The sequence below is a fragment of the Neovison vison genome, chromosome 5, assembly GCF_020171115.1.
Source record: "Neovison vison isolate M4711 chromosome 5, ASM_NN_V1, whole genome shotgun sequence".
In the NCBI taxonomy this organism is placed as follows: domain Eukaryota; kingdom Metazoa; phylum Chordata; class Mammalia; order Carnivora; family Mustelidae; genus Neogale; species Neogale vison.
The window spans coordinates 23,456,410-23,600,588 of NC_058095.1; the positions used below are offsets into that span (position 1 = coordinate 23,456,410).

At 40.5% G+C, this 144,179-nt stretch overlaps 3 protein-coding genes across 3 annotated transcripts in view; 2 read left to right on the plus strand and 1 right to left on the minus strand.

Annotated features, from left to right (window-relative positions):
• Positions 1-4,093, minus strand: part of MRPL45 (mitochondrial ribosomal protein L45) — a 9,726-nt gene extending 5,633 nt beyond the window's left edge. Inside the window, exons 1-3 of the mRNA XM_044248133.1 lie at positions 3,933-4,093; positions 2,866-3,043; positions 2,051-2,168 (exon numbers count right to left, since the gene is read on the minus strand). Of these exons, the coding sequence (XP_044104068.1) occupies positions 2,051-2,168; positions 2,866-3,043; positions 3,933-3,998 (362 nt within the window). The 5' untranslated portion in view covers positions 3,999-4,093. The remainder of the gene's footprint in view (positions 1-2,050; positions 2,169-2,865; positions 3,044-3,932) is intronic.
• Positions 4,094-21,884: 17,791 nt separating this feature from the next.
• Positions 21,885-33,540, plus strand: LOC122907333 (WAS/WASL-interacting protein family member 3-like). The gene is made up of 3 exons (XM_044250235.1): positions 21,885-21,981; positions 27,151-27,261; positions 33,185-33,540. Exons 1-3 carry the CDS (start codon positions 21,885-21,887, stop codon positions 33,538-33,540), a joined length of 564 nt encoding a protein of 187 aa, XP_044106170.1.
• Positions 33,541-33,559: 19 nt separating this feature from the next.
• Positions 33,560-120,039, plus strand: NPEPPS (aminopeptidase puromycin sensitive). The gene is made up of 23 exons (XM_044248134.1): positions 33,560-33,931; positions 43,819-43,903; positions 73,967-74,044; positions 83,633-83,754; positions 88,851-88,958; positions 90,178-90,378; positions 90,831-90,927; positions 91,040-91,073; positions 91,918-92,032; positions 94,430-94,594; positions 95,428-95,532; positions 95,966-96,026; positions 98,485-98,594; positions 99,487-99,550; positions 101,508-101,647; positions 103,278-103,412; positions 104,817-105,036; positions 109,511-109,653; positions 110,104-110,160; positions 113,834-113,941; positions 114,441-114,596; positions 115,998-116,045; positions 118,388-120,039. Exons 1-23 carry the CDS (start codon positions 33,671-33,673, stop codon positions 118,538-118,540), a joined length of 2,766 nt encoding a protein of 921 aa, XP_044104069.1. The 5' UTR covers positions 33,560-33,670; the 3' UTR covers positions 118,541-120,039.
• The last annotated feature ends 24,140 nt before the right edge of the window (positions 120,040-144,179 follow it).

Below are 144,179 nucleotides of genomic sequence, written 5' to 3' on the forward strand. Positions count from 1 at the left end.
CTAATCAAAGTGTTAGATATACTGGAGGATGAGAAATACCGTGACCATCTGTAATTTATCCCAGGAATGCAAGGTTGGCTTAACATTCAAAAATCCATTAATGTGGGGCACCTGGGTGGCTCAGTGGGTTAAGGCCTCTGCTTTTGGCTCAGGTCATGGTCTCAGGGTCCTGGGATCGAGCCCCGTATTGGGCTCTCTACTCAGCAGGGAGCCTGCTTCCTCCTCTCTCTCTCTGCCTGCCTCTCTGCTTACTTGTGATCTCGGTCTGTCAAATAAATAAATAAAATCTTAAAAAAAAATCCATTAATGAAATACAATTTATCAATAGAATAAAGGAAAAATATCACATGATCATCTCAGTAGACAAAGAAAAAGCATTTGAGGGATGCCTGGGTGGCTCAGTTGGTTGGACGACTGCCTTCGGCTCAGGTCATGATCCTGGAGTCCCGGGATCGAGTCCCGCATCGGGCTCCCAGCTCCAAGGGGAGTCTGCTTCTCTCCCTGACCTTCTCCTCGTTCATGCTCTCTCTCACTGTCTCTCTCTCTCAAATAAATAAATAAACTCTTAAAAAAAAAAAGAAAAAGCATTTGACAAAATCTGATACCCCCTTCATACTTTTTCCGCCTCCGAGCCTTGCCTGTGCTGTTGTCTTCCTAGAATGCTATTCCTCACCACACCTAGCTAACTGCAACAAATCCTTTAGGTCCTAGCTTTTTTCTTTTTTTTTGCTTTTAGGTGATTTTGCTTTTAATTTTTTTTTAATTTTTAATATTTTATTAACATATAATGTATTATTAGCCCCAGGGGTACAGGTAGGTCGCAGCTTTAAATGTCATTTCCTCAGGGAAGCTTTCCCTGAACTCCCAGACCAAGTTATCTTTCCTTGTCATGTGATCCCATAGCACTCATATTTACTATACCTGTAATTATTTAATTGTGTGCAATCAGTATTTAATGGCTGTTTTCCTCCCCTAAATGAAAACTCCATGATAGAACCATATGTGCTCTGTTCATCATCATCATGGACCCGACCACCTAAGAGCTCACAGTCCTGAAGAGAAATACGTAAGAGGAAATCATCACAGTGCAGTTATCAGAAATAGCATGTAATGTGTAAGTGCACAGTTACAATTACAGTAAAGGCTGCTCCAGAAAGAGTCAGGGAAGGCTTAAAAGCATACACGATGTTCAACTGGTTCTTGAGAAATGAGAGTTATCAAGTAAAGGAGGAGGAAGAAGACATTTTCAAGGCAAAGGAAAAATGCACAAAGACACAGAGTCATAGCACAATACCGTCAAGGAACTGGAAATTAGTTTGGAAATGCGCAAGTTTAGGATGAGAAAAGTGTAATAAGAAGATGACAGTGGAACAGAAGATAAGAGCCAGATTTACAAAAAGCTGTGAATACCACTGAAGTCTGGATTTATTCTCCAGATAAGAGGGAGCCACAGAAGAGGTTTAATGGAAAGACGATATGATAAGATCTGTATTTAGAGAAATAAATTATGGCTACATGAAGAATTAATAAAGACTCAATATGCTTTTGCACAAAATCTATAAATGATCCCAAAGAACCTTTGAGTGACAAATACTAAATGTTTCCATCCTTGCAACTAAAAGAGAGACTAAGAAGGTTTTGGCTTCTGCTCCTTAGTTAAGACCTAGTTAGCTCCATAAAACAGGTCTGTCTTTTTGACCGTTTTTAGCTTTTTACTCTCTGTAGTTCAAACTCTAAGGTACTCCCCATAAAAATATGCTTTTCTTATTATTTTAAATTTTAAAATATGTGATCGAAAAAGTGTTCTACAAATTTCTAAGTCACCCCCCTCAACTGATGTGACAAAAAGACCAATGAGGGCTGAGAGGCTAAGAATCAAAAAGCCCATATTCTTCTACATTAACTAAATTCTATTACAGAGAAAAATGTACAGTCAAGTTATCAAAGGAATTATGTCCAACCCAATTCACCTAAGATGGCCTCACTGGATTAAAGTAGCAACAAGAAATTTGTGTCCTAATACCGATTCCCGGTTGTTCCAGACACCTACGACAATTGTGATGCCACCTTCTTCTTCAATCGCTCACTTCTCTGTGCCAGTCCTTCCTTTGCAAGAGATGACAAGCGAGCATCACCTTCTGGAGGAACATAGGTGTCAAAGATACCAGCTGTAATGAAAGAAGAATACAAGAAGGCATTGATAGATTGAGAAAAAAGTCATTTTGAGGTCATATAAAATTAAGAGGTACCATGGCTATAAAGTAGACTTATAAAGTAAACTTCTTTGCAAAGGGAGCTCTGTTACATTACAGAAAGCAGAATAAGGTAACTTAAGTCTTCTCTCAGAGCCTCAAGTTCTTCTTGTACAAAATGGGGAAATTTTACCCTTGCCTTCTAAGAACAGGTGTGTAAACAAGATCAAAGATGACCTCATGAGGGGTGCCGGGGTGGCTCAGTCGGTTAAGCATCTGAGTTTTAAATCTGGCTCAGGTCATGATCTCAGGGTTGTAGGATCCAGCCACAAGAAGGGCTCCGAGCTCAGTGGGAAGTCTGCCTGAGACTTTTTCCTTAAGCCCCTCCTCCCACTCATGCATGTGCATGCTCTTTTTCTCTCCCAAAGATAAATAAATATATTTAAAATATGGTACACTGGGGCGCCTGGGTGGCTCAGGGTTAAGGCCTCTGCCTTCGGCTCAGGTCATGATCCCAGGGTCCTGGGATCGAGCCCCGCATCAGGCTCTCTGCTCAGCAACGAGCCTGCTTCCTCCTCTCTCTCTGCCTACTTGTGATCTGTCAAATAAATAAATAAAATCTTAAAAAAAAAAAAAAAAGAAAGAAAGAAAGAAAAGAAATACCACACTTCACCTGTACAGGCCAGATGTAGGGGACGCTCCAAACGTTCTGGAGGAATGACCACACCTGCTTTCCGGGCAAATTCCATAAACTCTTTTTCTGATTTGAATTTAGGTTTATAAGGAGGAGGTGTGAAACGTTTCTTAGTTCTCACTGGAACTACAACTGTGGACTGCATCACCAGGACTGGCTGTAAGACAGGAAAAGGTTATGATAAAGGTGACCTGGAAAGAAATCTATCTTGAACAAACTCTAAGCGGATAGGAAGGGCACATCCCAAGAATGACTTAGGAACAATTATAAAGCCACATATGATGGGGAAAACACTTATGGGTGTCTTAACTAGAAGCCAGTAAGCAACCTTTACTAACACCACTCAACATCCTAAAGGCTTTCCTCTGGACCGTTCCATTGTACCCAACTATGCAAAGTCCCAGGGATGCAGAGCTGATTAAAACAAGGCTTCTGCTTTCAAAGAACCTTCAGTCCCTTGGGGAACTTAAACATAAATACAACACTGAAAAGAGAGGAATGCTATTATTAAAGGGTAAGAAAAGTCCTCTGGTTGGCATCTCCCTTATATTTACTTGGATTACATCCTGCTCATTCTATTGGGAGCCCAACTGTAAACTTCATTCTGCCATTCTAGCTCCCAAAAGACCAACAATATCTTTAAAGCCCAGACCTCTCTTCTCTCTGACCTAGAGTCTTGCTCAGTCAGGTACAGCGACAATATGAGACTCCCTCCTTTCAACTGTTCAATTTGTGCATAAGAACCAGGGGGAAGCGAGCCCAGCTTCTAAACCATGACTTCTTTCCCGTTTAATACCTCCCCGCTAGACAGACCCAGAGAAAACTAGAGAAACTTCATCCCGAGAATATGCTCGTCCTCGGGGTCTTTATGGGGGTCTCCCCACGCCGCCACTTAGCTTAGTAGCTGGGTCCCGTCTACTTCAAACTCTTCCGTAACTGCGTGTGATTTGTATCGCCCAAGCCCACCAAGGACAACTGCAAAACGAGTATTCCCCTCTACGCTCTAGTCCCAGCCCCTAGAATCCTATCACCTGGTCCCGACCCACCTGACGAGACCGCCATCCTAAAGCTTTGGATAAACAAAACAACCCCCGCGACATGGGGGCTGCCATTTTGTTCCCGCAAAGACCGCTGGGATGGGGGACTAAGCGTTAAGAGCCGAGGGCACAGGAGAGGGCGCATAGGGGTGGAGCTTCTCCGGGTGTGGAATTTTCCAGGGCGCGCGCCCTCCGCTGAAGTATGAGCGGCGCGAACGCGCACGTGCGCGTCGTGGGGGAGCGCGTGTGGTCAGAGAGCGGACTGTGCGCGTGCGCACTTAGAGGCGTTGTGGGTGTGGCGGAGAGCACGGCTGTCACGCGCCAGAGCGCGCTAGAGCGCGAGCTGCGCGTGCGCTTGAGGCCTTATGGCCGCAAGGGGTTGCAGCATTCCTTTTAAGATAGGGGTGTTGCTGCACCTTGCTTGCATTCCCCAAAGAATGAACAGATATTGCCCTTTGGAGACAAGTGTTTTTCTTCAGTGCCTACTTTGATCACAGGACGAAAATGACTAGTTTCTGGATCTGGATCTGACTTCAGCATGCTATGTAACCTTAAACAGCGCTCCTTTCCCCCATCTGAACTGTGTGAAGAAAATTCTGTCGAATTAAAGAGATCAATGCCTACTGTGTTTATTGAACAAACATAGTATCTACTATGTTTCTGAAGCAAAAGGCACATGGACTGACAAAACCATTTCTTGTTTGTCCTTTTGGGAAAGAGGCACAGTTTTAATCATCCCAAATAACAGTTTATACTTAGAAATGTTCACCAGGTGCCAGGCAATTTTCTAAGCATTTTGCATATATAAACTCAATCTCTCCTCACCACAAACAAGAGTAAACTCTTAGTTATGAGGTTGGGTCACAGAGAAATTAAGTGTGTAATTTATTTAAGGTCACACGGCTAATAACTGTCAGAACTGGAATTCAAATCCACGCTGACTGAATCCAGAAACGATGCTGTAATTACCATGCTGTACTGCTTCACGTGCGGTTGTTAAAGGATTTATGAGGTTGGGGTCATCCTGGAAAATCCAGTGCCGTAATCATTGCTGAATGCCAAACACTTTCCACACTTACCTGTAAGTTCTTATCTTATTCTGCCAATTAGTGTTTATTGAGCACTTACCTACGGCATTTTGCAATGAGCTAAGAACTTGTGGTATGCATATGCAAGAGTTTACAGGCTGGAATGGAACTGTTTCGAAAGTCCAGATAAAATGCTGCAGATATCAAAGAGAGATTACTTTTGGGTCTCATGATCGCTTGTATTGCTTTAAATCTAAATTTGTCAACTATACTGTAAATTATTCAAGGGTAAGAATGTTCCCACAATTCTAGCCACAGCCCTGAACCTATAGTATGACGCATTTAGCGTGAAATTAGGTGCTAGATGTAGGTATGAAAGAATGTATGTTACTAAGCATTTAAATGAGAGATAGCTCATTGTTTCTTAACAGACTCTATGCCTCAGAAAATAAAGTGAGATATTTTTTTAAATTGGTCTCCCTACCGTAGTGAGGAAGCTCCATTCCATAATGAATGGTTATTAATACAGAATACTGAGATAGTCTATCTGAGATTATTTCCCCCATCATTGAGTTTTATATTGGCTTTACATGGTAGTTAGTACATCCCAGATCACTTCTGTCTGCCCTCTGATAAGTTTTTTTTCCTTTCCTTTTTTTTTTTTTTTTAAGATTTTACTTTTCTTTCTGAGATTTTTTTCCCCCATTTTATTTCTTTCTTTTTATTTTTTCGGAAGATTTTACTTTTAAGTAATGTCTACACCTGGGGCGCCTTATGTAGTTAAGCATCTGTCAGTTAAGAATCTGTCTTAAGTTCAGGTCATGATCCCAGGGTCTTGGGATGGAGCCCCTCTCTGCTCAGCAGGGAACCTGCTTCTCCCCTTCCCTCTGCCTGCTGCTCCCTGTGCTTCTGCACACGCTCTTTCTCTCAAATAAATAAATAAATATATTTTTAAAAAGTAATGTCTACACCCCATGTGGGACTTAAACTTACAACCTCAAGATTGAGAGTCACATGCTCTACTGACTGAGCCAGCCAGGGGCCCCTGTAATCAGTTTTTCAGGGAATACAAACTTGTTCTATATCACCCTGAATGAAATAATAAGGCAAGTTGATATCAATTAATTTCATTCTGAGCTGAATTGTGTTTTTTTTTTTAATAGCTGCTCATTTGGAAAATTCATATTATCTTCCTATCTCACTAACTTTCTGGAAAATTGGAGCTGTCTTAACACCAAACACTGAAAGGATATTTTTGAATATTACAACCCTAGTAGTTCATATTTCTGGAAAGGCAAAATAAGAGCAATTAGAGGAAGGAGTAAAGCGATTGGGAGCTCAGCCCTGCAAAAAAAAGAAAAAAAGTCTTGCACATAGTAGACCCTCAGATACTTATTCAATAGATGGATGAGTAGAATCCCAGAACGCAAAGTTGATTTCCTGTTTTTCCAAATATAGGGGATTCCTGGAATCCCTGGTTTTCCTATTGAAATTTCTCAATGGAGCCAAAGAGAATGGGCTATCCCTTGAGCAGTGGGACATATACTTGCGGGGTTTTTTGGGGTTTTTTTTGTTTTTGTTTTTGGTTTTTTTTGTCCTTCCAGTGGCAGATGACATCAGATTGGAACTTCTGAAATTGTGCCTGGTGACCTACATTCTAGGAGAAGCACAGTTGATTTGAACCAAGAAAATCCTTCTGGAGAACTGGAAGATTCTGATTATAATATTTATTGATTACAGTAAACAATGTGATACTTGGATTGAAGCAAGTAATAGGCTTGCCATGTGTTTATATTGTACTTCCCTCTCTTGAGCGAAAGCATGAAAAGCAAAATAAATGAGTTGTTCAAGATAAAGAGACAGAGGAAACCAAGAATTCTGACTTACTAAGAAATGCTCCTAATTAATCTTTAGCTAACAATGTTTGCAAAGCTTCTCTGTCATTCCAAGAGTTAACCATCTATAGCTTTCACATCATACGTAAGAACACTGTAGGGAGGGACGCCTGGGTGGCTCAGTGGGTTAAGCCTCTGCCTTTGGCTCAGGTCATGGTCTCAGGGTCCTGGGATCCAGCCCCACATCAGGCTCTCTGCTCAGCTTCTCTCTCTCTCTGCCTGCTTATGATCTCTGTCTGTCCAGTGAATAAATATAATCTTAAAAGAAAAAAAAAAAAGAACACTGTAGTGTCTGAATTTACATCTTAGCTCAACCCTTTTTTCTTACTGATACAAAAGGGATAATTAAATACCTAAACCACAGGGGTCCCTGGGTGGCTCAGTTAGTTAAGCATCTGCCTTTGGCTCAGGTCATGATCCCAGGGTCTTGGAATCAAGCCCCACCTTGGGTTCCCTGCTCAGAGGGAAGCCTACTTTTGCTTCTATCCACTGCAGCAGTTTTCACATCTGTTGAAGCTAAGACCACCGAAATGCATGTAATTTCTAAGCCTACAACTGACCCTTCATTTCTGTGATGCTCACATTTCTTTTTTTTTCTTTCTTTCTGCTAGCTGTTCTTTCTCATCCATTCTTCCACGCATCCCTGCTGCTGAGCACAAAGGCCGTTTTCTTTACCTTTTTCTGCCTTCCTCAGACTCCTTATTTCTAAAGGTATATATAAGAAGAGATATTGCTCATTGGGTGCAGCCAGAAAAGAAGCCCTTGTCGCCTGCTGTTCAAGCCGGTCTAGAATTAATCCCTTGCCTCTTGCTCCCCTTTCACTCCAGCTGGCTAAATCAAGCAATAATCCTAAAAGGGAATTTCAGGCTATTTGTGACATGCCCTGCTCCCCTCTCCCTCCCCTCTGCCCCCGCCACGTGCCACGTTCAGGGAGGAGAGGGCAAAGCCCCTGGATCAGAGTAATCTGTTTCTAACCCACTTCCATGCCCAGGGATTACCTCTGCAGGAGGAAGGAGACAGAAATAAATCTAACACCTTAGCATCAGAAACCCCGGGAAGACGCCCCAGGGGGGCCACCTGGAGGGCTGTAACCAAGGGGTTCAGGGCTTGGAAGCCTATCCTCTTATGCTGGGGCACCCTGGGAAAGGGTCCACAAATTTGAAAAGCAGTGCCTTGAGTAATGTTTGGCAATAACTGGGATCTATAAACGTGTCGAACAAAAGAACACAAAGTGTACAGATTGCAGGCAGGAAGTAAATTGTGGGCAAGAGCAATTCTTTGGTTATACATACGACCCCATATCCTTATATGCACACCGACTTATGGCTAAAATCAACCCACAAATAGAGGAGCGTGATAAAGCACAAGGAGCTCTGGGTTGAGAGGCAGGAGACAAGGATGTAGTCCCTTCATTGCTGACACTGACTTCCCCTGTGGCCTCAGGCAAGTCACTTTGTGTCTCTGATCACTAGTTTTGCCCACTGACAAGTAGGCTCTTTCTAGAGCTGTAAAAGCTGAATCCATGTGATGTGTACTGAGCTCCTATTAACCATATAAAGGCCTGAGTTCACGTATATATCAGCATGGATTCCCTTTAGAGCCCCTTGTGAACCAAGGGCTCAGAACCCCTCCCTTCCAGTATTCTTTTTTCTGTGTCTCACAGAGCCTGACAATAGAAACAAGTATCTTCCATTCTTCTAGGACGCTCTCCAGGGACTGAATGAGGGCTTCCCGCCCAGCAGTTCCGGGTTGAAACCAGGGAAGCTGTGTGAATGCAGAAAACTTCCACTAGAGGGTACCAAGGTTGCACTGGGACCTCAGGCTGCAGGGAGGCCTAGGGATCCTAACCATCCCAGGATTTTCAAATACCTCCACTCAAAGATTTAGAGATCTCTGCTCATTGTTCCTTACCTGGTCTGCTCCTGCCTGCTCCTTGGAAGGCTTAAGAAGTCTCTACCTTTGATAGCATTTTGATTTGATTTGATATCAAATCAAAGGCAGCTTGAGGTAGTGGAATCCACGAGGGCTCTGGCAATGGATAGAGACCTGGACCTACTACTTTCAAACTTGGTGTACCCATCTGTGAAATGGGGATCATAGAACTGACCTCGTCAGGCTGCTGTGAGCCCTGAGTAAACTCATATAGGGAAGCGTGACCGGTAGACAGTAGGTGACTAATACTGCTCTCATCCTGGTGGAGAGTTCTAAGAATTGCCATGAACTGGAAAAGGTGCTGAGGAAAGATAGATGGACTTGTCAGAGCTGAGTACCTCCAAGTGAGAAATATCACTGTTTGCCATTTTGTTTGGAGGCTTAGCAGGTTTCCAGGCGGGTGCTGCTGGGTCCTCCTCAGGCTTAGCCCTCAGTCCTGTTCTAAACTACATCCCCCATCCCCTGTGTCAGCCGACCACGGTACCCTTTTGGCTTCACCTCCGAGACAAAATTCTCTTGCACTCTGCCTTGTGTTTTCATTTTGTTTTAAAGATTTTATTTATTTATTTGACAGACAAAGATCACAAGTAGGCAGAGAAGCAGGCAGAGAGAGGAGGAAGAAGGCTCCCTGCTGAGCAGAGAGCCCGATGCGGGGCTGGATCCCAAGACCCTGGGATCATGACCTGAGCCGAAGGCAGGGGCTTTAACCCACTGAGCCACGCAGGTGCCCCATGCCCTGTGTTTTCTTTTTCTTTTTTTTTTTTTTTTTAAAAGATTTTATTTATTTATTTGACAGAGAGAAATCACAAGTAGATGGAGAGGCAGGCAGAGAGAGAGAGGGAAGCAGGCTCCCTGCTGAGCAGAGAGCCCAATGCGGGACTCGATCCCAGGACCCTGAGATCATGACCTGAGCTGAAGGCAGCGGCTTAACCCACTGAGCCACCCAGGCGCCCCATGCCCTGTGTTTTCTGAAGCATCCCTTCTCCACCTGGTTCCCTTCTTCCCTTGTCCTCTCTTTTCTCCCATAGTCCCTTCTAGGGTGGAACGTGCCATCTGTTTCTGGGTCAGAGCCGAAGTCTGGGAAAGGGGGAGGGAAGGCCTGTCAGGGCTTGCGTGTCAGGAGACACGTTACAGCTGCAGGGCAAACCAGGGTGAAACCACAAGCCGGAGGCCTCAGGGCAGGCGGCCGGAGGTCCGCCCCTCAGCGACTCTCTCATCTGTCTCACCCAGAGCTTTCCTGGCAGGAGTGGGAGAGGTTGGTATCGAGTCCTTGAGCCCTGACTCATTCCCTGACCTAGCTGGGTGTTACCCAGTTATCTCCAAATCTCTCACCAGAAGCCTTCCTTAGCAACAGCACCGTGTCATCCCAGAAGGCAGAAGAGACAGAAGAGGAAAGCAGACCACCTACCTACTACATCCCGGTCTGGGGACCCGCCAAACAAAGAAGAGGTTTAGGGTCCTCATGGCTTTATGTTGTAGCACCCAGGAGGCTACACCGGTTACAAAATGAATCAAATCATTGCATATTGCTACACGAAGAGGTTGGCTATTTTCCAGATTGTTTTTCTAGAAACAAATCATGCTTCACTTTCTCAAGAAAGAAGAAAAGCAGTCTTTGATTTTATTCGGACAGCGACAGGGGCTGGGGAGAAGGGGCCTGGAACACTGAGGCAGGAAGTAACTGGTCATTATCTACATAGTGAGTCAGGGGCCCATTTAGGGACTGAAGTCAGGTTGCCTACCTCACCCCAAATTCCATTCTCTTTCCCTTGGCCTAGTTACCGATGGCCTATAGCAGTGTTCTGGGCTTTCTGGACTTGACGGGAGTTCTTATGACCCCCAAATTCACGAGGGTTCAATAGGAAATCAATTATAATGTGCTTCTGGGCTTCATACGTGTCCCTTTCAATATCTGTCCTGTGGAAATATGAGCTAGATTTTGTTGCCTCCTCCACAGATTGTTAGAAACGCTTTTAGTTATCTAAGATTCGAAGAAGACCAACGCAGTTGGCTGTGTGAGGTTACATCTGAGGACCGAAGATTCCATTTTTAAATCTTTTTTTTTTTCTTTTTTTTGTGCTATTCAGATCCTAATATCCATGTGAATCACTGTGCCAGTGGATGCTGGACATTATTTTCTTACCCTCCCCTTTAGTCAAAGATCCCAATCTCTCCCTAACTAGGGTCATGCTGCCTAAAGACATTAGCTGGTTTCCAAGAAAGCAGATTTTAGCTCTATCCCTTGGCAGAGAGAACGGAGTCATTGCACACAGGCCAGAACATTCTGCCAGAGCTCCCCATCTGGAAGAAAAGAGAAAAAGAGTTTCAGAGTTTCCATAAGGGCTGCCTACAGGGGAGGAAGGGAGAGTGTGCCATAGGGAGGGAAGAAGAAAGCTACGGGGTTATAACCCCAAGCTCCATAGTCTCAGTATCAGATCTTCAAGCCTAAAATTCTGGCCCAGCAGAACCACACCTACCCCCTCCTCCTAACCCTTAGCCAGGATTTATTTTCCTTCCCATTCCTGTATCTTTCATGTGTGGTTATCTGTCCTGGCTGTCCCACCTCAGAATTTTCCCTTTATTCTTTGTTCTTGATGCACCTCCCCCCTCCAATTTTGTGCTCTCCCGTATGGATGACTCAGAATGCAACGTGGCCAGGGCGCTCAGGAATCTGGTGCATTGTCCCTGTACTGTGGCAACTAGCTGGAGAGGTTGGAGACTCAGGCTGGATCATGGAGCATCTCCCACAAAATACAGAAATTCTGCATATCCCCAACAGACTGTCACCCGGCTCCACCTGGGCTCTCTCAGTGACAGGGAACCCAGAATTGGGCAAGGCAGTTCATTCTCCTCTCGAGCATCAGATTGTGATAAATGCCTTTCTATATTGATGTTATATTTGCTCCCCCTTTTCACCCCATGACTCTCATTGGATTTCTGATACATTATAAAATGAGGCTACATCCTCTTCTACTTAGGTTGATTCACATGAAATTGCCATTTTTATAGATTAAAATGGTTGAACATGGTCAATTTCTTATTGTTAGCCTTATACTTGACAAAGTAAGCTTTTTGAGGACAGCTTTTTTTTTTTTTTTAAAGATTTTATTTATTTATTTGACAGAGAGAGACACAGTGAGAGAGGGAACACAAGCAGGGGGAGTGGTAGAGGGAGAAGGAGGCTTTTCACAGAGCAGGAGCCTGATGCGGGGCTTGATCCCAGAACCCTGGGATCATGACCAGAGCCAAAGGTAGACAACGACTGAGCCACACAGGCACACCAGGGACAGGTATTATTTTCCCACATATCTAATATCTCTGAACTCCACTAATTCTTCCTCCCCTGGTAAAGTTATCGGATTCTTCTCCAATCTGTTCTCTAAGTGGGCACATACTAGTTCATCGATGTCTTTTTCCATTTGGGGCACCCAGAACCATGCAGTTTAATACACGATGAGATGGTTACCTGTCTTGATATGACACTGTGTTTTTTCATGAAACTGTGACCACCTTGGGTTTGGTGAGTCCTAAACCTTTTTCACATAAAATGCTGTCAAACCAGTACCACTACTTCCTGTACTATTGATTTTGTTTTTTTAAAACCTAAATGTAGGTCTTCCCTTGATCCCTGTCAAATTTCATCTTGTCAATGTTGGCTCTTTGCTCCAATCTGTCAAGATGATTTTAAACCTCACTGCTATCATCCATCCTATTAATTATCTTTCCCAGCTAGATCATCATGCAAGTTATTGATTTTTTAAAAATGTTTAATAGGACAGAGAGGGCTCTTTTTGTTGATATCAATCTTTTAATCAATATTCTTTGAGTTCAGTATCCTTTGAAAGGCTAGTTAAAAATCTACCTAACTGATTATCTACCCACAACTCCCTTGTCTCATTTTCTTAGCCTCATCTTCCTGCTCCTTTACCATCTTTCTCTGATCTTCCCCTGGCCCATTAAGCCCACCAAACCCACCGAAGCACCACACAACTACGAATTTCTATATGGATAGTCATAAGCACAAGCTGTTTTTTAAAGGAATCCTCAAAGACCTACCCTCTTACTAATTCCCCAGCTGCTGTAATGGGGATTGTTCCTCCATGCAACTCTTGTGGAGGCTTCGTGATTCCTAATCTTCATCACCCCCATCAGCCCCTCCAAACATGATTGAGCCCAACTCGGGGCTCGATCCCCACCAGTAGATCAAGACCTGAGCTGAAACCAAGAGTTGGACACTTAACTGACCGAGCTAGCCCAGCTGAACATTTTTAAGGCTCTTAATACACATTGCCCAACCGACCTCCAGAAATGTACTGATTTCTGTATATTCCTCTAGAAATGTATATTCCTCTAGAATATAGACTCTAGTAAATGTATATTTCTCAAGAATATAGACTCCTGTTTGGACTTTGGCTTCTCTCATTGGCTCCTGGGTGCTTCCCCTCTGCCTACAATAGAACTGTCTTTTTTAGCTTGGGCATTATTCCGTGAATAGTATTATAACCTTGCCTTGATCTTTGTAGTGACTACACAATATTCCATTTTGTACATACACTATGTTGATAGGCCCTTAGGTGGTTCTTAGCTTTTGGTATCACAAACAAAGAGGCCATGAATCTGTTTGCAAGTGCTAAGGTAGGATAGATTCCTGGAAATCAAATTGAAGGGTCAAAGATAGGTACATTTTAATTTAGATAGTACCAAATTGCTCTCCAAGGAGTTGTACCATTTTACTTTAGTGGTGGTTTAGATCCCAGCAACACCAGGAATTTCAAATTAAATATGCCCATTCTTAAAAGATGTCTTGGTATTAGTGAAAAATTGAAGTTGCTTTTAATTTTCCCCTTCTCCCTCATTTCTCCTCCTTACGCTCTCCTGTGATTGCTCCCCTACCCTGACATCCAAATTCTTCTCAATCATTTGTGCAAAGTAATTCTGCTATCTCCAGACCCTACTACTTAACTCTGCCCCAGCCCTGCATTTGCACACACAAACCTCAACAGGGTAAACTTGTTACCATCCAAAGCCATCCTCCCTCGGCATAACAATATTGGGCACTAACATGTAGTAAACTATTTAATCCTTTCAACAACCGTATGATGCAGGTGTTATTATGATTCCTACTTCACGGGTGAGAAAACTGAGGTATAGAGAAGTTAAGTAGCTTTTCTAAGGTCACACCGTTTAAAAAGTGCAAAATCTATTTGAACCTAGACGGTAGAACTCTAGAGATCATGCTCTTAACCCCTGCATACAGATAGATACCCTCTTGGGAGATTAGTCCTATTTAGATCCTCATCAAATTCTAACCTTTCTTAGCAATGTCCGGGATACAATTCAGGCTCTGGTATTTACCCTGAACCCTACCCACAGCCTGTTCTATTAGCAGCTGTGCCCTGGAAAAAACAAATTTCTGGACTGCTTGACTTCGCCTGCAGCAGAGGAAAAAGTATGGGGTGGGATCGCAGGCAGAAGGGGACATCAGTCAAGCCCTTTCCCTTTGCAGAGGTGTGGCTGACCCCGTTCTGGTCTCTGGGTGGGTCTCTCCAGACAGGAAGGGAGCAGTTGGCTTAGTGAGTCTCATTTTCCCTGGAACTCCGCACATTGGGAAATTCAGGAGATGCCTAAGGCCAATTTAGGCAAGTTCCATCCAACAATCATTCATTGAGTCCTAACAATGGGCCAGGCACCGTGGTGTGTTTGGGTACAACATAAATGAGTCACATGCTCTGGAGGTGAAGATAAGCTTCCATTGCCAGTTACTTCCGTGTGAGAAGTACCTCAGTACTAAGGACCTGAGTGTATTGCCTAGAGTGAGAGAGGACAAGAAGTGAAAGGGAAAGTATGGACAAGGCGCTTGTCCCTGGGAGTTTTGATTTTAAGAAAACAATCCTAGATGAGGAAAAGAAATATGAACTCGGTCTCAATAAGGATTTCTGACAGGAGGGAAGCACCTCCATGAGTACTGAGTTCTTCAAACGCAGGTGAGGTCAAATACCTTGCCATTTTATCTGGAATGGTGGTGGTGGCGGGGGGGGGGGGGGGGGGCGGTGGCGTTGGTAGTCGGGGGAGGGCGGGGGAATGAAGGCATGAGGGCAAGGGGCAATGGGGGGAAAAGTTCCAAGGTCCATAATAACGTGGGGGAGGGGGTTCTATGAAATGCGAATTCCTGCTTTTTCTTGCCAGTTTTTCTGGAAATTGTGATGGCAGCTAGTGGAACAATTACCCAAATCGCCAGTGACTAGAGCCATTTCTCTGCGTCCAGGTGGCTGGCTGTCACCTGAGCCATTTCCAATGGCAGGCTGCTATAGATTCTTTATAAATTTTCTCCTGCTTATTTAGTAAAGTGAGGGTATTATTGACCTTTTTTTTTTTTTAAGAGGTAAAAGGTGGGAAGGAGGAGAGAGGTTCATTTTCCAAGAGCGATGAACAAGCCAAGTCACATCCTCTGCACGAGTCAGGCGGCTTCTGGTAGGAGGATGAAAAGCTCGGGATGAGAGACTCAGCCAGCAGAGAGACCCAGTTTCTGGTTTCAGATCTGGCCCAACCGACTGAATGCTTTGGAAATTCAAAACCGATCTGCACATCCAGTTTCTCTTTGGCGCTGTGGGAATAATAAATTCTTGTCTCTCAATGATATTGTGAACAAAGGAAAGAAAGGAACAACAGATAAACACTTAAAGGCCTCAGGAAGTAGTACTCTGCAGAGACATATTTTATTGTTTTTAATAATTTCTCAGACTGTTTCGGAAAAGTAAAACGTCCTTGGCTTATAGGCTATTTTTTAAATGGATGCTGAGTGTTGCTAAGGGGCCTCTCTTGAGTAACTTCCTCCTCTTAATTGGAACAGAAATTCTGGCCCTTGACAGATACACATAAGGGTCAAAATAGAACCGAGCTGTTCTACAACTTCTGGCTCTCAATAGACTACACTTAAGTGTCTGGTTCCGTCTGCAAAGTTAAATCGTTATAACAAGGGCCAGTTCTAAGGAAGAGGATGCTTATGAAGATATGGATAACATAGAAAAGGCAAGGAAAAAATCCATTGATGAACTACAAGTGGTCATAAAACCTGGAAACCGGCAAATATACATAATAAAAGGCTTATAGATATTGCAATCCATGCTATGTTCAATAACATTACATCATATGGTCAATGTCCCTCGTTAGGAACACTTAGTTCAATGCGATGGGCCGGTCCACAGGGCGTGCAGGACTGATTGAGGTTCTATCAGTGCTTGAAATGAGTCTGTGATGCCTTGTCTTGTGTAACTGACCTTTGATTTTCATTTTCACGGAATAACCTACAAACCCCAGAAGAAGCAATCAAGGTGATTCAATCTGTTAAAAGTAAGCCAGGCTTTATGGCTATCTTGCAGCTGCCACAGAGAAGAACATAGAGAACAGCAAAGAACAGTAAAACAAGGAAAATGGCAAAGAGTCTAGAGAGTGATAGAGGGTAAAAGTAGAAACAGAGAATGTGACCATGGAAACAAAACTGGGGTGGGGAGGGGCGGATATTCCAACCCAGGGAACAGAGAGACAAAGAGAGAAACATCCTCTGGAAAATAAGGCAACATATCAAGGGGAAAGGAAAGGACAGTGAGAAGGACAGAAAGGCAGGTCAGAAAGGAAAAAGCATTCTTTTTTTTTTTCTTTTTTGGTAGTAATTTAGGATTTACTTTTGTAAAAGCAAGTTGACAAATATTAAAATGTTATACCTGCCTTTTGAACATCATAATATAAATATAAAACACAAAACATCCAATGTTAAACACTAATCTCCCATGCCTGACTTGGATTTAGATATTGAGTATATGATATTTTGCAGAAAGAAACCTTGAAAATTTTCTCAATGCTTGCAATATGTATTACTATTAAGGGGAATTTCCTAGACCTCACAAACTGTTAGATGCAGCCCTCATTAGCCAAATCTGATAGATGGGAGCATACTAACTTTTTCTACAGAAAGTTAATAGGAAAATGTAATTTAAGACCTGGAAGGAACTTGGGGTACCTGACTGGCTTAGCTGCTGGAGCATGCAACTCTTGATCTCGGGGTTTTGAGTCCAAGCCCCATGTTGGGGGTGACTTAAAAATAAAATGTTGAAAGGGGCGCCTGGGTGGCTCAGTGGGTTAAAACCTTTGCCTTTGACTCAGGTCATGATCACAGGGTCCTGGGATTGAGCCCTCTGCCTTTGGCTCAGGTCATGATCCCAGGGTCCTGGGATCGAGCCCCGCGTTGGGCTCTCTTCTCAGCAGGGAGCCTGCTCCCCCTGCCCCCTGTCTGCCTCTCTGCCTACTTATGATCTCTGTCTGTCAAATAAAAAAAAATTTTTTAAAAAATCTTGAAAAAAGAAAGAACTCTAAGATTTTGTTTTATTTGTTTATTTGAGGGAGAGAGACTGAGAGAGACCACAAGCAGAGCAGATGGAGAGGGACAAGTAGATTCCCAGCTGAACAGGGAGCCCAACGTGGAGCTTGATCCCAGGACTCTGGGATCATGACCAGAGCCGAAGACAGATGCCAAATGAACTAAGCCACCTAAGGGCCCCTAGAAAGAACTTTAAAGATGATCCAGTCCAATGCTTAATTTTACGATTGAAGAAACTAAGGCTTTGAGAGGTTCTAGAGACAGATAAAGAATTTGGTTGACACTGCTGGAAAACCGGAAGATTCTGATAGCCATCAAGAGAAAATAAGTTATGTTCATACGTTTTTAATACTTAACCCATTGAGCCACCCAGGCACCCCAAGTTTTTAATATTTAAATGAAACAGGTGGTAAAAACTTGTCTGCACTGCACAGGGGGCCAAGTTATGCACCATGTGTTAGGGAAGAGCGAGATGGGAACCCAAGCTCTAGTCTTTTCTTGTGCCAGCCATTCTTTGGGTTGAATTCGATCAGCCCTGGAGTTTACAGAAAAAGATCACGAGAAGTGGAGGAGAAAAGAGTGCCGGTTGAAAGTCCAGCAAACTTGGGTTCTTGCTCTGGTTCTGCCAGTTACCAGCCGCTGAGATCCCAGGCAAGTTAATCCACGCACTTCTCAGTTTTCAAAAATGAGAATAGTAACATCTGCTTCATGTGATACTTGGGGGCGGAAGTGACAGAATAGAGTATGAAGTGCCCAACAATTCACCAAAGCAATAAAAATGGCCAATAAGAAAAAAAATTCTTCCTCAAGTGCACTTCAAAGAAATGCAAAATAAAGAGCGAGGAGGTACCATTTTCATCTACCAAATTGGCACAGATGAAAAGAAAATAGAGCTAATAACACTCTGGGGGTGCGGAAGCAGATACTCTCATATAATGCTGGAAGGGGTATAAATCAGTACATTTCTGGAGGTCGGTTAGACAATGTGTATTAAGAGCCTTAAAAAGGTTTAGCTGGGGGACGCCTGGGTGGCTCAGTTGGTTAAGCAGGTGCCTTCAGCTCAGGTCATGATCCCAGCGTCCTGGGATCGAGTCCCACATCTGGCTCCTTGCTTGGCAGGGAGCCTGCTTCTCCCTCTGCCTCTGCCTGCCACTCTGTCTGCCTGTGCTCACTCTCACTCCTCTCTCTCTGACAAATAAATAAATAAAATCTTTGGAAAAAAAAAAAAAAGGTTTAGCTGGGCTGGCTCCATTGGTTAAGTGTCCAGTTCTTGGTTTCAGCTCAGGTCTTGATCTCCTGGTGGAGATCAAGCCCCGAGTTGGGCTCTACACTCAGCATGGAGTCTGCTTGCGATTCTTTCCCTCTCCCTCTGCCCCACCCCCCAACTCTCTCACTCTTCCAAACAAATAAATAAATAAAATATTTTAAAAAATATTCACACTCTGGGGGCACCTGGCTGACTTGTTTGAAACAGCATGTGACCCTTGATCTCGGGGTGATGGTCAAGCCCCACTTCAAGTGTAGAGATTACTACAACAAATAGATGAACATAACATAAAATAAAAATAAATGAAATCCGGGGCGCCTGGGTGGCTCAGTGGGTTAAGCCGCTGCCTTCGGCTCAGGTCATGATCTCAGGGTCCTGGGATCAAGCCCCGCATCGGGCTCTCTACTCAGCAGGGAGCCTGCTTCCTCCTCTCTCTCCGCCTGCCTCTCTGCCTGTGATCTCTGTCTGTCAAATAAATAAATAAAAAATCTTAAAAAAAAAAAAGAAATCCTTTAAAAAATGGTCTTGCTCTTTGATTCAGGGTTTTACTCTAGGCATTTAGTCTAAGCAAACAATCATGTGTTGGGGGAGTTATAGCTATCTATAAGTTTACTCATATGGGTGATTTATATGTAAGGAAAAAAATACAGTAAGGATGAGTTTTCACAACTTTCCTCTCTCCCACATGGCAAGAAGAATGTTTTGCTGCTAGATGAGTAAAATGAGGGTCCTGGGGAAAATTAGATACAGCTTTAATTTAATTGACATTTGAGAAGGTAGATATTCACAGAAACATGACACGAATCCTCTCAGAACATTTTGGGGGTGGGGAGGAAGAAATGATGGGAAAAGGAAGGCAGGCAAGGGGGAAGCAGGAGAAAAGGGGCTGGTTGAAAGAAGTTTCAAACCGTCAACCTCTGCATAAGGTATTAAGAGAAAGGAGGATTTTGAGAAGTGCTATGTCTTTTTTTTTTTTTTAAAGATTTTATTTATTTATTTGACAGAGAGAGATCACAAGTAGGCAGAGAGGCAGGTAGAGAGAGAGAGAGATGAGGAAGCAGGCTCCCTGCTGAGCAGAGAGCCCGATGTGGGACTCGATCCCAGGACCCTGAGATCATGACCTGAGCTGAAGGCAGCGGCTTAACCCACTGAGCCACCCAGGCGCCCAAGAAGTGCTATGTCTTATTAATGTAATCTGATTTCATTTTGTCTTTTCTTTTCTTTTTTTAAAGATTTACTTATTTTTGGGACAGCTGGGTGGCTCAGTTGGTTTAGCATCAATTCCTAGTTTTAGCTCAGGTAATGGTGTCAGGGTTGTGAGACTGAGCCTTTCAATCTCTAGCCCTAGTTATAATAGCCCCGAATTGGAAATAACCCAATGTCTATCAATAAGAGAAGGGATAAATACATTATAGTCCTATAATGCTACTCAGAAATATCAAGGAGTGAACCATTAATACATACAACACATTTGGACACCATGTTCCGCATGGAGTCTGCTTGGGATTCTTTCCCTCTTCCTCTCCCTCCCTCCAACTTGTGCCCTCTCTCTCTCTCTCTCTCTCAAATAAATAAAAAGTAATCTCTACATCCAAAGTGGGGCTCAAACTCTAAAAGCCCAAGATCAAGAGTCATGAGTTTTACCAATTGAGCTAACCAGGTGCCCCTCCTTTTTGTTTTCTTATTGCTCATCTAAAATTTCTGAATTCAGTATGTTGATCAAGTAATTTATATGCAGAAACTCCCTCACTGTAAACTTTGCTTTTGAAAGTGTATAGTGGGGCACCTGGGTGGCTCAGTGGGTTAAGCAGCTGCCGTAGACTCAGGTCATAATCTCAGGGTCCTGGGATCAATTCCCACATCGGGCTCTCTGCTCAGCAGGGAGCCTGCTTCCCTTCCTCTCTCTCTGCCTCTCTGCCTACTTGTGATCTCTCTCTGTCAAATAAATAAATAAAAATCTTTAAAAAAAAAAAAAAAGCAAGTGTATAGCGCAAGAACCACCCGGCTTCTAAAAAAAAATACAGAAAAATATCTTTGCAATCTTGAGAGAGGCAAAGATTTCTTGGCAGAATACTGAAAGCAGTAACCATAAAAGAAAAAATTGAAAAATTGGACTTCGTAAAAATTAAAAATGTCTCTTCATCAAAAGATACCTTTAAGAAAATGAGTAGACGGGATGCCTGGGTGGCTCAGTTGGTTGAGTGTCTGCATTTGGCTCAGGTCATGATCTCCAGATCCTGGGATGGAGTCCCATGTTGGCTCCTTGCTCAGTGGGGAGTCTGCTTCTCCCTCTGTCCCTCCCCACCCCGCTTGTGCTCTCTTTCTCTCTCACTCTCTCTCTCTGTCTCAAATAAATAAATAAAATTTTAGGAAAAAGAAGAAATGAGAGGTGCCTGGGTGGCTCAGTGGGTTAAAGCCTCTGCTTTCGGCTCAGGTCATGATCCCAGGGTCCTGGAATCGAGCCCCAGCATCGGGCTCTCTGCTCAGCAGGGAGCCTGCTTCCTTCTCTCTCTGCCTGCTTCTCTGCCTACTTGTGATCTCTCTCTGTCAAATAAATAAAATCTTTTAAAAAAAGAAAAAGAAGAAATGAGTAGACAAGTGAGAGACTGGGAAAAAATATTTATAATATATATACTTGACCAAGGATTCATACCCAGATAATATAAGGAATGCTTATAAATCAACAACAGAATATGAACTACCCAATCAAAAAATGGGCAAAACACGTAAGTAGACACCTTCAAAAAAAGAAACATGGGGTGCCTGGGTGGCTCAGGGGGTTAAAGTCTCTGCATTCAGCTCAGGTCATGATCTCTAGGTCCTGGGATGGAGCCCCCATGTTGGCTCCTTGCTCAGCGGGGCGCCTGCTTCGCCCCCTGCCCTCTGCCTGCCTCTCTGCTTACTTGTGATCTCTGTCTGTCAAATAAATAAATAAAATCTTAAAAAAAAAAAGAAACATAAATGACCAATTAGCCATGAAGGGGTGCTTGTGGTAAACACCATGATATATCACCCAGATTTTCCTTGCGGAATGAAGAATTTATTCCTCAACTGTTAAAAAGGCTGCCAACAGACAGCCATTGACTATCAGTCCATCCCAATGCTTGATTGCCTTAGTTAAAGAGTCCTGATCTGCCTAAGGTCACTCTTTTACATGGTGGCGTGCATACAGTGACTAATCATCCCGGCCCTTGCCCAAACTCAAAATATTTTTAAAGGGTCATCCCAGTTTCAGTGCTTCTATAGGGTTAGCTGAAGCCTCTGAGACTACATCAGAGCTCAGCTCTTCCTCTGTCTAATCATGCTTTTTTCTCCCATGCCACAGGGGTTGAGCCCAAGTACACTCCAGGAAAAATCCTCCTGCTGACTAATCTCCCTCTCAGAGTCTGCTTCCAAGGGAACCCAACCTCTGACAATGCTCAACACAGAAATCATCAGGAAAATGCAAATGAAAACCATAAGGAGATGCCACTTCACATCAGCCCAAAGGGCTTTGAAGAAAGACGGATGACACCAAATGCTGGTGAAGATGTGGAAAAAGTGGAGCTCTCATACACTGGTGGTGAGGGTACAAAATTGTACCCTCGTGTTGGAGAATTGTTTGGCAGCTTCTAAGAAGGTCAAATACACATCTAACCTATGACCCAGCAATTCCATCCTTAACCAATCCTTACCCAAGAGAAATGAAGACATATAACCAAAAAATGATACAAGAATGCTCATAGCTAGCCCTAGTTATAGTAACCCCAAATTGGAAATAACCCAATGTCTATCAATAAGAGAAGGGATAAATATATTATAGTCCTATAATGCTATTCAGAAATATAAAGGAATGAACCATTGCTATAACACATGTAGATCAAAAACATTAGGTTGTATAAAAGAAGCCAGAAGTGTGTGTGTGTGTATACACACACGCACACACCCCAAACACATACTGACTGGTTCCATTGCTATGAAGTACAACAATAGGCAAAACAAATCTGTGGTGACAGAAACCAGGAAGTAGTTGCTTGGGTGAACTGGGGACAGAGGTGGGGATTGACCGAAAAGGGCCATGAGGAAACTTTCTAGGGTGATGAAAAGATTCTGTGTCTTATTTTGAATGGTGGTTACACAGAGGTTACAATTGTCAGTAGGCACTGACCTGCAAGTTTAGAATTATTTACCCATTTTATTGTATGTAAATTTACTTCAGTAAAAGCTTATATACACCGAGAGGAGCACACACACACACACACACACACACACAATCAATAAATGTTTAATAAGCAAGTGGAGATGATTTTTCTAAAGACCCAAATTATTAATTACAGAAAAGATTTCCTTCTGCTAGGTTATGGTAAAATGTGAGAGTCTCTTGGGATACTCCTTGATTAAAATCTTGTGAATATTTATTCTTCACAGCGGGTTTTTTTCCCACCCACCATTAAAATGGTTAAGATTTGATAACTACAGGAGTGGCAGAATTGGGTCTATAATGTCTGCCTGCATCATTTGCAGGTGAGTGGAAACACTAAAAGTGTATCAAGATAGTAACAGCGGTGAGAGAAAGAAGTCAGAAACCATCACCGGTTTCCCAGGCTGGTAAGATCAGCATTTGGCTGTCATTCTCCACAGTCCTGCCAACAATGCTCTCAAAGCAATTTCTCTTATAAAATATGGCACAATCCCCACCCTATTTTGAACATGAGTATTTAATCTCAGAAAAAGTATTTAAAGTATTTGAAATGTTTGAAGAGGCAAGCTGATTTTTTGATGGAGTTCGTTGGTATGAACCTATTCTGTTTTCCACGAAGGTTAATACCTCAGGGTACACGGAAATTAGAAGGGAGAGAGAGAATCCGTTTGGGGATTTCAGAGCCTTAAAAACAAAACAAAACAAAACAAACAAAAACCAAAACACTAAACATGACATGACAGAATGCCAATCAACTCTCAAGAAAAAAGATTTTTGCAAACACACAGAGCTATTTTAAAATTTCCTTTTATATGGGCGCCTGGGTGGCTCAGTGGGTTAAAGCCTCTGCCTTCAGCTCAGGTCGTGATCCCAGGACCCCGGGATGGAGCCCCACATAGGGCTCTCTGCTCAGCAGGAAGCCTGATTCCTCCTCTCTCTCTGCCTGCCTCTCTGTCTACTTGTGATCTCTGTCTGTCAAATAAATGAGTGAAATCTTAAAAAAAAAAAAATTATCTAAAATTCCCTTTTATAAAATCAAACAGTTCAAAAGCCTTTGGTGGCCATCTTTAAAATCTGAAAGTAGACTGCTTGGTGGGTTTGCCAGATTTAGCAAATAAAAATACAGGATGTTCAATTAAATTTGACTTTCAGATGAAACAATGAATAGCGTTCAGTATAAGCATTCCCTCTAAATATTGTATATTTTTAGTATGAGCATGTCTCATGAAATATCTGAGACAGATTTATACTAAAAAAACTATGTATTATCTGAAAATCAAATTTAACTAGGCATCCTATATTTTCTCTGGCAACCCTAGCCCCGGGGAACGCTACTGCTCTGCAGAACAAGATACCCAACCTGGCTGGGGCTAATGTGTCTTCAGGGATCCTACATGGAATTCCAAGGTTAGTAGTTGTGGGAAAAGAAGAACTGAATCTTTCTTGTGCTCCTGGATCTCTACTCTCTCTGTCACACTGAAAAATACTGCGAAAAGCATTTAAACGTCTTTCCAATTATTTAAAGCGGTAATGAACTAGTTGTGCTAAATACAGCCTGTACTTGCTATTGGGGCTGTACGGTTTGTTTGTGTAGGGGCTGAGAGCCTAGGATTAACCCTATGGATGTGCAAACCCAGAGAACTCATTTGCTAGGTTCGCTTTTCCAAGTGAGGAATGAACAGACCTGACTTTGTAAAGCGATTTGAAGACTTCAAAATTGCTGCATGAAAATATCTTTTTCTAAGGAAGTTATTCCCCCACCCCTTTCACACTGTTTTGGTTTATAAGACTAGTTCTGTATCTGAGAGGTCTCATATATTATGCTTCCAAGGTGGAAGCCTGCTTCTGATGGAGGCTGGAGTACTAGTACTCCAGAGGTGGATTGAAAACAGCAACATTGCGGAGTCTGTTTTAAACACTTGGGGTGCCTGGGTGGCTCAGTGGGTTAAAGCCCCTGCCTTGGCTCAGGTCATGATCCCAGGGTCCTGGGATGGAGCCCCACAGGGTCCTGGAATGGAGTCCCGCATCAGGCTGTCTGCTCAGCAGGGAGCCTGCTTCCTCCTCTCTCTCTCTGCCTGCCTCTCTGCCTACTTGTGATCTGTCTGTCAAATAAATAAATTTTTAAAAAATCTTTAAACACTTACGGAGGCGGCCGCCTCCAGCTCAAGTCATGATCCCAAGGTCCTGGGATGGAGTTCCGCTGCATTAGGCTCCCTGCTCCTCAGGGAGGCTTCTTTTCCCTCTCCCACTCCCCCTGCTTGTGTTCCTTCTCTTGCTGTGTGTCTTTCAAATAAATAAATAAAACCTTGAAAAAAACATTGAAAATCCTCATCTTAATTAATTAATTAATTAAAATAAACGCTTATGGAGAAAGTATTCTTTTCAGCCTCAGCTGTTGCTTGGCAGCACAGGATTCTGTTACCATCATTTGAGCTACCTCGTTATTCTAGCAATCAGATCTTTCTGTCTCCTTCCTGTCACCCAGCCTTGACACCAGCTATCAGGTGCCCTCTTCTCCTTGACTCCCAGACACACAATTCTTTCTTTTTCTTTAAACTCCAATGCCAGAATATTGGAATTTCTAGGACAGTTACATGGCTATAACAACAGTAGAGAATATGTGAAATCAGGACAGTCCTGTAAAATCTAGGACCTGTGATCTCCCTAATATTTCAACACTTGTCCTCTGACAGTTACCCATGATGGCGAGGATATTTGGCGAGGAGACAGGACCGACAGTCAGAAATGCTTCTCATTGTGGATTTAAAATCACGGCTTTGCAGGTAAACTTGGACAAATATTACTGCACCTCTCTCTGTCCTGTGCCGGTTTCTGAACCTCTTTTATTTGAAACCCCCTCTACCAATAATTGAAAAAAAAAAAAAAGAACAGAGCCGAAAGGAACTCTTCTCCAACTTACTTTGCCTAGCCTTAAAATTTAAGGTCAAATACTAGTGTTCGTAACCTGGTTTACTAGGTTTCTCTGTCCCTTTACCATGAATGGGGAGAAGCTATGGAAAACAAAAGTCTTAAAGATTTTACCATTTTATTTCCTTGTTTAGGAGAATGAAACTTGTGCCTGCTTTCAGGACAACTAATTTGTAAACTTCAAATCTGAATCTGGCCTGGCTAGAACCCACAGTATTCTAAATCCTGGAAAAAATTAAAAGGGGCTTATAAACTTTTAAAAAAGATTTTATTTACCTATTTGACAGAGAGATAGATCACAAGTAGGCAGAGAGGCAGGCAGAGAGAGAGAGGGGGAAGTAGGCTCCCCACTGAGCAGAGAGCCCGACACGGGGCTTCATCCCAGGACCCTGAGATCAGGACTCTGAGATCATGACCTGAGCTGAAGGCAGAGGCTTAACCCACTGAGCCACCCAGGCGCCCCAAAAGGGGCTTATAGATTAAAGAAAGTGATTTGCCCCCTCAGACAGTAAGAACAGTCTTTCTGTGAGGTAGCGACTTGTTTTTCTGCCCTACACGTTCTCATTTCCTTTGATCCTGTTACAGCTCCGCCATATAGTGATGTCCTCTTAAATTGACGTAAGACAGTCATCAATCACTTCAGCAAAAGTACACAAGGCTAAACAAAGATGTCTTGTTTTGGCATCTCTTGTCACGAAGACACATCAAGAGAGGGCACAGCAAGAGTTCAGGGCTTCCTGCTGCAGAGTTCCTAAAATTGTGGTCTCTATGTCATACTTAATGCACGTTCAGGGCAGGACAAATAGAAATCTTTCTTGAATGTTTGAATTGTGCCTTGTTGCCTAAAGAGTTTTGTCCTTTTTTTTTTGGCCTGCCCTAATTCCTGATGTCAGGTCCCTAGGGTATCTGCTATGTCTTATTCTCAGTGAATGTATATTTTATACAGTGTGATCGCACTTTGAGCTAAAATAGATCATATCTAGAAATCCGCTGGTATGGCTTCCCAGGATGAAAGAATATGAGCAGTTTGAATTGCTTTGTGTCTCTTTGGCTTCTTCCTGAGTCAATCCACAATACAGAGATGTCACCATATAGATTTTATTTGGGGAGGCAAAAAAAAAAAGTCACCATATCCCCAAAGGCTAGTCTCCACGCTGAGACTATTTTCCCAGAAAATATAGAATATCTGAAAATGGAAGAGGCTTAGATACACGCCTTACAGTCTCTCTGCTGTTCCTCATTTATTGGGGACAAGATGACTTTCAGTTCAGTTCTGTGCATAAGCAGGCCACAAGCCAATTTCTAGCTCTCTCTATACTTCTTAAGAGTTTATTAATCTTGGTTCCTATGCAAATTTTGTAGGAAGGCTGGCAGCAGCAGATTTTTTTTATCCTCACTCATTTAAGATATGCGGCTAAAACTCCAAAGCAAATCACTCTCATAAAATCTCACTCTACAGGATGTGATTCCCCCAGATTGGCAGGTCTTAATGTCTTGGGTCTCTTTCCTTCACCCCACCCTTAATCTAGGGAAAGACAGAGGTTGAGATTATTAATCTCTTTGGTGGGCATGGCATCAGGTATTGAGTGAGGATGAAGCCTGATGTCCATTGTTTTTTGTCAGGATTTGAAAAGCAAACAGAACTAGAGCCAAGGGTGGAGAAACTGAGGCTGACTGATGGCCAGGCTGCTGAGACGTCTAATCCTCTTGGCTATTCCACCGGTCTCGTTCAACGTGAGCCCTCACTTACTTTTCTAGATATGCAGTCAAGGCAACAACATTGCTAAGTCAATTCTGGTGTGCCAGTTCCAGAACACTCCAACCTTTAAGGACTTAGGATTCCATGAGAAATGTTGTTGCAGCATTCCAGAGACCCACGAATCATCAGTCCCAGACATATGCATTCTTGCCTGCGGTAGAGGATGTCAGTTTCACAAACTCTTATTCCTGCCGGACTGGTGGCTAACCCTTCCTAAGAGTACACTGCCAGAGAGGCTCATGGCAATACGAAGACCGCCAACAGAGGGCTTGGGTTTAGTCGTGTAGCTGTCAGTCATTTGGGATTGGTAACTAATCCTGGAGTAGTTAGTGCTTGGGGAAAAGGAAGTAAAGGACGGGGGTGGGGGGGGCTGGGCGGAGCTAGGAAAGAAGAAAGGTAGGTGGAAATGTATGACTTTTTCAACTTCCTGATGGAAAGATACTAAGAGAAATAGAACTCTTTCTGACTCTGAGGACCTTTTTTTTTTTTTTTTGGCCACATTTGGATGGACATAATGTCCTCTTGCCACCAACATTTATGTGTATAGTTGACCCTTGAACAACACAGCTTTGAACTGTGTGGGTACACTCATACATGGATTTTTTTTTCCGATAAATACAGTACTGTAAGTGTATTTTCTCTTCCTTATAATTTTCTTTTCTTTTCTTTTTTTTTTAAATTTATTTGACAGACAGAAATCACAAGTAGGCAGAGAGGCAGGCAGAGAGAGAGGGAGAAAGGCAGGTTCCCTGCTGAGCAGAGAGCCTGATGCGGGGCTTGATCCTAGGACCCTGAGATCATGACCTGAGCCAAAGGCAGAGGCCTAACCCACTGAGCCACCCAGGTGCCCCTTCCTTATGATTTTCTTAACATTTCCTTTTCTCTAGCTTTAGTGTAAAACTGTAGTATGTAATATACACAACAGGCAAAATACATGTTGATCGACTTTGGTATCAGTAAGGCTTCCAGTCAGTGGTAAGCTATTAGTAGTTAAGTTTGGGGGGAGTTGAAAGTTACATGCAGATTTGTAACTCACAGGAGTCTGTGGCTCAGTCCCTGCATTGTTCAAGAGTCAGCTGTATTTAGGGGTGCCCGGGTGGCTCAGTTGGTTGAGTGACTGCCTTTGGGTAGGGTCATGATCCTGGAGTTTCAGGATCAAGTCCCACATCGTGCTCCCTGCTCGGCAGGGAGTCTGCTTCTCCCCTGACCTCTCCTTTCTCATGTTCTCTCTCTCTCTCTCAAGTAAATAAATAAAATCTCAAAGAAAAAAAGAGTCAGCTGTATTTAGATCCATATGCAGACACACACACACACACACACACACCACCTATTTTATATAGTATCCATCAGTATCATATTCACTTTTTTAAATATAGTATACATTTTAAAACATATGGAATTAATCTGCTTTCCCTTCATGGAAAACACAGGAGGGGTAGGCAACATTCCATCTACTCCCTACTTTTCCAACAGTCATTCCAACAGCCATTTTAAGTTACAAAGAGTCAAAGCTAGGATCTCATGGCATCAGCCTCCTATGGATTGCTTTCTAGCTTTCTGTGTCCCTGGTTTTCGGAACCCCCTCACTATCATCAGCAGGTAAGACTCACATTAGTGAAATTACAGTTATAATTTCCATGCTTGAAATTGACATTGAAGACCATAATTTCTAAGTCAGAAAGGCTATATATTAACAGTTATGCTTAGTTTTGATCTAATACGGTGGGTTTTGTAATGGTCTCCCCAATTCATCCACATCTTTCTCTTCCCTTTTCAGTGTACCACAGCCAGGATATGTTTCCCTCCTCCATGAATATTTTGGCTTCCTGTCCCAATTCCTTTATAGTCTCTTTGCTTCAAAACATCTCTTTCAACGATTTACATTTGTTCTACATATCCTTACTCCAACTCTTTATCTAGCACTCCTGCTATGAAGTCCATTCTGACACTAAGAACATGAAAGCCTTCTTTTAGAAATTCCTGAACCACAGGTCACATAATTTTTTTGAGGAAAGTGTGCATTATGCACTTAACTGATTTACAAATGGGGAAAGCACAGAAAGGAAATTAAAAGATTTGTTCTAGGCCATAGATAAAGTTAGTGATAAGACTGGGGACTGTGTCCTCAGACTCTGAGACTAGTTAGTGCCTAAAACCTAAAAACAAAAGTACCTAAGATTAGAAAGACTTTATTTTTTTTAAGATTTCTTTATTTAAGTAATCTCTATACCCAACGTGGGGTTCCAATTCACAACCCTGAGATCAAGAGTCACATGCTCTACTGATTGAGCCAGCCAGGTGACCCTAGAATGACTTTAATTAGTTTTTACTTTCTTAACTTTTTATTGAAGTATGCGATTTGCATGGGATTTTGAATTTAGATTTTCAAGGGCTTCTTGAAACAGAGAAACCTAGAAATCTGTTAGAAGTAAGACTAATGACCTTGAGACATTACTCAATCCCTCCATTCCTTTTTTATTTTATTTTTAAAAGATTTTATTTATTTATTTGCCAGACAGAGATCACAAGTAGGCAAGAGGCAGGTGAGGGGGGGGGGAAGCAGTCTCCCTGCTGAGCAGAGAGCCCGATGTTGGGCTCGATTCCAGAACTCTGGGATCATGACCGGAGCCAAAGGCAGAGGCTTTAACCCGCTGGGCCACCCAGGCGCCCTTCTTTTTTATTTTAAAGACTTACTTATTTGAGAGAGAGAGAGAGAATGCATGCATGCGCGCATAGGAGAGGGGCGGAGGGAGAGTCACTCAAGCGGACTCTTAAGCTGACTTGGGGCTCGATCTCATGACCCTGAGATCATGACCTGAGCCAGTCCTTAAATGACTGTGCCACCCAGTGGGGGTGCACACTACACCCCCACCCCCACCTCCTTTTGAAGCACCATGGAGGCAAATGAATTTCCAAGAGACCTGTGTTTTTCATTTCGGTTATTCCAGAAAAGACTGCCTGGAGCTGGGGCACCTGGGTGGCTCAGTGGGTTAAGCCGCTGCCTTCGGCTCAGGTCATGATCTCAGGGTCCTGGGATCGAGTCCCGCATCGGGCTCTCTGCTCAGCAGGGAGCCTGCTTCCCTCTCTCTCTCTCTGCCTGCCTCTCCATCTACTTGTAATTTCTCTCTGTCAAATAAATAAATAAAATATTAAAAAAAAAAAAAAAGACTGCCTGGAGCGTATCTGATCGCTAGCCAGTCTTCTTTATGAGAACTGTACCTACAACCTTCCGTTCCCCAATCCAAATCCATAGGTAGTAGGTCTGGGTCCATTCCTGACTTGCTTCATTGGAAAGTCCTGGGTCATGGGACTAGGGATAGGGCCAAGTAAGTTCCTTTTTTCCTCAGCAGGGGGACATCTACTGCTGTTATGAAGTCTATGGCCTTTGTGATTGTTAATTTTTTTTTTAAAGATTTTATTTATTTATTTGACAGAGCGATCACAAGTAGACAGAGAGGCAGACAGAGAGAGAGAGGGAAGCAGGCTCCCTGCTGAGCAGAGAGCCCGATGCGGGACTCGATCCCAGGACCCTGAGATCATGACCCGAGCCGAAGGCAGCAGCCCAACCCACTGAGCCACCCAGGCGTCCCCCTTTTTTTTTTTTTTTAAAGTAGGCTCCTTGACCAATGCAGGGCTTGAACTCACAACCCTAAGGTTGAGAGTTGCATGCTCTACTGACTGAATCAGGCAGCTGCCTCTATGTTTTCCTTTTGTTTTTTAAACCATTTCTGGAATTTATTTAAAAAGAAAAAAAAAAAAAAAGGTTACCCCTAGTCTTAGGTTCACATAATTTCTCTGTGGGACACACACCTTGTACATAAAGGAAAGGCTGCAGACTGGGAAAAATATTCTCTTGGTCAATGGGTTAGCTGGGTCAATAACTGAGATGTACTTGGATCAGGGCTCTGATCCGACAGTTATAAAGGATTAGAAGTACGTCTTAAAAAGAAATCCATATAAAACAAATTAAAAGTATAATTACAGGGGGGCACCCGGGTGGCTCAGTCGGTTAAGTGTCTCCCTCCAGCTCAGGTCATGATCCCAGCGTCCTGGGATCAAGCCCCACATGGGGCTCCCTGCTCAGCAGGGAGCCAGCTTTTCCTTCTCCTTCTGCCTTCTACTTCCCCAGCTTGTGCTTTCTCTCTCTCTTTGTCAAACAAATAAATAAAATCTTTTTTAAAAAAAGTATAATTACAGAACAAGTACAAATAAATCAGCCAAAACCAGTACTTGGGAACTGATAGGAAAGGATTGCAGCTGAGTAGAGTTAGTCAATGAGGACTTTCTGGAAAAGGTGAGTTTTGAAGGAAGGGGATAAGGAGGATATCCAAGAGGATAAGGAGGTCTTTCCAGCAATAATACATGACAATGGTAAGAAGAGAAAATGAGCAAACTGTAAGGGCCAAATGGCAAACAGGTGAGCTTTCTAAGACGTGACAATCTAGGTTAAAGGGTAAAAAAAAAAAAAAGCCTAAGGACAGTTTACGGAGTGCCCTAAACGGTTATAAATCAAATACGCTTTAACAGACAAGAGGGAACCTTACGGGTGCTTGTATAATGAGAATAACTCTGTAAGAAGCCGAGATACAGAGGGACTGAAATAAAACAAAACTGAGAGAAAAATAGGGAAGCTGCTGCAAAATTTTTCGGGAGAGGGGAAAAAAAATGACTGGGTCCTGATGCCAGCTCTGCCATTTATTAGCTGTATGATCCTGGGCAAGTCACTGAATCTCTGTGTGCTTGTTTTCTCATCTGTAAAATGGGAATAATGGTGTCTGCCTAAAAGAGTTGTTGAAAGGATTAAATGAATTAAAATATGAAAAGTGTCTAGCAAGCACTCAATACATTATTATTCAAATATTAATTTGAATTAACATATTATTAAAATTCTTATTTCTATGACCTAGAAGTGGTCTGCATGTAACAAAAGGCCCCATCTCACATCTTAGTTTGAAAGGATTGCAGTTGTTCAGTGTGTCCTAAAGAGGTATGCAGGATTCCGAGGACTAGGAGGGAGGCCCAGTGTCCAAGACAACAGCCACTGGTCTCACATGGCAACTGAGCACCAGAAATGTGGCTAGTCAGAATTGAGATGTGCTATGAATGTAAAATACACACTGGAATAAAAAAAAAAAATACACACTGGATTTCAGAGCCTCGCTACGGAAAAAAACATCTCATTATTTTTCATTTGGTTGCATATTGAAATGATACTGTGGATATGATGTATTAATTTCACTTGTTTTCTTTTTTTTATTTTGTACTAGAAAATTTAAAGTTACTTGGTTGCTTGATTATATTTCTGCTGTACAGTGCTGGTCCCATATATCATTCAGCATTGAGTTTTGGAAATTCAAAGGTTCTACATGAGTAGGTCTATAAAGGAATATGGGGATTATGGATAAATCTCTTGCCCTTGACACTTTAAGAAATATAAATATGTAATAATATTTATAATTAGAACACATTTATGTTAAAATGTATATAACCCCAACTTGTGAGTTATCTATAGCACTGACGGATGGAACCACAGCTAGTTTAAAGAGGCCATAATTGGTAAAGGTCTTTTAGTTCAAAAAAGCAGAAATAAAGATGTAACGGGAAAAAGGTGAAGCATACCTTATTTTGAACAAAAAATTATGGAAACAAAAATCTTCCTAACTTCTGAAATCACTACCTCAAAGGTTCAGATCGCATTGGTTTAAGAAACCTGGATTATTAATGGTTTTCTGACAAATCTTTTCATAACCATCTCCTGAAGTTGCTACTTAAAATAGGAATAATTACTGCCAAAGAGCCTCCAGTCAGGGCTTTCTGCTGATCTGGAGGTAAAAATCCAATGTGGGATTTCGCTCTGAATTGATATTTTAACATTTTACCCTGACTCGTACGGGCCAGTTGCACAGGCTTCAACTTCCAAACACTGCTGGGAGTTGGAGGGGGTCCTCACACGCCTTCCCTCTGTTTCTCAAACCCTTCTGGGCTCCTTCCCGCCCGCCACGAGTCGGCACTCCCCAGTGGCGCGGACAGGTGCAGCGCAGCGAGCCGCCTCCCGCCCCCAGCACGCGACCCCGCACCCTCTCCCCAAGCCGGCCGCGCCCTCACCGCTCCGCCCCCAATCCCGGCGCGCGCGCGCACACCGGCGGGGGCGCGCCCGCCCGGCGGGGCCGCGCACGCAGCTGCCGCCGCCACCGCCTCCTTCCCTCCCTGCAGGCCCTCCTCCCCTGCCCTCCCCTCCGCCCCCTTCCCCGTAGGCAGCCAGCCCGCCCGCACTGCCTCCCTCCTGGCCCCGAGCGCTCCGGCTGGGTCTCTCCCCCGCCCCCGCCCCCCTACCCTCCCAGGCTCCCCGGTCGCTCTCTTCAGGCGTTCGCCCGCGCTCGGTGGATGTGGCTGGCAGCCGCCGCCCCCTCCCTCTCTCGCCGCCTGCTCTTCCTCGGCCCTCCGCCTCCTCCCCTCCTCCTTCTCCTCCTCAGCCGCTCTTCTCGCCGCCGCCGCCGCCTCCACAGCCTGGGCCTCGCCGCGATGCCGGAGAAGAGGCCCTTCGAGCGGCTGCCTGCCGATGTCTCCCCCATCAACTACAGCCTTTGCCTCAAGCCTGACTTGCTGGACTTCACCTTCGAGGGCAAGCTGGAGGCCGCCGCCCAGGTACGGCGACCCTCGGGCGCCGGGGGCGAGCTGCGGGGCAAGCAGTTAGGCCGCGGGCTGGGCTGGAGGCCCGGCCCGGAGGACGGGCGGGCCGGCCGGCCCGGACGCTGCGGGCCTGGGGTTGGCGAGGCCGGCTCGGGGACCGGCGCGCCCCTCTGGGGCTGCCGCGGGGCGCCCTGGCCGATGTGCTCTGCCCTGTTGGGCTGGGACCCGGGCCGCGCTGTGGGGAGCAGCGAGGGAGCTGGCGGGCCCTGCCCGAGGGCCCCCCCCCATCCCCCCAGCCCCGGCCAGCACACCTGTGCGGGGCTTCCCCTCCCCGACCCCCGGCCCTTCCGGGCTTGGTAGTGTTCTGGGCGAGGCTGGAGGCTGTATGAGGAGGCCAGAGGGGTCATCGGAGTCCACGCTCTTGTCTCAGCCTCCTGACTCCGTTCTTTTCTCTGGTTCTCCCTACGCCCCACGGAGGACACATTGGAAGGGGGCGGTCATCTGGGACTCCGGCCGCCGCGCGTTAGCGAGGAGGGGAGATTCTAGAAGGGGGGAGAGGGTGAGAAGGAGAATGCTAATCCCAGGCAGCCTTGCTGAGTTCTCCCCGCCTGCTCCGGCCCAGGGGCTGGGTTTCCAAGATGATCCGCCCCCTCCCCCTTCCCCTCAAGTGACAGTGCAGCAGTGACTTTGTTCTCTCCTAACCTCTAGAGAAGCTGAAGGAGGACCCCATCTCTGCTTTTCCTCCCCTCTTCCTAGCTTTGCCGCCTGTGAAGCAGGTGGATTTATTGTTACAGCGATGGTTGCTTAGCAGTACTCTTCTCTGAAAGAAGCTGCTAGTTTTAGCATACCACTGTTGAAAATATTCCATTACTCTTCATTGCAGTTTTTGGTGAATCATGCTCCCCCCCAACGTTATCTGAAGTATTGTTTGATTTCGGAGACTATTAGTACTGATGCCCTACAGAGGTCCCAAACAATAGACATTTCTGACATACCTTGTTATATGATGTATTATGTGAAGTCTGGTGAAAAATGGGAACTATTTTGTAGTTATTTTTAAAGAGAAGAGTGGTAAATATATTATGTCTTTTTCTACTGTAGTCAGGAAAAACCAGTAGGCCTCAACCTTAAAGACAGGGTGGATATAGCAGTAAAATGAAAGAAATGTATAGTGTTGGAATGAATTGAAAGTTTGAAGTTGTCTTTGAAAGCTGAGTACTCAGATTGAAATTATGTCTGAAAGTGTAGAATTAAAAAGTATACTGTCATATATGGAGTGCTTGTGTGAAAACAGGAGGGCCCTAGGGTCCGGCTGCATCAAAAGGCAAAACTTAACCCTTGGAAAGTCAAGTGATTTAAAAATATTCCATTAAGAATATGAATCAGAATGAGTGTATCTTCAGTCTAAATTAGGATTTGAGAGGGTTATTTGGTAGACGATTTGTTTAAGCCAAGTGACTAGAGTGTTTGATATATATTGGCAGGGGGCAGATGGGAGGGATTGTAAACAGTAGTGTGTCTTGTGACTTGGCAAACCTTGGGGAAGAAGGACCTGTGATGAATGAGTTCGCATTATGTGAAAAGACTAAGATGTGGAAAAAAAAAATCATTTATTTCTTTACCTTATTAGCTGGTGTGACCGGTTCATAATTTTGAGAGGTATCTATTTAGGGAAAAATTTCAGGAAAAAAAATTGTCAATAAAGATTTTTAAGTGATTAGGAAGTGACGGTTTTATTTAAGTGTTAGGACAGAGCAGGAGACAATGACATGCTTCTCCTTCCCCCTTTTCTCCTTGTTTTTCCAAAGGGTTGAGAAATATGTGGAAGGCTGCTTCGGGCCATTGAGGGAGCACATGGGAATGTACTAGACATGAACAGGGAATTGTTAATTTGGTGTAAGAAAATAAATCTTTTTTAGTAACAGGAGCTTTTCAAAGCAGTTGTTTCCAGAAATTCTTTTCAGGCTAGAGGGCAACACAAATGAAAGATGGTAGTAGAGTGAATTCTAACAGGTTTTATTAGAGAATGATTGGACTTTTTAATTGTACACATTGCCACCTTTGGAAGAATAAAGGAATTCAGGTTGGTGAAAAGTTAACATTAGTAAAAAAGCATATATTCATATTTTTGAGATCCATGGATTGGAGCAGTAAGACTAAACTGTGGCACTATAAGGTATCTTATTGTGAAAATCTAAAAATGTGGACAGGATTGTATCTCTAGAAATCTAGATTTGTAACTGGTATTGGGTCAGTTTCCTAACAGTTGGAATCACATTACACAAAGTATACAAGTTGCTTGGTTGCTTGAGTTGCAAAATTTTATGATAAGCCCAGAGTATTTGTACAGGTTACATATTAGAAACTTAGTGGATTTTTAACCTGGTCTGGGGTGTGGACTCCTGGGGATGGTGAAGAAATTAGTCAGTGTGCACTGACTTTATAAGTAGTTGTCTTTTACATAAGTGTGTGTGGTCTAGGTCAGCAGGTTTTGCAAAAGTGCTATCACGGGCCTAGAGAAATGGGACATTGTCACCCCTCCCATGCATTCCCCCCTTTACATCAGGATATTTGAGAGCGATGGATTTTTGTAGCTATTTTGAATTCTGACTCTCTTGCTTTGTGGATAATTAATTAAAAAATAGATAAGATGTTTATGTGAGTGGCTACAATGCCTTGTTATGAGTGCATTGTGGTTTATTCAGTAATTGGACTTTCTCTTATGGAAATATTTAACCTGTGCCAAAGAAATTAACTTCATCCTTCAAGGCCAGAAGTCAGGATATAGTAGACAATCCCTGGCCTTTGCCAACAAAATATTCATGTTGGTGATGACTAAATTGGCACTTAGAGAAGAGTTACAGATATAGTAGTTTATTTGGCAGGCTAAAACTTGGCACCTAAATGCATGTTATTGTCAATCCTGTGTTATGGAATTTTCTGCCCAAATTTTGCATATTTTCCTTTTTTTTTTTTTTTTAAGATTTATTTGTTTATTGGGGAGTGGGTAGTGTAAGTGTGCAGGATTAGAGGGAGTGCGAGAGAGAAACTTGAGCAGATTCTGCGCTGAGCGCTGAGCGTGGAACCCCACATGGAGTCGATCTCCTGACCCCAAGAACTCGACTTGAACGGAAATCAAGAGCCCATGCTTAACTGACTGAGCCACCTAGGCACCCCTTGAGTATTTTCTATGCAGTCATTTTGGTTGTTTTTTTAATTACTTAAAGAAGTGGTAAAATTAATAATTTGTGCCACATTTTGCTAGATCACTACATGGTCTTAAGAAATTAAATTTGAAAGAATGGTGATAAGAAATTGAACTTGTTTAGATCTTCTGTTGTTTCTTGAAATGTATGTATGATGAAACACCTCAATATAAGAAGCTTTTATATGTTAAGCTTTATCTACTATCATCTGGCAATGAATTTTACAGTGAATTTTCCAGATAAATGAATCTTAACCTTTGAGGCACTTAGACTTTAAAAAATATTTACTGATTTGGATGGAAATATTCCAAAAATGTATTATTTTTTTTAAACTCTAGTTTCTTATAATCGAGTCTTGTTTCTTTTTTTCTTTTTTAAAATACTGGATATCATTCTGGATATCTGTCATTGGTACCTATAACAACAGATTACCCCAAACTGGGCACTATAATTTGTTAGTTTCATATTTGTTTGTTTTTCTTATTGTTGGGTGATTACTTCTTGCTGCTTATTGTGCTTTGTTGCTGCCTATTGTGCAATTTATTCCCTCTTCTATCTTACTGAGCTTGATCTGAAGAGGTCTAAGTAACCAGAAAAAAAGCTTGTGTGACCTTTAAAAGAAATTTCTAAGTGTGGGTTTGATGGACTCTCTTCTGAGTGAAGGGAATGAGTTTTATAGTATGGACTTTGTATCATCTATTTTGGCTTTTAAACAGGCTCTTTTTTCTTTTTCTTTTTTTCACTTCCTGGTTCTGGATAATTGATATTGTCCATCAATACAATCTGGACAAATGTGATCTTGAGTAGTAAATTATGAAGCTTCTCTGAACTTTGCTACATAAATGAGCCTGTTCTTATTGTAAAATAGATTTTATTCTAATCTATATGTGAGTCAGTGGCAAAGGACTGAGTCTTTTGATAGCTCTCTTGTTAACTGAGATTAATTCTCCAGATCTTGGAGATACAGTTTTGAACATCATTTAAGTATGTAGCTCTTGGGGCACCTGGGTGGCTCAGTGGGTTAAGCCTCTGCCTTCGGCTCAGGTCATGATCTCGGGGTCCTGGGCTCAATGCTTGGAAAGGGAGCCTGCTTCCCCCTCCCCCTCTGCCTGCCTCTCTGCCTACTTGTGATTTCTTTCTCTGTCAAATAAATAAATATTTTTTTAAAAAGTGTGTAGCTCTTAGTTTATTTGGCCACTTGTAATTACTTTAAATTTTTACTTAAATTAGGAAATACTTTAGAAATACAGAAAAGTAACCCACCACAAAGATTTAGCATATATTAAAGTTTTCCCCCCATTTGCTTCAGACTGCGCCTGGTGTTTTTTGAGAAATAAAATGCCACAGATACCACTCAAGTCCATTTCCCTCTTCCTACCCCCACTCCCAGAGGTAAACTTCTCTCTAGGTAGGTGAGTATTATGACTATATATGTAGTTTTATTGCGTATGTAAGTAGCCATAAGCAATAAATAGTAATGTTCTGTATGTTTAACATTTTTACATTTGGGGTGCTACATTTGACTTTCTGCATCTTGCTCTTTTCAGTGTCTCTTTTGTTAGAAAACTTGGCTCAGTTTGTGTTTACTAATTAACTGCTCCTTATTGTCTCTAGAAATTACAGCTCTATTCCACAAAGACAATGATTATTTCAAAATTTTAACAATGAAATTGCTTGTAAGGCAAAGTGTCTCAGGCTTCAGACTGGTGTTTGGAGTTGTCACACTGGAGATTTCCTTTTACTAAAATCTGAGGGCTTTGGTAATCACAGAAAAACTTCTTGGGTCATATAGTACCTGTAAGATGTATTTCTGAGTGATCATAATAAAGACTCATTCAGGGAAAAAAAAAATATCACACATTGCTGCCTTCCCAACTCATAGGAAACTTCCATTGTAAAATTGTTACCAGTGGTCAAGCTGGCTCTTCAATAGAGCCATTACTTGGTGTTTGGTTGAGTTGCAGTGCAGTCTGTATGGGGCTCCGAAGAGGTCTTAACCCTGCGTTTGAAACAAGGAAAGGAAACACTGTGTTCCATTCTTTCGTAGCATCAAATGGAGATGTTGAAAGTGAGCTTGTTATCTACATGATATATATGCCTACTTTAACATTTTGCTTCTATTTTAAGCTTGCAAACTGTGAAGATCTTAATGCTGAAATTCCTTTGAATTATTACCTGTATTTTTGGTAGTGGAAAATATCACTAATGGTGATGTTAGATGTGAGAATTCATGTAGTGAATCATCAGGTCAGTGCTATTGTGGGGAAAACATAAAAAAGAGCAGTGTTACAGTGTGGCACTGAAACACTTAAATCTGTGTAGGTATTTAAAATCTGTACATGTATGCTGACATCCAAAGTACTATATAATGTAGCACAAAGCTTTTAAATTTTCTGTCATTCTGATAGACACTTTATAAACTGTTAGGTGAATGCTGTTAGATGATATTTGGAAGAACATCTTTATGATTACAGCACTTTTAATCTTGGTCTCTATGTATGCTTTTTTTTAAAGTAAACTCTGTGCCCAGTGTGGGGCTTGAACTCACAACCCTGAGATCAAGAGTTGCATGCTTTACCGCCTGAGGTAGCCACATGCCCCTCTGTGTGTGTGTGTGTCTTAATAACAATATCTATTAACTGATTACTGTGAATCAGGTTCTAAGTACTAAAAAAAACACTTTCTATCCTTTTTAAAGGACATGGTTAAGATGAGGCAGAGTATACAGTGAGATTTTTAAAATTTGAGTAGCATTCTGTTACTAAGATAAGTATTTTTATTCCTTTGGTTCTTCCCTCCCACCCTTCCAGAAATGGCAGCGTCTTGGGGAAAAAAAAATTATTAGCTGTTCAACAAACGGCTTAACTCAGTAGTATAAACAGGTGGGTTTCCTCTAAATAAAGGAGGAATTAGAATATACTTGTAAATGGATGTTGTAGACTGTGCCTTTCCAAAGTATGCAAACTCTTTCCCTCAGAATGTTAAGTAGTAGTGAGGTGAATGTCAATTGGCATATGTAGTGTTGTACAGCTATCTTGACATTGGCAGATTAACTGCTTGGTTACCATTAAATTCACTGTAGATGTTGTTGAATGAAAATATGCTTGCCTCAATAAAGATGAAGATGTGTAACTAAACTGCTGTTATTATCCTGTTGGCATAAACTTCAAACTCTGGAAGGTTTTTATTCATTTTTACTTTTTGGAGACACCTCCCTGCAGCCCACCCCAGCCTCATTAAGTGCTTCATTTCTCTGTGTTGCTGAATTTTTTAAAAGTGAATTTATAAATAGGCACAGGGATCTTTTTTGCTTTATTTGTTCAAACATAGTGCTATAAATGTCCAGTTGGGACAGAAAGGTTTTGTTACTGCTTAGGAATGTTCGTGATGAAGTAAATGGTGTGAAGGAATATTACCACTTACAAAAATTATTTATTTATTTATATATTTAAAGATTAGTTTAATTTATTTTTTAATTAAAGATTTTATTTTTAAGTAATGTCTGTATGTAACATGGGGCTGGAACTCAGAACCCCAAGATCAAGAGTTGCATGCTCTACGGACTGAGCCAGCCAGGTGCTCCTGCCACTTAAAAAAATTTTTTTAAAGTTCATCGAATGACATTTTTGTTTAGAAACAGAAAGATTTATGAAAAAGGATTTTTTTTAAACTAAGCTCTACACCCAGTGTGGGGCTTGAATTCATATCCCCAAGATCAAGAGTCTCATGCTCTACCAACTGACGTAGTGAGTCCCTGAAAAGGATTTTTTTTTAATGAGCCAAAATAGTTTCACATTATGTGTTAGCCATTTTTACAGGCTTACTAATATATATCTGTAACTTAGGTCAGGTAATTTTAGTTTGAGATTAATCTTGTTTATTTATTGGTTATTAATAAAATGATTACTCTTTGGTATAGCTTTTTCATACAGACATTATATTACTCTTGTGTCCTTACCTGGTTCTGTGTTCTGTTAGTGATCTTGAGGCAGTATTGACCTACTGTGGGTTTTGTTTGGACTGCACAGTGTTCTTGCAAATTTTGTGTTAGTTGCCATCAGTTACAATTTGGGAGATCGTATATGAAATCTGAATTTGTGGCTTTTTTTTTTTTTTAAATAATCTTTCTGTCCAGTGTGGGGCTTGACTCAGACCCAGAGATCAAAAGTTGCACATGCCCTACCAAAAGAGCCAAGTAGGAGCCCCTGTGGGGTTTGTTTTTGTTTTTTGTTTTTTTGTAGTTGGAAGATCTGTTAATATGGAGTCTGCTTTTCAATATAGCAGTAATTGGTTAGCTCCAAGAAATGACTACTTCCCCTTCCTTTATACGTAGCCTTCACCTGGCCTACTCTATTCACCTGTTTCACTGGCTTCTGTAGACATTTGTTTGTGATTTAGGGCATCTGTACTTTTGTTATTTTATTTTTAGATTTTATTTATTTATTTGATAGGGAAAGTGTCTGCCCGTGAGCAGGGAGGGACTGAGGGAGAGGGAGAGGCTGAAGGGGATAGAAAAACTATTTCCTTCAAAACTGCCACATTCAGATCTAGAGAGATCTGAAGCGCACTCCACCTTGAGCAGGGGAGCCCCGTGTAGGGCTCCATCTCACAACCATGAGAGCATGACCGGAGCTGAAACCAATGAAACCAATAACCGAATGAATCACCCAGGAGCCCCAGATTTTTGTTGTTTTAAATTCACACCATTCAAATGAATGGTCTGAAAATGAATCTGAGGTTCTGTTTAAATGCAGCAAGTATATAAAATCAAGTCTACAACCAAATTGAAAAGTCGGCAAGGGTTATAAATGAACAATTTGCAGAGAAAAAGCAATGGCCAAAAAAAAAAAAAGAAGGAGAAAGAAACTAAGTAGAGAAGATGCTTACTTAACCAGTGCTACTATTAATCAGGAAAATTCTAATTAAAGCAATGGTGGGATATAATTTAATACCCATCAGATTGTCAAAGATTTTTAAGTTTTTTAGAGGATGATAAACATTGTATTTCCTTTCCTTTTTTTTTTTTTTTTTTAAGATTTTATTTATTTATTTGACAGAGATCACAAGTAGGCAGAGAGGCAGGCGAGAAAGAGAGGGAAGCAGGCTCCCCGCCAGGCAGAGAGCCAATGCAGGGCTTGATCCCAGGACGCTGAGATAATGACCTGAGTTGGAGGCAGGGGCTTAACCCACTGAGTCACCCAGGCACCCGGAACATGGTATTTCTTCACTCTTTGCTCATGGGAGTGTTAATTGAAACTACTCTAGAGCATAATTGGGATATTCTTGGTAAAAAAAAAAATACGCATAAGAAAACATGGACCAAGATATTTGTTATAGTACTATTTTTCAAAAAAAGGTTTTATTTATTTATTTGACAGAGACAGAGATCACAAGTAGGCAGAGAGGCAGTCAGAGAGAGAGGAGAAAGCAGGCTCCCTGCTGAGCAGAGAGCCCAATGCGGGGCTCGATCCCAGGACGCTGAGATCATGACCTGAGCTGAAGGCAGAGGCTTTAACCCACTGAGCCACCCAGGCGCCCCCATAGCACTATTTTAAAAAACAAAAAAAGTGGAAACAACCTAACTTCCTTTAGGAAGGAAATGGATAAATAATTGGTTTATTTTTATAATGGAATACTATATAGGAGTTAAATTTAATGAATTAGATCTATATCTGTCTACATTTACCCATCTCAGAAACAAATGTTAAATGAAAAAAGCAGGTGCAAAGGTGATACTATTTGTGTAAAACTAAAAACATTGCTTACTGATCTTTATATATGTAGCAGAAGTACTATATATACACACCATAAAGAGCTACATTAGCCTTAGGAGAGTGGTTATCTCCATGTAATGAGGAAGCGAGGATGGAGCTTTCATTATATCTATATTTTATTGGGGGGGATCTGAAGTAAGTAAGACAAAATCTTAAAAAGTTTATTTAATCTTGGTGGTGAGTCATTAGTGTCTGTTATATTCAAAATGCTACTTTGGTAAGAGAAGAAAATTTAAAGAATGTCTTACGGGGGTGCCTGGGTGGCTCAGTGGGTTAAGCCGCTGCTTCGGCTTGGGTCATGATCTCAGGGTCCTGGGATCGAGTCCCGCATCGGGCTCTCTGCCATCGGGCTCTCTGCTCAGCGGGGGGCCTGCTTCCTCCTCTCTCTCTGCCTGCCTCTCTGCCTACTTGTGATCTCTCTCTGTCAAATAAATAAATAAAATCTTAAAAAAAAAAAAGAGTGTCTTACGAAGTTTTGACATGATTTATGATACCCCTTTTCTTCCTCTATCCTTAAAGAAGGTATTATGATGGGTTTGATGTGTAGGTTGAAATACACAATTAATTGCAACATATAAGAAATGTTTCCTAATTAATTTTTAATTTGGAAAGTTTTAATTGTTTTAAATAAAAGCTTAAGTAGGAAAAATGCTTTTATTTAGCTCATTGGTCAGATGTTTAAAGTCTAAAATACTTAAGTGTTTATGGTTGCTTTTAATATAATTCAGAAAATGTGAGTTGCCTTAGATTACTTAAAACTACTCATTTATTTTTTACCATTGAGGTATAAATACTCAGTCTAGGCTTTAGTGATGGCTGGGCTTAAAAAGATGCCCTGTGACATACATTAGGCCAAGATGAAGATGTACATGTTATTAATCTTGGCTATTTCTGACACTGCTGGTTTTTCTTTTCCCCTTAGGTGAGGCAGGCAACCAATCAGATTGTGATGAATTGTGCTGATATTGACATTATTACAGCTTCATATGCACCAGAGGGAGATGAAGGTAAGAGCTGTTTTCCATTTAATTTGCTGTCTCTCTGTGTGTATCATGTATGTGTGGTGGCATATACATTTTCAGATTAAGGTAGCAGTGTTTGTTACATTAGAAATAGGAAACATTTTTAGATGTTCGTGGGAAATATTTTAATAATTTGTACTATGAGATAAAGGAGACGCCACATTCTAATTCTACTTCAAACATTAACATTTTGTAACCCTAGGCAGATTACATTTCCATAAATGTAAAATGAATATACCATGCATTTAAAGCTAAAGAGTTATTTTTTAAAATTAATTAATTTATTTTAGAGAGAGAGAGAGAGAGCTTGAGTGGGAGGGGCAGAGAGAATCCCAAGTAGACACTGCACTGACCGTGGAGCCCGACGCAGGGCTTGATTCCACAACCCCGGGGTCACAACCTGAGCTGAAACCAAGAGTCACTCGCCAATTGACCACACCACCAAGGCACCCAAAACTGAAGAGATATTTTTAAAATAAGTGCTTTGAACATGAAAGATTGGTTTATTAAGGTGGCTTAGTTCATACTTGGTTTTCTTAAAGATTTTTATTTCCCTCTTGAACAGTAGATTAAAATTGGAATAATGAATCTTATTCACAATTGAGAGAAAAATATTTGTCCTGCGGGTTGGAATGTGGAGGTTAGAAGCTAGATGACCAAGTTAGTTACAGAGTAAGAATATGTTAAAAGGAAATATATAGAATGCCTGGGAACTCACTTAGCATCTTTAAAATGAGAACTATTTTAGACCTTGTAATTGTAACAAGGGATTAAATTGAGTAGTCTGTTTTGGCCTGAAATCTTATTCCCACATAATCTCCATTTTAAAAAATTGTCATATTTGGCATGAAGTCACAAGTGTATTAATACTGGAACTGAAGTGCTTTTTGCTTTTGACAGAATGATCTTTTGGTTAGTCTTCATTACTATGAGACTTCCTGTTAGAAAATTTTTTGTTTGCCATCAGGCTGCCTGGCTGGCTCAGCTAGTAGAGCATGCAGCTCTTGATCTCAGGGTTGTGAGTTCAAGCCCCACTTAGCACGTAGAGCTTACTTTAAAAAAAAAAAAGAAAAGAAAAGAAAATCTTTTCATTGAATATCAAATAAGTTAGAAATTTAGCCTTTTAGTTCACATTTTGTATTGCTCTTAACCCTCTCCTTCACGCTGAAAAGAAGCATACAAGGAAAAATATAAGGAAAAATAAATACTTATTTCATGAATTTATTTTATTTCATGAATTTTTCTTAAATTATCTTGTCCATAGAATGACCCCCCCCAAAAGTAGCAGTTGAGCAGAGTATTTCCAAAAAGTATTTATTGTTCGATTGTTTGTAAATGAGATCAAATTGCTGTGGTTTTAAGCTAGAGGAACACATCCTTCAAATGGACTTTGGATGAGTGTCAACATTAAAAAATTGTTTGGGTAAATGAGAGAGGGGTTATTTAATTTCCTTATCTGTGAAGAAAAATGTAAGCATTTTAGCCAAGCATATCAAGGCAAGCTTGCTCTGTTGTAGGTAGAGAACATTTAAATTTGATGTAGTTTTAAAATGGTGCCACTATAGATAGGAAGAGATTGTAAAATATACTCGCACCCTCCAGTTGGCATGGTTTCAGCTCAGGTTTTTATCTTCCTCTACTAAATTTTTTTTTGTTTTTATAAATTTTGTTTTTATCTTCCTCTACTAAAATGTCAGGAAAGAATTCAGAGAACTCAAATGCTTTGAGTATGCATAACTGAATGGTGCCAAGCTCCTAATAGTTAGAATAGCAGTGTTTGTGTTCTAAGAGGGTCAGAAGAGAAATGAAAGCTTGTAGAAGTGAAGGGGATTTGGAGAGGGATTCAGATAAAACGTTACTCTTTTTTAGGTACATAAAGTATTTTCTTCAAAACTAGCTAAGGGGTATTTTCAACTCATTTCTCCTACAGCAATGGGAAAAACCTAGAGTCATGTGTAAGCTCATCTAATTTGAGAGTATAAGAGAATGGGAAATTGTATTAATGTGGCATTTTAAGGTTTCAGTCAGAAACAGTTTTGGCCTTCCAGATACATACACAGTGTAATTTTATCCTTGGGCATAGTAGCATTTCTTGAGTTTTACTGTATGGAAGAGTACAACATGTTGTTCTTTAGAAATTAGTAGTTGCAAATTTGATTGCCAGCTCCTTCCAGGGTGGTATGGTTTGACAGGTGAATAACTGAGTCAATAGGAAAAGTACCATTTTTTAACTTGGCTGATCTCCTTTAGTACAGTACCTATTAATATTTATGATTGCCTCCTGTAAGACCGAGTTACATATGTGTAGCCACTAAATCTTGGTACTTTACGGTAAAATCAGAAAGTCGTTCGTTCGAAGGCATGAAGTTGTTGCTTCTTTGTGTAAATTTTTAATTGATGAAAAAGAAGCTGTTTTGTGGTTTGTGCAGTGACCCAGAAAGACCTATTGGCGTGTGTCTCTTTAAACTAAGGCACTGCCTTTTCAACAAAAATAACTTATTTTAAAACCTAATTGAGATCTTTGTAATATTTAAAAAATGAGAACTCAGTAAGAAAAACGGCTGAAAACTGTTTTTTTACTGTTCTGCACTTCAAGGGTTGGTGAAATCACTAGCACTTAAGCCCCAGTGCAAGGAGTGCACCTCCCTACACAGTGAGTGCAGGGGTTAGTATTGTCACCAGCTTCCGCAGGAGTGCCTGAACTCAGGTCCTGACAGGTAACGAGACTTTTAATTTATCATTAATAGATGGCTTGGGCATAACCACACGGACATTGATCATTTGAAAGTTTTGTATTAACTTTTCCCTTAGTATACTCTCTCAGGTATGTTTGTAGCATTAGCTGTGTAAGGAAGAAATTTTCCCTATTCCATTCAAAGTTCTGATTCTAGCCTCAGATCCACTAGCATCACCCTGCCTTATCCATGCAAGGCATGTAAATCTTAACACGTTTCTTCTTGAAGCAGAGGTACATTTTTCAGTGTGCAGATGAGTGCATGTATGTGTTTAATGAGAGGATGAAGCAGCTAGTCAGAAATACTGCCAAACGGTAACAATTTTGAGCAAAACTATTAACTTGAGAAAAAGGAATCGTTCCTCACACTCCATCAGAGGCCTTTATCATGAGCTTCAGTAGGCCTTTATAAGCCCATCAGTGATATATATTCCGTCGTCATGCAGTTAAGTGTAGATTAGGAATAGCATTAAACCACCATCTCTTTGCAAGAGTTGTTTTTGTCATCATTCTGAAAATACATGCATGACTAATTAAGTGCTAGCTCTGAAATGTGGAAAATTGAAAGAGAAGGGGAAATACTAATTTCTAATACAAATGTATTGGAATATGCAGAATTTCATAAGGAGATTTTAAATGAAAGGAATCAAAGTATAAGTTTAGTAATACAAATAACAATATAGGGTAGGGGGCCTCAAACCAAAGTTATGGTTGGGATTAAGGAAATAACAAACACGAGTGAATTGGACTGGATGTAGCAAAGCGAGAATGTTGGGACAGAGGCCAGACCAAAGAAAGTATTAAAGAATATTTAAATGTATTCAAATTTTAAAGAACTTTTCAGGCCAACAACATTTTTTTTGGGCTATAGTGACATCTGTTGAATTTGCAACCTACCAGGGAACTGTGTGTTACGCATATTCTTTATCACTTGGACATGAAGATAAGACTTGAGCATAGCTGTCTCGTTAAAAAGAGCAAAAAGCCTTTTGAGAGTCTTCTAGATTCTTAATTGAAACTGGTATATAATGTGCTATATTACTATTTAATATATTTAGTGGATTATTTTAGTTTGCTGTACATGTTCCAGTGGTATATCCTTTTAAAAATTCAGAATACCTTTTTTCAGGAAGCTTTTAAAGTTTTTTGGGCACTACAGTGGCCTTATTTCTGAGCTCTTGTTTTTATTTTGCCTCTACTTTATTTACAAGTCCTGAGTATATTGAGTTTTGGGGATTTCAAACATAAAGTCTATTATGTGCTATTCTTCGTGTTAACGCATAAGCTAACCACTACTCTGGGCTATATTGAAGAACCAGATGTTTTCCCAGCTCTTTGGTAACTTTCAGGGCATCCTGTTTTCTGAATTAAATGGTGATTTTAGGGTCACCTGGGTGGCTCAGTCGGTTAAGTGTCTGCCTTCAGCTCAGGTTATAATCCCAGGATATTGGGATTGAGCCCCATATCAGGTTCCTTGCTCAGTGGGAGCCTTCTTCCCCCTCTGCCTGCTCCCCCTGCTTGTGTGCACACTCTCTCCCTCTCTCTGTCAAATAAATAAAACTCTTTTTTTAAAAATGCTGATTCTATTTTTCCTACTAATAAACTTAATTTTTCAGAGCACTTTGGAGTAAAAAGTACAGAGATGTCCTCCGTATTCCTTGTCCCACCCACCCTTCTCTTCCTCATTATCAACATCCTGAACCAAAGTGGTACAATTGTTACAGTCAGTGAAACTTACCTTGGCACCTCATTAACAAAGTCAGTAGTTTACATTAGGGTTCACTCCATGCTGTGGGTTTTGTTTTGTTTGTTTTTTTAAAAGGTTTTATTTATTTATTTGACAGAGAGATTCAGCAAGAGAGGGAACACAAGCAGGGAGAGTGGGAGAGAGGGAAGCAGGCTCCCCACTGAGCAGTAAGCCTAATGCAGGGCTGGATGCCAGGACCCTGGGATCAGGACCTGAGTTGAAGGCAGACACTTAATGACTGAGCCACCCAGACACCCCTGCATATAAAGTTTAGAATCAGTTTTTCAGTATCCGTGAAATAACTTTCTGGGATTTTTATTGGGATTGGGATTGAATCTATAGATCAAGTTGGGAGGAACTGATGTCTTGACAATATGGAATCTTACCCATGAACATGGATTATCTCTCCATTTATTTAGTTCTTTAATATCTATTATGAGAATTTAGTAGTTTTTCTCCTGGATCTTACATATATTTTGTTAGATTTATACCTAAGTATTTTGTTTTTGAATATGATAATGTAAATGATAAAGTGTTTTCAATTTCAAATACCACTTATTCATTGCTGGTATATAGACAAGTGATTGACTTATATATATATATTAATCTTATATTCTGCAACCTTATTATAATTGCTCATTAGTTCCAGGAGTTTTTTTGCTGATTCCTTTGAATTTTCTACATGACCACATCATCTGTGAACAAGGACAGTTTTATTTCTACTATCCCAATATGTATACCTTTTATTTCCTTTTCTTGTCTTACTACATTAGCTAGGGCTTTTCAGTACAATGTTGAAAAGCAGTGGTAAGACATCTTTGCTTTGTTCCTCATCTTAGCTGGAAAGCTTGGACTTTGTCACCATGAAATACGATGTTAGTTGTAGGGTTTTTATAGATGTTCTATCTCAAGTTGAAGAAATTCATCTTTATTCCTACTTTGCTGAGAGATTTTATCATGAATGGGTATTGGATGTTGTTAGATGCTTTTTCTGCATCTTCTGATAGTTGTATAATATTTCTTCTTTAGACTGTTGATGTGATGAAGTACATTGATTGATTTTTGTGTGTTGAAACTACCTTGCACAATAGGATAAATCCCACTTGGTCATGGCATATAATTCTTATTATATATTGTTGGATTCGATTTGCTAATATTTTGTTGAGGATTTTTGTATTTATGTTCCTAAGAGACACTGGTCTATAGTTTTCTTATGTGTCTTTTGTTTTGATAGTAGGGTAATGTAGCTTCATAAAATGAGTTAGGAAGTATTCTTTCTGCTTCAATGCTCTGGAACAGATTTTAGAGAATACATACCATTTCTTACTTAAATGTTTGGTAGAATTCACAAGTGAACCTGTCTGAGCCTGTGCTTTCTGTTTTGGAAGATCATTATTGATTCAGTTTCTTCTTATTTTTTTTTTTTTAATTTTTTTTTTTTTTAAGATTTTATTTATTTATTTGACAGAGAGAAATCACAAGTAGACGGAGAGGCAGGCAGAGAGAGAAGGAAGCAGGCTCCCTGCCGAGCAGAGAGCCCGATGCAGGACTCGATCCCAGGACCCTGAGATCATGACCTGAGCCGAAGGCAGCAGCTTAACCCACTGAGCCACCCAGGCGCCCCTTTTTTTTAATTTTAAAGACTTATTTATTTATTTTAGAGAGCATGTGCTTTTGAGTGGGTGGGGGAGGGGCAGAGAGAGAATCTAAAGCAGACTCCCCACTGAATATGGAGCCCAATATAGGGCTTGAACTCACCACCCTGAGATGACCTGAGCTGAAACCAGGAGTCAGACACTCAACCAACTGAAGCACCCATGTGTCCTGATTCAACTTCCTTAAAAGATACATAGCTATTTAGCTTATCTGTTTTCTTCTTGTATGTGTTTTAGTAGATTGTGGGTTTCAAGGAATTGGTCCCTTTGATTGAGGTTTTTAGATTTGGGGCAGAGATTTGTTTATAATATTCCTGTATTATTTTTAAATTTAATTTAACTTATTCATTTTTTTGAGTGGGGGGAGAGGCAGAATTAGAGGGACTTTTAAGCAGGCTCCATGCCCAGCACAGAGCCCAATACAAAGCTGTTATCATGACCCTGAGATCATGACCTGAACCTAAATCAAGAATTGGTGGCTTAACTGACTGAGCCACTCAGGTGCCCCTCCTGTATCATTTTTTTAATGTCCATGGGATCTGTAGTGATGTTGTCTCTTTCAGTTTTTTTCTTTAAAAAAAAAAAAAAGATTTATTTACTTTAGAGAGAGAAAGGGTATGGGAGGGGCAGAGGTGGGGAGAGAGAGAGAGACTCCCAAGCAGACTCCATGCTGAGCATGGAGCCTGATGCAGAGCTGGATCCCATGACTTTGAGATCATGACCTGAGTGAAAACCAAGAGTCAAGAGGTTTAACTGACTGAGCCACCTAGGCTCCTGATTTTAGTAATTGTGTTTTCGTTTTCTCCCTTTTCTCTTAACCTGGCTTGAGGCTTACTGATTTTGATGATATTTTTCCCCCCAAAGAATCAGCTTTTGTTGTTGTTGTTGTTTTTAAGTTATTGATTTTTTTTTTAATTTATTGATTTATTTGACAGAGAGAGACAGCAGGAGAGGAAACACAGGCTGGGAGAGTGGGAGAGGTAAAAGCAGGCTTCCTACTGAGCAGGGAGCCTGACAAGGGGCTCAATTCCAGGACCCTGGGATCATGACCTGAGCCAAAAGCAGCCCCTTAACCAACTGAGCCAACGAAACACCCCTGCTCTAATTTTAATTTTTTTTTTCCTGTGCCTTATTTTGGATTTAATTTGTTCTTTTTCTAGTTTCCTAAGATGGAAGCTTAGATAATTTATTTGATTTATTTTTAATTTTGAAGTAAGCTCTATGCCCTGTGGGGCTAAATCTCAAGCTCTACTGATTGAGCCAGCCAGGTACCCCTAGATGATTGATTTTGTAGTATAGGGTTGCAGTACTGTAAATTTCCTTATAAACACCGCTCTCCCTGAATCTCACAAACTTTGTAAATTGTATTTTCATTTTCGTTTAGTTAAAAGTATTTTAAGATTTCTCTTGAGGGTTCTTCTTTGACCTATGTGTTATTTAGAAGTATTATAGGGGCACCTGGGTGGTTCAGTGGGTTAAAGTCTCTGCCTTCTGCTTGGGTTATGGTCCCGGGGTCCTGGGATTGAGTCCCACATTGGGCTCAATCAGCAGGGATCTCCGCTCAGCAGGAATCTCCGCTCAGCAGGAAGCCTGCTTCCCTTCCTCTCTCTCTGCCTACTTGTGATCTCTGTCAAATAAAGAAATAAAATCATAAAAAAAAAGTATTATAATTATTTAACTTCTAATTGTTTTGAGGATTTTTCTAGCTATAGTTGTTACTGATTTCTAGTTTAATTCCTTTGTGGTCAGAGAACAGACATTTTATGATTTCTTTCTTTCTTCCTTTTTTTTTTTTTAAATTAGTTCAAGTGTATCTATGACCAAAGAATATGGTCTGTCTTGGTGAATGGTCCAAATGAACTTGAGTAAAATGTGTAACACAAGCTGTTGTTTGATGAAATCGTCAACAGATACCCAATTGGTTGGTGGTGCTTTTGAGTTCAAATATATCCTTACAGATTTCTGCTGCTGACACTGTTTATTTCTGATAGAAGGCTGTTAAAGTCTCCAGCTCTAATAGTAGATTCATCTATTCCTCTTTGCCATTCTGTCAGTTTTTACCTCATGTATTTTGATGCTTTATTATTAGATGCATCCACATTAAGAATTTTTACGTTTTGCTGGAGTATTGCCCCCCTTCTCATTATGTAACGTTCCTTTTAACTTCTCTTGCTTTAAAGTCTGCTCTGTCTGAAATTAATGCAGCTACTCCCACTTTGTTTTGATTAGTGTTAGTATATCTTTTTCTGTCACTTTACTTTTAATCTGAAAAGGTTTTTTTTAGTGGTTGCCCTAGAGTTTGCAATATATATTTATAATTAATCCAGTCACTTTCAGATAATACCATAATGCTTCACAAGTAGTACCAAGTACCTTATAATAACAAAATATGACCAGTTTCTTCTTGCCATCCCTTGTTTCATTGCTGTCATTCATTTCACTTATGCATAAACATACACAGAAGCCAACATATTGTTACTATTAATACTTTGAACAGTTATCTTTTAGATAATTAAAAATAACAGTCATAAACATTTTTATTTTACCTTCTTTTATTCATTCTCTGATGCTCTCTCTTTATATAGATCCAAGTTTCTAATCTGTGTCATTTTCCTTTTCTCTAAAGAACTTCTTTTAACCTATCTTGTAAAAGCATATCTACTTGCAACAAATTCCCCCAATTTTTGTTTGTCTGACAAAAGTCTGTTTCTCCCCACTTTGTAAAAAAATGTATTTTATTTATTTATTTATTTATCTATCTGAGGGAGAGAACATGAGCAGGCAGAGGAGCAGAGTGGGAGGGACGGAAAAAATCTTAAACAGATTACACATTGAGCATGGAGCCCCACGTGGAGCTATGTCTTTCGACCCTGAGATCATGACCTGAGCCCAGCCGAGAATTAGACGCTTAACAACTGAGTCAACCACGTGCTCCTCTCCCCATTTTTTTTTTTTGAAGACTTAATTTTTTCAGAGCAGTTTTGGGTCACAGCAAGATTGAGAGGAACATTCTCTTTCACTTTGAAAGATCAATTTGAAGGATACAGAATTCTAGTTAGTTTTTCTTTCTCAGCCCTTTAAATATTTCATTCCAGGGGCGCCTGGGTAGCTCAGTGGGTTAAAGCCTCTGCCTTCGGCTCAGGTCATGATCTCAGGGTCCTGGGATCAAGCCCCGCATCAGGCTCTCTGCTCAGCAGGGAGCCTGCTTCTTCCTCTCTCTCTGCCTGCCTCTCTGCCTACTTGTGATCTCTGTCTGTCAAATAAATAAATAAAATCTTTTTTAAAATAAATAAATAAATATTTCATTCCATTATCTTCTTGCTTGCGTGGCTGCTGAGAAGTTGAATTTAATTCTTAACTTGCTCTTCGATAAAGTGTTTTTTCCCTCTGGCTTCTTTCAAGACTTTTTCTTTATGTTTGATTTTTCCAAAGTTCGAATATGGTATGTTTATGTTTGGAGTTTTGGGCATTTATCCTATTTGGTGTTCTCTGAGCTTCCTGGATCTGTGGTTTGGTGTCTGACGTTAATTTGGGGGCATTCTTAGCCATCATTGCTCCAAATATTGCTTCTGTTCCTTTCTTTTTCTTGTCCTTCTGGTCATCCCATTGTGTATATGTTATACTTCTTGTAGTTTTCCCACAGTTCTTGGATATTTTGTTCTGGTCCCTCCCACCCCCTAGTCTTTTTTTTTTTTTTCTTCCAGTTTTGGAGGTTTCTTTTTTCATGTCTGTAAGCTCAGAGATTGTTTCTACAGCCTTGAACGGTCTAACAATCAGTTCATGAAAGGCATTCTACATTTCTGTTACTATGCTTTTAATTTCTGTCTTTTTTTTAAAATTCTTTTTTAGAATCTCTCTCTACTTGCATTATCAATCCCTTCTTGATGTGTCTATCTTCTCATTAAAGATCTTAGCATATTAAACATAGTTTTAAAAATCTAGTCTGAGATTTACAATATTCCCTCCATAACTGACTCTGGTTTTGATGCTTTTTTAGTGTCTCCAAATTGCATTTTCTGCCTTTTAGTATGCTTTCCGGTATTTTTTGAGAAGCAGACATGATGTACTGGATAAAAGGAACTATAGTAAAATAGGCCTTTAATAATGCTGTGGTGAGGTGAAGGGGTAAGGGGAATATGTATGAATCTCTTACTAGGTCTCAATCTTTTGGTGTCTCTGGTCTGTGAACTTCACCAGTACTTTCAGGTTTTCTCCCCTACTGGTGGGACAGGATGGCTGGTGGCATTGGAGTTTGTTCTTTCCCTTTCCCCAAGTAGGTTAGGCTCTGACAAAACCCAGCAGGTTTAGCTCTGGTAAAATAGTTTTGCTTGAACGCAGGTTTTGTTGAGAACAGAACGCCCTATCGTATTTCAGAATACTCCTTTTTCTTTCCTCCTGCCAGAAGCATGAGGGGATTTTTCTCTGATATTCACTGTTAGGACCTGGTAACTCTCAGAGGTAAAACTCACAAGACTGTCAGAGGAGTCCCCCCATGACCGGTTATCCTGGAATTTTTATTTATTTTTTGAAAGATTTTATTTATTTAACAGAAAGAGAGTACATGCACATGCACACAAGCAGGGGGAGCGGCAGGCAGAGGGAGGAGGAGGCTCCCCTCGAGCAGGGAGCCTGATATGGGGACTCCATCCCAGAACCCTGAGATCATGACCTGAGCCACAGACAGATGCTTAACTGACTGAGCCACCCAGGGGCCCCATCTCCTGGAATTTTTAACTTTCAGACTTGTCCACACTGAGCCTCCTGCACTTCACCAGTTACTGCCCAGGTCTTCCTACCCCAGCAGTGGTTGCTAGAGGTAGTTTTTGCTTGTGGGTTTTTGCTCAAGTAAGTTGTGATTCTTTGTATCTGCTAACAGTGGTTTATCTCGTGACCTCACGTCTCTGACAGATTTATGGAGAGTTGTTGATTTTTCAGTTTGTTTAGCTTTTTACTTGTTGTTGGGATGGAGTGGCAACTTCTGAACTTATTATATGCAAGACCAGAAATTCTGGCAATTTTATTTTTATTTCCAATATTAAAGGTTGTGTTTTAAAAATATACAAGCAATCTGTGCCCTTTTTGTGGGCATATGCTTTCATTTCTTTGGGTAGATAATTGGGAATACAATGGCTGCATCATACGGTAAATGGAGAATTTTTAAAGAAACTACCAGTTTTCTAAAGTGGTTGCACCATTTTATTTTCTCATTAACTGTGTTTGAGAGTTCCAGTTGCTCCATATCCTTGTTATTTTTAAATGCTAACACTTTTAAATTTTAACTATTCAACTGATTATCTAGTGGTATCTTATTATGGTTTTAATTTACATTTCCCTAATAGCTAATGATGTCAAACATCTTTTCATGTCCATATTTACTTACCATCCTTATCTCTTCTTTGGTCAACTGTCTATTCAGAACCTTTGCCATTTGTCTAGGGGGTTTGTTTGTCTTTTTAGTGCATTTTAAGAGTTCTATATATGTTTCAGATACAAGCGTTTGTTGGTCAAATAGTTTTGCAAATACTCTCACCCAGTGTTGTCACTTGCCTTTTCATTGTTGTTAGGGTTTTTTTTTTTTTTTTGATGAATATAAGTTTTCAATTGCAGTGAATTCCAATTTATGCATGTCTGTCTGTATGTATGCTAACTCTACTCTGAATGTGGGGCACAACCCTGAGATCATGAGATCAAATGTTACATGTTCTATTGACTGAGCCAGCCAAGCACCTTGATGAATTCTATTGATTGAATTTTTCTTTTATTGTCATATATTTTTTCAAAGATTTTATTTATTTATTTGTCAGAGAGTGACAAATATTTGTCTCTGAGACATTTATTTGTCACAGAAAGAGCTTGTGTTCCCTCTCTTGCTGTGTCTCTGTCAAATAAATAAATAAAATCTTTTAAAGAAATAAAAAATAAAAAGATAACTCTTTCCCTATTGAACTTCTGCACTCTCTGTTCTGTTTAAGTCTTGAAATTAAAGTCTTGAAATAAGCCCTCTATCTTTGTTCTTTTTAAAAAATGATTTTGCCTATTCTGGGTCCGTTTAATTTTCATATGAATTTTAGGATCAACTTGTCAAGTCCTACAATAAACCCTGCTGGTATTGTTATAGGTATTGCACTGACTCCATTGGGGAGAGCACATTGAACTTTCTCATTCATAAAGAATATATATTTTTCTACTTACTCAGATCTTTCTTAATTTGTCTCAGATTGTAGGAGTTTCTACTTAATTTTAGTTCATTCTAGAGAAAAATTTAATTCTCTGTTTCCTTAGGGGGAGAAGACAGAATACAGCCAGATCAATTTTTCTTTTCTTTTTTTTTTTTAAAGATTTTATTTATTTATTTGACAGAGAGAGATCACAAGTAGACAGAGAGGCAGGCAGAGAGAGAGGAAGAAAGCAGGCCCCCTGCTGAGCAGAGAGCCTGATGCGGGACTCGATCCCAGAACCCCGAGATCATGACCTGAGCCGCAGGCGCGGCTTAACCCACTGAGCCACCCAGGTGCCCCCAATTTTTCTTTTAATTGTGGTAAAATACATATAATGTAAGATGGTAACATGTAATTTACCATCATAACCATTTATAATTGTATGGTTCATTGGTACATATTCACATTATTGAACTACTATGACTACCGCCCATCTGTAGAACTCTTCATCTTAGAAAACCGAACTCTGTATCCATTAAAATAACTAATTCTTCCCGTCCCTCTGCCCCTGGCAACCATCATTCTACACCATTATACTCCTTTTTGTTTCTATGAATTTGGCTATTCTAGATACCTCATTTAAGTGGAATCATACAGTATTTGCCATTTTATAATTGACTTGTTTCATTTAGCATAATGTTCAAGATCATCAATGTTGTGGCTTGTTTCAGAATTTCTCTTTTAAGGCTGGATAATATTCCATTGTATATATATACACCACATTTTGTTTATCCATTTGTATGTCAGTAAAACTTTTATTTTTTTAAGATACAGTTATTTATTTTAGAGAGAGAGCATGCACTGTGAATAGGTAGAGGCTGAGGGAGAGAGAGAGAGAGAGAATCTCAAGCAGACCCTGCTGAGCACAGAGCCTAAAACAGGGCTCAGTCCCATTACCCTGAGATCACAACTGAACCGAAACCAAGAGCTGGACACTTAACCGGCTGTACTACCCAGGCTTTCCCGGTTGTTTCCACCTTTTAAGTGTTGTGAGTAATGCTGCTGTCAACATGGATGTCCTAATATCTCCTTGAAACTATTTCACTTCATTTGAATATATACCCAAAATGGAATGGCTGGATCATATGGTTAATTTTATTTTTAATTTTTTGAAGAATCAATATACTTTTTATTTGTGGCAGCTGCACCTTTTTACATTCCCATCAGTTGTACAGAAGGGTACCAGTTTCTCCACATCTGTTATATCTTGTTATTTTCTTTTATTGTTAGTAGCCATCCTAATAGGGATGAAGTGGTGTTTTATCGTGGCTTGGATTTGTATTTCCCTAATGATTAGTGATTTTTCCATGAGCTTATTGGCCATTTATATATCTTAGAAAAAATGTCTAAGTCCTTTGTCCATTTTTTTTAAAAGATTTTATTTATTTATTTGACAGAGAGAGATCACAAGCAGGCAGAGAGGCAGGCAGAGAGAGAGGAGGAAGCAGGCTCCCTGCTGAGCAGAGAGCCCGATGCGGGCCTCGATTCCAGGACCCTGAGATCATGACCTGAGCCGAAGGCAGCGGCTTAACCCACTGAGCCACCCACGCGCCCCTTTTGTCCATTTTTTAAAAAGATTTATTTATTGGGGTGCCTGGGTGCCTCAGTGGGTTAAAGCCTCTGCCTTTGGCTCGGGTCATGATCCTGGGGTCCTGGGATCAAGCCCCACGTCGGGATCTTTGCTCAGCAGGGAGCCTGCTTCCTCCTTTCTCTCTTCTCTGCCTGCCTCTCTGCCTACATGTGATCTCTATCTGACAAATAAGTAAATAAAATCTTAAAAAAAAAAAAAAAAGGATTTTATTTATTTATTTATTTTAGAGAGAGGAAGTATGTGCATGTATGCAGTGGGAAGGAAGGAGAGAGAGGGGGGAGAGAGTAATGCTGAGCATGGAGCTCAATATGGGGCTTGATCCCAGGACCCTGAGATCATGACCTGGCTGAAATGAAGAGTGAGATGCTTAACTGACTGAGCTACCGAGGCACCCCATTACCCATATTATAATTGGGTTTTTTGCTTTTTTATTGTTGAGTATAGGAGTTCTTAATATATTCTGGATATATTACCAGTACCACACCTTTTTAAATTATTTTACCTTTGTAATCAGGAAATGTGAAGCTTTGTTCTTTTCTCAAGATTATTTTGGCTCTGGGGGCACCTGGGTGGCTCAATTTATAAGTGTCTGCCTTTGGCTTAGGTCGTAATGCTGGGGACCTGGGATAGAGCTCCTCATGGGGTCCTCCTGCTGCTGCTGCTCCCCCTACTTGTGCTCTCTCTCTATCAAATAAATGAAAACAATCTTTAAAAAAAAAAAAAGATTGTTTTGGCTCTAAAGGGACTTCTGAGATTCTATATGAACTTTCGGTGGACTTTTAAATTTCTGCAAACAACATTGTTGGGCTTTTGAGTGGGATTGTACCGAATCTATAGATTGCATTGGATATTATGAACTTTTTTAAAAGTTTTTAAAAAGTTTTAAAGATTTTATTTATTTATTTGAGAGAAAAAGAGAGAGAGGGAGAAGCGAGCATGAGTGGGGTGAGGGGCAGAGGGAGAGACTGTCAAGCAGACTCCTTGCAGGGCATGGAGCCTGACTCAGGGCTCAGTCTCTTAACCCATGAGACCATGACCTGAGCTGAAACCAAGATTAGGATGCAGACTGACGGATCCACCCAGGAGCCCTAAGTTTTAAAACATTTTTTAAGTAATCTCTGCACACAACATGGGGCTCAAACCCAGAACTCTGAGATCAAGAGTTGCATGTTCTGCCGAATGAGCCAGCTGGGCTGCCCTGCCCCATGGATGTTATGAACCTCTTAATACTGATTTCTAATCCATAAACAAAGCATGTCTTTCTATTTGTTGTTTGTTTCTATCTTCTTTAACTTCTTTCAACAACATTTTTTAGTTTTGAGCGTACAAGTCTTTTACTTACATGGTTAAATTTGTTCCTGAGTATGTTATATTATTTTTGATGTTACTGCAAATGGAATGGTTTTGTTAATTTCCTTTTGAAGTTGTTCATTGTTAGTGTGTAGAAACGCAACTGATTTCTGTACGTTTATTTTGTATCCTACAACTTTCCTGAATATTTATTCTAACAATTTGGCCGGGGGAACCTTGAGATTTTCCTGCATATAAGATTTTTGTATTTTGTCTGTGAACAGAGATAACTTACTTTTCCTTTGCAGTCTGAATGCTCTTTATTTCTCTTTTTTGCCTAATTACTCTGACTAGAACCTCTAGTACTATGTGATTAGGAGTGGCAAAAGCAGGCATCCTGTTTTATTCCTGATCTGAAAGAGAAAGCTTTCATTCTTTCATTAAGTGAGATCGTCTTGATTCGGTTGAATCTGTTTGTTTTTTTCCAAGCTGTTCTTATTCCTGGTTTCTAGTTTGGTCAAGGGTGTTTACTAAGGTTATCCCTTCCCTTCTGGGCCCTGAAATCCAGTATTTAGTTCCCTCCCATCATAAAACTGCTAAAATCTAGTCAGCAAATGTCTTGAAGAAAAATGTCTTGAAGGAAAAGTCAGAAAATGTCTTGAATGAAGAATGTTAGACTTTATCTGTCATTCAGTTTCTCTGGGATATTGGCCATTTGAATCCTGGCAGCTTTGGTGGACTGAATTCCAATTATTGTGTCATCAGCCCCGCAAGACAATTGCAAGCTTTATGATTCTTCTTTCTTCCTTAGCCTCTGTGTTCTGCTTTGAAGTCAGAAAATGCAGCAAGGGAATAAGGAACCCATGAACATAGAGCTGATCTTTTTGTGATTCCCATTCAAATACTTAAAACTTTTTTTTTTTTAAGGATTTTATTTATTTATTTGTCATAGAGAGAGAACCAAGAGCAAGCATCGGCAGACAGAGTGGCAAGCAGAGGCAGAGGGAGAAGCAGGCTCCCTGCCAAGCAAGGAGCCCGATGTGGGGCTCGATCCCAGGACACTGGGATCATGACCTGAGCCGAACGCAGCCGCTTAACCAACTGAGCCACCCAGGCGTCCCTTAAAACTTTTTTTTTATCTGGTTTTTATAATTGTTCTGATATCACCTAAGCTGTCATAGCCAGAAGCAGAAGTCTGGATGCATCATTTAAAAATGTGAAACAGGGACACCTGGGTGGCTCAGTTGGTTGAATAGCTGCCTTCAGCTCAGGTCATGATCCCAGCATCCTGGGATCGAGTCTCACATCAGGCTCCTTGCTTGGCAGGGAGCCTGCTTCTCCCTCTGCCTCTGCCTGCCACTCTGTCTGCCTGTGCTTGCTCTCGCTCCTCTCTCTCTGACAAATAAATAAATAAAATCTTAAAAAAAAAAATGTGAAAAAAAAAATGTGAAACATACGGGGCGCCTGGGTGGCGCAGTGGGTTAAGCCTCTGCCTTCGGCTCAGGTCATGATCTCAGGGACCTGGGATCGAGCCCCCCGCATTGGGCTCTCTGCTCAATAGTGCTTCCCTCTCTCTCTGCCTGCCTCTCTGCCCAATTGTGATATCTCTCTCAGTCAAATAAATAAGCAAAATCTTAAAAAAAAAAAAAAAGTGTGAAACATAATTGGGGCCTGGCTAGCTCAGTTCATTGAGTATGCAACTCTTGATTTTGGGGTTGTGAGTTCAAGTACCACGTTGGACGTAGAGCTTACTTTAAAAAAAAAAAAAAGGTGAAACATAATTCATTATGAGATCTATAGTAGAAAATATTATTTCATTCAACTGTTTGTAGGTATGACAGTTACTGGCCTTAAACCGGATACACATTATCATTAGCAGGTATTAAGATGATGGTTTAATGATCTGAAGAGTGTTATTAAAGCTTAAAATACTTTTGTAAACTAATTTTATAGGAATTCTTTTTAAAATGTGAAGAATTATAAAACAGTTAGAGGTTATCTTCATTGCATGGTATTTAATATATTGTTTTGCTTATTTTTTTTAATTACAAAAGAAATACATGTTTGTTGTCATAAAATCAAGCAGTATAGACTATAAGATAAGAAGTCCTCTTTTTTTTTTTTTTTTTTTAAAGATTTTATTTATTTATTTGACAGAGAGAGATTACAAGTAGGCAGAGAGGCAGGCAGAGAGAGAGAGGAGGAAGCAGGCTCCCTGCTGAGCAGAGAGCCCGAAGAAGTCCTCTTTTCCCCAGCCTTCATTGTACCACCTACCCCTCCAGTCCCAGAAGTAGCCACTGTTAATAATCTGATATGAATTTTCTCATACATGCAAATTTTTGCCTTTAATAACAGAAGTGAGTTTGTGATATAAAATGTTTTGCAACTTGCTCTTTTAACCTAATGTGGTTTTCACTTTTTTAGACCGTATACTTCGATCTTTCTCATAAAGACCTAGTATATATCTGTCATTTTACATAGCCATTTCTTTCTTTCCTTTCCTTTCCCTTTCTTTTTTTCTTTCTTTTTCTCTTTCTTTCTTCCCCTCCTTCCCTCCCTTGCTCCCTCCCTCCCTCTTTCTTTCTTGTAGGCTCTGTGGTCAGGGTTGGTCTTGAACTCATGACCCCAAGATCAGGAGTCACATGCTGTCCTGACTGGGCCAGCCAGGCATGCCTAAAGCCCTCCCTCCTTCCCTTCTTCCTTTCCTTCAGACATTTAAGTTTATTTATTTTTTTAGTAATCTCTACCTCAAACCTGGGGCTTGAACTCATGACCCTGAGTGGGAGAGGGTTACATACTCTCCCATTGAGTTAGCCAGGCACTCCCCTAAAGACATTTTTTTAAAAAGATTTTATTTATTTATTTGATATGAGAGAGAGAGAGAGAGAGAAAGGGACAAACACAGAAGGCACAAGCAGGGGGAGCAGCAGAAGGAGAGGGAGAAGCAGGCTGTCTGCTGAGCAAGGGAGCCTGGTGCTGGGCTCGATCCCAGGACCCTGAAATCCTGATCTGAGCTGAAGGCAGACACTTAACGACTGAGCCACCCAGGCACCCCTTCTAAAGCCATTTCTTAACACACATCATCCTTCCCTTATTTGACTGTTGTGAACAGTAGTGCAAAGGACATCTTTTGTGCACCAGTGAGAGGAGAGTTAGCAAAAGGCCAATAAGTTTATGAAAAGCTATTCAGCCCTATTAATAAAAGGTTCATGGAAAACAGAACACAGTCTGATATTCTTGATTGGACATGTAAAATGATGCAAATTTTTAGGAAGGATATTTGATAATCATATCTATAACAGATAATGTGATGTGTTAAAAATTTAACAGTACTCTTATTTTTGATGCAATTTTAAAGATTAAAATCTTAAATTTCTAATTCCTGATCTTACTGGGATTTCTGAGTTTATGAAACTGCTTTTTATGCAAAATGCATACATTTTAAAATAAGTCATTTGTAAACACAGTTAGTTCAAACTGACATCAGATTAAATATATCCTTGCATTAGAAGGAACAAATGATACTGTTAGTCAACCCTTTTATTCCTTTTTAGTACAAGTCAGAGATTTAAAAAAAAACATGAAGTTTGTAATTGTATATACTTGCATTCTTTCACTTTCACTTTAGTTGGTTTTGAATGATAATGAAAGATTCTGATAAATAGTTAAGTTTCTATAAGGTTATGCACAAATACACCAGTATATGAGTATAATGAACACCATCACCCGCACAGTGTTTCCTCATGCCCCTTTGGGATCCATTCTTCTTGTTCTCCCCCATTTCCAGGTAACTACTGATATGCTTCCACATATTTTGACATATAATATCTTTATCATTCAGTTAAGAATATTTTCTTATTTTTTTTAAGATTTTATTTATTTATTTGACAGAGAGAGAGAGAGAGAAAGATCACAAGCAGGCAGAGAGGCAGGCAAAGAGAAAGGGGGGGCAGGCCCTTTGCTGAGCAGAGAGCCCGATATGGGGCTTGATCCCAGGACCCTGAGATCATGACCTGAGCCGAAGACAGAGGCTTAACCCACTCAGCCACCCAGGCGCCCCTATTTTCTGATTTCTGATCCAGGGAATATTTAGATGTACCTGGAGCTTTTCTAGTTTAAAGATTTTATTGATTTTATTTAGAGGGAGAGAGAGAATATGAGCAGGGGGAGGGGCAGAGGGATAAAGGGAGGGAGAATCTCAAGCGATGCCACACTGAGCCTGAAGTCTGATGTGGGGCCTAACCTTATGTCCCTGAGATCATGACCTGAGCTGAAATCAAGAGTTGGACACTTAACCAGACTGAGCCACCCAGGCACCCCGGCTGTTGTATTATCTTAAAATAAGAGAACAATTAAGTTTGCTGCATCAGTTGACTCCTCCTTTTATGAATACTTTCTTTGTAGCTTGTGATACTGTTTGATAGCATTTTACCCAGAATAGAACTTCTTTCAGAATTGGAGTCAGTCCTCACAAATCCTGTTGTTGCTTTATCAGTGAAGTCTATGTAATATTCTAAATCTTTATTGTTATTTCAACAGTCTTCAAGGTGTCTTCACCAGGAATAGATTCTATCTCAAGAAACCACTTTCTTTGCTTATCCGTAAAAAGTAACTCTTCAGCTGTTCACATTTCATCATGAGATTATAGTAGTTCAGTCATATCTTCAGGACCCTCTTCCAGTTCTTTTGCTATTTACATCACATCCGCATTCAGAACATATACAACATTTATAAAACTTGTAGTCTTATATGGGCACAGTTCATGGTACCCCAAAACAATTACCATGGTAACATCAGAGATCATTGTAACAAATAAAATGATAAGAAATTCAGAAATACTTCGGGAATTATCAAAATGTGATACAGAAACATGAAATGAGCAAATGCCTTTGGGGAAAAATGGCACCTATAGACTTGTTTGACACAGCGTTGCCACAAACCTTCAATTTGCAAAGAAAACACATCTGTGAAGCACAATAAAATGAAAAATACCTGTATATGATTTCAGTCATTGGGATTAAAGACTTGCTTTTGCTTTATGGCCTAAGATATGGTCATTTTTTAAATGCTTGTGTGCGCTTGAAAAGAGTGTGATTTTATAATTGTTGGATGTAATGTTTACATATGTAATACATATGTCTTACTAAATCAAGTTTGTTAATTCAGTTTAAATCTTTATTTTTACTGATTTTTTTCCTGCTTGTTTTATGAGTTATTGGTTAGTGTTTGCATGTCACATTTTTTCAAATTCTTTACCTTTAACCTCTCTGAATTATTATGTTGTAGGTATAGCTCATGTAAACAGCTCATTGTACTCTCTTTACTTTTAGTTCTAATCTGGAAATCTCTGTCTTCTAAATAAAGCATCTGATCCATTTATATTTAATATAATTGTTGTTACCTGTCTTTAAATCTACTGTATTTTATATATGCTTTCTCAGTCTTTTAATTATAAAGGTTTTTTGTTTTATGTTTATGGGTTTGTCTGTTTTTTTTTTTTTAAGAGAGGGAGAGGAAGGGTAGGGCAGAGGGAAAGAGAGAGAATATTTTTTTTTTTTCTTAAAGATTTTATTTATCCACCTGACAGAGAGAGAGATCACAAGTAGGCAGAGAGGTAGGCAGAGAGAAAGGGGGAAGCAGGCTTCCCGCTGAGCAGAGAGCCCAATGCGGGCCTCGATCCCAGGACCTGAGATCATGACCTGAGCCGAAGGCAGAGGCCCAACCCACTGAGCCACCCAGATGCCCAGAGAGAGAGAATCTTAAGCAGGCTCAACACCCAGCACAGAGCCCGATGTGAGGCTTAGTCTCACAACCCTAAGATCATGAGTCTGATGCTTATCTGACTAAGCCACTCAGGCGCCCCTTAATTAAAGTGCTTTAAGCTATTTTTGTTGTTGTTGTTGTTCTGGGTATGTCAGTATCCTAAGAATTACAACAGCCATCTCTGACTTCAGAAAATCTAGTGTCAATTGATTATTTTACAACTCTCCTGGATGCTACAAAGATCTTAGGAGCATGTAATCTCCATGTATCTCCATTGGATTTACATGTTGTCATTGTGTTATAGTTTAATTTTCTTCCATATATATTGTTATTTTCATATTTTATTTTATTTATTTTTATTTTTTCAAGATTTCATTTATTTGAGGGGGGCATGAATGGGGTGAGGAGCAGAGGGAAAGGGAAAAGGAGAAGTAGACTTCCCACTGAGCAAAGAGCCAACGTGGGTCTTGATCCCAGGACCCCAGGATCATGATCTGAGCTGAAGACAGATGCTTAATGGACTGAGCCACTCAGGGGCCTCTATTTTTATTTATTTTTTTTAAGTCACAAGATGTTATTATTTGTTATATAGTATAATGTTTATTTAGCTTTACCCAAATATTTGCTGTTTTTGTTGTTCTTCCTTCCAGCAGTCCTTCTAGAATCATTCTCTTTTATGTTTGAAGAATACATTTTGTACTGTTTAGTATGAATCTTTTGACAGCAGAGTCTCTGTTTTTGTTTCATAAATTGAGTCCCAATACGGGACTCAATACCAGAATCCTGGGATTATGACTGAACTGAAGGCAGACACTTAACCAACTGAGCAACCCAGGCGTCCCTAGATAAAGGTCTTTTAAGACATAAAAAGCATGGCACCTGGGTGGCTCAGTCGGTTAAGCATCTACCTTCAGCTCAGGTCATGATCCTGGGGTCCTGGGATCGAGCCCCACACTAGAGACCTAACCAAGAATGTCAGTAAACCTTGCCAATAAACCACACTTAGAAAACCCAGAGCTGGAATACATATTCATTTGATTTATTTGATAAATAGGCTTGCTATAACAATTTGACCAAGATCTCAAAAGAAATTATCTTTAAAAAGGATTTTTTAACATTTAAAAAGTTTTCATAGTTAATATATACATAATGTCAAATTCAGAGGGTGGGGCACCTGGGTGCCTCAGTTGTTAAGCGTCTGCCTTCAGCTCAGGTCCTGATCCCAGGGTCCTGGGATCGAGCCTCACATTGGGCTCCTTGCTCCGCGGGAGGCCTGCATCTCCCTCTCCTGACTCCCCCTGCTTGTGTTCCCTCTCTCGCTGTGTCTCTCTCTGTCAAATCAGTACATAAACTCTTAAAAAAAAAAAAAAAAATTCAAAGGGTACCAGTGACATTGAGGCTCCTTTCTTCCCTCAATAAAGGAGGTAAAGTAACCAGTTACCAGTTACCAGTTTCTTACCTCAGATGTTCTATGCATTCACAGACTTGTATATATTTATATATGTACATATGTATAGTGTTCGTGTGTGTGCTTACAAATGATAGCATAGTGTATACATGAGACATGGGGTTTTTTTACTTATAATGAAAATTATATCTTAATTTTTAAAAACGACATTTAAAACTCAATTTACGGGTCTATCTTGTTATGAAATTTGTAGGTCTGTATTATCATGAGTAAACTTTTATTATCAAAGTTTGCAGTAGTTTCTTTTTTTTTTTTAAAGATTTTATTTATTTATTTGACAGAGAGAGATCACAAGTAGGCAGAGAGGCAGGCAGAGAGAGAGAGAGAGAAAGAGAGAGAGAGGAAGCAGGCTCTCCACTCAGCGGAGAGCCCGATGCGGGACTCGATCCCAGGACCCTGGGATCATGACCTGAGCCGAAGGCAGCAGCTTAACCCACTGAGCCACCCAGGCGCCCCATGCAGTAGTTTTGAGTATAAGATTTTTCTTGTTACAAATTTATACATACTTTGTTTATATTCAAATTTTGCTTTTGTTGGGTATACTACTAACATACGCACACATGTGTATACCCTAATGTGTGTATTTATATCCATAGAGTTAAAAATGCCAATTATATTTAAAATAATTTTTAAAAGATTTTATTTATTTATTTGACAGAGAGAGAGAGAGAGAGAGAGATCACAAGCAGGCAGAGAGGCAGGCAAGCCGGGGGGAAGCAGGCTTCCCGCTGAGCAGAGAGCCTGATGTGGGGCTAGATCTCAGGACCCTGAGGTCATGACCTGAGCTGAAGGCAGATACTTAACCCACTGAGTCACCCAGGCACCTCATGAGAATGTTGTATAATCTTCAAATGACTAAGAAGTAGGTAATGATTTTAATTTTATAGCTGTGAAAACAGAGACTCAGACTTCTAAAATAATCATATATTCTCTCCTATTCTCTCATTTAAAAAATATATTTTTAAAAGATTATATTTACTTACTTGTCAGAGAGTGAAGGAGGGAGCACACAAGCAGGGGTAGCGGGAGTCAGAGGGAGAAGCAGGCTCCTCATTGATTAAGGAGGGGATTGTGAGACTTGATCCTAAGACCCTGGGATCATGACCTGAGCCCAAGGCAGATGCTTAACCAATGGAGCTACCCAGGGATTCCCTAAAATATATATGCATGTATATATTTTGAAGATTATATTTATTTATTAGAGAGAGAGTGGCCATGTGCTCGTGCATGTTTAGGGTTGAAAGCAGAGGGAGAAACAGACTTCCCGCTGAACAGAGAGCCTGTTGCAGGGCTCGATCTTAGAACCCTGGGATCATGAACTGAGTTGAAGGCAGACACCTAACCAACTGAGCTACCCAGGCGCCCCTCTTTGAACAGTCTTATAGTTCCACAGCGAACAGTATCTTCTAAAATATCAGATAGATCCCTTTTTTAATCTGTGTACTGTGTTGTAGCTGGGAATTTTATCCCTAGCCATAAGTCCCCATTTATATAACATCAGTAAAGGTGGTGTTTCGTTAGTATATCTAATATGGCTAGTATTGATGACCTTCATGACACTATCACTTAATGTAGTGCTTTTTGAAGTGATTCATTCATTCTGCTAGTATTTGACTGAACATGATATGTCAGAAACCATTGGAGGTAGAGGACAAAATCAAATATCAACATTCCAGATACATATATTTGATTTGGAAAGACAGACCGTAACAAATATGTAAAATTGTGATAAGTGCTCAAACCACAGTAAGAGGATGTGGAGTGAGGATTGTTCTTCAAGGTGATGAAGCAGATCTCTGAAGAAGTGACTGACATAAAATTTGTAGATATTTGAGGAAAGAACCTTCTTAGCAGCTGTAGAAACCCTGAAGTTGGAGAATGCCTGCATTTGGCCAAAAACCAAACAAAAAATGCCCAACATTGTTTATCATCAGGAAAATGCAAATTAAAATCACAATGATATACTACCACATACCAACAAGAATGGATAAATCTAAAGGGATTAAAAACAAAAATGTTATCAAGGGTACAGAGTAACTACAACTCATATTTTGCTGCCAGTATCTTTGTTGTTCCTCAAACTCTGCAGGCCATTTGTGAGATTGTTTGAGTATTCTGCCCGTATTTTAATAAAATTTTCCTTTTATCATGGAGTTTTAGAAGTTTTTAGGTGTATTCTCTGTAAAATATTTTCTCTTGATCTTTGATTTACCTATTCATTTTCTTCACAGTGTCTTTAGATAATCACAAGTTTTATTCTAATTTTTAAAGATTATTTATTTATTTATTTGACAGCGAGACAGACACAGCAAAAGACAGAACACAGGCAAGGGGAGTGAGAGAGGGAGAAGCAGTCTTACCGCTGTGCAGGGAGCCTGGTGCAGAGCTCAGTCCCTGGACCCCAGGATCATGACTTGAGCCAAAGGCAGCCGCTTAACAACTGAGTCAGCCAGGTGCCCTTAATCACAAGTTGTAAATATTAATGAAATCTTTTGGTCCTCTCTAAAATATTTACCAACCTCAAGGAGACCTGGCTTTTCATTCTGAATATTTTGGGACTTCATTAAAGGCTTTGATCTAACAGATTATCCTGGCTGCTGTGTGAAGAATAGGTTATAAAGCAGCAGGAGCAGAAACTAGTTAAGAGGCTACCATAGTGATCTAGAGAGAAATAGTGGTACATTTGACTAGGGTTGTAGTGATGGGGGCATTGAAAAATCTGGAATTAAAGATATAGGCTACTGAATTTGCTGATTTTGAATGTGTTATGAGAGACAGTCATGGAGGGAAGCAGTTAGGATGATTCTGTATTTCTCGTTTGAGAAATTCTGTATTTCTGGTTTGTGCCATTTACAGAATATCCGAAGCTACAATTGACCAAGGTTATTTTAAAGTCTAATGTATGTTTGTTAAGAAGTATGTTGTTCAACATGAAGTAATTGGGGAAAAAAAATTTTTTTAATAAAGTAATTGGAAGAGTGTCCCATAATACAAGAAACTTCAGAAATTCAAATATATGATTATGGGGCACCTGAGTGGCTCAGTTGATTAAGTATCTGACTCTTTGTTTTGTCTCAGATTGTGATCCTCCTGGTCATGGGATCAAGCCCTAAGACAGGCTCTGTGCTTAGTCCAGAATCAACTTGATCCTCTTCCTCCCCCTCTGTCCCTCTCCCTGCTCATGCTGTCTCTCTATTTCAAATTAAAAAAAAAAAAAAAAGATAAAAGGAAGAAATATATGATTACTACCCTCTTTTCTAAGAGAGAATTTTAGAGGAAATTTTACTCTTTTTAAATATACATGTAATAGAGTTGATGTGCATATTTGGAATCATGTGTTAGAATAGAATCTATGCAATAACAATACTTGATTGTTTACATTTAAAAACTGCTATTCTCATGGGGCTCCTGGGTGGCTCAGTTGGTTACGCGACTGCCTTCTGCTCAGGTCCTGATCCTGGAGTCCCAGGATCGAGTCCTGTATCAGGATCCCTGCTCACGGGGGAGTCTGCTTCTCCCTCTGACCTTTCCCTTCTCATGCTCTCTCTCTCATTCTGTCTCTTTCAAATAAAAAATAAAATAAAATAAAAATTATATTTTTTAAAAAACTGCTATTCTTGAGGCACCTGGCTTACTCAGTTCATGGAGCATGTGAGATGGGTTTGTTTGTTTGTTTTTTAAAAAGATTTTATTTATTTATTTGGAGCACACGTGTGGGCATGAGCAGGAGGAGAGGGAGAGAATCCTGGGTGGTCTGTGCTGAATATGAAGCTCGAGGCAGGGCTCAGTCTCAGAACCCCGAGATCATGACCTGAGCCAAAATCAGGAGTCAAAATAAAAGCAAAATCAAAATCAGGCACCCCACATGTGACTCTTGATCTCAGGGTCATGAGTTCAAGCTCTACATTGGGCATGGAACCTACTTAAAAAATAAAATAACAATAGGGGCTCCTGGGTGGCTCATTCGGTTAAGCATCTGCCTTCTGCTCAGGTCATGATCTGGGATTGAGTCCTGCATTGGGCTTTCTCTCAGTGGGGAATCTTCTCTCTCTCTCACTCTCCCTCTGTGTGCTCTCTCTCATTCTTTCAAATAAATAAAATCTTTTTTAAAAATAAAAAAGTAAAAACTGCTATTCTTTTGGCTTTTTATCTTCATTACCAACTTGAGGACTTCTTGTGCACTTATAAAAACAAGTTAGTTTTAATAATCCTTTATGGAAATAGTCTTTGATCATAGACCATAATGCTATTTTGTATCTTTGTCAGAAAAGTACATTCTTATGCATTAAGGCGATTCTTAGCTTCCCTGTAGGCTTAAGTATGATTCTATATGGGAATCAAGTTAAAGCAAATCTTGAGTTTTTGCCAGTAAAAGTCATTGTTTCAGTTGTTATTTCATCAGTGTTGTATATATGCCAAGTTATGAGTTTCTTTTCAAATTTATAGGAGCTAGTTTATGATAGTAGAAAGAATTTTGGAATAGGAAGGGAACTGAATTCTAGTCCAGCTATGTGAATTTAGGCAAATCATTAACTTTGGATATCTCATTTTTTTCATCTGTAAAATGAGGAATAATTGATTAAAGTTCTTTTAAAATCTGAAATTATAGTTTCTTATTGGTTTTGTAAAGATTTAGGTTTATAAAGATGTTTGAACCATAATTGTATTAGAAACATTGAAAATTCAATCTTAGGGTGATTCATAAAAAGAAATGAATTGTGGGCATCTTGCCTGGCTCATAGAATGTTATTAAATCTGAATCACTGTTACCATATCAAATTTAAGTCCATGACTAATAAATCTACCTTTCTCTCTTAATAACAGTTTCATTGAGATAAAATTCACATACCATAAAATTCACTCATTTGAAGTACACAGTTCAGGGGTCACCTGGGTGGCTCAGTTGGTTAAATGTCTGCCTTTGGCTCAGGTCATGATCTCAGGGTCCTGGGATTAAGCCTCCTGTTGGGTTCCCTATTCAGCAGGGAGTCTACTTCCCCTCTGCCTCTCCCCCCAGTCGTGCGTGCACTCTCTCTCAAATAAATAAATAAAATCTTTTTTTTTTTTTTTTAAGTGTACAAATCAGGGCTTCTGGATGTCTCTGTTGGTCAGTGTCTGACTCTTGGTTTTGGCTCAGGTCATGATGTCAGGGTTGTGAGACAGACTCCCAGGTTGGGCTCTATGCTTAGCCTGGAGTCTGCTTGAGATTCTCTCCCTCTCTCACTGCATGCACTATTTGTCTCTCTCTCTCTCAAATCTTAAAAAAAAAAAAATAAATGAAGTGTACAATTCAGTGGTTTCTAGTATATTCACAGAGTTGTGTAGCCATCACCAGGATCAGTTTTTATCATTTTCATTACCCCATAAAGAAAATACCTTTCACCTCAAACTTCCAGCCCTAGGCAACCACTAATATACTTTCTGTCTTATAGATTTGCCTATTCTGAACATTTCTGATAAATATGTGGCCCTTTTTGTCTGGTTTCTTTCACTTAATATAATATTTTCAAGGTTTATCCATATTGTAGTATATATCAACACTTGGTATTCCTTTTCTTTGTCAAGCAGTATTCCATTGTATACCACATTTTATCTGTTCATCATTTGATGGACATTTGGGTTGTTTCCACTTTTTTGGCTATTACGAATAATGCTCCTGTGAACATCTGTGTATAAGTTGTTTTTTTTTTTTTTAAAGATTTTATTTATTTATTTGACAGAGAGAGATCACAAGTAGGCAGAGAGGCAGGCAGAGAGAGAGAGGAGGAAACAGGCTCCCTGCTGACCAGAGAGCCCGATGCGGGACTCGATCCCAGGACCCTGAGATCATGACCTGAGCCGAAGGCAGCGGCTTAACCCACTGAGCTACCCAGGCACCCCTGTGTAAAAGTTTTTGACATACATTTTTATTTCTCTTGGATTTATATATCCCCACTAAGAGTGGGATTTCTGGGCCCTCTGATAAGTCCATTTAATAATCATTTGAGGAACTTCCTGGACTGTTTTCCTAAGTGGCTGCACCGTTCAGCATTCCTACTACCCTCTACATTCCTACCAGCCATGTATGAGGGTTCCAGTGTCTTTACATCCTCCCTTACATTTAGCATTATCTGCCTTTTTTTTTTTTAAATATTTTATTTATTTATTTGACAGAGAGAGAGATCACAGGTAAGCAGAGAGGCTGGCAGAGAGAGAGAGAGAGAGAGGGAAGCAGGCTCCCTGCTGAGCAGAGAGCCCGATGTGGGACTCGATCCCAGGACCCTGAGATCATGACCTGAGCCGAAGGCAGCGGCTTAACCCACTGAGCCACCCAGGCGCCCATTATCTGCCTTTTTGATTGTAGTCCTCTAAGTGCATGTGAAGTGGTGTCTCCTTTTGGTTTGATTTCCATTTCCCTAATGGTTAAGGATGTTAAGCATCTATTCATTTGCGTATTAAGGCTAGCTCTTTCCCTGAAATGTATGCCAAGCATTCTGAAGTATCAAATAAGCAATGTCTTCTCACTCCTATTAGAGAGTAAATCAAAAGCCTAATTTAACCCACACATCTGTTTTCACCTTTATTTCTATAACATGTAACGATGAATTTTACTGGAAATAAGGATGACCTGTATTTTATTTGGAATTGTTACCTGTCTTTGGTTGGGGGACAGAACTTTCATTGATACAGCTTTAACACTGAAATCTCGGCAATTTGCTCAGTCTTTCAAGTGTTCATGAGTAAAACTGCAACTTAGCAAAAAGATAGGAATGAAGCATGTCTGGGAATCTGGTAGAAAATTTATAGTAGCCCTTATTTCCCTTGTATCATAGAAGTTTTAAGGGGAAAAAAAGTTTTGTGAATTAATACAGCATGTATAAATGTGTTTCAGGAGCACATTTAATTTAGGATGTGGACTAAAATAGGTTGGTTTGAAATGACACTTTTGTTAATAGAAACTTAATTTATTCAATTAAGAATATTTAGTTTTAGGGGCACCTAACTGGCTTAGTTGGTAGAGCATGTGGCTTTTGATCTCAGGTTTGTGGGTTTTTTTTTTTGATAGAGATCACAAATAGGCAGAGAGGCAGGCAGAGAGAGAGGAGGAAGCAGGCTCCCTATTGAGCAGAGAGCCCAATGTGGGGCTCGATCCCAGGACCCTGGGATCATGACCTGAGCCGAAGGCAGAGGCTTAACCCACTGAGCCACCCAGGCACCCCAGTTGATCTCAGGGTCTTGAATTGAAGCCCCATGTTGGGCTTGGAGCTTACTTGAAAAAAGTGTGGGGGATGCTTGGGTGTCTCAGTCAGTTAAGTGTCTGCCTTTGGCTCAGGTCGTGATCCCAAGGTCCTGGGATGGAGCCCTGCATTGGACTCCCTGCTCAGTGGAGAGCCTCTTTTCTCTCTCTCCCTCTGCTATTCCCCCTGCTTGTGCTCTCTCCCTCCCTCTCCCTTTGTCAAATAAATAAAATCTTAAGAAAAAAAAAAGAATATTTAGTTTTAGTAGAGATTTTGCCCTGAAAAATATTAATTGCTATAGTCTGGATTTTGTTTTAGTCCAGTCAGATTTTTTAACTAATTTTTTTTAAAAATTTCTGTTCCAGAAATACATGCTACAGGATTTAACTATCAGAATGAAGATGAAAAAGTCACCTTGTCTTTTCCTAGTACTCTCCAAACAGGTAAGAGTTGTGGCTTTTGTAAAATCCCATGATGAATAGTGACACCTTATTTCTTCCAAAGAAATTTGTTGTATGCCTTTTTTCCCTCATTTTAAGCAGATTAAATATTAAGACAGAGCTTTTGAAAGAGGTTCATTGCAGCTTTTGGGCCACCAGGAAGAAAGACCAAAACTAATGATCATTCTACTCTAGAACATAATGCATTATTTTTCACCTTTTCAGTCTCATCTTTCTAAAAATACAGCTACACAACTCCATCTTCCAGTAATTGAGGCCACATCTCTGAGATGAATGTCCCATAGTTGATTTTGATGTAGAAAAGTATAGTGAAGGCATGGAAGGAAAGATTTGTTGATAAAACACTATTATTAAGTAGGGGCGCCTGGGTTGACTCAGTTGGTTGTGTTCACTCTTCATCTCTGCTCAGGTCTTGATCTCAGGATCGTGAGTTTTTAAGGCTGGCCCTGGGGTCCACACTGGGTGTGGCACCTCCTTAAAAAATCATCATCATCATAATCCAGATTCTGCTGTTAGGTATAAAAGCACAAAGGAAAAAGGAAGACTTTCTGAGCTTAATGTAGTGTAAGAAATTCTGTACAAATCAGTTGGTAAAGACTAAGACTTTGATTAATGATCAATTGAAAAGCAACAAGTGGAGTGCATTTGTCATGATGAGCACCAGATGACATATGAAAGTGTGGCACCACTGTAGAGTACCCCGGAAACTAATAAAACCGTGCGTGAACTAATTGGAATTAAAATTAAAAGTTAAAAAGTAAGAGGGAATTTGTATGAAAAAAATGCTAATGACTAAAACATGTGACAAGATATTAGGCTTTCTCATAATGAGAAATATGAAACAGCAGTTACTGATATACCAGTTTTTGCCTGTTTTGTATCAGTGACTACCTTGATATTACTGGTGGGAGTGTAAATCCATGCAGTGTCCTTGGAAGGCAGTCTGGCAGTATGTATCAAAAGCCTAAACAAGGGCACCTGGGTGGCTGAGTGGGTTAGGCCTCTGCGTTCGGCTCGGGTCACGATCTCAGGGTCCTGGGATGGAGCCCTACATCGGGCTCTCTGCTCAGCGGGGAGCCTGCTTCTGCCTGCCTCTCTGCCTACTTGTGATCTCTCTCAATCTGTCAAATGAATAAATAAAATCTTAAAATAAAAAAAAAAAGCCTAAACATGTTCATGGTTTTGACCCAGCAATTCTGATAATACGAACATATCCTAAAGAAAAACCATAAATGCAAGAAATGCTTTATGCCTAGAAATGTCTATTGAGACATTACTTAAGGTAGTAAAAAATTAGAATGAATGTATTTGTTCAGCACTAAGGGAGTAATTATGACATCAGTATGGTGGCATATATATAGCAACTAAAAGTGAGCTTAATGAATTCTTAACATTGTGAAGTGCTTATTATAATGTAAAATTGAAAAACAAAATACAAAATTACATATACAGGGTGATGAATCATATCTCTAAAATGATACGTCTGGGGTGCCTGGGTGGCTCAGTGGGTTAAGCCGCTGCCTTCGGCTCAGGTCATGATCTCGGGGTCCTGGGATCGAGTCCCACATCGGGCTCTCTGCTCAGCAGGGAGCCTGCTTCCCTCTATCTCCCTCTCTGCCTGCCTCTCCGTCTGCTTGTGATCTCTCTGTCAAATAAATAAATAAAATATTTTTTAAAAAATACCCCTGATTCTTCAAAAAAAAAAAATGATACATCTGGTTTTTGACATAATTGATGGTTTTTATTCTTATTTATACATTTTTTAGTTTCCATAATTTCTATACTGATAATATATTGCCTTAATAGTAGGATCTTTAGAAAAATTTTAAATTGGAGTTTTACTTTTTTGCTCAGTGCTCTTTCATTTTGCCTTTTTCTAACTAGGATTTCTTGGATGAAATTATTATAAAAATAAATGTTTTGCCATGAACATGTATTAAAAGATACCAAAGAATATAACATAAAAATTAAGATTTCTGGTTTTTTTGACACCTTCCACTTCCATTGTCTTGTGAATATTTCCAAAAATATCTTGTGTGTATATATAAGTATACGCATAATTTTAATCCATGAGTGGGATCGCAAATTTCCGTGGCTTACAACAAATATTTCCTGCTCACACCTGGCCCTGAGGACTCCTGCAGCCTATCTCCACCTTTGCTTAAGAGCTCTGCTCAGCTCGCAGCTCTTCTCATTCCAGGACCGGTAGTGAGCAGCTACTGTCTGCAGCATGCTGTTCTCTCCCATGGCAGAGGGCAGAAGCTCAGGGGTGGGAACAGAGACAAACCACACAGATACATTTCAGGTTTTTGCATGGATGGTGGTATACTTGATGTCCGTGCACATTTCATTGGCCAAAGCAGATAGTATGGCCAAGCCCAAAGTCACTGTGGCAACAATTACCAGAGATTTGATTTAACTTCTACTATGAAAACTAGAGTAAAAAGCCCAACAATAATAGAAATATAGGAACTTGTTAAAAGCAAAGACAAAGGAAAAGAAAGTCTCAAAAAGAAAAAGAAAGTCTCAAAAAAAAAAACACACAAAACAAATTAATACCCTTAGAAATATTGGTAATATCACATTCATTAAACAATAACAAGTTGGTTAAGCGTCCAACTCTGGATTTCTGCTCAGGTCATGATAACAAGGTCATGAGAGGGAGCATGGGCTCCATCCTTAAGATTGTCTCCCTTGGGACACCTGGGTGGCTCAGTTGGTTAAGCAGCTGCCTTCGGCTCAGGTCATGATCCCAGCGTCCTGGGATCGAGTCCCACATCGGGCTCCTTGCTTGTCAGGGAGCCTGCTTCTCCCTCTGCCTCTGCCTGCCATTCTGTCTGCCTGTGCTCTCTCTCTCTCTCTCTCTGATAAATAAATAAAAAATCTTAAAAAAAAAAAAAAAAGATTGTCTCCCTTGCCCTCTGCTCCTCCCCTACCATTTGTGCACTCTCTCTCTCTCTTTAAAAAAAAAAAAAGAACAGGACAGATCATTATCAAACAGAAAGAATTAGAGCAAGAAAACTTCCAGAAATTATAATACAACAGTAATGAAAAACCTGATATGAGTTTTTGAAGATGAAATAGAGGAATCTTACACATGGTAGGAAAATTTGAGGACCGGTCTAGCAGAGCCAACATCCATCTAGTAAAAGAGAGGACAGAGAAAATGAGAAGAGAAAGTTATTAAAGATCCAAAAGAAGAACATTTTCTTGAGGTGATTTCTGAGGTAATTGGGAACTTCATTTTGAAAAGGTACACCTCTTAAAAAAAAAAATAAGAAGAAGAAGAAGAAGAAAGAAAATGTATACCACTGAGAAGGGCTAACTCAATAAATGTAAAAACTCCCATACAAATTTTAAAACTTCCGGGGATAAAAGTGAGGCTCTCAAAAGGCACCTAGGTGGCTCAGTCAGTTAAGCATCTGACTCTTTTTTTTTTTTTTTTAAAGATTTTATTCATTTATTTGACAGAGAGAGAGAGGAGGAAGCAGGCTCCCTGCTGAGCAGAGAGCCCGATTCGGGGACTCGATCCCAGGACCCTGAGATCATGACCTGAGCCGAAGGCAGCGGCTTAACCCACTGAGCCACCCAGGCGCCCAGCATCTGACTCTTAATTTTATCTCAGGTCATGATCTCAGGGTTGTGGGGATTGAGCCTGGTGGAGTCAGGCTCCACACTCAGTGCAGAGTCTGCTTGGGATTCTCTCACTTCTTCTCCCTCTACCCCTACCCCTGCTCGTACTTACTCTTGAATGAGTGAATAAAGTGAGGCTCTCTAATAAGAGTTTCTTCCCAAGGACAGGGGTTTGGGAGGAAGGAGGGAAGGCTAGCAGATTACCTTCAAAGTTCAGGGAGCAGAATAGCAGTAGTAGTAGACTGAGAGGTGGGGGGTGGATAAAATGGGTGAAAGGGAGTGGGAGTACAGGCTTCCAGTTATGGAATGAGTAAGTCAGGGATTAGAGGTACAGCATAAGGAACATAGTGGTATCATAATAGCGTTGTATGGTAACAGGTGGTAGCTACACTTACAGTGAGTGTAGCAAAGGGTATAGAGTTGTCAAATCACTATGTTGAATACCTGAAACTAATGTAACACTGTCTATCAACAATATTTGAATGAAATTTTAAAATTAACCAAAGGGAACAATGGAAACTAGACTCTACTGGAGCCATTCCTTCAAAATTCTGTGTATCTGATTTTCAGCCTAGAATTGATTCTGTGCTTTTAGCCAAATTGTGAATTTAAAGAGGTAGAATAGGAGTGCAGGGAGCCTGATGCAGGGGCTCAGTCCCAGGACCCTAGGATCATGACCTGAGCCAAAGGCAGATGCTTAATGACTGAGGCACCCAGACATCCTAGGAGCAAAAAAATTTTAAAGCAGGTTTTTGAAATCATCCCAGAGTATACATAAACTGTGTGTGTGTGTAGAGAGTAGATTCAGCTGTTTAGCATTAGGAAATATGACAACATTATTTATTATTAAGTCAAAATTTCAAGATACTAGATTTATCAAAAGAAGCTGGAATGTAGGGGCACCTGGGTGGCTCAGTGGGTTAAGCCTCTGCCTTCTTCTCAGGTCATGATCTCAGGGTGCTGGGATCAAGCCCCGCATCGGGCTCTCTCCTCAGCGGGGAGCCTGCTTCCTCCTCTCTCTCTGCCTTTCTCTCTGCCTACTTGTGATCTCTGTCTGCCAAATAAATAAATAAAATCATAAAAAAAAAAAAAAGAAGCTGGAATGTATTTGCTAGAATGCTTGAGCAGGTAAGAACAGACAGAAACTCCTAGAAGGTGCATGTGTGATATATGTATACATTATCTCTATACATGCATATGTATAAATGTGTGCAGGTATAATACATGCATGCTTCTGTGAATGCTTAATCTGTGCCAGATTAATCTGTACTGTTTTATGTGTATCATAAATACTAATTTGTTCATCCTTTTTGAGATAGTTTGTTACCTGCATTTTATAGATAAACCAAGGTACAAAGGTAGTTTAATTAAATAACTTGCCCAAGGTCAATAGGTATTAGGTGCCAGAGTCTGGATTTCAAACCAAAGCAGTTTAATCTCAAAGTCTATACTTGAAACCATCATATTATGCTTTTTATTTTTTAATTAAATATTATAAAAATACAATACATGGTTTAAAAATCAAATGACATACAGTGGAAATGTGTTTGCCATCCTAGCCCTTTCTTCCTCTCTCAGCTCTTCTCAGAAGCAACCAGTTTCCTATGTATCCTTTTAAAACTATTTGATGGTTTTGTAAGCATTTCTGCATATACTGTCTAAGAACACAGAAACTGGCATGTCATCTATCATATTCTGCACCCTTCTTTCCCCCTTACGTGTGTGTGTGTGTGTAAATAAAAGAGGTCAGGGGCACCTGCTTGAGCATCTGACTCTTGGTTTCAGCTTACATTGTGATCTCAGGGTTATGGGATCGACCCCTACCTTGGGCTCCATGCTCAATGGGGGGATCTGCTTGGGATTCTCTCCCTGTGTCCCTCTCCCACTCTCTCTCAATCTTTCTAAAATAATAAATAAATAAATCTTTTTTTAAAAAAAGGGTCAGCTATCAGTATATAAGAGCTTTGTCATTCATGATGAGGACTATTTACAGCAGACATGGTAAATCGTGACATTTCTTTTTCTTTCTTTCTTCTTCTTTTTTTTTTTTTTGAAGATTTTATCTATTTATTTGACAGAAAGAGAGACCACAAGTAGGCAGAGAGGCAGGCAGAGAGAGATTGGAGGAAGCAGGTTCCCTGCGGAGCAGAGAGCCCGACACGGGGCTTGATCCCAGGACTCTGGGACCATGACCTGAGCCAAAGGCAGAGGCTTTAACCCACTGAGCCACCCAGGCGCCCCTGTGAAGTCATTTCTATGGTCAGAGAAGGTTATGACCTTTTGTATACTGGAATTCAGCAGAGTTTGGGAGATTTTTAGTTAATACAACAGTATAAAAAAGTAACTGATGTAAGTATTAGAATTAGAAATTATCTTATTTGAGGGGCACGTGGGTGGCTGTTTTTGGGCTCTGGATTTCCGCGCAGATCATGATATTGGGGTCGTGAAATGGAGCCCTGAGTTGGGCTTCATGCTGAGCATGGAGTCTCCTTGTCCCTGTCCCTCTGCTCCTCCCCGTTCTCATGCTCGCTCATTCATTTGCTCTCTCAAATAAATAAATAAATAGAATCTTTTTTTTAAAAATGACATTATCTGAGGTGCTTGTGGCTCAGTTGTTGAGCGTCTGCCTTCAGCTCAGGTCATGATCCCAGAGTCCTGGGATCGAGCCCCGCACTGGGCTGCCGGCTCAGCGGGAAGCCTGCTTCTCCCTCTCCCACTCCCTCTGCTTGTGTTCCTTTTCTCACTGTCTCTCTCTGTCAAAGAAATAAATAAAATCTTTAATTTAAAAAAAAAAGAAATTATCCTGTTTGAGATTGAGACTAATACTGAGTATTGAACATCTGTAACTATCTGCTTGAAAATCTTCGGCTTTCACATTTTCCCACTATTCTCTGGAGCACAATTACCTATGTTTTTTCAAGTTTTGGTAAGCTGCACAAGCATTCTGTCTTCTGGTAAGGGAATAAATCTGGAGCATGTATTGAAAGGACCTTAGTAACCTTTGTGTTTAGCCTCACCAGACTTAACAGTCATGCCAGCTATTTCAAAGCTAATCAAAACATTTTCTTTCCTGAATTGGCATGTTCTAGAATAGTGGTTAAATTACCATGATCATTATAGGCTGGCAACAACTTCATAATCTTCTGTTAAGGATCCTACAGAGTGGTGTTTATTTGGAGAAACATAGGTGATACTGACATTTCTAAGAGTGAAAAACAGGATCACAGGAAACAGTGACACAAAGGCAGAGACCTTTATTTACTCTCTTTCAGTACAAATTAAACTGTCTTTAATTTTTTTGGTATTTAGTAGGCTCATTAAATTTTTATTGAAGTTTTTCAAGATCTACTTCAGGTTTTACAACAATTATACTCTCCTAAGCTTTAAAGAAATAAGGCTTTTGGTAGAAGTTGCAATTTTCCAGTTGTTTAATTTGTAAATGAGCTTATTGTGTGTTTTAAAAGGTTTATCATCCCAAGCAGATAAATATTGTGTATAATGGATATTGAAATAAGGTGTCTAATGTGAGGAAGCAATGTAAATTATGTGGGTAGTCAGGTATAAGATTAGACAGTCTGGCAATCAGTTCTTCAATATGGTGTAAATTTGATAAGTTGACATTTATTAAGCCTTTTTTCTCCTGTTTTTGCCCTATAACTTTACTATATTAATGGTAAATATTTTGTAATTATTATAATTGTATAATATAACACTAGTTACATTTATTATAATTTTTTAAAACTTTAACTTGTGTTTTGTTTGAATTTCAGGTAATAACCTTTTCCAATACTTTGTATTTTGTTTAGTATGCCACTTTTTTGGAAGTGGTCACTATCAGTATCTTGTTATGGTTTGATGGCCTTGGAGATTTAAAACCAAGTAAAAGTGTAAGCAGCCTTTCTTATTTAGTTATGAGTTTTAAATCATATTATTCCAAATAGGAAGAGGCTAAAGTAGATTTCCCATGGAGTATGAGTTATAGAAAAGAAATCTTAACATGTTAGTTGACTAGTGAAAACAGACTGGCCAGTTCCATTTATGGAATTGCAATATAAAATTCCAACAAATACTTCTCTTTAAATGCAGTGAGTTTTTACAATGTACTAGATATTCCTTGTAAACTTTATTAATGTATATATATCTGCTTTCCTAAAGATTACTGAATTCCTAAAGAAAATAGAGAGAAATTTTATTATAGTTAAATTCTTTAGTATCAATCATTAAGAATTCTTTCACATTCTTTTACTGTATTCTTACATACCGTTCCAGTAATCTATCATTCTCTTTAAGAGAGTATTCATTGTCCCCTTTAGACAGAAGGTCTGATTTTTAAAAAAGAAGATTCACACACATTTATTCAAAAGAGCTTCAATTTTTTCCCCCCAGCATAATTACATTAATATGGCACTTCGGGGTGTCTGGCTGGCTCAGTCAGCAGAGCATGCAACTCTCGATCTTAGGGTTGTGAGTTCAGGCCGTAGGTTGAGCACAATAAAAAAAAGAATATGGCGCTCTGTTTATTGATGATGACTTCACAGCAGAGGCCTGAAATTTTCTCTTGAAGTTACTTTCAGAATGAGTTTGAAGCACATGTGAAAATCGTTTTAATTACTTAATTGACATACTTAATAAACAACAGCATTTTATCTAGAAACAGTTTGCAGTTTGTCATTCACTTTTTCTGTAGACTTAGACTCTTCATGACTTTTGGACCTTTTCAAAAAAGTCATTTCGGTTTTGGAAGGTGGCTATCTGACTGAGAACATCCAAAAGGATATGTCAGAAAGAGAGGGACTTAAGAACATTTTGAACAATGTCAGTGTCACTGCTCTATGGCATTCCAAAATGACAGTTTGAAACATTAGGATATAAAAGTTTTGGAATCATTGCCTAATTACTTTATAGTCATACTGTGTCTTTGATTTGTTAGATTCCCATGCTGTAGATCCTGTTATAAATAGGCATTTTTAAAAGAATCAATTAAAAGTCAACATTTTTCTGGTTGGCTTTTTGGGGAGATTTAATTTGTAAAATGTAGAAGGGGATTATTGTTTTGTCATGCATCTGAATATTGTAGATGACTGATAGATATTAATTATTATCTCTTTCCTGTTATGAAAGAAGGTATATATACTCACAAAACTCCCATTTTGTCTAATTTGGTTTTGCCCTTATACACCAGTAGAATATACATTCATGTTGCATTTTATTTGCATTTAGTAATTATTGGATAAATGTATTTCTTTAATATTCTCATTTCAAATGATTGAGGTGACTGTAAGAGTTTTTAATGCCTTTTTGCCAGCCAAATCATTGATCTTCCCTATATAGTTGCTTTCAAAAGTATGGAATCAATGTTCTATTTGGATTGAACAGATAGGGTTTTTGTCTTAAATTGGCATGAAGTCCTCTAAAGGGACCAATTTTATTTATCATTGGCAAAGAACATGAATTTTGGATTAAACAGGCCTAAATTTTTTATCTCTTTCTTGCTACTTAATAATCATGTGACATCAAGCAAGTTACTTAATTTTCAGCCTCAGTTTCCTCATCTGAAAAAATGGAGACTATACTACTTCCAAGTTTCTAAATATTTTTAAGGCTCCATGCACAGTAGCATGTCATAAATTTAATAATAAATGTTCATTTCCTTTCCTGTTTTTATCTTTATGGATTGGTGATTAGAGATTAAGTTAATACAGTTAAAGAACTTTCTAAACAGTCACCCTAAACATGATATTAAGGTTCACTTTAGGATTAGTTTACCATTTTTCAGTAGATATTAGATTCTGTCCATTGCCAGAAGTGTTTGAGAAAGGATAAAAAAATGATTTGAACATAAGTTAGTGTCTTAAGGACATATTTTTGATAACTTGTACTTTGATAACTTGTACTTAATATCTGTATTTAAGTGGTTTCATTCATCTTCAATCACAGGTACAGGAACCTTAAAGATAGATTTTGTTGGAGAGCTGAATGACAAAATGAAAGGTTTTTATAGAAGTAAATATACTACCCCTTCTGGAGAGGTGCGCTATGCTGCTGTCACACAGTTTGAGGTATGGTATTCTTCTCTAAAATGCTGTGATCTGGGACGCCTGGGTGGCTCAGTTGGTTGGACGACTGCCTTTGGCTCAGGGCGTGATCCTGGAGTCCTGGGATCGAGTCCCACATCAGGCTCCCAGCTCCATGGGCAGTCTGCTTCGCTCTCTGACCTTCTCGCTCATGCTCTCTCTCACTGTCTCTCTCTCTCAAATAAATAAATAAAATCTTTAAAAAAAGAAAAAAAAAAAGAAAATGCTGTGATCTTAAAGTAGATATTCTGACAAAGTTCTGTTCCATTATTTGCGTGATTGTTTCAGGGTATGTGCCTTTGGCCATGATTATATTCATGATTTTGGAATTTTTATTGTGTATTCATCCAGTTATCTCCATTATAGAGGGACAGAATTAGAGATGTAGGATGGAGAATGGACACGCACACACACACACACACACACACACACAACAGCATTACTATTTCATAGGAGAAGCCACAGGAATCAAATACTAAGAAGATAATTTTAATTTAAAAAGGTACTTATATAAAAGCAATTCAGGTATTGAAATTCTGTTACATATGTTTGTATAAATGTGTATGCATATATGTAACAAAATATGTATGTGACAAAATTATATATGCATGTATGTGTATATACATGTATGTATACATCTACATGCATGCATATATGTGGCAGAATTTCAGTGCCTGAATTGTCTTTATACTGTGTACCTTTCTTAATTAAAATTATGCTCTTAGTATTTGACACCTGTAGCTTATCTTACCAAATTAATGGCAATGTTGTATAGCATTCCTTTGCTTCTTTGAAATGTCCTGCTATTTGTTTATCTTACTATATTATCTGCACTTTCTTTGATTTTTGTTTATCATGTATATTAAAATTACATAACTTGTTTTGAATTTGCTAGTGGTATTTTTAAGTAGTAAATCTAATTAATTTTAGTCCTGTACATTTCAGTGTGGATGATGAAATAGCTGATTATATCTGTTTTTATGATTCTATTTATATCTCTGTGTTGTTTGTTTTGCACACCTAAAGTTTTGGATTGGGATGCCTGGTTGGTTCAATTGGTTAAGCATCTGCCTTTGACTCGGGTCATGATCCTGGGGTCAGGGAGCCCACTTCTCCCTCTGCCGGCAGCTCCCCCTGCTTGTGCTCTCTATTCCTAACTCTCAAATAAATAAATACAGTTCTTTTTAAAAAATAAAGTGTCAGATCTAGTTTACTACTAATTTGTCTAACCTGGTGTATCTTCTCTTTCAAGAATTTTGTTTTGCCTTCTGTTTTAAAATGACATTTGCAGGGGCGCTTGGGTGAACTGACTCAGCTCAGGTCATAATCTCAGGGTTGTGGGATTGAGCTGAATCAGCCTCTATGCTGAGCATGGAGTCTTCTCTGCCCCCCCCACCCTCCCCCATAAATAAAATATTTTTTAAAAAATTCCCATAACTAGGGGCGCCTGGGTGGCTCAGTGGGTTAAAGCCTCTGCCTTCAGCTCAGGTCATGATCCCGGAGTTCTGGGATCCAGCCCCGCATGGGGCTCTCTGCTCAGCGGGGAGCCTGCTTCCCCTTCTCTCTCTCTGCCTGCCTCTCTGCCTACTTTGATCTCTGTCAAATAAATAAATAAAATCTAAAAAAAAAAATTCCCATAACTATTTAGGCTTAATTCTGTGTTTCAGTTATTTCAATGCTTATCTTTAGCCCTTTAAGCGCTTCTGCATCCTGCAATGGTTGCCTGGTGTATTTCTCCAATAAAATTTTTAAGGGAGGGTATGTGGATAGTACACTTCCAGAGTCTCTGCACAACTAAAAATCTTTCATTTGCTTAATACATGACCAGTTTTAATGGGTGTATAATAGATTTGTTGGGGATGGGGGAAAGGAGGAGCAGCAGCCCCTAACATTAAAAAGTTGTGCCACCACTCCCAGCTAGCCCCTGTTGGTCTCCTTTTCGACATAAAGCACTGTAGAGCACCACCCTCAGGCAGGGTTACTCTGAGACTATGTTAAAGGGAAACAATACAAGGGTGCTTCATAATTTCATCTAAGGACAGACAAAAGCAGGGCCACTGTGCTACCCATGAAATAGTGACCAGCTCCCTCTCTTAGTTAAAATGACTACTACTTCTTTCTCAGTATCAGTTTTACTCTTGCTCTAGTCTGCCCTCTCTGTAGGTGAGATCTGTTGAGATGCCCACCCACAGAATTCCTCCACTTTCTGACAGCACCCAGTTTACAGTGAATCTAAATCCTCCCCCAATTCACCAGGCCAAATCCTGAATACACATATGATAGCTTGTTTCTCACACACCCCAGGGTTCCCCTTACTGTGAGTTTTCCCTTGCTGCAATGAGTACAAACCCAACTTCTCAACTGTAAGAGCAAGTATATACAATTGGGTTATAGTTTTTCTCTTTCAAAGGTATATAAATGTTGTTCCACAGTCTTTCATATCTCATCTTGTCAAGGGGAAGAATCAGACTGGAATATCTTTTTTTCCCTTGTAGAATAACCTTGTTTTGTTTTGTTTTGCTTTGCTTTGCTTTGCTTTGCTTTCTTCCTGATTGCTTGTTAAATTATTTCCTTGTACTTAAAAATTAAATTTTTTTTTACCAGGTGTTCTCTTTTCATGAACTTTACATAGTAATTGGTGAACCCTTTTTCATGTTCAGATTTAGATCTTCAGTGTAGCCAAGTTTTCTCCTCTTACATATTACATTCACTGTGGTGTGTGCTCTTTCATAATAGGCTTATATCTGATGTCTGTCCCTCAGATGAAGTTTTGATGGCTTTCATCACTGTCCTTTCTGTATTAGAAACTTTTTTTTAGAAACTTTTAGATCTTGTTATCTGTGTTACTCATTTAATTTCCTCTAGTATAAATTCATTTCTCTACTGCTGCTGCTCCTAAGTTCAGTTTTTCTGTGCTGTCTTTTCTTTCCTTACACTCTACTTACTTTTCAGATGTCTTATTTATTCTTTGAATGGATTCATCATTTACTTAACTTCTTTGAGAGTGCAGTTAGCCATCTAGCATTTTCCCTAGAGAAACTTTTTTCCAGAAGTATGTGCTTCCTATACCTCTGTATAATTTATTCCTTCTTTTCATGATATAGAATCTTGTAATTGGTTCTTTTTTTATTTTTACTTTATTTTGTTTTATTAAAGTTTCTTTCTCTTATAACTGGTATTCTACAAAGACTATATTTTGCCTTAACAAGGTTGCTCTTTCTTAAAAAACAAGTTTCCTCTTTATTTTTAAAGAAAAAAATGAGTTCTCATTAAGTAGGTCAAGTGGTGACAGTTTTATGTGTTCTATATGGAAATGCCATTAAATGGATACCCTGGGACATGTGAGTGGCTCAGTTAGTTAAGCATCTGCCTTCAGCTCAGGTCATAATCCCAGGATCCTGGGATCAAGTCCCACATCAGGCTTCTTGTTCAGAAGGGAACCTGCTTCTCCCTCTGCCTGCCATTCTCCCTGCTTATTCATTTCTCTACTGCTGCTGCTCCTAAGTTCAGTTTTTCTGTGCTATCTTTTCTTTCCTTACACTCTACTTACAAATAAAATCTTTAAAAATAAATAAATAATAAAAAGAAAAATGATGGAGCGCCTTAATGGCTCATTTGGTTAAGTGTCTAGCTCCTGATTTTAACTCAAGTCATGATCTCAGGTTCATGAGATTGAGCCCCAAGCTGGGCTCTGTGCTGGGCGGGGAGCCTGCTTAAGATTATCTGTCTTGGGCCCCTGGGTGGCTCAGTCAGTTAAAGTGTCTTCAGCTCAGGTCATGATCTTAGGGTCCTGGAATCGAGTCCCACATCAGGCTCTCTGCTCAACGGGGAGTCTGCTTCTCTCTCACACTCTCCCTTTGTGTTCTCTCTCAAATAAATAAATAAAAACTTTAAAAAAGAAAAGATTCTCTCCCTCTCCCTCTGCCCCTTCTCCCCTTAAAAAACAAAAAACAAAGACAAAGAATGACCTGTTTAGAATTGGTAAGAGCATCTGTCTTTATTCCTGTTGTTATCATTTCAGATGAAGATAAAGCACATTAGAGATTCTGGAAATATTTTTGTTTTTGAAATAAAAGCCAGAGAGGCAATCTATCCTATTTTCCCAGCTCTAAATTCTTACAGTATACTTCTTGACCTTCCTATGCTCTGTGTTTTGAACATTACTGCTGAAACCATTAACATTGGATTTTTGAGATGTTGGAATGTTCTCTTAAAAATAAAAATTTAGGGGTCTCTAAGTGGCTCAATTAGTTGGCACGGGTCATGATCCCTGGGTCCTGCGATCGAGCCCCACATCTCCCTCTCCTCCTCCTCCTGCTCGTGCGCACTCTCTCTCTCTCTCTCTAATAAATAAAAAATCTTTAAATATATATATATTGGCAGTGGGTTAAAGCCTCTGCCTTCAGCTAGGGTCATGGTCCCAGGGTCCTGGGATCAAGCCCCGCATCAGGCTCTCTGCTCAGCGGAGAGCCTGCTTTCCCCTCTCTGCCTGCCTTTCTGCCTACTTGTGATCTCTCTTTCTCTGTCAAATAAATAAATAAAATCTTTTAAAAAATTAAATTTAAATTAAATTAAAAAATATATATTATTCTGGGGCGCTTGGGTGGCTCAGTGGGTTAAGCCGCTGCCTTCGGCTCAGGTCATGATCTCAGAGTCCTGGGATCGAGTCCCGCATCGGGCTCTCTGCTCGGCAGGGAGCCTGCTTCCTCCTCTCTCTCTGTGCCTGCCTCTCTGCCTACTTGTGATCTCTGTCTGTCAAATAAATAAATAAAATCTTTAAAAAATATATATATATATTATTCTAAATTATTCTAATACTATAGATTATTAAGATCTGTAGCAGACCTAATTCCTGGGTTATTGCTTGTTTTTGTTTGTTTTTGCATTGTTGATGTGGCAGGGATAATACGACGCATGTTTTCTCTGTAATCACTGCCTGGTGTGTTGCTGGCATGGAGTAAAAAGTAAATATTTAAACAAGTGAAGGAATGGATGATAGAAAGAAGATGATGACAGTTACTTCATAAAACATTCGGTTAGGTTAATTCAGTAATATTCATATTTCATTTTCCTTTTTTAAGGCTACTGATGCCCGGAGGGCTTTTCCTTGCTGGGATGAGCCTGCCATCAAAGCAACTTTTGATATCTCATTGGTCGTTCCTAAAGACAGAGTAGCTTTATCGAACATGGTATGTATGTATGTAAGTATATTGAAAATTTGAACAAGTGTTTAGAATATTTAGTTTGCTGGTTAGATGTAATAGCATGAAACCACCTAGCTAGCACAGTGCTTGATACATAACAGGAACACAGATGGTCGTCGTCTTTATGTCCAGTAAGCCCTCTTTTTTTAAATTCCCTTATTTGGAGTTTCCTTCCTTATGGAAGAAATTTCTTATAATTTGGAAAACTAAAAACATGATGAGTTTAATAAATATTGCCTGAAAAAAAATCTGACTTTCTTATTAAATGCCAAAAGATACAACCATATGTGAAGTGTGTTTAGGTTTCTGGTTGATTGTATTCTTAGAATATGCTCTCTTCACTGATGTCATTATCTCTTTCATAAACAGAGTAAGCATTTACCTCTTGAAGTGTATTGTTTAACACAGAGAGTAGCCAACAGCCAGTCATAAGACTCTGGGAACTTGGAAAAGCCTACTTTGAAAATAACTGGTTTCTGCCTCCTTTATGGTGGAGAGAATTCCGTAGAGAGAATGCTGTTCTCTTCTAAAATATTTCTAAAAAGGAGGCTAATATATTAAACTGAAATACTATTTTACAGTTTAGTATAAATGAATTTATCCCATCTGTTCTTGAATAGGACTTCCTTGGAAGGAAGGATAGAGAGGTCTTGAGAAAGTGGAGAGCCTGAATAGGGAAGAAAAAAAAAAAAAAAAAAAGCAGAGGGGGGTGGAGGTTGGTAACAACAAAGAGAAATTAGGAACTCTATTGGTTAAGTGGAGATTCCTCCACAAATTTGCTTAGAGCCAGCCTTGGTATAGAGAATGTTGTAAATTTAGATATCTGTACTCTTTGAAATGTAGATTTCACAATTACCGTTTATTAGTAATTATTGCCTTCTATCCTTATTTCACTTGGAAAGTGTTGAGGTCTTACTGAAAACATCCCAGTGCCTGGCATATAGTAGGTATTCAAGAAAAGTTGCTTCTTTTCTCTCATAGATCCCTGGTAGTTTTAACACTTCAGCCCCCAACTTCTTAGTGTTTCCTTCTTAATAGGAGAGATTTTGATAGCATAAAAGCAGTAGATGAATTGGGATAGATAAGTAAGTCGTGCTGGAAAGGGGGAGGGAGCAGCCAAAAAAACATATTTTTGGCTAGTATTTGCTTTAAGATATTTAATGTAAATCTGTTTAAATTTTCTTTTCTTTTTTTTTTTTTAAAGAATGTAATTGATCGGAAACCATACCCTGATGATGAAAATGTAGTGGAAGTGAAGTTTGCCCGCACACCTGTCATGTCTACATATTTGGTGGCATTTGTTGTGGGTGAATATGACTTTGTAGAAACAAGGTCAAAAGACGGTGTGTGTGTCCGTGTTTACACCCCTGTTGGCAAAGCAGAGCAAGGAAAATTTGCGTTAGAGGTAAATGTACTTGAAGAGGATTGTTCCAACAGTCCATAACTCCAGGTTGGGGAATTTACATTTCTGATCAATTACTAGTACAATTATTTATAATTTAGTCTGAAATTTGTTGTGTACTTTGGGTTTATTTTTAATAGAATTTTGAAGCTACCAACCTTGGTGTCACGTTAGCATTTTGTAAGATAATGATTAAGAGAATATTAGAGTGGAATTTATTTATCCACAGAGTGCTTGGGAAAAGATGTAATAGATTTTTCATACCAATATATTATAAATGGATTAAAGTTTGGCCAACATAACATAAAAAAGCCAAAGTCTTGGAGGTAGGGTTCCCCAGGGTTGGTTTCTAGTAACTTGAGATGCTTTGGCTTGCAACAGGATTCCTTTGTGGATTTCTATATGAATTACAATAAAATATTTATCAGATGGTTCTTTTGTTTATACTTTTGTAGGTTGCTGCTAAAACCCTGCCTTTTTATAAGGACTACTTCAATGTTCCTTATCCTCTACCTAAAATTGATCTCATTGCTATTGCAGACTTTGCAGCTGGTAAAGTAAATTTCATTTTATTGCTGAATTGTAATAACTTTTTTGAAATTTTGTGATTTTGAGGAAGAAGTATGTACATATATCAATAAATGTTTATATTTATTTTATGAAGGTGCCATGGAGAACTGGGGCCTTGTTACTTATAGGTATGTTAATGATTCATTACCCTGCCTTATCTTTTCAGTCACTGATTTCATAAGAGCTTCACTCTTAATCACAGTTGAGTAGCTTCTGCTTTATGATCTGCTGTAAATTTTCCTACCTCCCCCACTTCTGCACACATTTCAGGAACGCAGATGAACACCCTCTGGTGCTACTATCAGATTATAAGATTTTAAAGTGAGCATCTGGCATTAGTAACATTTTTAGATTTATTTTTGGCTGAGTTTCTCATTTTGGTGCCTCCTCTTCCTCCCAGGAGTTTCATAGTTATTTTTCCAGCTTGAAGAACGATCTCTGCTTTAATGTTTTCTAGCCAAGTTTTTACTTATCTGTCACCACAATACAAACATGTGGGTTGTATAATTTTTAAAGCAGGATCTGTAAACAAGCTTTTGCCCCGCCTTCTTTGATGAGTTAAGTTTTGGACAGCCTGCTCAGTGTTCTTGTTGGGACTGTGGAATGCATCTCCCCCCCATTTGCCACTCCCCTTCTTTTAATGGGAGGACTGCTACTCTCTGTCTAGCACAATAATCCCTAATCCTTTAGACAAAGTTTTTTAAAACTTTCAGACAACTGTCCTATTTACAAACTTGATGATTAAACTTGTGTCTCATCTTTGATCTTCTGTTGTATGAATTCTGTTGGAATAGTCCTTAATCTTCCCAGAACTTTTTCTGTTCTGTGCACTCTGAGGAAATGTTTTTTTGATATCTCTAAAACCTAACTTGACCATCTTATTTACTGTTTGACTCTCCCTCCCCCATTTGTGTATGCCTCCTTTTATTGCAATACTTAACATTGTTTAAAAAAAGTTTTTTTTAAACACAGGGAGACTGCATTGCTTATTGATCCAAAAAACTCCTGTTCCTCATCACGCCAGTGGGTTGCTCTGGTTGTGGGACATGAACTCGCCCATCAATGGTTTGGAAATCTTGTTACTATGGTATTTAATATTTTTAAGTGCTCAAATATATTTATCTTCATCCTGCTGCACATTATTTTGGCTACATAGTATTTCAGGTTTGACTGGAACATAGTACTAAAAAATGAATGAGAGAAAAGCTTTATTTTAGAAAGTCTGCTCAGCAGTGTTTATCAGATAACTTTGTCAATCAAAAGAATGTGGACAGTCTTTATTCAACAGAAAATATTTCCTAAACTGTTGTAGAATTTGCCTGCAAATGGTGAAGTCATAATACTATGGTGAGAGAAAGAGACTCCTCTTAGGTTCAGAGATTCCAGGCTAACTGTAGTTTCTTGAGCATATTTATTATGTAAGTTAAGTAGCTGAAAAGTAACCTGAACATAATCCATTAGGTTGCAATGTTTTTAGGAGTCAGTTTTCTCATTGCTTAAAATGTTAAGTTGAGGGACGCCTGGGTGGCGCAGTTGGTTGGACGACTGCCTTCAGCTCAGGGCGTGATCCTGGAGTCCCGGGATCGAGTCCCACATCAGGCTCCCAGCTCCATGGGGAGTCTGCTTCGCTCTCTGACCTTCTCCTCGCTCATGCTCTCTCTCACTGTCTCTCTCTCTCAAAAAAAAAAAAAAAAAAAAAAAATGTTAAGTTGAAATTTGATAGAAATGAAACTAGGGAATAACTGTTAAGTATAATAAAATTTCCAGCTGTCCCATTGAAATTATTGTTTATTATGTTTGCAGTGAATTTTACAGTGTTTGCAGTGAATGATCTCTGTTCTCAAGTCTTGACCTTTCCCTCTCAATCCAAATAAGTACTCTCTATGTTGGCTAGTTGTGTTAGAACTTGGGAGCAGAGTTTAATGAATGTGAACTAGAAGTACCTCTAGAAGGAAAGAACTGGAGGTTCTGGAGCCAGCCAAATTCCCTGATAGCATTTTAGGCTGCCAAAGAGCAGAACCTGACTTGGATGTTAGTTGGGTCCATATGTCACAGTAATAAGCAAGACAGTAAGACATTTAGCAACCATTACATGTCTGAGGCAGTTTTTAAAGAACGCCAGCCCTTGAAATTAAACCATTTCCTTTTGCTTTAGATGTTTAAATTTTTACTTTGGGGTGAAAAAAAGTTTTGAAATATAATTTCATGTGGAATTAAGTATGCTGGAACGTGTATTCCAACATGTGCAGAAATATTCTCTTCTCCAAATGTAGCAAGTTCGTTGCTACCAATTTTTTGTTAGCTTTGAGCAGTCTTTATTTTTTATGATTTTATTTTTAAACTACCAGCAATAAATTTTAGTAGGGAAAATGTGCACATTCTCATATAGCTTTTAAACAACTTTTTACTGAATTTGAGTGACCTTATAGTTATTAGATGCCAGTTGTTTCTGAAATTTAAGGGCTGATGATAAGTTGGTGAATAATGAGCTCTGTACCAGCTTATCTTCTTGGAAGCTACTAGATAAGTAAGTGTACAAACCACTTAGACAGATAGGCTTTCATCACTTAAATATTGAAAATATTTGATCTTTTCAGAATTTTAAATGCCTTTTTTCTTTTCACCATTACATTAATCTTTTAGCATATATCTTGGATTCTTATATTGCTTTCTTTTTGTAAGAGATTTAATCAACTTTTATGAAACAATAAAATCTCTTTCTAAAAAGTTGATTTTTTTTAAAGTTGGTTTTATCTTTTACTCATTTATATTCTTTGTCCATTTTAATGTTAAATTTTATTAGCAGGTGAGAATTTTATAATCTATAAGTACTTAAACACCGTTCATTACTGAACTACTTACTGCCATGAAACTTCTCTTAATTACCTAATATTTTTATAAACAGTACTACTTTTCTATTTATCTAGAAAGTTTTAACTTGTCAGTCAGTCATTATGGAAATCTTTTCCAGTTTTCCTTGTTTGGTTCTGGTAGCTTTCTGGTTTATTCAACTAAATTTTACCTGACCACCATATATACTATATATATATGTATACATATACATGTATATATATATATATACACAGACATATACATGTATATATATATATATATATATATATATGTATGTATATATATCTCTTGCCTACATTTACCTGTTCTCTTCCTCTTTTCCGTATAAAGGCTTTCTCCCCTCACTCCCTCCCTTTTCCTTCCATTTTTTCCTAGCTTTGGTAATAGAGTTACTTAGCTATGTTTTGAAAGGTCCCTTAGGCCTAATGCCAAAATCACCAGTTGGCCTTCCTTGGCATCTCTTTTAAGCATCTTTTCTGTTTAGAGATGTGAGTTATTTACTGAATGTTTTTTCCTGAATTTTGGCTTATTAAAAGTTGTAGAGTATAGTGGGAGGGACATGTGAGTTTTTTAAATTAGTGGAATGATAAAAATTTTGTTTTCTTTATACATTTATTTCTTTTATTTTTAGGAATGGTGGACTCATCTTTGGTTAAATGAAGGCTTTGCATCATGGATTGAATATTTATGTGTAGACCACTGCTTCCCAGAGTATGATATCTGGACTCAGTTTGTATCTGCTGATTACACCCGTGCCCAGGAACTTGATGCTTTAGATAACAGCCATCCTATTGAAGTGAGCCATACTTTTCAGCCATTGTCCTTTGCTCTCATTTCTAAAGAAATAAGTAATTTTTTATAGACATACTTAGGAGCCTGAAAAGAAAAGAAAATTGCATGGACAATTCACTTGTTTTTTTTAGTTCATGTTTTCAGTCTTGAAATCTCACAAGACTTAATAATTGTGTTTCTTTTTAAGGTAGGCAGCGTAAGAATTTTATCTTTGTAGAGGCAAGTGCTATATACCCATAAGCATTCATTAAATACATTTTTATTGACTAGTATGGGAGAACCATGCCTGTTGGGCAGTATGCACAAGAAAACATCATGATTCTGTTGTTTGTTTCAGAGAAAACTGAACATATTCTTTTATTGTTGTCATTGTCTGTTTCTATATGTATTTTATACTTTTGACTTAGCCTGTCCTTATTTTGGCTAGTTTAGATGGACAAATTTTGCTTCTAAAGAACTAGACTTACAGTCTACTTTGACATATTTAACCAGACTCCTATGTAATTGTAAGCCATTACAGTTGCAAGAAATCAAATGTTTCTCATTTCTTCCTTCCTCCCTCTCCCAGTTCCCCAATAAAAAGATCCATGGTGATTTGCCTCCCGGCAAAGCCAAGCCAAGACCTGGAGAGATGATGGGGATCATGTTCTATGCTCCACTTTATTACTGCTAGTTACTACACTCTTTTTTAAGGGTCATCATTATGTATTCATGAGGGGGCTAAAGGTGGAAGAGTGTCTTATGAGTTAGGAGGGTTTTCCTAGAAAGCTTTTTATGTCATTCGGTATTAGAGGCTGTTCGTTTCCTGTCATAACCCTGAATCACACTGTCTGCCAGGTCAGTGTGGGCCATCCTGCTGAAGTTGATGAGATATTTGATGCTATATCATATAGCAAAGGTGCATCTGTCATCCGAATGCTCCATGACTACATTGGGGATAAGGTAAAAAAGCCATTTTAAGAAGTCTTCCATCCTTTTATGGTGAAATCACAGTGTTTTGCATAAGAAAAAAAGTGTCTACATTTATTTAGATTACTTTCCTAAGTAATTTTTCTAGACTCTGGAAGGATATTACCCTGATCTGGCTTATCTTTTTTTCTTTTTAATATTGACTCTTACGGTCTCTTAGATGAATGATGTATAAATGTGTTTAGGGGATGTGTGGGAGGCTGGTATAAAAGTTAAAAACAGACATGCAAGGCAAAGAGGATGCATACTTAAGTAAAAGACAGTAGACATTATGACAGATAGTTGTTTTTCAGTAAGTCTGACACTCAGCTAATTTGGGTAAATTAGCTTTTGAGTACTAATATGCAAATACACTATAAATTCCAAGGTCTTAATCTCCTGGATTTTAAAAATTGTGTTTTCTCAGGACTTTAAGAAAGGAATGAACATGTATTTAACCAAGTTCCAACAAAAGAATGCTGCCACAGGTAATCTTTAAGAGCTTGAGATAGCAGTGAAGAGGAGGTGTTGGCACTCTATCCAGAGTGGGACATTTTTTCCAAATGCTTAACCTTCCTTGTGATAGATAGGAAACAAAGTTGACCTGTTTGGTGCCATGTGTTAAGTGATGGATCAGCATGAATCAGAACCTGTTATCCTACCGGTCCCCCTCTAGGACTCTGCTCTCCGTAGCTCAGTGTCCTGATACCTTAGAGAGTCTGAAGAGTTTGGTTTACCTTACCAGAACTTGTTCTTTTTGGTGGCTCATTGGTTTTTTTGTTTTGTTTTTTTTTTTTTTGGCCTAAGTTGACCATTGGCCATTAAAATTGCTGCAAATTAACCATTTTTTAGTGAACTTATGAAACTAGTTCAATGAGTTTGAGTGAAGGTTTTAAGATTTTTAAGTGGTTTGAGAGTGTGTAGTGATCTGTGATTTACTGTGTATGGGAGCCAAAAGAGAGAATAAAGGTATGAGTTGATTGAAGATAAAAAGAGCCAGAGTTGGAGTTTTGAGTTCTTCAGTGAACAAAAATAGTTTAAAAGCAAGATTTGTGTAATGTCACTAATACCTAATAGAATGACAGAAGTTCAGAGAGGGCTGGCCATGGACTGTTTCTGAGGTTTGTAACCCATGAATTTAAAAATACAGTATATCTGCCCTCTATTCAGGACATGATGTAGGCCTGACACTCTCTCCTCCCACCTCCCCAACCCCCCACCGTAAATTTCCATCTCAGCTATAAGAGAGAGGCATTCCATTCCTTAAAGCAGAGCTACAGGGAAATGTGCTCCTGTAAGTTTTCTGAGTCTTTAGCATGCACACATGTAATACCTGAGGACAGAACCTTATAGTGCTTAAGCTGTAACATGCACGCCATGACCCAGGGTCCACGGAAGTGTTTATAGTTCATTTGGTCTGGGGAGAGACCGGAGGATCTGCCTAACAAGCTTCCGGGCAAAGCCGGTACCTCTGGTTTAGACGCCACCCTTTGCACAGCGAGGCCTGCCTTTTACCGTTTCTTGATTTGCTGGTGTTATGAAGGACAGTTGGTAGTTCAGACCCAATGCAACCCCCATCCATGGTTTTGATTGTCTCTCCTCACTCCCCTTTGCTTCATCCATGCCTTCACAATCTCTCCCCTGAACTCCATAGTTGCCTACCAGCTTAGTACTTCTTGCCTGCCCCACTCTCTTCAGTTTTCTCTCTCACCCTGAGGCTGCCCAGGGTCATCTTTTTAAAGCGAGTCTCTGACTGCCTCACCTGCTGATTAAATACACTTGTGTTACTTTACTCCCCTGCACAGCAGAGCCCCATCCCCTGCACAGCAGAGCCCCATGGGGTCCTGGCAGCTAGCCCCGCTTGCTGTCTCAGCCTCACTGCCTACTGCTCCCACACCTGGGCCTCTGTCTTATGCTTACTGAACGTTTGCTGTTACTGATATTTTCTGTCTTTTCTTAATACTTTCTTCTTTGTACATAGGCCATTTATTCTGTCTACCTGGATTGCCCTTTTCCCTTTGTCAGTCTAATGAACAACTCCTCTTCAAAATGCAGACCAAAAGCCTAACTCTCATGAAGCCTTTATTTCTTTGGATTTTTCTTGAAGGGCTTTTCCTCTGTTCATGCCCTCCTTCTAGTGTGTATTACAGTGTATTGCTTTTTTGTTTACTTGACCACCAGTGCTGTTTGACCGTGTGAGTTTTACTGCAGCCTCAGAGCACTGAGTATTTTTTAACTTCTGTTAATTGAATGGGTATAATGGTTTTATATGGATTGTTTAGGAGTGATCTTGAAGAGGTTTCTTTTTGTTTCCATTTCTTCTTGTATGAATTTACCCGTTTGTCTTTTATTTATTAAAATTTGTGATTTTTTTTTAAAGTAAATTCTAGACCCAATGTGGGGTTCGAACTCATGACCCTGAGATCAAGAGTTGCATGCCCCACTGACTGAGCCAGCCAGGCACCCCTATAATTTGTGATTTTTTTTTTTTTTTTTAGTACATTGGAACAATTAAGGACATCTGAGACTTTAAGACCAGTTTTTGTAATAGAGTTTATTTAATGTGGAGATGAGGGGACATTAATTTGACTCCTGTTTGTCTCCTGAACCTGAAAGAACTAAAGAATTGGTTAGCAAAGGGGCACCTGGGTGGCTCAGTGGGTTAAAGGCTCTGTCTTCAGCTCAGGTCATGATCTCAGGGTCCTGGGATAGAGCCCTGTATCGGGCTCTCTGCTCAGCAGGGAGCCTGCTTCCCTTCCTCTCTCTCTGCCTGCCTCCCTCTCTACTTGTAATCTCTGTCTGTCAAATAAATAAATAAAATCTTAAAAAGAAGAAAAAAGAATCGGTTAGCAATGTGATGTCAGGAGTTACAGAAAATTTTTGGTTTGTTTAGGAAAACAAAAATATAAACATTTTAGATTTTCATTGTTTGTGTTTATCTTCTAGAGGATCTCTGGGAAAGTTTAGAGAATGCCAGTGGTAAACCTATAGCAGCAGTGATGAACACCTGGACCAAGCAGATGGGATTCCCCCTCATTTATGTGGAAGCAGAACAGGTAACCTTACAACAAACCCTCCAGTTCCCCTGCCGCTGCGTGGAATGAAATTCAGTCAGTGTCATCAGGTTTGCTTTTCTGTACGTTAGTATTCTAGGTAACATTGAACCCAGCCCTTGCATTGTTTCCTTGGCGATATATTATCTCTGACTGTTTGTCCCCCACATCATTAAAATCATACATACTTACAGGAGAAAACAAAGTGTTGTCTAATTTCACTGTCCCCAAGGAGAACTCTGTAAACTTGTTGATGTGTTGTTGTTGTTGTTTTAAAGTTTATTTATTTATTTATTTAATCTCTATTCCCCATGTGGGGCTTGAACTCACGACCCTGAGATCAAGAGTTGCTTGCTCTTCTGACTGAGCCAGCCAGGCACCCCATGGTGTAAACCTAAAATGAACAAGTGGGGTTTATTCCAGGACTGCAGAATTGGTTTAAGCTCAGCCTTTGACCCAAGCTGTGTGCTTCTTCACGTTTATTGGTCACTCTGAAAATTTAAATTCCTGACATGCTAATCGAAGGTTGCACTTTTTAGAAGTGGAAGAGTCTGAAGACATAACCTCCCTCTATAAAGATTAAAACAGCTTGCTGTACTGTTATTTATTATGTATCCTTGTGGAAGTGGTAATAGTTTTAAGTTCTTGTCTGCGTATAAATCCCTTCATTATGTACAACATGGCCTTTTATTTAAAGTATTGTTATTTTGAGGCCTAAATGAGAAGTGATGTCTTCTCCCATTATATAGTGTCATCATCTTCATCACTGTTGCAGTTTGGGACACTTGGCTGTCCTGGTTTCACCTTCTGTTTTGTCACAGAAGTGTTGCCCCCACCAAAAAAAAAAAAAGAAAAAGTCAATACTACTATTTTAGCTTTTGTTTTCCTTCTTTAGGTAGAAGATGACAGATTATTGAGGTTGTCCCAAAGGAAGTTCTGTGCCAGTGGACCATATGTTGGTAAGCAAGTGGCTTTAAGTGGGAGCTGATAAATGAATTTGAATACCATATGAGCAGTGTTCCAATTAATAGGAAATAATCCACTTTTCAGTATTTTTAATAGAATTAATAGAATTTAAAATAAGGAAAAAAATAAGGAAATGGTAATGAAATAAAAATGAAATCTAGGAAATCAAAAAGATTCATGAGATATTTGTAGTGTTTTGATATTCTTTGATTTTTTAAATTCCCTGTTTCTGTGTATTATTGGAAGCTATAAGGAATAAATTAGGAACACCCAAGAAGTAATGTCTCTAGCCTTCATTCCTAAAAGAAGCCTTGGTGCACACTTGTATGGGTAGCTAATTTTTTTTTTTTTTTAATTCTTGGGCATACTAAGTAAGTGAACAAGTAAGTAAATAAAGCCCAGTCATTATTTAGCATTATTATGTACCAGTTACCGTGCTAAGCAGTATAGCTTAGTAGTACTTAGAAGTACTGATCCTTCTTTTAAAGTCTTAGCAACCCCATTAGGTAGATAGTATTATTTCCTTTTTATAAATGAGGGAGCTGAGGCAAAGCTGAGTAAGTTAAGTGGCCCAAGGTCACCTATCTAATGAGTTAAAGAGTAGGAATTCAAACAAAATAGTTGGATTGCATGAGTTTATACCTTTAACCACCACTCGACTCTGGTTTTTCAAATATTTCTACAGGTCGTTGATTCTTTTGCTCAGAAAATTAGAGTGTTTCTCTGCACCTTTCTCAACCTCCTTTAAAATAACAATTCTTAATAAGGGGAGATGTATATCAGAATCACCAATACGTTTTTATGTTCCACCCTCCAAAATATGGTACATTCTACTAGGGTTAAGAGGTACAGCCTTCCATCCTTACCTTGCTTAGCATTTAGAATTACTCTTTATTTTTTTTTTTTTTTTTAAAGATTTTATTTATTTATTTGAGAGAGAGAGACAGTGAGAGAGAGCATGAGCGAGGAGAAGGTCAGAGAGCGAAGCAGACTCCCCATGGAGCTGGGAGCCTGATGTGGGACTCGATCCCGGGACTCCAGGATCACGCCCTGAGCCGAAGGCAGTCGTCCAACCAACTGTGCCACCCAGGCGTCCCTAGAATTACTCTTTAAATAACTATGTCTGACAAGTTGGATGACAGGCTTGTTATCCAAAATAAATCCTTAAGTGTTACATTTTCTGTTTGTTGCCTCATAACAGTCTGCATGATAGGACTGACAGGATTTGCAGTTTTTTCAAACACTCTGTGACCAGTATAGGTAGTAATAAAACCTGAACTATCCCAACATTAGAAGAAAATTCTGATTTGTCGTTTAGCCTAATAGCATAAAGTATATAACTTATTAAGAGTTTACATTAACGCACGGCAGTGACTCTATTCTGTTCAGTATCTTAATTCAGAGTCTGTTTTGCTATCTGATACCTCAAAGGCAGTATGTTATCTGCCTTAAAAAAGTTTTGACTTTTAGCTATCATTTTTTAGTGGTGGAATCCATCAGCTCCAGGGATTGTCGTGTCTATCACAGAAATAAAATCAACCCTTCAGTGTTTCAGCAGTATATATACCTGCACCTTAGAATGTTTTTAAATGCTATGTGAGATCTTTTACTTACTCGAAATTTCTCTTAACAATAAAATCATTACTGTCTCTGTTGCTCTGTAAAGGGAAAGTGGCAAATTAAAATCACTATATTTGTGATACTACAACTGAATAAACTGTTCTCTTTTTTTTAGGCTATTGTGATTTTGTTAATAAATCCTCTCTTCCTTTATACTAGTATTATTACGGTTGTGGAAGAGTTTATGTACCATTGAACATGAGCTGTTGGCTTAACAGTTAGACTCGAGTTCATGTGTAGGACGCCTGTCCTCTCTCTCCGCCTTACCCTCTTTTTCTTCCAGTGACAAACTATTTCTCAAGTTTCCTATTCGTTCTTCTCTTGCTTAAGGAGAAGACTGTCCCCAGTGGATGGTTCCTATCACGATCTCTACTAGCGAAGATCCCAACCATGCCAAACTGAAAATTCTGATGGATAAGCCAGAGATGAACGTGGTTTTGAAAAACGTCAGATCGGACCAGTGGGTAAAGGTGAGTCTAGAAATGGCCTGACTGTTTTTATCTGACCTAAATTGATTGATTTCTGTCACTCCCCTTATGCATGTTATGGCTGGCTCTAAATTCTGCGTTAGTTTGGACTAGGACTTACAAAGACAGAAACTTAGGGCCAATTTTCAAATAATATGGTCTAGATATCTTCCCTTATGTCGGTTAAGGAAGTGATAGATAAGCAGATATTAAAAGATGGGATCAAAGGGGAAAAAATAGTAGATTATGTGTAAAGTCACATTAACCAAACGATTTGTAGTCTTGCAACTTCAAACTGCACTGTCATTGTGATGAGATGTTAACTTCGATGATACGTTGTCATTGGAAATGTACAGCTATAATCAAGTGAGCTCAGACATATAATAATAAGTTTGTGTCACTGAAATGTGAAATCCTGTAACTGATGTTGGGAAACCATTTCACAAAAAATAATAGTTGGTAAAGATGATTTTTCATTATCCTGTACTCTGCACCATTCATAATGAAAGTATCTACTAGACTTTTTTTTTTCCAATTTATTTATTTTCAGAAAAACAGTATTCATTATTTTTTTCACCACACCCAGTGCTCCATGCAAGCCGTGCCCTCTATCTACTAGACTTTTTACCCAGTTATAGGTTCCTAATAGGAATTATATGTTGTCTCAGACTTCTTTGCTTTTCTGAAAAGAACCATTTTTCCCTTTGTTTTAATACATATTTTACTTACTGGAATAGTGTATTACCACCATTTGAAATTATATCTGGAAGATGATGTAGCTGTATGAAATTTTTCTTACAAATGAGAAAAACATATGTACGCAGTGATTGTAATTGAGTAAATAAAGGATTATTCCTGTAATGAAAGGTAAAGGGAATCAATAAAACAGCAGTTGTATTATTGTGAGGTGATTTTTTAAAAAATACTTATATATAAATAGAAAAATATTTATATCTTATGCTATTATTTTAGCTGCAAAGTGTTATGTATATAAGTATTATCAGAAATATTTTTCCCTAGGGCTAACAACACATTATATGTTAATAAAACATTTTTTAAAAAAGAAACATTTTTGCCTATTGGTAAATAGCTTATAGAGAATAATGACAGTCCCTGATTACCTCACTCCACAAATCATGTGAAATTACTTTTTAAGTCTCCTTAATTCTTTAAAATCTAGGACCTGAGCATTGTTCTATTGAGAGTCTGGCTGAGTAGATGAGTGTAAAGACTTAGTCTTCCTCAGATATTCCACAGCCCATGCACTCTTAAATACAGTAAATATTTTCTGTAAACTTAAAACTGTCCACTTCGAGTGGATAGAAACTGGCCCACGTGACTCCCATCCTCCCTACTATCCAGCTCAGTTTGGAGCCTGATGTGGGGCTCAGTCTCCTGACCCTGAGATCATGACCTGAACTGAGATCAAGAGTCAGACAGCTTAACCACCCAGGCGCCCCGACAACCGATTTCTATCTTTACATGTTGTTTCATGTTCATCCCTGCCTGCATATGTGAGCTTTGTTGTTTTTGCTCAGATAAACAAAAACCAGAACACTTTTCACACCTGCTAAAGATTGTTTTAAAAAAAAAAAATTGTTTTATTAACAATGACCATTGGGTGTCTTTTCAGTTAAACCTGGGAACAGTTGGATTTTATCGGACCCAGTATAGCTCAGCCATGCTGGAAAGTTTATTACCAGGCATTCGTGATCTTTCTCTGCCCCCTGTGGATCGACTTGGATTACAGAATGACCTCTTCTCCTTGGTGAGCCTCCCTCAAGTAGTATGATGGATTTTGTTGATTAAAGGATTTTGTTTTTCCTGGAGTGTCCGACTGAAACATAATTAGAAGAATATGGTTCTTCCTGAAGGTTGAACACCTTTTGGGACTAGAACAAATGACTAATTATTAATTAACAAGACAAAATTAAACACATCTAATTTACCAGAAACAAATCCCATCTCACTACTCCTAAGGCAGGTTTTGCAACTAAAACTACCCTTTGTAAGGCAGAAATTCTTCTTGGTAGAAATAGGTATGAGCCTTGAAGAAACTTCCCTACTGATGTGTTGGGTTTTTTTAAAAATAATTAATTTAGAGTGATTTATGTGTTCTAAAATAGTGATTGTACTTCTCTGGAAACATCTAGTTTTTTTTTTTTAACATTTTTTAACATTCCATTGCTACTCTAATAATAGCCCATTAGCTTTAGAATTATGTTATATTTGGCTTTGTTCCAGAAAGGATTTAAATCAGCAATTAGTAATATTATCTTTATGACTCCAAAATAGGTTAGATAATTGCCAGATGTCTGTGATAAAATTGTCAGATTCCTCCTAGCGTTCCTTTAAATTGGACTTGAAATTTTCCCTCCCCTCTGCAGTAACTGGTTTTGGATTCCTCCTTTGTATAAACACAGATTAGCATTGATGCACAAAACCTCACATCTGCTGATCTCATTGCTGAGAGAGACCTGTCCCAGGAGAGTGGCGTGTTTGTGCAGTTGGCTGCTGTAACAGAAGTTCTTTTTCCTAGCTCTGTTAGTTAATTCTGAAAGGACTCTGAATTTGTAGTGCCTTCCAGTTTGCCTTCTTTTAGAAATGAGTGAAGGACAGGCTGACGTTGACGCAGTCTGCAGGTCCAGTTTTGAAAGAGCCTCTGTCAAAAGCCAAAGCCCTGACTATTTTTGCATTTTTCTGAAAGTCTGAGAATTTTTTAAAATAAAAAGAAAACCAAAGCCCAGACACTGGATAGAAATAGAAGTTAATTGTTTTCTTTCTTGCTTTCTTTTTTTTTTCTTTCTTGCTTTCTTTCGCTTTGAAGTGTAGTTGGTACACAGTGTTACGTGAGTTTCAGGTGTGCAGCGTACGGATTCCACAAGTCTGTGCCTCGTGCTGCGCTCACTGCACGTGTAGCCACCATCTGTCACCAGACCAAGTGTGCTTCCTTCCTTGGCTCTTTTATAAATAGCAAAAAAAAAAAAAGTAAATAAGGAATGTTGTCATGATAGCATTTTTATTTAAATAATCCCCTGATTTTATATAGCCTCATTTCCTTTAAACCAGAGACATGACTGACTAGCAGTAGATAATGCTGAAAATGCATGCTTGTGTTTTTTTGTTTTTTTTGTTTGAAGACTAGATTAATTTATGTTTTTTCCTATCCCAGGCTCGAGCTGGAATCATTAGCACTGTAGAGGTTCTAAAAGTCATGGAGGCTTTTGTGAATGAGCCCAATTATACTGTGTGGAGCGACCTGAGCTGTAACCTGGGGATTCTCTCAACTCTCTTGTCCCACACAGACTTCTATGAGGAAATCCAGGAGTTTGTGAAAGATGTCTTTTCACCTATAGGGGAGAGACTGGGCTGGGACCCCAAACCTGGAGAAGGTAATGGGTGTGCTGAATGGGGAAGTAGTGGAGGAGAATTTGATCCTTTTTTACTCAGCTGTTGTTAACAGTGTCAGTAATGTTTTTGTATCTGCTGGATGTTACTGTGTATTCAGCTCACCAGAAATTAACTCTTAGGCCTTTTAAGTTTATTGGTGAAATTACATGGGTCGCAAAGTAATAACAGTGGTGGTTATGTGTATTCCCGGCTAAATATGATTTGTAAACAAATCAAATGGTTGAAATAGAAATCTTTTACAGAGTTCCAAAGGCCAATCTATAATCAAGGAAAGCTAAAGGGAATTTTGGATTATTTTATTTATTATTACCCTACATTCCAGGTACCTTATATGTACGACTTATAAATTATGACACTGAGAGACAGTACCTGAACTAAGGAAGTTGTTTACTTTCTCCATGTGTTCTCTCCTCTGATTATTTCTGTAATCACATATTTACTCTTTTGCTGTCCTGTACATGTTGGGAATGGTGGGTGATCTGAAGGCTTTATATATAATTATTTTCTACCATCTGCAAATAACTAAAGATGGTATTTCCCTCCCAAGCAGTCTTGTCCCAGAGGGGGTCTTTTGCAGTAAGAGCAGCAGTAACAATTACCTAGAGCTCTGTGTTTTCCCTTCACTGATTCAGCAAATACTTATGCACCTAGTAAATAACCAGGTTCTATTCTGGGAGCTGGTGGTACAACAGTGAAGAAAGCATTGCCCTGTGTGGCTTACTTCTAGTGGGAGGCACAGCAAATCATTAAATACATGATATTTTAGGTAGCAGCGGCATCATGAAGAAAAATTCAGATAGGTGAGGTAGCCAAAGAGGAGGAGGCCAGTAGCTCATCGAGTGGTCAGAGCAGCCGTCCCTCGTGATGAGGTGATGTGTGTGCATAAGCAGAGCCCTCTGAGAGAGAGCTGGGAGGCCATTCAGAGGGAAAGGTTCCAGCAGGGAACAGCCAGTGTGGAAGGCCTGCAGCAGGAGCATGCTTGTGTCCTTGTGATTAGAGTCAGGACAGAGTAGTGAGGGAGACAGGGAGTGGGAAGCGGTTCAGCTCCTGTAGGACCTGTGGGAGCTCGTACACTATTTTGGATTTTCACAGTTAGTGGTATGAGAAGCAAACTTGAGAGCTGAAGCAGAACATGACTGGATCTGCTTTGTGGAAACCAGAATGGAGTTGAGAGCCCAGAGAAAGGAGCAGGGAAACAGGTTACAAAGTGCAGTTGAGGCGCTGGTTGCAGCTTGCACTTGTAGGTGGTAAATTCTGTGGTTGTTCTGAAGGCAGAACTGAATCTGTTTGGTGGTGGACTGGCTGCGGTGGAGTGAGAGGAGCCACCACAGTCTGGCCTCGAGACTGAAGGAGTGAAGTTGCCATCTGCAGGAATGGGGAAGACTGCTGCAGCAGCAGGCTGGGGGCGGAGGCAATCAGGAGTTGGGTTTTAGACATGAGAAATGTGAGGTCCTTTTAAACATCCTAGTGGAGAGTATCATACCTAGTGGTCTAGGCCAAATAAATCCACTTAGTTCGTAGCTGGTATATATAGCCACGAAACTAAAGATCATGCAGGGCCTGAATGTAGGTGGAGAGAAGAATAGTCTGAGGACTAGGTCTTAGGCTAGGCTAGGATTTGGAGATGGGTGGAAGAGGAGGTATCAGCTGTGGAGACTCACTGACCAGGGAGGTGAGAGAGTCAGGAGCAAGGAGATGTCCCAGACAGCTTAAGAAGCAGTGCAGATGGAGGGGCGCCTGGGTGGCTGGGGCTCAGTTGGTTACGTGACTGCCTTCGGCTCAGGTCATGATCCTGGAGTCCCAGGATCGAGTCCCGCATCAGGCTCCCTGCTCAGTGGGAAATCTGCTGCTCTCTGACCTTACCCCGTCTTGTGCACACTCTCTCTCTTTCTCTCTCTCAAATAAATAAAATCTTAAAAAAAAAAAAAAAAAGGCAGTACAGTTGGAGAGTTATCCACCATGACAAATGCTGCTCTGAGTCAGGCAAGGTAAAGAATTGGCGATTACCTTGGCAAATTTTGTCGAGTGGTGGTGACCAGTTTTGGGTTCTCCAGACTGGGAGTAGGGGAAGAGGAGACAACACACTTAGACAGCTTTTTAAAGGAGTTTTTGCTGAAAGGGGGTAGTCTGGAGAGAGCTAGGTGAGTGGAGATACTTTTTTTTTTTTTAACAAAGTGGGAGATTTTATAACATGTTTGTGTGCTGATGACAGTGATGGAATAGTAACAGAAAAATTCATGGTGTGAAAAGAGGGGAGTAATTGCTGGAGCGATGGCCAAGTGACGGAGAAAAGTCAGATCCAGTGGTGGACTGGCTTTAGGCAGGAACAGAGATCCCAGGAACAAGACAGGAGAGGGTATGTGGAGACAGTTATAGGCAAAATAGTGGATGTTGTCTTTCTTTGTCATGGTGATAATGTGTAAAACTTTTTGGACTCAAACAGAGCTTTATGAAATAAGGAGAATGTCTTTTTTTTTTTTTTTTAATTTATCTATTTGACAGAGAGAGATCACAAGTAGACATAGAGGCAGGCAGAGAGAGAGGGGGAAGCAGGCTCTCGGCTGAGCAGAGAGCCCGATGTGGGGCTCAATCCCAGGACCCTGAGATCATGACCAGAGCCGAAGGCAGAGGCTTAACCCACTGAGCCACCCAGGTGCCCCAAGGAGAATGTCTTTAGCTTTCTAGGTTTATAGCTGGAAGGGCCAAACAGCAAAATAACAAAACATTGCCTTGCAAGTCAGTACCGGAGCCAGAATTACAAATTGGTTCTTCATTGATGTCCTCTTGTGTTATCTATTGATCTCCTGTGGTTTTCTTAAACTTACTTTTTACTGAGGTACGATTTAGGGGTAGCAAGGTGCACAGTGTAAATGTTACAGTTCCCTGACTTTTGACAAATGCAGACACCAAAGGAGGTTGCCTCAGGGCCTCTTCCCTGTCAGTCACTGCCACTCAGGTGTCCCCTGCCTGTCCCCTGCAGGCAAACACTGTTCTGCCTTCTTTCACCCTTGGTTAATATTACCTCTTCTAGAACTTTATATAAATGGAATGCTAATATATATTCTGTTCTTCTATCTGGCTTCTCTCGCTCAGTATCATACTTAAGATACATCCAGTGTGTTCATTCCTTTCTATTGCTTACTGGTGTTCACTATGTGAATATGCCATGACTTGCCTGTCCATTTTGGTATTGCAATCCGTCATTGCTGGTGTTAACTTTCTTTTTTTGAGATATAATCAATATATCATAAAACGGACCTCTTAAAAGTATACATCTTAGTCTTTTTTAGTTTGTTCACAAGGTTACACAACTATCCCCATATCTAATTCCAGAACAATTTCTTTAGCCTTAAAAGAAACTCCCTACCCATTGGCAGTCACTTTCCGTTTCCTGGCAACCTCCGTCCTGGCAACTACCAATCTGCTTTCTGTCTCTATGGATTTGCCTGCTCTGGGCATTTAATATGTGTGGACTCCTACCCCATGTAGCCTTCTGTGTCTCGCGTTTTTCACTTAGCAAAATGTTTCAAAGGTACGTCCATTTTGCGTTGTCTATCAGTACTGCATTCCTTTTATAGCTGAGTTATATGCTATTGTATGGGCGTACCACATTCTGTATATTCATAACTTGATGGATGTTTGGATGGTTCCTACTTGACAGCTGTGAATACTGCTGTGAACATGTGTGTAAACAAGTTTTTGTGTGGACATAATGCTTCCATATCTCTTGGGTATATGCCTAAAAGTGGAATGGCTGGATCGTATGGTAACTCTCTGTTTAACCTCTTTAGGAATTGCCAGCTTGTTTTTCAAAGTGGCCACACATTTTACACCCCACCAGCAATGTATGAGGGTTCTAATTTCTCCACATCCTTAACAGTGCTTGTTATTGTCTGTCTGTCTTCAGTCATCCTAGTGGGTGTAAAGTGGCATCTCCCTGTGATTTCGATTTGTGTTTCCCTAATCACCAATATTGAGACTCTCCTTATGTGCTTAGTGCGCATTTACACATCTTTGGAGTCAATAGATCCGTCAGAAGTTGATTTTTAAATCTAAGATTTCAATTTATTATACACAGCATACTATTTCCGTATGTGATCTTTCTCTGAATCTTGGGTCAAAACCGCATCATCTAAGCCTGTTCTGCCTCTTCCTTTCACATACAGTCCTTAGCAGTGTACTTTCCTAGATGGAGTAAACATTTAATAAATTCAGATCATTGACATTTGTAGACAAAGTCAGCAAATTTATTTGTTTAGCTAATCTGTTTAGTACTTCATTTCACTCTTATGATTTGAATAATGTAAATCAGGTGTTCTCTCAAGTACTAAGGTAATTGATTGTGTTTGTTCAAGATGGTAGACATAGTATATAACACAATTACAGGATAGCCAGGTAGCATATTTGTGAAAACAGGATTTTTAAGTAGTTCCGTTTCTCTTACTTCTTAATCAGGTCATCTAGATGCACTCCTGAGGGGCTTGGTTCTGGGCAAACTAGGAAAAGCAGGACATAAGGCAACGTTAGAAGAAGCCCGTCGTCGGTTTAAGGACCACGTAGAAGGGAAACAGATTCTCTCCGCTGATCTGAGGAGTCCTGTACGTTTTCATGATGAATAACTTTGATCTCTAAGTGACTGCATCATTCTGTGTATACTGTGGAATGTGTTTAATGGGAACCAAAAATGACATAAGTACTGACCCACAAATCATGTCTGATTCTGATTTAATAGGTGCATTCAATGTTCTATAGCCAGCATGTCCTTTGTCTAACATTTCTCAGGCCAGACTCTGGTGCTGAAAGGTGATGATCAGTGCACATTTCCCTGAGAGAAAGCGGGTGTGTGCTGCTGTTACTCACCACGTGCTGTCTGCCTTGCTGCTTTTCAGTGTGGGCTCTAAGCTCTTTGCCACAATTTGTATGTAACATCCACACACAGCTATTTATAAATTGTTTGATTCGCCTTATGTCTTTTCTTAACATTGAACTATTTGGAAGAAGATACATTTAATCAGATACCTTCTTTTTTGTTCCTGTGTTCTCTGTAGGTCTATCTGACTGTTCTGAAGCATGGTGATGGCACTACCTTAGACATTATGCTAAAGGTGAGTAAATTTGGGAAGGGCTCCCATTTTCTGCTCTTTAACACAGTTGACACAGAGACTGCACGTTGTTAGGTGGTTAAAAGTCTGGGCAAAAGACAAACGTGCAGATATGCATATTGCAAACAGGCAGATACTAAGAAACTATGGGAGGAGCACCTGGGTGGCTTAGTCAACTCTTGATTTCAGCTCAGGTCATGATCTCAGGGTCATTAGATGGAGCTCCGTGTCAGGCTGTGCACTTGGCAGGGAGTCTGCTTAGGATTCCTCTCTCTCCCTCAGTGCCACCCTCCACATGCACGTGCACATACGTTCTCTCTTTCTCTCTCTCAAAAAGAAAAGAAACCTTGGGAGAAATACATAATGTCTGTTCATGTATACTACCAATACAATGCCAAAAGTCATCTAATTTCACTTAGTTTTTTTTTATTCATAAGTTGATGCACCTTAAATATAAAAATTGAAATGTTCATTTTGATTAACATGTCAGGTTCTTAAAATTTTTCCCTTTAGTGTAAAGTTACTAGGGTATTTCCCAAAGTTTGTGTCTGTGCTAGGAAAGGGAATAGATGGGGGCTCCTGGATGGCTCAGTCAGCTAAGTGTCTGCCTTTGGCTCAGGTCATGATCCCAGGGTCCTGAGATCAAGCTCTGCATCAAGCTCCCTGATCAGAGGGGAGTCTACTTCTCCTTCTCCCTGCTGCTCCCCCTGCTTGTGCTCTCTCTCTCTCTCCTGTCAAGTAAATAAAAAGTAAATAATAAAATCCTTTAAAGAGAGAAAGCGGATAGATGATTACATACTTCAAGGATTTGAGCTATACCAGTGCTCCATTTATGAATGGACAGGAAATTAACTGACCTGCCTACATTGCCTCTGTAGTTTTCCCAGGGTGGTTGGCATATAATTAAACTTAAATACTAATACTGTGGAACAAGTGCTGCCTAAGTCCCTGTCCATGTAGTTATCAATCTAAGGAATAACTGGACTATGCTGATTGCATCAGTGGTAGAGGGAGCTGAATCTATTACCATCAAATAAAATGTGCAAAGTGTAAATACCCAAATTACCTGCCAGACCTATAAAGCCCATTCATTTAAAGACCCACGCTTAAGGAGGGGAACAGCCAGAACAGGAATGAAATGTGCTTTATTACTTCCATCCTTAATGGATTAAGAACATTTCTGATCTCAAGTGGATCAGAATTGCAAATCTAATTTCTAGTATTTAGTTTTAAACAAATCCTATTTAAATGACTAAAATATTTTGAAAAATAGAAACTTTAAGAAACTTAAAATGTGCCACTTTACTGATCTTGTGCAAGAGTTTCCTTTCTAATAATAGAAAAATTATACTTTGGGTTGGTCGTTTCTCATTCTTAATATTCTGTGAACCTGTGCACTGTAAATCATGTATTTCTTTGTAGATGAAATCAGGTATTTGTGGGTTTTGTCTTTTCCATAAAAGTATGGAACAAAAATAGAGGTTCTGGAATTCTTGTAACAGATAACCTGGGCATTTTCATGTCCTGGCATACTTTAAAGAATTTACACTACTATGTATATTTTAGTAAGTGTTTGCATCTGTTAATACAAGGGAGCTGACTGTAGTTCTGCTTTGCTATAAGCAGAGCTCTAATGAAGACCAAATTAAGTTTCTTCAAGGAACCAGTTGATGGGAGATGAGGAGGATTGTTTTCTATTGGTAATTTAGGAATAATGAGGCAGGATTAAAAGAAACAAAACCAAACTTTTATTTCAAAGTGTATTTGGAATGTGGTGTTATGGTGCCATCTAGTGGTCAAGTGTAACAGGTTCTCCTTGGGGAAAACCATGCTTCCTGAAAGCCAGAGTTCAGACTTTGAGTATTGGAGCAGAAAAGAACTGTTAGAAATTATCTGTCCATCCCACTCATTTTACAGCTGGGGAAACTGAGATCCAGAAGGGATGAGAACTTAGTCAAGATCACACAGCTAGTTAGAGGCAAAACTAGGACTAGAACCCAGATCTCCTAACTTCCTATTTATTTTACCATGTTGCTACTCAAGAGTCCAAAGGAAAGGGGAAACTGGGACCTGTGATGGGGTCTGCAGACACTGGTCAGTATAGACTCTTCAGTGGGAGAGGTGATCAGCAGAATCTATAAATTGTTGTTTTGGAGACGTATCTCATATACCTTTGTAATTCTAATTATTTATATGTATAATGTTTTGCTTCTGATGATTAAAAAAAAACCTTGGTATATTCACTGTGGAAGATTTAGAGGCTATAAAAGTATAAATAAAATAAAATTACCTGTAATTTAAATATTTTTTAAAAGTCACAAAATAGCAGGTGTAAGGGGGTCTTATTTCTGATTGGTAATGTACATATCAATACTTTAATTTTTTGTCTTTTTTTTTTTTAAGATTTTATTTATTTACTTGACAGAGATCACAAATAGGCAGAGAGAGAGGGGAGGAAGCAGGCTCCCCGCCAAGCAGAGAGCCCAATGCAGGGCTTGATCCCAGGACCCCGGTACCATGACCTGAGCGGAAGGCAGAGGCTTTAACCTACTGAGCTACCCAGGCACCCCTTCTTTTTTTTTTTTTTTTTTTTTTTAAAGATTTTATTCACTTATTTGAGAGAGAAAGAGAGAATATGAGTGAGGGTGAGGGGCAGAAGGAGAGAGAGAAGCAAACTTCCCACTGAGCAGGGAGCCTGATGTGGGGCTTGATCTCAGGACCCTGAGATTATGACTTGAGCTGAAGGCAGGCATTCAACCGTCTGAGCCACCCAGGTGCCCCGATAATTTAATTTGTTCTTTATGCCTCTCTATTTTTGCAATTTTTTATGTTCAGCATGTGCTGATTTTGCAGTTAAAAAATGTGATGATACAGAATCCCACTGATCAGAGACTCATGAATTAATATTAACGTTTATTGGGGCGCCTGGGTGGCTCAGTTGGTGAAGTGACTGCCTTTGGCTCAGGTCATGATTCTGGAGTGCCAGGATCGAGTCCCAAATCAGGCTCAGCGGGGAGTCTGCTTCTCCCTTTGACCTTCCCCCCCTCTCATGCTCTCTCTCTCATATAAATAAGTAAATAAAATATTTTTAAATTAACATTTACTTTTTCCTATTAGAAATTAAATTGATGACCTTCAGTGGTATTAGTGATGATTAGTTTATTCATCTAACATAGAACATTAGTCAGACATATATCCCTCAGACCTTGATGTTAAACTGCTCAGAACTGATGACAAGCCATTCACATAGTACAGACTTACATAGTGACTTACTGTTTTGGCATATGAAAAATGTAGTGCCTGAACATCTTAAAAAGTATTTCCTTTTGTTAATTTAATACTGTGCAGGGGCGCCTGGGTGGCTCAGCTGGTTAAGCAGCTGCCTTCGGCTCAGGTCATGATCCCAGCGTCCTGGGATCGAGTCCCACATCGGGCTCCTTGCTCGGCAGGGAGCCTGCTTCTCCCTCTGCCTCTGCCTGCCATTCTGTCTGCCTGTGCTCACTCTCTCTCCCTCTCTCTCTCTGATGAATAAATAAAATCTTAAAAAAAAAAATTTAATACTGTGCAGTCTCAGCCAGCGAGAATGTAGAGCAAAAAGTTTCGGGGAGAAGCTCACACAAGCATATGCATAACTTCTAGGGGAGAGTTAACTATATCTTTTATTTTTTCATTGTAGCTTCACAAACAAGCAGATATGCAGGAAGAGAAAAACCGAATTGAAAGGGTCCTTGGGGCTACTCTTTCACCTGAATTGATTCAAAAAGTCCTCACGTTTGCACTTTCAGTAAGTTCCAACAAAAACTGCCTACAGAGGGAATCGTAACCCACTGATCTGTGGCAAGTGTCTTTGATTCAGTATCCTCTTGATCTGCTTTAACCCTAAACTGAGGTTTCCTCTTAGTCTGGGGAAAATGGAATGGGCTTTTGCTACTGACCTGTATATCACCCCATAATGGTGAGAATCAGAATAGTTGGAGGCAGAAATAAACTGGAAAGCATAATTATCCCAGTACCTACCTTCTGTCTCTTCCTTTCTTTACCCTGGAGGAACCCAAGCAAATATCTTTTGAGCAGCCTGTCTGTACCTGTCTCAATGCCTCATTCTCAATTTGGCTCATCTTTAGGTTAAACATTCTTCTCTTTGCTTCTGGTGCCAGTTATTCCTAAAACCAGGAATGAGGGTCTTCGGTGTGATTGCTTGGGTACCTCAAAAGTATCTGCCCTTTCTAGCACCAGAAGATGTTTTGAATATAGTAGATTTTTAGTTCCCTTTCTATTTTTAGGAAGAGGTACGTCCACAGGACACTGTATCAGTAATTGGTGGAGTGGCTGGAGGCAGCAAGCATGGAAGGAAGGCTGCTTGGAAGTTTATAAAAGACAACTGGGAAGAACTATATAATCGATACCAGGGAGGATTCTTAATATCCAGACTAATAAAGGTATGTGAAGATTTTTATTTTGAGTACCTTGTTCATCATAGATGTTATTTAAGGACATCCGTGATTCACTAGGTGTATAGACGATGGTCTTTGCTTTTTAAGAGTTTCTTAAAAAAAAAGAAAAAAGAAAAGAAAGTTTCTTTAAATAGTTATTAGCTTTTTTTTTTTTTCCCCAGTTTTTATTTAAGTTCCAAGTAGTTAATGTACAGTGTAATGTTAGTTTCAGATGTACAATTTAGTGATTCAACACTTCCATACAACACCTGGTGCTCAGAGCAAGTGCACTCCACAATCCCCATCACCTATTTCCCCCGTCCCCCCCCCCCGTCTCCCCTCTGGTAACCATCAGTTTGTTCTCAAGAGTCCGCTTCTTGGTTTTCCTCTCTTTTATTTCCCCCGTGATCATCTGCCTTGTTTCTTAAGTTCTACATATAAGTGAAATCATATGGTATTTGTCATTCTCTGACTTAATCTGCTTATTATTAATTCTCTCTAGATCTATCCATGTTGTTGCAAATGGCAAGATTTCATTCTTTTTTATGGCTAAGCAATATTCCTGGATATGTGTGTGTATACATACCACATCTCCTTTATCCATTCATCAGTTGATGGAATTGGGGATGTTTCCATAATTTAGCTACTGTAGATAATGCTGCTATAAATACCGAGATGCATGTATCCCTTCAAATTAGTATTCTTGTATCCTTCGTGTAAGTACCTAGTAGCACAGTTGCTGGTCTGTAGGGTAGTTCAATCTTCAACTTTCTGAGGACCCTCCATGCTGTTTTCCTGAGTGGCTGTACCAGTTTGCACTCCCACCAACAGTGTAAGAGGGTTCCACTTTCCTCCACATCCTCGCCAGCACTGTTTCTTCTATTGTTAATTTTAGCTATTCTGATTGGTGTGAGGTGATATCTCACTGTGGTTTTGGTTTATATTTCCCTGATGATGAGTGATGTTGAGCATCTCTTCAAGTATCTGTTGGCCATATGTCTTTTTTGGAAAACGTCTGAGGAGAAGAGATTGTTCTTCACTAGGAATGTTCTCAGAGATGTTAAGACATCTTAAGAGAACACTCAGGGCTCCAAACTCACTAGGGTGGAAAAATGCTGACTTCATTCCTTCCCACGTGGCCCTTTGTCACAGGGGTGGAAGTATGGGGTGCTTAGGCCATGCCCCTGGTGCTGGGATCCTCGTAGTCCTGCCTCCTTTCCCCGCATGGCTGCTCCTTGGTCTCAAATAGTTATTAGCTTTATTAAAGGGCTTGTCCTTCACCCATCATGCATCCTCTAGAATATTCTGAAGTTCGGAGAGAATAGGATGGCTCATTTTTAGGATAAATGGAACTTTGTTCCTAGCCTCTTTTAGTTGCATTTACTGTTTAACCCATTGTTTTTTCAGCTGTCAGTTGAGGGATTTGCAGTTGACAAAATGGCTGGAGAGGTTAAGGTAAGCAAAGTGCTGTTTACTTTTTACTTTTCAAGGTAGTAAGTAAAAACTGATAAGCCACATTGTAATCATACAGTACGGGTAATGGGGCAATGCTGTATTTATCCTTGTTTTTGCTTGGAAAAAGACCGCTTGGGTTGTGTCTTTAATGCTTGAAGAATTTGGGGTTGGAATCATCTTTGAGGGTGTTGAAATATGGTTGAAAAAACATGGAACTTGGAATCAGTCAGTCTGAGTAGAAAACCATCCCTTGCCCTGTTTAGCTATGTGATTTCAAGCATGTTTTTAACCCCATGATCTCCCTGTGTTTCCTCATCCATAAAATGGGGTAATAATAAGATTGTTACTGGTGATGTTAGTTACTCTAAATAACAGACTGGAATGGAGTAGTAGGTCCTTGATAATTTTTTCCTTTCTAATAACCTTTGTAATCTGTCATATGCACAGGGAGAGAAGATGGCTATGTAGGGACTCTCCTCTTAGCCTTTACGAAGGATAATAATCAGTTAAGTGGTAAAGTTCAGCATTTGAGGAACAAATCTACACTGATGAGGAAAATCTTAACTTTAAGCCTTTCATTGCCTTTAATTGTAAAGTACTTTTGAAATGTCATTTTCACCTTCCTCTTGTTGAAGGCAATGGGGTTATGAAATGCGAATTTAGAAGTTCTGAGAGCTGTAGTGTTGTTTCTTTCATTCTCAAACTTTAGGAATAAAATTTTAAGAATTCAGAGCTTGAGAAAACAGTGAGAGACTTGATCTCTGCCTTCATTTAGTTTACATTGTATATTGTGCAAACAATTCCCTTATTGTGAAGGATGTAAGTGCTCTGAGGAGAGGTACATACACTGGGTTTGGAGCGGAAGGACAGTGAGTGGCTGCGCAGAGGCTGGTAAGATAGGTAGAGGCCAGACCGTGGAGGGCCCTATAGGCTGTATGAAAATTTTCCTAAAAGCAGGAAGCCCTTGAATTGCCTATAAACAGAGTGAGTTGATGTGATTTGTGTGATAAAAATTTCAGCCTGGCTACAGTGTGGAGAAAGTTTGGGTTGGCGACGAGAAGATGTCGGGATGCTAACTGTCCAAGCAAGAATGATAAAGTAGCTTGGGGGAGATGGAGTAATGAAATTCAGGGGGATTGATTTTGTTAATCTTTGGTTCAACAAATATTTACTGAGTGGCTTCTCTGTGTTGTGGACATACCTGGCAGAGGAAGAAGGAAGAGTTGAGGATAATTCCCAGGTTCCTAATATGTAAATGGTAGTGCTGTTTGTGGAGTTGGAATGAGGGGAAGTCTTGTATCTTACTCAGGCCCTAAAGAGCCTTGGAGCAGGAGCCCTTGTCATGTATGTAAACAAAATAAGGTTATTGATTTCTAAAAGTTCTAGACTTAATCTGATGAATTAGTCATTCTCCCTTATACACTATGATGATGAGTTCAAAGTAAAGACCCCCATCCTTTCACTGGTTGGTATTTAAGAGGTGCTTTGTTTTATTTTTTTTTTTAAGTTTTTATTTATTTATCTCAGAGAGAGAGACAGAGTGAGTGAGAGTGAGAGAGAGTGGAGGAGGGGCAGAGGGAGAGAGAGGATCCCAAGCAGACGCCCCACCTGACACAGGGCTTGAACCCAGGACCCTGAGATCATGATGACCTGAGCTGAAATCAAGAGTCAGACACTTAACCGACTGAGCCACCCAGGCGCCCCAAGAATTGCTTTGTTTTCTGTGAATCTTGGCATACTTCATTAGAAAATAGTTCATTGCATCTTTAATCAATAAGCTTTGTAATAAATTACAACAAACTCAGAAATAGTCTTGTATGAAAAATGTGAGTCTATCAAAGCTTCATGGTTTTATCATCCCTCACAGTTTAATCTCTATTAGAAGCAGCCAGAATGTGTTTTGAGTCCTTAAGGACCCTGCCTGCCAACTATTACGTTAACAGTTTATATGGGGTTTTCTTGAATCTTCTGGAGTAAATATTTTCTCATAAATGAGAAAACAGAAGAGTTAATTTAACGAAAAGTCATAGGTTAATACATGATCCAGCCTAGATTTGAGTCCCAAGTCTAATTCTAGCGCCTACACTAAAAGAAAGGCCATAGGTTCTATCTCTTCATTAACTTTGGATTCGATTTTAAGCGTGTATTTGGGGAAGAATTCTTGAATGCAAGTCTAAGGAGCTGCTTGTTTTCTTTTAGCCTGGGAGTGGCAGTGGTAAGTTTTCATGATTGAAGTTTTTGAATCCTTTACAGGAGAGTGGTATTTTTTCCTAAGCTGTGATACTGTTACCTTCTTACTATTGCTTTGTACTGATCCTACACTCTGGGTTGTTTTACGCCAGGCTTTCTTCGAGAGTCACCCGGCTCCGTCAGCTGAGCGTACCATCCAGCAGTGTTGTGAGAATATCCTGCTGAATGCTGCTTGGCTAAAGCGAGATGCTGAGAGCATTCACCAGTACCTCCTTCAGCGAAAGTCCTCGCCCCCTACAGCGTGAGCCCGGCGCGCCACCGCCACCGCGGCTGTGGTCCTGCTGCTTGGCTGTCGGGGCGGGGCGGGGGGAGGTGGGGCTACTGAACAGCTGATTCACATGCAAAGAATTTGGAGTCTTCTTTCAAACCAGTGGGGGTTGGACAATGAATGTAGTTAACTGGTTCCTGCTCACACTCCAGAATTAAATTCTATTGAAAAAGGAAAATCAGCGATTCAGCAAAAAAATAAAAAAATAAAAAAATAAAAATGTAAATATGATAGTAATAAAATAGAGCATAACGAAACTGTGAAACTTCCTGAAGCCTTGTCAGTGGTTAAAAGTATTTAACACTCTCCTCTTAATGACAGATGTTCTGTTTTTATAACTTACCAAAAGGAAACTAGAGGCTTCTGGGTGAAGAAGATTTTTTGTGAAGTGGGTTCTGCAAGCAGCCTACAAGCCGAGGGTAGTGTCCATTGCTGGGAATGGTTAAACATGAAAGGCTGATAGCTGGTATAACATAGAATCTGTGCATAATTCCAAGTGTTTTTTTGGTTTCTTGGGTTTGTTAGGCTTTTTTTGTTTGGTTTGTTTTGGGTTTTTTTGTTTTTGTTTTTGTTTTGTTTTTTTTTTTTTGGCATGGGGACTGATCGGGAAGATATATTTTCCTGCATAACTCCATCTAAACCAAGGATCATAATTTTCCTCCATGCCTTCCCTTCTGTGTGACCCCACCCCTGGCCAAAAGGAAAAAAAAAAAGTTAAAAAAAAAAAAACCAAACCTAACCTGGTCTGGGTTTTTTCTTCCTCTTAGTTCCACCCCCAACCTCCATCCCCGGTGTCCTTCTTAGAGATAAAGAAATAATAAGGAAACATCTTTTATAGCCACATTAAATAAGAGAAACTGATATACATGATTTTTTTTCTTTCTTTTTTAAGACAACTTTTAAGAGTCCTGAGATGCATATAAGTGACATAGAAAAGAAAGGGTTTTGAGCCAGACCATCCTGAAGGAGTTATTCTGCTAAAAAACAAACAAACAGAATGGTCATAGTTGTCCGACAGGCCAACGGTTAAACCTCTTCATGACAGTATCAACACTGGCTTCTCCCGGTTCACCGTGGACGTGGAAGAAGTCAGTGGCCGCCGCTGCCGGGGGCCGTGTATTAGTGGTGACTGGGTAGAACAGCAAAGATAGTAAGCCTGTGTGTGCCACTCTTTGCTTTAACAGTGTATTCTACTAATAAGCCTCACCTGCCTGACCCAATGAGTTTTAACTACATCTCATTGCTTTCCTCTGCCCTTACCTTTTTTCCTTCTCTTTTTCCTCTTCTTTTTATTTTTCCTTTTTAAAAAATATTTGTTTTGTGTTATTAACAGGAATTTCATATTTGGTGTGGCTTGACTGTATTTCAGAAGGTCATCAGATTGTGAGACTGCTTCCTTGAAACATTTTTGTGCTATTGTTTTAAAAAAATAATAATTAAAAAACAGTTGGCGTTAATAAAAATGTCAATGTGAAATTGATGTCCTGATTTCTTTTATTCTCTTTCATAAGAAACTATAAACTTTCCTGTCATTCACTAGGATTATAAGAAGTTTTACAACGAGAGGATTTTCTGAGCCTAAGAAAATCCAATTTCTGAATTGCTTAATGAGTGATACCTAAAGAGAAAAATCCTAAGATTCCTTCTAAATTTGTTCTGGTTGCTCAGAAATCTTGTGGAGATACTTAGAGTTAGCATTCAGGAGTTAACTGGAGACTTACCGATTCCCGTTTGTTTTTGTTTTTTTTTAAAGATTTTATTTATTTATTTGACAGAGAGAAATCACAAGTAGATGGAGAGGCAGGCAGAGAGAGAGAGGGAAGCAGGCTCCCCGCTGAGCAGAGAGCCCGATGCGGGACTCGATCCCAGGACCCTGAGATCATGACCCGAGCCGAAGGCAGCGGCTCAACCCACTGAGCCACCCAGGCGCCCCCCGATTCCCGTTTATCAAGGCTTTCCTGTCTAGGGGCCACACTCATAGCTGTGCTGGAGAAATTGGATTTTCTTAGGCTGAATTCTTAAATTTCTTAAATTTGGATGAATTCTTAAATTTCCAGTTTCCAGGATGGGTTTTAGGCTGCAAGGAACCCTTTGAAATTATTTGTAAAGAATGTATCTCTGTGGTGTGCAATTTAGGGGGTATGAGAGGAGTTCTATAACTTTAAAAGAGTTCTTTCAGTTCTAGTAGCCAAACAGGTCCTAGAATGTTATCAGAAAGACTGGGAGCCACCTCTGTAGGGTGAGTGATTATTTTTCTTAGGGCAGAAAATAAAAGCAAGCTTCTGATCATCTATTTATAGCACTGAGTCTGTACTTACAGACAACCTCGTTTCTTTTTTTTTTTTTTTTTCCAATTTATTTATTTTCAGAAAAACAGTATTCATTATTTTTTCACCACACCCAGTGCTCCATGCAAGCTGTGCCCTCTATAATACCCACCACCTGGTACCCCAACCTCCCACCCCCCCGCCACTTCAAACCCCTCAGATTGTTTTTCAGAGTCCATAGTCTCTCATGGTTCATCTCCCCTTCCAATTTACCCAAAAGCACATACCCTCCCCAATGTCCATAACCCTACCTCCCTTCTCCCAACCCCCCTCCCCCCAGCAACCCACAGTTTGTTTCGTGAGATTAAGAGTCACTTATGGTTTGTCTCCCTCCCTATCCCATCTTGTTTCATGGATTCTTCTCCTACCCACTTAAGCCCCCATGTTGCATTACCACTCCCTCATATCAGGGAGATCATATGATAGTTGTCTTTCTCCGCTTGACTTATTTCGCTAAGCATGATACGCTCTAGTTCCATCCATGTTGTCGCAAATGGCAAGATTTCGTTTCTTTTGATGGCTGCATAGTATTCCATTGACAACCTCGTTTCTGACCGAATAATAGATTACTTGGGGAGAAATGAATCTCCTCTTGCTATGTACTGGTTTTAGGCTCTCAGTGTTGTTGTTGTTGTTGTTAATTTTTTATAACACTATCTTCTCTTGTGATGGTACAAAAACTCAACCCAAGATGGACTGTGCCTTCTTCTACCGCCGCCGGTTGACACAAACTGGTCAAGGTGTTTGTTTTCAAACACAAGCATAAGCGATAGGAGACCCTGGTGTTACTAACACATGAGGCCAAGCAATTATTTTCCCTTGGAAACCAAACTAGAAGATGGGTGGTTCCACTGGTACATGTGATGGCAAATGGGATCGAGGGCAAAGTCAGGGGAAGGAGAGTCGACTGGGTTGTAAGTGCTACTTGGAAAAAGGTCTGGTTGCCCCTGTAGTTCTCTTGGTGGCATCTGGTGGCTGTAGCTTTCACCATTGAATTTCTGGTTCCAGCATTGGGCTAGAATTAGCAACAGAAGAGAAACATAGGGCGCCTGGGTGGCTCAGTGGGTTAAGCCGCTGCCTTCGGCTCAGGTCATGATCTCAGGGTCCTGGGATCGAGGCCCGCATCGGGCTCTCTGCTCAGCAGGAAGCCTGCTTCCCTCTCTCTCTCTGCCTGCCTCTCCGTCTACTTGTGATTTCTCTCTGTCAAATAAATAAATAAAATCTTTAAAAAAAAAAAAAAAAGAAGAGAAACATAACTTACTGTTAATCTGTGCTTTCTCCGGGAAGTGGCCAGCAGCTGACAGTAGACACACTATACACCAATTACGGTGACTACCAGGAAGAAAAAAAAAAATCATTTAATCTTAACCATAGTTTGACCATACGAGTATGGTCCTCTGAGACACCTGCCTCCCCTCCACCCCCAACCAACTCTAACCTTTATCATTAATTTGACAAATTGTGTAGGTATATTACATCAGACTACGGTTTTAGCCCACTCTTAGGGGGGCTGATCATCTACTTTGTATTATATATGCTACTCTTGTGGATATTCTCAGTGTTACCGCTACTATTTAGACTTCTACTAAGGAAGTTAAGAAGAAAACTAAATATTGAATGGCTGATGACTTAATAGAATCTCAAGAACACAGAAAGCAAGATAATGAGGGGATGGAGAAACAGTTTATAAGAAAAAGTACAAAACATTTAAAATAGTTGACATGAATGAGGATGGATGAGATGACTATTTTTCCTAAGATTTTTTTTTTTTTAAGATTTTATTTATTGCTTTGAGAGAGAGGGAGAAGGAGAAGCAGACTTCCTGGGGCTCGATCCCAAGACCCTGGGATCATGATCTGAGCCAAAGAAGGCAGATGCTTAACCAACTGAGCCACTTGGGCACCCCTTAAGACAAAGAAAGCATGAGTGGGAGAGGCAGAGGGAGGAGAGAGTTTCTCAAGCAGAGAAGTTAATACCACGGCCTTTGGGGCACCTGGGTGGCTCAGTGGGTTAAAGTCTCTGCCTTCAGCTCAGGTCATGATCCCAGGGTCCTGGGATGGAGCCTCACATCAGGCTCTCTGCTCAGCAAGGAGCCTGTTTCCCTGGCTCTCTCTCTGCCTGCCTCTCTGCCTACTTGTGATCTCTGTCAAATAAATAAATAAAATATTTTTTTAAAATACTGTGGCCTTTAAGAGTATAAAGAAGTACCTTCTCTCACTTTGTTCTTTTTTCTTTTTTTTTTATTTTTTTATTTTTTTTAAAGATTTTTTTTTGTTGTTTATTTGACAGAGATCACAAGTAGACAGAGAGGCAGGCAGAGAGAGAGAGAGGGAAGCAGGGCCCCCGCTGAGCAGAGAGCCCCATGTGGGACTCGATCCCAGGACCCCGGGATCATGACCCCAGCCGAAGGCAGCGGCTTAACCCACTGAGCCACCCAGGCGCCCCACTTTGTTCTTTTTTCTTGTTTTCTACCCCATTCACCACTACTCTTTGGGGCTTCTGGCAACCACCAATCTGTTCTGTTTCAATGAACTTGGGTTTGTTTTTTGTTTTTTAAGATGTCACGTTTAAGAGAAATCACTGTCTTTCTTAGTCTGATTTGTTTCACTTAGCATAATGCCCTTGAGGTTCGTCCATGTTGTTGCAAATGGCAAGATTTCATCCTTTTTTATGGTTGAGTCATATTCGTGTGTATGTGTGTCTACAAGCTATAGTTTATTCATCCATCCATCAATGGACGCAGGTTGTTTTCATGTCTTGGTTATTGTAAATAATGCTGCAATGAACAAGGGAGTACATACATCTTGTGGAGTTAGTGTTTTCATTTTCTTCAGATAAATACCCAAAAGAAGAATTGTTAGATCATATGGTAGTTTTATTTCTAATTTTTTGGTGAACCTGCATTCCCACCAATAGTACACAAGGGTTCAATTTTCCCCACATCTTCCCTAACACTTGTTATTTCTAGTCTTTTTGATGCTAGCCTTCCTGACAGGCATAAAATAAAAGCTAATTGTGGTTTTGATACGTATTTCATTGATGATTGATGATGTTGAACATCATTTCATGTGCCTGTTGGTCATCTGCATATCTTTTTTTTTAAGACTTTTTTTTTTTAAGATTTTATTTATTTATTTGACAGACAGAGATCACAGCAGGCAGAGAGAGAGGAAGGGAAGCAGGCTTCCCGCTGAGCAGAGAGCCTGATGCAGGGCGCGATCCCAGGATCCTGAGATCATGACCTAAGCCGAAGGCAGAGGCTTTAACCTACTGAGCCACCTGGGCACCCCAAGACTTTTTTTTTAAAGATTTTATTTATTTATTTGGCAGAGAGAGATCACAAGTAGGCAGAGAGGCAGGCAGAGGGAGAAGAGGAAGCAGGCTCCCTGCTGAGCAGAGCGCTGACCCGGGGCTCAATCCCAGGACCCTGAGATCATGACCTGAGCTGAAGGCAGAGGCTTAAACCACTGAGCCACCCAGGTGCCCCTGCATATCTTTGAAAAAATGTCTACTCAGATCTTATGTCCATTTTTAATTTGATTTTTTGTGGGGTGCTTTTGCTATTGAGTTGTGTGAGTTCTTTATGTATTTTGGATATTAGTCCCTTATAAATACATGATTTGCAGATATTTTCTCCCATTCAGTAAAGTTTGCCTTTTTGTTTTGTTGGTTTCCTTTGCTGTACAGAAGCTTTTTTTTTTTTTTTTATAAGATTTTATTTATTTAACTGAGACACAGCAAGAGAGGGAACACAAGCAGGGGGAGCAGCAGGCAGGAGAGGGAGAAGCAGGCTTCCCGCAGAGCAGGATTGAGCTAGATTGAGCGCCCTGGGATCACGACGTGAGCTGAAGGCAGCCGTTTAGCGACTGAGCCACCCAGGTGCCCCCAGAAGCTTTTTAATATGATGTAGTCTCATTTATTTTTGCTTTTGCTTTTGTTGCTTTTACTTTTGGTGTCAGGTTAAAAAAACATTGCCAGGACCTATGCCAAACTGTTTTCTTCTACGAGTTTTACGGTTATATTCAAGTCTTTAATCTACTTTTATGGTGAAAGATAGTGGTCACGTTTCATTCTTTTGTATGCGGCTTACCATTTTCCCAACACGGTTTATTCCCGGTTGTATATTCTTAACTCCTTTGTCATAAATTAATTGAGCATATATAAATGGGTTTATTTCTGGGCTCTCTATCCTGTTTCATTGATCTATGTGTCCGTTTTTATGCCAATACCATGTTGTTTTAATTTTCAGAGCTTTGTAGTATAGTTAGAAATCAGGGAGTATGATGCCTCCAGCTTTGTTGTTCTTTCTCAAGGTGGCTTTGGCCATTCAGGCTTTCTCTCTTCATTTCCCGAACAGTAATAGAATATACAGGTGATTTCTGTACAGCCAACAGAACAGTACATGACTTACCTAAGACAACACAGCTGCCAAATCTGGTCTGCTCTCCCTGCCCCTGCTGACACTCTTCTTCTCAGGAAATGGAAGCTTCTAGAGCTGTGTGTCCAAGTACAGTAGCCTCTAACCATATGTAGCTATTTAAGTTTAAATTCTAATATATTAAAAGTTAAATTCTGCATTTCAAGTGCTTATTAGCCACATATGGCTAGTGGCCACTATACTGGGCAACACCAGGTACACATCCTAGTCCATCATTGAAGAAAGTTCTGTTGGACCACTCTGTTCCAAACACCAAGGGTGTGCAAGTGTATTTTTTGTTTATGGTAGAAAATAATTACATGATACATGTTCTTCTTTACCAGCCTTGTTGTAACATTGCTCTTCGTCTAGGAACATTGTATCAGTAACCCCTGTCCACTTGGGGACGCTTGGATGGCTCAGTTGGTCAAGAGTCTGCCTTTAGCTCAGGTCGTGATCCCAGGGTCCTGGGATTGAGCTCCATGTTGGGCCTCCCTTCTTAGCAGGGAGTCTGCTTCTCCCTCTCCCTCTGCCCCTTGCCCTCCCCACTTGTGTTCTCCCTCTCTCCCTCTCTCAGATGAATGAGTAAAAATCTTTTTAAAAATTTAAAAATTAGGGGCGCCTGGGTGGCTCAGTGGGTTAAGTCTCTGCCTTCGGCTCAGGTCATGATCTCAGGGTCCTGGGATCAAGTCCCCATCAGGCTCTCTGCTCAGCAGGGAGCCTGCTTCCCCCTCTCTCTCTGCCTGCCTCTCTGCCTACTTGTAATATCTCTCTCTCTCCATCAAATAAATAAATCTTTAGAAAAAAATTTAAAAAATTAAAAAAATTAAAAATTTAAAAATTAAAAAAATACAAATGTATTGCATAATTTTAAATTTTGAAGGGGAAAAGAAAGTGACTATCTTCTTCTTATAAACCTGCCTCTCAAAGACAATCCTGATTACAGATGAGTTTGGGAAATATTCTTCCAGTTATGTTTTTGCACTTAATTATTTTTAGTAATGAAGAGGGGTCGTGCCCCTTTTGCTTGTTCCCCTTTGTAACAGATGCCACGAATTTTCAGTCTTTGCCTTAGGAAGCTAAGTGTACCAGGCTCTAACCTGTGACCCCTGATGTCATGCTCTCAGTCCTGAGGAGATGACTCGAGAACAAACAAACAGTTGGCAAATGCATACCTTGAGAAGCATTTCTTCTTTATTTAGATTCACTGATTCATGCGTGTTTTCCAGCCCACATGCCTGGCTGGAAATGCCCATTTGGTGGAGCATACACATTCAAGGATTGTGGCTTTAAGCTCCACACTCCGTTAGTTTAATAATAAATTCACTCAGTGTTCCTTCCTCACCGGAGATGAGAACGGCACTGTGCTGGGGAGTAACTTTTGCAACCTGTGCATTTGGTTCCAAATTGTGGTGGTGATCACCATGAACTGGATTTTGGAAGTTCTGCGGTGATGGATGTCACAAGGACTTGGGTGAGGAGAGATGGCGCTGGCTCGGGGAGGTAAGGGGGGGCGGGGGAGGAAAAGAAGAAAAAAGTGCCCTTTCTCACAGTTTGCAACCCGCAGGCTGTACGGTCCTGCTTCCAGCAAATACATGTGCCGTCCATTAGAAACAACCCACGTGTGCACCTAAGTCAAGGTGACCCCTGAGAGGGGACTAGTCTGGGCACCTTCAAATGCCCCTACCATTTGTGATCAACACTGGACCACCCCAAATAACGATGGTGGGCAGAGGTTCTCATCGGTATATGAGCATCAGGGAAAGAACACACAAGGTGAGAACAGCACCAGCCTGCCCGCCCTTCCGTCCTCCTTTCCTTCCTTCCTCCCTTCCTCTCCTTTTTTCCCTCCTTCCTTTTCCTTCTTTCTCTCTCCGTTTCTTCCTTTCTTCCCCTTCCTTCCTTTCTTCTTTTCTTTCTTTCTTTTTGATTTTATTTGTCAGAGAGAGAGAATGCACAAGCAGGGGGAGTGGTTGGCAGAGGGAGAAACAGGCTCCCTGCTGAGCAAGGAGCCTGACATGGGACTCCATCGAAAGACCCTGGAATCATGACCTGAGCAGAAGGCAGATGCCCAATGGACTCTGCCTCCCAGGCACCCAGCACCAGCCTTTTCTAGTAATTATCAAATAATACAGTGACACTGTGTTCTAACTCACAACCTGCTACGTGATATGGGAGGTGTGCTTTTTTTTTTTTTTTTTTAAGCAGGCTCCACACCCAGCACAGAGCCCAACGTGGGGCTTGAACCCACGGTGCTGAGATCAAGAGTCAGACGCTCAACTCACTGAGCCACTCAGGCATCCCAAGGGTGGTATGCATTTTGCTCACTAATCAAAGGATCAATGAAATCCCCTGAAAATTAGTGAAATTGATTACGGAAATATCAAAAGAAGCCTGTCAGAATAACCTGAAAGGACTGCGCTGAAGGGCGGTAATCAAGGCAAGATTCTGATGCATTCTTTCCATGGCTGTGGAATCCAGACATCAGGCAGCGGTTACAAAAGCTTTCGGGTATGAAAGGATATGGTACTAGGCACTGAGGCTATAGAATCTTAATAAGGCAGATTTGGTCTCTGCCTCATAGAGCTTAGAGTCTAGCAAGAGCAAGAAACAGTGAATGAGGGGTGCCTGGGTGGCTCAGTCAGTTAAGCATCTGCCTTCAGCTTAGGTCATGAGCCCAGGATCCTGGGATCAAGTCCCACCTGCTCAGTGGGGACCTGCTTCTCCCTCTGCCTCTTGTGTTCCCCTTGCTTGTGTTCTCTCGCTCAGCCAAATAAAATAAAATCTTAAAAAAAAGAAAACAAAAGAAAAAGAAATAGTGCGTGCGTACTCTAAAGGGTGATGAGTCCTTGGAACAGGAAGAGCAGGGCAGTGTAAGAGGCCATTACTAGGGAATCCCACGGCCTGGATGTCCAAAAAAGGCTCCCATGAAGAAATGAAGTTAAACGGAGGCCTGGAAGATGAGTAGGTGCTGGCCAGGCAAAGAGGAGAGGGAAAAATGTTCTAGGCAGAAGAAATAGCATGTGCAATGAGCATGAAAAGAACCTGACCTGTTGGGGCGCCTGGGTGGCTCAGTGGGTTAAGGCTCTGCCTTCGGCTAGGGTCATGGTCTCAGACTTCTGGGATCGAGCCCCGCATCCGGGCTCTCTGCTCAGCAGGGAGCCTGCTTCCTCCTCTCTCTGCCTGCCTCTCTGCCTGCTTGTGATCTCTCTCTCTGTCAAATAAATAAAATCTTTTTTAAAAAAAAGGAAAAAAAAGAACCTGACCTATTTAAGGAACCAAAGGAAATCCAGAATAGCTGGAACAAAGAGAACTCTTGGAAAAGTGGTGGAAGAGAAGCCTGGAGAGGCAGGCCAGGGCCAGACTAGAGAGGGACTCAGGCCACATTAAAGATCCCACTCCAGGGAGGCTGGCCTGCTCCATCAGTAGAAGGTGTGGCTCTTGATCTCGGAGTCATGAGTTCCAGCCCCACATTGGGCACACAGATTACTTGTGAAAAAAAGAAGGAGGAGGAGGAGGAGGAAGATTCTATACTTTAGGTAAAGGTTAAAGGGAAACCAGAGTTTCTGCATCTGTGCAATGAGAATGATAATACTCCTAGAATCAACAGGGAACAAAATGAGAATACAAGGGAAAGGTCTTTAGTGCTGTAGGAAAACTATATAATAATATCGTTAGTGGTAATAATATGCTGTGCCGCCTTCTTGAGTAATAGAAGTAATAGTTCAAGTTCCCTTCTAAGTGGGGATATGAAATAGTCCATAAAACCCTGACTTACTCAAGGGAACTGATGGAGGGGCCCCTGGGTGGCTCAGTAGGTTAAGCGTCTCCCTTTGGCTCAGGCCATGATCCTGGAGTCCTGGGATCCAACCCTGCATCGGGCTCCCTACTCAGCCAGGAGCCTGCTTCTCCCTCTCTCTCTGCCTGCTCTTCCCCATGCTTGTGCTTTCTCTCTCTGTCTAATAAATAAATAAAATCTTTTAAAAAATTAAAAAGGGAACTGATGGAAAGGTCAGAAGTTTATTTTGGTTGAAATTTCCAGCATGAGGTTCCAGAAGCCCAGGGATGAGCTCAGTTGTTTGGAGCAGGATCACACCATTTATGGCCATGTGTATTCCCCAACTCCATACCAACTTCCCAGCACCACTCCCAGAAAGGATCGGCGTGCCACCTCCTCATGCCCACCAGAGGAGAACTACTCAGACACCCTTTCTTTCTCTCTCTTTTTTTAAAGATTTTATTTATTTGTTTGTCAGAGAGAGAGGGAGAGAGAGCGAGCACAGGCAGACAGAATGGTAGACAGAGGCAGAGGGAGAAGCAGGCTCCCTGCCGAGCAAGGAGCCCGATGCGGGACTCGATCCGAGGACGCTGGGATCATGACCTGAGCCGAAGGCAGCTGCCTAGCCAACTGAGCCACCCAGACATCCCTCAGACACCCTTTCTTCTTGATTTCTTCCCATCAGGACTTGGGCCCAGCATCTGCTTAGGTCAGCTTTTGTAGAAACTGCCCTCGTTCAAAAACATTACACTCCTCTGAGCTGTTCATGGCAAAATAGTGATCCCACTTAGCACAAGGATTACATTTTAGGAAAATTTCAACACCTTTCTAAATCTGGGACATTTTATTCCTACCATGCTTCTGTGAACTAGGTACAACAGAACCTCGGGACAGATGCAAAACCTGGGGTTCGCCTCTCCAGCATGACCAGCACTGACAGACCACCATGGAGGACTTACTGGTTCCTGTGGTGCCATTTCCTCTCTTCCTGAAATTGATCAACTATTATGCAGGTACAGAAAGACAACATCTTAACGACTACCCCAGTGCAGAAGGACAGAGTTTTGGCAGGTGATTGAGGACCCATTATCACAACCCGCTTCCCAGCTCTGGTTGAACAAACCAGACACAGTTCTTCCCCAGAGTGACTGATGACCATAAATGCTCCACAGTCCTGATGAGGGAGTAGGAGGCTGGCTGAGAACGGAGCAGGGGCTGGCGCCTTGCACCCCCTCTCCACCCACTCCTCTTGGTAATATGTGTGACATTCCACAGGCACCCCTGACTGCCCTAAAAGAAGAGCAAATGGTTATCTTGCAGAGATCACAGTCCTGCAAGGCAGGAGTCTCTCTTGGTTTACAAATGTCCTTGAGATTTACAACAAAGAAGTTACCTTATCAATATCCCAATTTCCAAAGACACATAACTCAGTTCCTCAAGCCCTAATGTCACCCTCCCCTCCATAAAAAACCGAAGGAGACGGAGGTAGAAGGAAAAGTAAATAAAGTTAAATTTCTTTTAAAACCTAAATCTCCCTAACAAGGACGTTTGATAGCAGGAATGTAACATTCCACCAGGAGACTCCCAATTGTCTTTATGTTAGTGCCTCATTAGAGGGAAAGTGGCCTTGGCTTGATAGTAACCAGGCCCTCAATATCCTGACAGTCCCAATAGCCCTTCTGAACACCCCTTTGTCCTCACCTACCCAACTCCTGTGTATATAACCAGACACTCCTCACAGGCTCGGGGCAGCCGCATCTCTGCCTGCCCACGGGTCCTGTCCCCGTGCTCTAATAAACCACCTTTTTGCACCAGAGACGTCTTAAGAATTCTTTCTTTAGCCGTCGGCTCCGAACCTCACCCCACTGAACCTCACCTAGGTTCGAGAACTTCATCAGTCCTACATACCAGAGGTTGCAAACTTGTATTTTCTCCTTGACCAATATAATGCCTTTTAAATCTTCTTGAAAATGTAAATGTAGGGGCACCTGGGTGGCTCAGTGGGTTAAGCCGCTGCCTTCGGCTCAGGTCATGATCTCAGAGTCCTGGGATCGAGTCCCGCATCGGGCTCTCTGCTCAGCAGGGAGCCTGCTTCCCTCTCTCTCTCTCTGCCTGCCTCTCTGCCTACTTGTGATTTCTCTCTGTCAAATAAATAAATAAAATCTTAAAAAAAAAAAGAAAATGTAAATGTCAGTTTTTTAAAATCACAATATTTGGGGCGCCTGGGTGGCTCAGTGGGTTAAGCCACTGCCTTCAGCTCAGGTCATGGTCTCAGGGTCCTGGGATCGGTCCTGCATCGGGCTCTCTGCTCAGCAGGGAGCCTGCTTCCCTCTCTCTCTCTCTCAATGCCTGTCTCTCTGCCTACTTGTGATCTCTCTGTCGAATAAATAAAAAAAATTTTAAAAAATCACAATATTTGGGGCACCTGGGTGGCTCAGTTGATTGGGCATCTGCCTTCAAGTCAGGTCACGATCTTGGGGTCCTGAGATGAGCCCCGCGTGGGGCTCCCTGCCTAGTAGGGAATCTGCTTCTCCCTCTCCCTTTGCTCTCCCCCAGCCCCAGCTCTCTCTCTCAAATAAGTAAAATCTTTATAAGTAAATAAATAAATATCACAACATTTTACATAAAAATCCAGCTTTCCATCTTATCTTGAATAATCAGAAGATCTGGCAAATTGTCGGGGGCTGAGTACCTTGTTATGACCAGCCTGTTAGACCACAGTCCCAAGTCTGCCTCCACGCCTCAGGAAGGTGGAGGGACGGGCCCAAAATTTCTGAACTTGTGCACTCACTCCCATTTGGACCAAGTATAATGAGCTTCATTATCGCTCCTTTGTGACCCTTTCATATGTAAAGAGCCTACTCTGAATATAACTTAAGGAATGTGTAGGTGACAAAACAAGCTTTGGTCCCTCCAGGCCATCTCTGATGGCTCTTAGGTGATTATTTGCAGCTACTTCTGGAGGGTAAGGATGAAAAGCTTCCTTCCATCAAAGACTTAGGTTAGGTCACTCTATTGGCTCCCCTTTTCCATTCTGACTCACCTGTTCCTTCGTTCATTCGTTCATTCATTCATTCCTTCATTTAAGACTCAGAACTTTTTTTTTAGTAATACTTATGAAGATGGTAAGGTAGTGTTCTCAAATCATTTTTAGATGGAGAATTTTTAAAAAAAATGTATTCCTGGGGGGTGCCTGGGGGGCTCAGTGGGTTAGAGCCTCTGCCTTCTGCTCAGGTCATGATCTCAGGGTCCTGGGATGGAGCCCCTTGATGGGCTCGGGAGCCTGCTTCCCCCTTCTCTCTCTGCCTGCCTCCCTGCCTGCTTGTGATCTCTCTCTGTCAAATAAATAAATAAAATCTTAAAAAAAAAACATAAAATGCGGTATATATGTAACAATGGAATATTATTCAGCTTTAAAAATGAAAATTCTGGGGCGCCTGGATCATTCAGTGGGTTAAAGCCTCTGCCCCCAGCTCAGGTCATGATCTCAGGGTCCTGGGATCAAGCCCTGCATCGGGCTCTCTGCTCAGCGGGACACTTGCTTCTCCCTCTCTCTCTCCCTGCCTCTACCTACTTGTGATCTCTGTCTGTAAAATAAATAAATAAAATCTTTTTTTAAAAATGAAGGAAATTCTGACACAGGCAACAGCATACATGAACCTGGAGGACATTATGCTAAGTGAAACCGGCCAATCACACAAAAGAAACATATACTGTATGATTCCATTCACATCAGGAATCTTTTTTTTTTTAAAGATTTAATTTATTTATTTGATAGGGAGAAATCATAAGTAGATGGAGAGGCAGGCAGAGAGAGAGAGAGGGAAGCAGGCTCCCTGCTGAGCAGAGAGCCCGATGCGGGACTCGATCCCAGGACCCTGGGATCATGACCTGAGCCGAAGGCAGCGGCTTAACCCACTGAGCCACCCAGGCGCCCCTCACATCAGGAATCTAATGACAGAAAGCGGGCTGGTGCTTGCCAGGGGCTGGGGCGAGGGGAAAATGGGGAGTGGTTCTTCAGCAGATACAGAATTTCAGTTTTGCAAGATTAAAAAGTTCTGAAGGAAAAAAAAAAAGGTGGAAAGTTCTGAAGAGCTGTTGCACGACAGTGCGAATATTTTTTAACACTACTGAGCTACATTCTTGAAAATGGATAAGATGATAATTTTTTTTTAACCACGATTAAATTTTTTTTTTAAAGATTTATTTATTTGACAGAGAGAGATCACAAGCAGGCAGAGAGGCAGGCAGAGAGAGAGGAGGAAGCAGGCTCCCTGCTGAGCAGAGAGCCCGATGCGGGACTCGATCCCAGGACCCTGAGATCATGACCTGAGCCGAAGGCAGCGGTTTAACCCACCGAGCCACCCAGGTGCCCCACGATTAAATTTTTTAAAATGCATCCTTGGAGGGGGCACCTGGGAGGCTCATTTGGTTAAGCCTCTGACTCTCGATTTCAGCTCAGGTCATGATCTCAGGGTGGTGAGCTCGAGTCCCACATGGGGCCCTGTGCTGGGGACGGATCCTGCTTGGGATTCTCTCTCTCCTTCTCCCTCAGCCCCTCCCCCCACAAATAAATAAAATCTGGGGTGAAAAATGCATCACTGGTGGGATAAGCCAAATGGGTGAAGGGGAATGAGAGATACAGGCTTCCTATTATAGAATAAGTCACTGCCGGGACTGAAAGGTACAGCACAGGAACACAGTCAGTGGTATTGTAATAGCGTGGTGTTGGGGACAGATGATGGTGGCACTCGTGGTCGGCACAGCCCCTAACGTACAGACTTGTGGAATCACTATACTTGTTACACCGGAAACTACTGCAACATTGTGTGTCAGTTACAATTAAAAAAAAATACATAAACGATAAAAAATAAAGATCAATCTATTAAAATTAATTAATTAATACTTAAAGTGCATCACTGGGTGTCAGGAGACAGAAGTTCCACTAGAGGCTTCAATGCTGACTTCTATGACCTCGAGCAAAAGGCACTCTCTGGAACTCAGACCCTTTTTTGCAAACTGGGAGGGTGGAAGAGATGGTAATAAAAACACCAGCCTGGGGCGCCTAGGTGGCTCAGTGGGTTAAGCCTCTGCCTTTGGCTTGGGTCATGATCCCAGGGTCCTGGGATCGAGCCCCGCATCGGGCTCTCTGCTCAGCGGGGAGCCTGCTTCCTCCTCTCTCTCTGCCTGCCTCTCTGCCTACCTGTGATCTCTGTCAAATAAATAAATAAAATCTTAAAAAAAAAAAAATGGGGCGCCTGGGTGGCTCAGTGGGTTAAGCCGCTGCCTTCGGCTCAGGTCATGATCTCAGGGTCCTGGGATCGAGTCCCGCATCGGGCTCTCTGCTCAGCGGGGAGCCTGCTTCCCTCTCTCTCTCTCTGCCTGCCTCTCCGTCTACTTGTGATCTCTGTCAAATAAATAAATAAAATCTTAACAAAAAAAAAAAGGGAAATAAAGCAAGAAAGCCAAAGTCTGTGTTAGGGGCCATTGTTACGGAGGAAAGAACAAGAGGCTATCCTCAAATCCCTCACAGTCTAGTGGGAAAATAAAAAACAAAACTAGAAAAACATTTGCAATATAATGTGTTAAGGGTCAGTCTAATGTATGCTGAAGGCAAATATATATGATTTACCTTACCTATAATGGGATGAACTTTGGGTATAAACAGGGATGTGTTGTTTGGATAAATCAAAAGGTCTTACCTTAGGTGTGTCTGATTGGCTCATTGGATAGAGCTGGAGATGCTCCACTTTCCGAGTGTGAGGTCAAGCCTCATGCTGGGCATAGAGCTTACTCAAAAACAAAACAAAACAAAGAACAGTTCTTTTTTTTTTTTTTAAGATTTTATTTATTTATTTGACAGAGAGAGATCACAAGTAGGCAGAGAGGTAGGCAGAGAGAGGGGAAGGGAAGCAGGCTCCCCGCCGAGCAGAGAGCCCGATGTGGGGCTTGATCCCAGGACCCCGGGATCATGACCTGAGCCGAAGGCAGAGGCTTTAACCCACTGAACCATGCAGGTGCCCAACAAAAAACAGTTCTTACGTGGGTTAGCAGCATGCACATTTAAAGCTTCAGACAATCTTTTCCAAGTGTTTAGTTTCAAAAAAGAAAAAAAAAAAAGTGTGTGTATACTTTTGTCCACAGCCTTTTCCTTAGACCCAATTTTCTGATAGCCATTTTGATTCAACAATTTAATTTGTGAATGTATTCATTTGCTAATTACCTGGGATAAAGAGAGTTCCTGCTGGCGGGCAGGCAGTCCCCCGCCCGTGGGCTGGGGTTGGTGGAGATCAATATACTCTGTTTACATAATTATGCCGCCACAAATACTATTCACAGCCAAGCTCTCCAGTCTACTATGATTAAGCTTTGTTTCTTTTTCAGGCCCTCCCCCACTTTTTTTTTTTTTTTTAACTTTCTTGGAGTTAATTATTAATAAAAACAAATTCATTTTTATTTGCTCAGTGTTCCATGTCCTTGTAATGAATTCATCCTCCACCATCACTAAAGGTATAAATTTTTCTTCTATTCATTTCATCTTATTTCTTGGGAGACATCCTTTCTAGGCCCTTCTGTCTTCCTGTCCCTGTCTTAACTGATTACTCGCTAGGCCTGCTGCCAATCCATCTGTCACCCTGGGATGTCCCTCCATCATCATCTCGGGGATTCTCTTCATGTCTCACCTATGTTGAATTGTCTGTTTCCAGGATCACATGTCTTCCTGTTTCTTGTTTTTTTTTTTTTTTTTCTCTCATTTTGGTGTACCACATCCTCCAAGAGGTTTCCTGAGAAAGTGTCCATGGGTAGGAAGTAAAGTTTTTAAGATTTCACATGTCTGAAAACGTGCTTACTTCCCTGAATTCAGAATGTGACTGATTTGTAAAACTACAGGTCGCAAATAATATGCAAGTTTTCCTCCACTGGCTTCCAGGATGGCTGAGGAGAAGCATGGCACCATTCTGATGGCTGTTCCTTTGAACATGACGTGGTTTTTATCTCTGGGAGGTTTGGATAACCTTCCTCTGTTTACTCACTGATATGAATTGTCATGATTTCTTTTCCTCCATTATGTTGGGCACTCAGTGGGCCTCTCATTCTGGAGATCTAGGCCATTCAGTTCTGCAATCATTTCTTGAATTATTCCTTCCATGCTTTCCCTCCATTGTTCTCCATCACTGTTCTGAGTTGCATATTAGTCCTCCTGGGCTACCTCTAGCTTTTAAAAAATTCTTTCATGCCCATTTTCTTTTTACTTTCTTTCCTTAAGTATGCTATGTGCCCAGAGTGGAGCCCAACATGTGGCTTGAACCCATGACCCTGAGATCAAGACCTGAACTGAGATCAAGAGTGAGATGCTTAACCGACTGAGCCACCCAGGCACCACTCATGCCTATTTTCTGACTTTTTTTTTTTAGGTTATTTCCTAAATTTTATCTTCCAACACTTTGATTGAAGTTACTGGTTTTCATATTTTTAGATGTTTTATTCCCTTATGTTCTTTTTAAATAACCTTCTGTTCTTGTTTCATGGATGCAACATCTCCTTATCTGAGAATATTTATTTATTTATTTTTAAATATTTTATTTATTTGGGGCACCTGGGTAGCTCAGTGTGTTGAGCCTCTGCCTTCAGCTCAGGTCATGATCTCAGGGTCCTGGGATTGAGCCCCACATCGGGAGGGATGAAAGAGAAGAAGATCCCCTGCTGCGACTTGATCCTAGGACCCAGAGATGACCTGAGCTGAAGGCAGACACTTAACCTACTGAGCCACCCAGGTGCCCTATCTTTTTTTTTTTTAAGTTTAGATTTTGTTTTATTCTGTTCTCTGTGCCATTACGGTATTCCCCAATTTCCCCTTATCTTATTTCTTTGTTTGGTTTTTGTCTTTCATGTCAGAGAGTCTCTACAATTACCTACTGGTTCTTGCCAGTCCATTCATGATTGAGACTGAGGTACTAAAATTGTCTGAAAGTTCAGTGTTCATGAAACAGGGCTTCTTGATTGGTGAGCATTCCCATAGTGAGCTGCTTTTCACAGGGGACCCTAAGCTCCTAGCATCTGTATTGGGTTGAATGGTGGCCCCCAAAAGACACATTTACATCCTAATCCCTACAACCTGAGAATATGACCTTGTTTGGAAAAACAATTTTTGCAAATATAAGTTAAGGATTTTGAGATAAGACCATCCTGGATTATTGGGGTGGGCTCTAAGTCCCATAAGAAATATCTATGAGAGACCCCGAGAGAAGAAAGGCACGTGATGATGGATGCATTTACACACTAAGGAACATCTGGAGCCAGAGGCTGGAAGAGACAAGGACAGGAACAGGCCCTCAAGCTTCCAGAGGGAACACAGCTCTGCTTGCTACCTTGCTTTTAAACTTCTGGCCTCCAGAACTGGGAAAGGATAAGTTTCTTTTGTTTTAAGCCACCAAGTTCTTGGTAATTTTCTACAGAAGCCCTAGGAAACAAATTCTGTATCTGTGGGTGTTTTCTCCCAGGCTTGTCAGTTTTCCCAAACAAAAATCCTCCAATCTACTTGCTGTGTGGTATTAGCTCGGTTGGGAGAATCTTAGGGCCAAGGGGACGAGGGGGCCAGGAGGTCTCACTGTTTGGTATTATGTTGTCTTTACCTAATTCCTTACTTTTCAGTACGATACAATGCTTTGTCATCCAGAGTTCAGAGTTTTTCTAGATTACCCCTTTCAAGAAGGTGTATTAATCTTTTTTTTAATATATATATATATTTTCTGATGCTTTGGCATCTTGGGACCTTACTGATTCTGGAAAGACTGCTCCTCCCAGGCTACCAATTCTTTAAGATCGTAAACTTTTCTCCCTTCAGTGCCCCCTTTTATCCACACACCCACCAAACCAAAGCCCTTCCCTCCACTACTTACTTCACTACTTTCCTCAAGGGTCGCTATTCCTCTGCCCTCATCACTCCAAGGCCAGGTAGCAGACAATCAGAGACAGTCCCTACGCCCCAGGGTCCACTGAAATTGTTAAACTAGCCAACCCTAAACCTGTTTACCCTACCTCACCTGTTCCTGTGTTAACCACAATACAGGCTCTGGCTGAGACGTGTATCCGTACAATAGAATACAATGGAAAGGAACGAGCTATTGGTAACACACAGCAGCACTGATGAAGCTAGCCACAGGAGAGTCTGTGATGCATTTTATTTATATAGAGTTCTAAAACACAAAAAACAAAAACACTACAAAATAAAATGTCAGAAAGACTGTGGTTGCAGGACGAAAGGTTGACTGCCAAGGGCAGAAGGAGTGGCACTGGCAAACTGGTTCTCAAAAAGGAAAAAAGCAAACCCTGATTCATGGCACTTCACTGGTATCTTCGGTGGAAACACTTCTACCATTGCCAATTTTGAACTACTTATGCAATGTCACTAAACCTGTGGTTTTGAGAAGAGATGTACATAATTTGGCTCTCCCAAGTGGATACTCGGGTATTAGCCAGTGTTGACACACCATACAGTAAGGAATGAAGACAATGAAAATGTTCTTTATTTTGGGCACTGGGTGGCTCAGTCAGTTGGGCATCTGCCTTCGGCTCAGGTCATGATCTCAGGGTCCCGGGATCCAGCCCCATGTCAGGCTCCCCGCTAAGTGGGGAGCCTTCTTTTCCGTCTTCTCCCCACTCATGCTCTTCTTGCTATCTCTGTCTCTCTCTTAAATAAATAAATAAAATCTTTTTTTTTAAACCTTAAAAAAAATGTATTGGTGGGAACATGTACACACTTGTTGAAACATATCAGAGTATACCCTTAGAATGGGTGCAGTTTATTGCATGTAAATTACGCTTCAAGGAATTGATTATAACTTTTCAAATAAAGTATTAATAACAACCAAAATGCCCACAAAAAGAGACTGGTTAGGATACCACCACTCAAACAACTTAGAAGATCTTAGCAACATGGCAAAATGCTTTGCTGTATCATGTTTTGTAAAAAGGCAGAACAGGAAATGTTATTTTTATCATGTGTTTGCCTATGCAAATTCTGTAGGCAGATGGATAATGTCCGGCCTTTTTTTTTTTTTTTTTCTAATTAGTTGATATTTGTGTGTGTGTATTTAAAAGCAGTAGAGAGAAAATGGTTGAGAACCCAGAATTCCCACCGGACTGCCTGGGTTAGGGTTCAAATTCCGGGTGTCATTTCCCTGGGTGACCTCTTGGAGACTTAGTTTCTTTCTTTCTTTTTTGAAAGGAGAGAGAGAGAGAGAGAGAGAGAGAGAGAACGCGTGCGCATGCGCATACAAGTGGGGGGAGGGGGAGGGGCAGAAGGAGAGAGAGAATCCTAAGCATGATCCGTGCTCAGCAGGGAGCCTGATGCCCCCGCATCAATCAATCTCAGGATCCTGAGACCACGACCTGAGCGGAAATCAAGAATCCAGCACTTAACTGACTGAGCCCCGCAAGACAGCACTTGGAACCTTAGTTTCTTGACTGTAGAAAAGGTGTAATAATGGTACTTATCTCCTAGGTTTGTCATGAGGATTAAATGAGTTAATATAGGTGAAGAGCTTAGAACAAGGAAAATAGAAAGGGCTTTATAAATATTAGCTGTTATTTTCACGAGGCAATGATCCTGTCTGGACAATAAAAATGCTATGTGCTGTGCATTTTAGGGAGTACAGGAATTTATAAGACATGGACGGTGACCTCAGGGAGCTATAGCAGTGTTTCTGAACAACGGGGGATGGGAGGGCAATTTTTGCCATCAGAGGACATCAAGCAAGGTCTGGAGATACCTGTGATTGCCATGACTCAAGAAGGGAGTGCTCCTGGCATCTCATGGGTGGAAACCAGGGATGCTACTAAAAAATCCTGCAACGCACAGAACGGCCCTCCCCTACCCAGCAAAGAAGTGTTTGCCCCAATATGACAACAGGGCCAAGTGTGAGAAACCTTGGGTTATGCTATAACAGGGGGAAAAGATAGATGTGTGCAAACAAAACGTGCATACAAATGTGGGATGATAGAAAAAATATATATATTGGTCTCTGCCCCTGGTTCTTGGCCCAAAGCTCCTAAAATCCTTGTGAATTCCTAAGTGATAGGAGCACTCGGAGCATCTTTTGTTCTAATGAGGTACTTCTGGGCTCATGGATGGAAGCCATGTCAGAAAGACCAAGCCATCGTAAGAAGCTTAGAGTTTTCAACCCTACCATGCCCCCCTCCAGAGGGGAGAGGGGCTGGAAATGGAGCTAATAATTGATCATGCCTACATGAGGATCCCTCTACAGAAGTCCCAAGAGTAGGGGGCTTGGGGAGCTTCCAGGTGGGCAAACAATCCATGAACCACGGGGACAGAAGCTCCTGCACTTGGGACCCTTCCTGTGTACTTCTTCACTGGGTTGTCCATCTGTATCCTTCGCCATATCCTTTGATACTGGCTAATGTATGCCTTTCCTGAGTTCTGTGAGCTGCTCTGGCAAAGTGACTGAACCCTAGGAGGGGGTTCGGGGGACCTCTGATTTGTAGCCAGAAGTCATGGGGGACCTTGGAGACCCACCACTTGCAGCTGGCTTCTGAAGTGGAGAGGGGACAGTCTTGTGGGGCTGAACCCTTAACCCTGTGCAATCTGCCGCTGTCTGCAAGTAGACAGAGTCAGAATTGAGTCAAATTGTAGAAGCCGGCTGGTGTCAGAGTATTGCTGGGGGCAGGGGTGGGGGGTAAGACCCATGTGATGGGGGTATGACCCACAGCTGGAGTCAGAAGTCTGTGTGTGGGGGCACCTGGGTGGCTCAGTGGGTTGAGCCTCTGCCTTGGACTCAGGTCATGATCTTGGGGTCCTGGGATCAAGCCCCGCATCGGGCTCTCTGCTTGGCGGGGAGCCTGCTTTCTCCTCTCTCTCTCTACCTGCCTTTCTGCCTACTTGTGATCTCTGTCAAATAAATAAATAAAAATTAAAAAAAAAAAAAAGTCTGTGTGTAGCAGTCGTGTAAGAATAAAGAAGACACACAGAAGAGCTGGGTTTTTCCCCCAACAACAAAGCAGATCATCCAGATTGAGGATGTACTCAAATAAAGAAAAGAAGAACAGAAAGATGAGACGAGTCTGGGCCCAGAATATGGGATTCCCCGTAACACCTGGCCAGGAAGAGAAGCCTCGGTGAGCTCTGGGGTTGGTGGGCATACTTCGGTGATCTTCAATTTTTCACTTATTCTTTTGGCCTTTTAACAGCTTAAGTCAGAGTTAGAAGGCCTCATTGAATTTTGCATTACACTCCCTGTGTCAAAACCCATTCAGAGCCAGTTCAAATACATTTATTTTATTTTTTTAAAAGATTTTATTTATTTGACAGACAGCGATCACAAGCAGGCAGAGAAACAGGCAGAGAGAGGAGGAAGCAGACTCCCTGCCAAGCGGAGAGCCCGATGCAGGGCTCTATCCCAGGACCCCAGGATCATGACCTGGGCTGAAGGCAGAGGCTTAACCCACTGAGCCACCCAGGTGCCCCTTCAAATACATTTATTTCATACTATTTTTTAATGCAACCCGATAAAGAGTTGAACCAATTTAAAAATCTTTGAAGTCCATTTTTAGGCGGTGACAAAAAAATGTTACATAGTAATGTTCTGGTTCTCAACTGAGATGGAAAAATATGGCAGTGTTTTCATGGTGGGTATCATCTGGGATTATAGGTGGATTTTTGCTTCTTACCTCTCAATGCATTTCAAAATATCCCCAATGAGGACCATGTATTACTTTGGTAATCAAAAAGAACAAAGCGGGCGCCTGGGTGGCTCAGTGGGTTAAGCCGCTGCCTTCGGCTCAGGTCATGATCTCGGGGTTCTGGGATCGAGTCCCGCATCAGGCTCTCTGCTCAGCAGGGAGCCTGCTTCCTCCTCCTTCTCTCTCTACCTGCCTCTCTGCCTACTTGTAATCTCTCTCTGTCAAATAAATAAATAAATAAAATCTTAAAAAAAAAAAAAAAGAACAAAGCAAGGGAATAAAGGAGGACTGAAGAAACGGAAGGAGAAAGTGGCTGAGGGTGTCTGGTGTGCCCACAAACAGGGGAGGGGGCAGGGAGAAGGCTGATTAAATAATGTGCTCCACTTGCCACACTTCCCTCAGGGGTCCTCCTGACTCAAGGTTCATGAAGCTTTTATCTCCACATTCATGCCTTTCTCCTTCTTCCTTCCTTGTCCCCAATACTGAATCCGTTTCTGCCTGGGGGAGGGGGAGGGGCACATCTGGGTGGCTCAGTTGCTTAACCATCTGACTCTTGATTTCAGCTCAGGTCATGATCTCAGGGTCCTGGGATTGAGCCCCGAGTTGGGCTCCCTGCTCAGTGCAGAGTCTGCTTGAGACAGTCTCTCTCCCTCTGCCCTCCCCCCAGTTGCGCTCTCTCTAAAAAATAAATAAATACATCTTTAAAAAAAGTATCACCTATTTTCAGAAACTGTTTATAGCAGCTTGATTGGGTCAGATGCTTCAGGGGCCTTGCCCGTTGGCTTACACTTATTTCTTCCAACTTTCTCCCTACCCCTGGGGCGTCTGGGTGGCTCAGTCAGTTAAGCCAGAACTCTTGATTTCAGCTCTGGTCATGTGAGAGGAACGTGACAACCCCTACCCTACGGAAACGGGTCCCAGCTCTGGTCATGATCTCAGGGTTGTAAGATGGAGCCGCGCTGGGTTCCATACTGGTCTCTGCGCTGGGCGTGGAGCCTGCTTAGGATTCTCTCTCTCGCCCTCTGCCTTAACCCCCTTCCCCACCCTGCTCACGTGCATGCAGGCTCTCTCTTAATCAAAACTAAACAAAAACACTTTCTCCCTATAAAAATGAATTTTATTTTATTTTATTTATTTTAAAGATTTTATTTATTTACTTGAGAGAGAGAGAGCATGAGAGGGGAGAGGGTTAAAGGGAAAAGCAAACTCCCCACTGAGCAGGGAGCCCCATGCGGGACGCAATCCCAGGACTCCAGGACTCCTGAGCTGAAAGCAGTTGTTCAACCAACTGAGCCACCCAGGCGCTCCTAAAAACAAATTTTAAAGATTGTTTTTCACATTAAAAAACGTAATATCTGTTCACTGAAGAAAAATTGGAATACACCGAGAAGGATCTGTAAAGAATATAAAAGTCATCTCTAGTACTACCATCCAGAGACATCTGTTATTAACATTGGGTCTATATCTTCGCAGTCTTTCCTATTCAGGCAATATACAGATAGAACATAGCCTTCTATTCTTCAAACAAAACAGGACATCTATACTCAATGTGCAAAACTTTTTTATTGACGTATATCATACCTATAGTCAAGTGCCTAAAATGCATGAATCTTTAGGGTACTGCTTGATGAATTTTTAATATAAATACCAGTGATATTATAACTTGCTGTCTATACTTGGCAATCTATTGGGAACATTTTCTACATGATTAGATGATCTTCTGGTTTGTTAATGACTAACTACCATTGTAACAGTCGCCACACCAACGGATCATGACTTGTGGAACCCATCTATTATTGGTGATGATTTAGCTTGTTTATTTGTTATTATTGCATTTGTTTCCTGTTGCTGCTCTAACAAATTACTGTAAGCAGGGCCTTAAAGAAACACAAATTATCCTCTTATAGTTCTAGAAGAAGCATATGTTTCTTCTAGATGCTATAGGAGAGAAGCTGCTCCTTGCCTCTTGCAGCTTCTTGGGGCTGCCCACATTCTTTGGCTCCTGGCCCATCACTCTGGCCTCTACTGTCTTCGCTTCACCTTCCCTGACTCATCCTCCTGCCTCCCTCTTATAAAGACCGTTGTGATGACATTGGGTCCACCCAGATAATCCAGGAAGATCACCCCCCTCAAAAAATTTTTAATTTAATCACCTCTGCAGGGTCCCTTTTAGCACATAAAGTAACACATTCTCAGGCTCCAGGGATTAGTATGTGGACATCCTTGGGGGAATGTTATTCAGACCGTTATACAGCTATAAACAGTCCATTAACCCATTTCTTTTCCTACCTCTGGTCTTCCTTCTCTTCTCTCTCTTATTTTATTGCCTACTAGTGTGGAAACCCTCTTCCATTCCCCAAATCTTTTGCTTTTGTCTTTATACAACGTCCTTCAA

Bases quoted from the DNA above. Each gene is read 5' to 3' on its own strand.
- NPEPPS (XM_044248134.1), top strand. From the start codon at position 33,671: ATGTGGCTGGCAGCCGCCGCCCCCTCCCTCTCTCGCCGCCTGCTCTTC. The intron at 33,932-43,818 runs GTACGGCGACCC...TTTTCCCCTTAG, and splicing joins AGCTGGAGGCCGCCGCCCAG to GTGAGGCAGGCAACCAATCA. The intron at 99,551-101,507 runs GTAAGCAAGTGG...CTCTTGCTTAAG, and splicing joins TGCCAGTGGACCATATGTTG to GAGAAGACTGTCCCCAGTGG.
- LOC122907333 (XM_044250235.1), top strand. From the start codon at position 21,885: ATGCCACTTCACATCAGCCCAAAGGGCTTTGAAGAAAGACGGATGACA. The intron at 21,982-27,150 runs GTGAGGGTACAA...GTTTTTTGTCAG, and splicing joins GGAGCTCTCATACACTGGTG to GATTTGAAAAGCAAACAGAA. The intron at 27,262-33,184 runs GTGAGCCCTCAC...CGTACGGGCCAG, and splicing joins TTCCACCGGTCTCGTTCAAC to TTGCACAGGCTTCAACTTCC.